The sequence below is a fragment of the Telopea speciosissima genome, chromosome 5 (genome assembly GCF_018873765.1).
Source record: "Telopea speciosissima isolate NSW1024214 ecotype Mountain lineage chromosome 5, Tspe_v1, whole genome shotgun sequence".
NCBI classification, from domain to species: domain Eukaryota; kingdom Viridiplantae; phylum Streptophyta; class Magnoliopsida; order Proteales; family Proteaceae; genus Telopea; species Telopea speciosissima.
Window position 1 is genome coordinate 18,043,481 of NC_057920.1, and position 144,179 is coordinate 18,187,659.

A 144,179-nucleotide genomic window follows, 5' to 3' on the forward strand; every position below is an offset into this window, starting at 1 on the left:
AGACTAGGGGTGTCAATGGGTCGGGTTGGGTCGGGCCCGCCCCTAAACCCTAGCCCAACCTTAAGGGCCTTAACCTAAACCCAAACACAACCCAACCCTGCCAGGGTCCAAGATATCCTCAACCCAATCCGACCCTGCCAGGGTTTTGCCTGTCCCTAACCCTGACCTTGACTTTAATTTTTATTTTTTTTGAAAATGGTTTTTCAAACATGTTCATACCATCACACTAACCCGAAGGCCGGGTTACTAAAAGCCACACAAAAAATATTCAATAATCCAAAATAAATTTAAGAAAAAAAATTATCTTAGAAAAGACATGGATTAGGGTATGTATTTGTTTCCATCTATTAATTCAAAAGTTCAAGAGATCTCTGTTTTACATTCTACACCCAGTTTTGTCGTCCAACAGTAACATACACAAATCCGACTCCAACAGTAACAACCGATTCTCCTTTCATTACCTCCCACTGTAAGCCTGTAACAACGAACAAACAAACAAAAACCCTCGACGTCCACAGCAAAACACTCCTCCCTTCGACTCTCATTCCCACTTAATTCCTTGACCCCAAACCAGATAACCTCTTCAATTTTCACTGAAAATCACCCCACCCATTTGACTTTAAAAAAAAAAACTCACTGTCGATTCCCAACGAAAATGCCCACCACCCTTTTTTTTCCTCTGAAACTTCGATCAACCCCTTCTAGGGTTCGACCCAGTGAAAAGAAAAAAAAGGAGAACGAGCAAAGAGAAGAGAGCAAGAGACCGAACCAAGAGAGAGATATGGAAGAAGAAGAATAATCGGACATACCTAATTGGTCCAAACTCACCTTGCAGTTCTCCTCGTCAGCCTTCTCCTCCAAAGTCCAAACGAGAACGATAGATGAGGCTAATCCAGACATTCAGGTGGGAGAGGAAACAAGACTTAGGAGATTAGGGTTTTTCATTTTCTAAACCAATTTAAATCCTACGGTTCTAACAAAAACAAAAACAAAAAAACTTAAATCCTACGGTACAAAATAGACCCCCAAAAGCCCAACCTGTATTATATATAATTATAATTAGCAAAGAGTCGGGCTAGGCCGGGCTGGGGTTAACCCGGGGTCTAAATCTGAACCCGACCCAACCCTGCCTGGGGCCAGGGTAATGCTAAACCCAATCCCGCCCTTTGGGTTGAAAAATCAGGGTCGGGTCCGGGCCGAGCTCAGGGCGGGTTCGGGGCGGTCGGACATTTTTGATAGGCCTACTTGTTTGCCTTGGGAATTTTTTCTTTGTTTGTTTAAAATTTCACAGGTGTTTCATGTTCGTAGGTTTTAAGCTTATTAACATTTGGGGGGGGGGGGGTGGAGCATTCTCTATTGGGGAGCGCAGCCGCGCAGGGGCCATGTGCGCTCAACAGCCAATGAGAGCGCACTAACATCTCGGGGGCGGGGCGGTTATTTCAGCCCCTGGACGTGGCATGTGCCCACAGAGAACATTTTTCATTTTTTTTTTTTAGGGAAAGAGAACGCCACCCAGTAGCGCAGCACATGCCACCCCTACGCCCTAACACAAGGGCACGCGGAATGACTGACGCACCCCATGGAACCCCGAAAATGACCATGCATACAGCGGTCATTCCACGTGCCCTTGTGTCAAGGCTCAGGGGCGACGTGTCTAGCACAACCGGGTTTTTATTTTTTATTTTTTTGGTTATCAAGACCCATAGGTCAACTAAAGCTACAAAGGGAATGCTAAGACAAGCCAACAAAACTACAACTACCAAGGAGAGAGATGGGAGGGGGAAAGGGTGCCTTTTTAATGGCACACACAAATTAATGTGACTAGGATTGACAAACAAATGACCTCCTGGGGGGCAAACGCTTCAACTGGCAAACCTCTAACCAACCGAGCAAGCGGTTGTTCATGCTTGTTAACATTCATGCCAAAGATTTCCAATATGTAGATGTGGTTAACAAGTTAGCTACTATGGCATGTAACTCCCCGAAATGGGAGGAATAAACTTGGATGTTTTCTTACATTTTTTTTTATGTATCAAATAAGTAGTTAAAAATTTAAAATCATAGTGTAGCATTAAAGGATTGTACGTGCATATGAAGTGTGTAGAAATGTGAAAGAGGAATGAAAGACCAACATGTAATGAGCGATGGGACATGGAAGGATCTATTCAATGGCGTAATTTAGATATTTCATTTTCTTTTGATAGAATCTCATGTCAATATTGTAAAATGGACATTTTTGCATTTCATAACTTGATAGTTTATGAAACAATAGTAAAATGTGACAATTCTCTTCCCAACATCTCTTTTTTGTCTCTAACCAAATGCTCCTTAATAACCCTACCTCTCTCTCATTTCCGGCGAAGCTAAAGCTTTCCTTGAAGTGGTCGTCGATGGCTGAATAATGGTTGTGTAGTGAAGTATTTCATTGTGTGCATTTCCCTAATCATTGAAAAAAAAAATGTATTTTGTTGTGCATTTGATATTCCCAAAAAGAAAGATGGGGGTTTCGGGTTTTAGAAATTTAGAATCGTCTTTGTCATCATGGCTAGCGAGTTTAGTGACATTGGAATGACCTACCTCCTGTTTCTTAAGTTAATATCTGTCTGCACTCTCTATATTCTTTAAATTTTACTGGGGAACATTGGGGAATTTATGAGTTGTCATTTGTGTTTAATGACTTGTTGCTATGTATTCGTTTGTATGTGCATCTGACTTTTTCTCTTACGAGTTGTCATTGGTTTGAAGCTTCATGGGATTTAGTACAATTTTTTTTTGTCAAAACCTTCTCTTTTCTTGTCTCATAAAAATTAGGGTTTCACAAGTAAAGAAGAAATCATCTCTTTTCCATCCCATGGAAAGAGAAAACTTCCCATATCAAATGCATAGCGGAAAGAGATCGATTTGGGTTTTCTTTCACATCCTATGGTTACCAAATAATTAAAACCTTGATGCCTGAAAATAAACATCAAGATCTGCTAACCTGTAGAGCCTCAAGTATTGCTCCTCCAGATAATGGTTCTTCCCCTAACGAGCACTTTAGGAAAGCCCTAATTTGAATTTCCTTGATGCAGTAGAAGATCCACAAGTCAAACCAAAACTTCTTCTCCAGGAACAATATCCAATCTAGTCAAAATTGGGGTTTACAAAACCCTAACCAGATTCACCACTCAAGAGAGCAAGAGACCAAGGGAGAAGAGAGAGGAGAGAGAGACGATTTCCAAGGGAGGAGGGAATTTTCGGCCAAGCTCTACTGGCCATCCCCCCTAGTGAGTTTAAATAGATGGGGCTCTAAAGATTCCCCTCCTGTATTTCCAATGAGAGTCAGACACTCTCTCTCCTATTGACTTAAACCCTATTGGGCTTCCTTGGTGAGCTTCTAATTAGTAAAGAAGCATAATCTAAAAGGAAAATAAAATAATTAAAAAATATAATCTTTAATGGGCCTTTAATTATTATTTGCATCAAGCCCATTTAAGATTAAATTAATTAATTATTAATTAGCAAATCCTATAATTACCCGTTCATACCAATTATGCATCAACCCTACACTAATCAACATCATCGTTGGGAATCTAGGGCATGTACACATGTACTGCCAAACCCCATTCCATAGTACATGTTCATATCAAAAAGCCTGTGTACGTGATCGGAATCTGCAAAACACGATTAAATTCTTTAATAAAAAACATAAATATAATATATCATTTTATGTGAAAATATGTTTTGCAAAAAAACGATACAGGATCCTGATTCTGGTTCGACCATCCACAGACTAACTCCCTCGATGTTCCTCAATCGAGCAATAGAGACCATGTTGAGAAACTCTTTCACTCACATAATATTTGCGCATTCCCAGAACACCGGCTTTAGTTCTCTTGAACCGCAATCATTGGTGAACCAAAAAAAAATTTGCCCATTATGCAGTAACAAGGCCCACTCAGGTACTGGGTCTCGGTGATGCATGTCTATCCCAAACCTACATCTGGCAGTAATACATGAGGAAATCGATAAAATAAGATTCTTTGTCAGTACACACCCATGTGTGTACTCTCATTCGTACCCTGACATCAACATATCTAGGCATACCCAATGCGATGACCATATGATAAGGGTGCCCAACCCAAACCCTAGTTGTGACTACTAATTTAAAGTATAATTTAAGGACACATACTGCTCAAAAAGTTTATATTGCATGTGATCATAGTAAACCAAAATGTATAGAAGGTTCAATAAATAATAAACCAGGTTGAACCGGAATGAACCGGGTTTATGTATGTCCTTCATTTTTATGTATAATACAAGAAATGTTAATGATGAAATGCAATGCAGAAAAAGGACGTACCGAGGGGTATGAGGAGGCCACCACAAGGCTTCAGAGGGAGAGAGAGGAGGTGAGGGCAGCGGTCGTGACAGCTAAGGCCACCCCTACTAGTAAGGCATCGATGCATGCTCCTCCGATCAATTCCCAAGTCACTACCTCTACATCGATTGGTCCTCGAGTGGTGAGGTCAGCCACAACGTTACCAATTGTTTTGGCCCCAACCAGCTGATCAAATGAAAATTTAACTCAAGTATTCAACGAGTTAATGCAACCTTGAAGCGCAATGAAGCAGTTGAAGGAGGGCAAACACTCTTTGTAAGAACATATGCCGCCGATAGGGGGCATATCTTCTCTCCACCTCACCTTTTTGGGTTAAGAGAGGGAATAGATTGGGATTGCCACCTAGAGAAGGGTCTCGGGCCCACAAAACAAAAGAATTACTCCAGACAATCCAATAGGGATTGGTTGAACTGTTTGTTTGGGTAAGAGTCAATGTTATGGTCCAGAGAAGGTGTTAGGCACCCCGATCCACCCGGTGAGACTGGTCTTCCTAATTTTGCTAAACAAATGTATAGCACATGAAAAATTAAAATAAATAAATAAAAAGCTAGGGTTTGAGCATGTACTCGAAGCGACTGACTACAAAACAAGAGTTAGTATACATAATGTAAATAAAAGAAAATTGATAGAATCACATACCCGAAGCAATTGGCTGCAAAATAAAAAGGAAAATGCAAAATATAACACAATAAAGATGAACATGCCATGATGACAAAATTAACCATAGTGCATGGATGCATGCAAAATTAGGAAAATACTTCAAAAAATGCAATCAAGACCAAATAACATGACAAAACCCTAATTAAATGACGAAAATATGCATGAAAATTCTTGCACAAAATAAATAAGCAAAAAAATACCAACCTCTAAGGCTAAAACATGTCTAGAAAACCCTAGAAAAAAAAAATAAAATAAAAAAAGAGAAACAACACCAAAACACGGAAAACATTAGATTTAGGTGATGAAATTAAAAATAACGTTAATTTTAATGGTAAAAATCCTGAAAGAAAAAAAGAGCATGCACGAATAAGTACGAGCTAAAGATCCCATGATGCATGAAAGTCCTAAACATGCTATCACACATAAAAATAAGGGAAAATGTTCTCTATGCCACAGCGCAGGCTGCAACCAAACACATGGGGGTGGCATTTCCACCATTCAGGGGGTGGGTGGTCATTTCGCCCACCCCCATGTGTCCGGGTGCAGCCTGTGCTGCGGTACAGAGAACATCGACCCCAAAAAAAAAAATACAAAACCTATATCTATATAAAAAGAGGGAAAAAGGATTGTTAGGTTGCCCTTGTACATATTCCTTTATACCATTATCACATAAAAGAAAAGTGGGGCCAACACCGACACTCTCTTCTATTCTGACCATGTGGACCCCATGTGGATTGTGGATGATACCATTTTCCAACCCTCATTGGTGCAACGTGCATATTCATTCCTACACTGCCATTGTAGAAACCTCCCCGGTAATAAGAATATGAATCAAAATCATGGATGCAAACAAAAAAGGCTTAAACTACGAGCATGCATGAGACATGGAGAAAATAAATATAGAAATGAATAACACATGATATTAAGGGGAATGACATAAGAGATTAATCATGAACATGATTTCCATCTACTTATTGAAGCATTAAGATCAACTAATATGAAATGGATGTATAAGGAGAAGACTAAAAGTATATACATACAAAGACATGTAATGGCATGCAACAAACCTATCCTATGAATGCATGCAAGGAGGAAGATGAACTACATGGTTGAGACTATTAAAAACAACATATAAACATGAATTAAAACAATAAGTTGGGTGTGTGTGACCACTACCTAGTGAGGTAGGATCACACATCCCCTTTTGTGCTTAAAATAAAAGAAGAACGAAGAGGATACATGCAAGAGAGAGAAGAGGATAACAGACAAAAGAAGGGATTAAGTCCCTACCTGATTAAAGAACCACATGAATAGAAGGTTGAAGACTATTTTTGACTCATGAGAGAAGTCCAAACTCGAATTTCAACTACCCCAACCTAGGGTTTTAACCTTCACTCTTTCAACTCACTCTCCAGACAAAAGACTCTAATTAGCCGAAGAGGGACCTCCAAAATGTGATAGAATCTTAAGTTTATAGAGTTAGGAATGAACATAAGCACCTTAACACGTAATGGGGAGCAAAAGCCCCATCCGATGTTAAAATGGGATTCCCACAAGTGGTTTCTTGTCAATGGTAAGAAATAGTCCAATGACCCTTGGCTAATCAAAATCAAACCATTGGCAATGTTTATCACACCAAGTATGTGACTTGGGGGCCTGTTGCATGTGAAAACCTCCGATGCTCGGTTCGCCCACGGATGAACCTGCAAAAACCAAGCGATGAGCACAAGAGAACCGGTGTGGCTCCGGCCTAGGACTCTCCGATGCTCAAGTCAGGTCTCCAATGCAACAGCGTAACTGCGTAGTAAAAAGCCAGATGATCGATGGTGTTCCATACCTGGGTATTTATAGAGTGAGGAGGAGATGAGGCGGTTGGAGAGTTCTAGTATGGTAGGAGTCCTTCTTTCGGAAGGTTCTCTCGCATATAGCGGAGTGGAGAGCTATTTTCGGGATCGGACTCTTATTAAGGTAAGAGTCCATGTAGAGTGCGATTCCGCGTTGCGTTGGGATCGTGACTCGATCCTTATCCCGTGATTCTCGGGATGTGCTTTCGTGGCCCGGAGGTCCCCGGTGGGGTGCTATGGCAGCTTCAGTGGAGGAGGGCTTCGGCCTCGGAGGTCGGCCCCGGGGGTCAGCAGAGGAGGTCGGCAAGGGAGGTCGGCCCGAGAGGTTGGTCTCGGCCTCAAGCTCGGTCAGGAGTCTACGGCTGACCTGTATGAGCTCAGCCTCAGCCACCGGCTGGCTCGTTCAAGTCTGGCTCTATCAGGTGACTTATCGGAGATGGGGTCGGCCTGGTCTCCTGCTCGGCCCAACTCAGTTCTCGGACTAAGGTCGGGTCGGCCATGTGGCAGCCTCTGATAGGAGGGGTGTTTTATGCCTCATCACAGGCCCCCCCACTCATCAGGAGTCGGCTCGGCACTGATGAGTGAAATTTCCTGGTCTGCTTGTCTGGAAAATTTTTATGGTCGAGCCGAGCTTATTTTTTGCCGCGGATTTGACGTTACACGTTCCGATGGTTGGGTGTCAGTGCCACGTCAGCAGAGTGATTATAGCAGGCTTGAGAATTTGAAACATCCTTTAATCTGGGCCATTGAACCATGCTGAGCTCTAATCGGCCGTTGGATCATTAAAACCCTTGGATTATAAATAGGCAACTCCTAACTATTCATTCTTCACTGTTCTAAGTTATTGACTTCTCGGCAAGCTTGGATTCTTCAGCTCGGTAGCGCTCGGTGTTTACTTGTTCATGATCAGCTCGGCCTTTGCTTCGTTCGCGCTCAGCTCATCCTTAGCTCATCTTCAACCAGTAAGTCTTCTCCGCCCAGTATGTCAGTTGGTAGTAGTCCTATGGGCGAGCTGTTCGCCTGGGCGGCAGAGAGCGCGAGTCCGAGCCGAGAGCTCCCCGCTCGCTCTCCCACCATAGACCTGTTGGGCTCGACCTCGGATGAGCCCGATATAGTGGAGCTTCGTCAGGTCGAGGTGGCCGAGCCTCCGTTACTCTTGGAGTTTGACCACGCGGCCCACCCAATCGCCGCAGACCAAGCCGAGAACTCTGGGTCATCCTCATCCGATGAGGAATCAAGTGAGGGAGATTCGTCCGAGGTGGGGGTTGGCTCAGTCAGCTCGTCCGCTGACGCCCCTGAGCCCGGGGAAGGTAGTGTCGGCACCGTTCCGAGCACAATCACGGAGGCCGACCTCGACTATCTAAGGACAACCTATGCCATCCCCGAGGACATTCAGCTCCGAGTTCCTAACCCCGGGGAGATGGCCTGCTTCATCAGGCCCGGCGAGGTGGCTTTGTACGAGACGCCCTTCAAGTATGCGTTCAGGCTCCCCGTTCTCGGCCTGGTGGATCAGATCTTGGACCACTTCCACCTGTCTCCTGGTCAGCTGGTACCGAACTCTTGGCTGGCCGTCTACGGCTTCTACGCCTTATTCTGCGAGATGGGCCGAGGTGCGAGCGTGGCGCTTTTCTCTCGGCTCTTCTTCTTGAAGAAGTCTCTTGAGAAGGGGTGGTACTATTTCTGCCGCTGATCGGGGAAGAGTGTGGCTCTGGGCGGCCACAAATTTATGGTCGGCACGCCGACCTTTAATAAGTATTGGAAGCCTCATTTTTTCTTCGCTTCCATTCCCAACAGCCCTCTCCGAACCGAGTGGAAGGAGAAGAACCTGAATTATGTCAATAGGGTATTACCCCTGACCGAGAACCAGATGACCTCGCTTGACCTGATCCTCCAGCGTCCGCCCTTCGATGTCCTCCAGCTTCAGGACGAGGGGTTTCTTCAGAGGTGGCATATGACCCCTGGTAGGAGCCCGACCCGAGCCCGTCTCTGTGGTCCGAGCTGACCCCTTGACTTAGTCTTCTTTTCTGTTTCTACTTATTTGTTATGTTCTCTATTTCTCTTGCAGTGGCTGGCCACATTCCCCCTATGGATACAGCTCGGCTAAGGGCCGAGACCTTGGCAGATCGAAGGAAGAAGAATATTGAGAAGAAATCCCGGGGCGAGTCTTCCAAGGTCCCCAAGGGCAAGGCCATGATGCCGGGGCCGTCGGACGCTGTGGTCGACCTTGAGGCTGAGAAGAATACTGGCCCAGCGGGGTCCCCGAGGAAGGGGAAAGGCCGAAAAGGCGAGAGGAGCCCGCCGAGAGACATCAAGCATCAGAAGTTCTCGGTCAATCTGACGACTGGTGGTCTTCCATCCGTGGCTTCACCCACCAACATCTCCCGATACGTCTTGGGGAGGGCCTCGGCCAGCAACATTCCTGTGAGGCCGACCTGGCCCCTCTTTCCAGGGGACTCGGCGTTGACGTCGGTCGCACACGCCAAAGAATGGCTGGATGCAGGTCGGCTTCCAACCGACAAGGAGAAGCTCGAGGCGCTGTCTGACCCCGAGCTCCTCTCCACTCTGTTCCAAGATTTCAACATGGTAAGTTTCCTGGTCGGCTCTTGCGATTAGATATGATCTGTGTAGCTGTTTGAGTTAAAATAATACCGCAAGCGTACGGGTCAATCGTAGCTACAGGTCGAACATGAGGAGATATACGCCACTCTATTTAATTAACTTAAAAGTAATGCAAAGTGGACCAAATTAAAGTGTTAAATTAAACTAATGAAAATTAATGCATCCTAACTCATAAGCATCTAACAAAATTAAGGGATTAAATTGGCGTCCTAACGCATGAGCATCTAACCTATCAAACTAAAGCAAATTGAAAGGAATAATAAAAATGCAGCCACACTTCATAATCACATAAAAAGAAATAAGGGAATAAAAATGCATCCACATACCACAACCATATAAAAAAATAAAAGAAATAGAGGGAGAAGAAGAAGAAGATAGAGAGAGATATAGGAAAGGGAGAATGAGATTAAGGGTTTAGAGAATGAGATACCTTGATGTGCTTGAATACTTGAATAAACTCACCATGGCTTCCTCTTCTAAATCTCCATGTCTTGTCATCAACATAGGAACTTAGACTAGGAAGCTTTAAACTAAAACTATTACAACCATTAAACTAGACTTATGAAATCAAAACTAAGAACTTGAAATCAAAACTAAGAACTTAAGCCAAAAATAGGAAAAGAAGAGAAAATTTCACTAAGTGAATGAAATAAAAATTACACTAAAAAACTGAATTAAAATTGAACTAGAAACTAACTAAAAACTGAACTAAAAAACTACTAACCTCTTACAACCCAAAGGGCAAGGGGTATTTATAGGGGGAAGAGAAGAGAAGGGAAAAGAGGGAAGTGTAGGAGAAATATTCCCTAAGAAAAAAGAATATTCTCTTCTCCTTCCTCTTTTACAATGCCTTGAATCCTAAGAAAAAAGAAAAAAATAGAAAGAAGAAGAAGAGAAGATTGTTTACATAGACCTTCTATTTCTAGAAAAGTAAACTTCCAATTCTAACAAGTGCTTCCTTTTCTTTGTAGATATCTTCTCCAATCAATAAAATCAAAGCATCTTTGATTTTTCAACTTTCCATAGGTGAGAGAATATCTTTCAAAATAAATCTATCCCAAGTAGAATTCCAGAAGTACCCTTGAGAAGTTGGAGGAGAGAGAGAGTAAGGGTGATGATTAGGATTCCTTCAAGAATAATTAAAATACCCATTCTATCCTTCAAAAAACGTGGAGCATGGGGTGCTTATATAGGCCTCACCATTGTGTTCCTTACGAAAAATCACCCAAAATAGACCCAAATTTCGTCCAATTTGGAGTTGGGGAGCCCAAGATATCTCAAGTTGAAGTTGGACTGTCCAGAGCCCTCCAAATGGAATCTTTCGGGTATAGGAAATATAACTTCTGGTTATTTCATTAAGACCCCTGGAATCCAAACTTTTGCTTCACTTTGTCCCCCGCCGATTGTCAATAATTACAAATAAACTCCTGTAGACCATTTTCACGCTTCGTTCCGGAAACGGCCGTAACTTCTTCGTTTCAACTCGGAATCAAGTGCCGTTTGAACCGTTGCGAAGCTGACTCGATGGGCTATGCATCTAAGCCATTAACACCTTTAAACAGCTTAAAAATATTTTCTTAGCATCATCTCCTCCATTTTCACAAGAATTCACCTAAAACCTGAAAAGCATAAGAAAGCACCGAGTAACTCTGTCCAATGTGGTAAAATGCATGCTTTATGCCCTAAGATTTCACACATAAATGTGCTCATCAGATTCCCCCACACTTGAATGTTACTTGTCCTCAAGTAAAGCAAAAGAAAAACTAACCTAGAATGCAGAAAATCCTAACTCACTTTCGTAGGAATCACGGTTGCACTTAGCATGTGCAACAAGCCTTTGAACCCCTAGGTTACCCCTAGTGGACGAGTTGTGTCTCGTGGGTGTTTGCAGTGAATATACACCCAAAATTCAATTGTAACTGAATGCTGTAAATTTTAATCATAGCATAAGTAGGACAGTGCACATAATCCCAAAAAGTGTTCAACTAAAGATCAAGGAGCCAAAGGTTCCCCCACACTTGAATTTTATCACCCCACATCAATTCAAGCAACAAGCATGCATCAAGTTCAAGGGATCTCCTCATATTTTCTAAATACTATTCACCTTCAAGTAAACCCCCCCATAGCAGTGATGGAACTAAAGACTTAGGCATTGAGTATTGTTGACCATACTTTCTTTTTCAGGCATTAAGGCAAAAGTTTTTTTTTTCTTTCTCAACAACAAACTCTTTTTCTACTCCACTACTGTTCCCTGAATGACATGGTGGAGCATACACCAGACACCCAAATACTTGGTAGCTTCGCTTTTTGCATATATCCATAAGACATTGAGACATTGATGCAAGAGTTTTTTTTTTTTTTTTTTTTTTTTGAGTTTCCTTCCAAGGAATTTCAATCAAGTCACCCTGCTTCATGAGGCACAGTGCCCTGTCTAGTCCCAAGGAATTCCACCTTCCTTTCTTTTTTTTTTCTTCTTTCATTCACTTTCATGCCTTGCCTTGTCACAAACAAATTGGTCTCAACTACTAGCCAAAAGATCAAAGGGTCCATAAAATACATAGAGAAATCTAACCATCAAATGAAATAATGCTCATATTTTCCAATTCAATCACTCTCACCGGATACAAACCAACCACCGTCCTTGAAAAGGGATTTTTTATTATTTCGCATGCTAGGACCCCTAATTCCCTCTCTCTCTCTCATTTTGCAATCAAAGAGACAAATGCACAAAACCAAACTATTGTCACAATCAAAATTCACCAATTAAGCCCAACATCCCCCCACACTTAATTCATGCAATGTCCTCAATGCATGCATAAAAGAAAAAAAATAAGGACATGGGAGGAGATGAAGGGGCTTACTAGATATAATCAACAAAGAGGATCATGAAGCGTCATGAGCTCTACAAAAAGTGCTAGGAGCAGCAATAGAAATCTCAATCCATGGCCAGTAAATGGAGAAATAGCTTCAGAACCAGAAAACACTCGACCATGAATTTTAGTAAAGCGAGAAATAATACGAAAGTTAAGCACAACTGAGAAATATCCAATAGAAAAATCTGTCCTCATGGGACAGTGAAAAATGAAGGCAATAAAACTCAGGCCATAAATCTTTCCCTTCTCTCCCATTTGCAATGTAGAACACCTATCATTCTTTGAAAAACCAATCAAAAACGGATCACAATAAGCATAAAAAGGATTATGAATAACTTCATCTAAATAATCATAAAAAATTGGAGGTTTACTCAAATCAATCCTAGCAATACAACTATCCGCTCTTTGCATAACTTGGTTTGCCAAATAAGGATCATGGAAATATGCTTGAAAGGCATTATGACTAACATTGTCCTCCTCAATAAAATCGTCAAACCTAGGAGGTGTGGACAAATTAACATGTGAGACAATGGAATCCTCAAAATGACAATTATCTAAGTTTTCCAAAGAGAGAGGAGGATTATGAATAACTTCATCTAAGTTTTCTTTCCTGGCCGCGCTTAATGCCTTAGCTTAGTTTTGAACTTTGTTAGGCTCGGCCAAAGGGGGATGTTTGCTCTTGAGAGGTCGGCCGGGTCTATGAGAATCGGTGTTACGACTTGGCTGCCAACCTATGAGGGTCGGTCTTTGAGGTCCACCAGGTCTATGAGGACTAATTTTACGACTTGGATGCCGACCTATGAGGGTCGGTCTTTGAGGTCGGCCAGGTTTATGAGGGTCGGTGTTACGACATGGTTGCCGACCTATGAGGGTCGGTCTTTTGAGGTCGGCCAGGTCTATGAGGACCGATCTTACAACATGGCTGCCGACCTATGAGGGTCGGTCTTTTGAGGTCGGCCAGGTCTATGAGGACCGATCTTACGACATGGCTGCCGACCTATAAGGGTCGGTCTTTTGAGGTCGGCCAGGTTTATGAGAACCGGTCTTACGACTTTGATTTAGGAGCTTGCAAATACGTTAAGTGGTGGAGAAAGACTTTATTGAACCAAATGTCGGAGCTGAAGCCGAATACAAGCATTCTCAGTTATTGAAAAAACTTCTTCAAATTTTCCGAGTTCCAAGGTCTCGGTACCTTCTTGCCCCCCGAAGTTCTGCAAGCGATACGTGCGGGCGAATTTGCTTGGAGACTATATGCGGGCCTTCCCAATTTGGTGCTAACTTTCCTTGCTTTGCCTCGGCGGGATGCGCTAAGCTTTACGAGAACAAGGTCTCCTTGACGGAAGTGCCGCTCTTTTACTCTTGAGTCATAGTATTTTGCCATCCTCTGTTGGTATGCCACGTTCCGGAGTAGGGCATTTTCTCGAACTTCACCGAGGAAGTCAAGGTTGGCTCTCAGTCCATCTTCGTAGGTCTTCTCATCGAAGTTGAGCACTCGGTACGATGAGGCCATAATTTCAACCGGGGCGAGGGCTTCGGTCCCATAAGCGAGGCGAAAAGGACTCTCCCCGGTTGGAGTTCTTACTGTCGTCCGATATGCCCATAGGACACTTGGGAGTTCTTTCACCCATCTCCCTTTGGCCTCATCTAACCTTCTCTTCATGCCGGCGAGTAATGTTCGGTTGGACACTTCTACTTGTCCATTTGCTTGCGGATGAGCTACTGAGACGGGTTGGAAGTCAATGTAGAAGTGTTCGCAGAACTCTCGAAAGGCCGGGTTGTTGAATTGGGTGCCATTATCAGTGATGAGCACTTTCGGTAGTCCAAACCGATAGATGACCTTGTCCCGAAAGAATTTCTCCATGTTCTTCTCGGTGATGGTGGCAAGGGGCTCAGCCTCGACCCACTTGGTGAAGTAATCGATCGCCCCTACCACATACTTTCTGTTCCCCGATGCCGGGGTGAAATCTCCGAGAATGTCCATTCCCCACATAGCAAATGGGATTGGGCTCAGCATTGAAGTCAACTTTGTTGTTGGTCGGCTTGGGATTGGTGCGAACAGTTGATACTTCTCGCACGTCTTCACATACCTCATGGCCTCTTCTTGCATTCTTGGCCAATAGAATCCTTGCCGAAGTATCTTGTATGCAAGAGCTCGCCCACCCATGTGACTCCCGCATATTCCCTCATGCACCTCGGCCAATGCATACTCGGCCCCCTTTGGTCCAAGGCATCGGAGAAGAGGGGCCGAGATTGCTCTTTTATAGAGCACTCCGTCGATCATGGCGTACTTGGTAGCTCGGATCTTAACCTTTCTTGCTTCGTCTCGGTTCTCCGGGAGCAGGTTATTCTCCAAGTAGTTGACAATGGGGTCCAACCAGGTCGGCCCGTCTTCTTCAATGTGCTTTACGCTTTCTTCTTGTAAGGAGGGCTTCTCCAGGATTTCTATGTATACTGACCGGCTCAGATATTGGAGGTCGGCCTCGGCCAACCTGGACAGGGAGTCGGCCGTGGTTTTTTTTTTCTTTCTCGGTATTCGAGTAATCTCAAAGTGCTCGAGTTCAGAAATCAGATCTCGGGCTCGGCTCAGGTAAGCTATCATCCTTTCGTCTTTCGCTTCATAGTCTCCGTTGACCTAGTTGACCACGAGTTGGGAGTCTCCTCGCACCTTCAACCGCTTTATGCCCATTGCTTTGCTGACTCGAAGTCCAGTGAGAAGGGCTTCATACTCAGCCTCGTTGTTCGAGGCAGGAAACTTGAACCTCAGGGCATATTGGATCAGAAACCCTTCGGGGCTTACCAGTATCAGGCCGGCCCCGCTTCCTCCGGAGTTACTTGAGCCATCGACATTCACGGTCCAAGTCGGGTCGGCCGTAGCCCCAATCTCTTCTACTGTCTTTTCCTCCCCGACCTCAAGGTCGGGCCCTGTGCATTCGGCTATGAAGTCGGCAAGGGCTTGTCCTTTTGTCGCCGTCCTCGGACGATAGCTTATATCGTATTCACTTAGCTCGACCGCCAAGGTAATCACCCGTCCCAAAATGTCGGGTTTGTGCAATACCTTCTTGAGTGGCTGGTCGGTCAGCACCGCGATCGAATGAGCTTGGAAGTACGGCCTTAGTTTCCTTGCGGCCGTAACAAGAGCAAATGCTACTTTCTCCAACCCGGAGTACCTTGTCTCGGCATCGACAAGAATGTGGCTGATGTAGTATATGGGTCTTTGAGTTCGACTCTCTTCCCTGATCAACACCGCGCTGACCGCTACAGGGGTAGCGGCTAAGTAGACTTGGAGCTCCTCTTTTGGTTCGGGTCGGCTGAGAAGAGGCGGGTTCTCCAAATATTCCTTCAGCTCTTCAAAAGCTTTCTGGCATTCGTCCGACCAAATGAAGTCCTTTGGGTTCCGGATATTCTTAAGGGCTTTAAAGAATGGTAGGCACTTGTCTCTCGATCTCGACATGAATCATGCCAACGCCGCCACTCGTCCGTTTAGCCTCTGTACTTCTCGGATCGTCCTTGGCGGGCTCATCTCTTGGATGGCCATGATTTTTGTTGGATTGGCTTTGATGCCTCTGACAGAGACCATGAAGCCGAGAAACTTTCCCGAAGTCACGCCGAATGCACATTTGGCGGGGTTCAGCTTCATTTGGTTCTTCCTCAATACTCCAAAGGCTTCTTCCAGGTCGGCCAAGTGGTGTTCGGCCTTTAAACTTTTTACCAACATGTCATCCACGTAGACTTTCATGTTCCTTCCGATCTGCCCGCAGAATATATAGTTCACGAGGCGCTGGTATGTCGCTCCGGCGTTCTTCAATCCGAACGGCATGACCTTGTAGCAAAAATTTTCTTGGTCAGTTCGGAATGCCGTGTATGACTCGTCCTCCTCATGCATCATGATTTGGTTGTAGCCGGAGTACGCGTCCATGAAACTCAGCATCTCGTGACCTGCCGTGGCGTCGATCAAGAGGTCAATCCGAGGTAGTGAGTACTCATCTTTTGGACAAGCCTTGTTGAGATCGGTGTAGTCGACACACATTCTCCACTTCCTGTTCGGTTTGGGGACCATGATGACGTTAGCCAACCAGGTCAGGAATTTTTCTTCTCGGATGAACCCTGATCGGCGAAGCTTCTCCACCTCTTCTTTGATCGCGGTTTGTCGATCAAGTGCGTAGTTCCTTCTCTTCTGCCGGATTGGTTTTTGACCCGAATCTACGTGGAGTCGATGCTCAGCTATATGTTTGGGTATGCCCGTCATGTCGGCAGCCGATCAGGCAAAGACATCGGTGTTCGCCTTCAAGAAAACTCTGAGCTGATTCCTTTGATTTTCATTTAGTAAAGATCTAAGCTGGACCACCTTTGCCGAGTCATCTTCGCTGAGATGAAATGGGGTCAGGTCTTCCACGGGTCGTCCTCTCCTCTCGACAAGCTCATCCCGCTGATCCTCGGGGAGATGCTCGACGCACATTGCCATTCCTCGGATATTACCCTTGTTTTGCTTGACAAAAGTAGCGTAGCACTCCTGGGCCTTCTTCTGGTTGCCTCGAACCTCGCCGACACCGTTCTCGATGGGGAACTTCATCTTCAAGTGTGTCGGGGAGATGATGGCTTGGAGAGCGATCAATGAAGGACGATCGAGTATGGCGTTTAAAGCCACTACCGACCGTACCACCATGAATTTGACTTGAATCGTCGCCTGGCATGGAGCTTGCCCCATCGTGACCAGCAGGTCGATTGAGCCTTTGATGGTTGCGGCAGCTCCCGAGAACCCATGAAGTGAGGTGCCTTCTGGCTTGAGCGCTTCGTCGCCGAAGCCAAATTGTCGGTACGCTTCTAGTGACATAAGGTCCACAGATGTGCCAGTATCAACCAATACACGGTGGACGGGTCTGTTCGCAATTTCTACCTGCACCACTAAAGCATCATCATGAGGTAAACTTATACCTTTGAGGTCGGCTTCGGTGAAGGAGATCGTCGCCGCTGATTTGAGTCTCTTGGTGGGCATCTCTGCCACTCCGATGAACCGCGCGTTTGCCTTAGCCTTTCGAGTAGTCTCTTGCCCGGGCCCCCCGAGGATAGTGTATATGGGAGCCCCCTTATCACTGCTCGGCCCGGATCCGTCCTCTTTCTTCTCGGCTCGGACTTTATCATCATCTCGTTCGACTCGCCTGTTTTCAGCCCTAGGCTCGGCTCTTCTTTGATCTCGTTCTTCAGGCCGCCGACCTCCACGCTCTTCTCGGCCTCCTTTGACATATCGCTTCAAATGGCCCGCTTTTATCAGCTCTTCGACTTCTCTTTTCAGCTGATAACAATCCTCGGTGTCGTGACCGGTGTCCTTGTGGAACTGACAATATTTGTTGGGATTCTGAGATGACCCCACTTGCATCAGTCGGGGTCGGCGGATGTACCCCCCGTCCTATATTTTCATCAAGATCTCCTTGCGCGAGGTGTTCAGTGGGGTGTAGTCGGGGCTCCGAGCTCTTTCTGACCTGTCAGCTCGACGATCCATCCTGGGCCATTTATCTTCCCTATGGTCTTCTGTTGTCGGCCTTTTCTTGTCGGGCCGGCCTTCGTTTCCCTTCCGGGCCTGGAGGACCTCGACCATATTTGCAAATTCATTGCATCTTTCTAAGAGCTCGGCCAGGTTTCTGGTCGGCTTCAGGGCCAAGTCCTTGATGAGGTCCATGTCGGCCAATCCATTGCTCATAGCCGTATGGGCCGTGGCCTCATCCAAATCCTTGATATCTAAGGATTCCTTGTTGAAGCGGGAGACGAATGCTCGGATCGATTCGTCGGGCCTTTGCTTCACGCTGAGGAGGTTGACCGTGGTCTTCTTGTGTTTCATACTGCTCTGGAAGCGCATGACGAATGCTCGATAGAGTTGAGCGAAGCTTTTTATTGAGTTCGACGGCAACCAGGAGAACCATGAGGTCGCCACACCCTTGAGGGATGCGGGGAAGGCTCGACAAGAAACGATCTCGGTTCCCCCGTACATGGTCATCATCGCATTAAAGTAGTTGATGTGATCGGTCGGGTCGGTCGTCCCGTCGTATCGGTCAAATGGGGGAGGTTTGAACCCGTTTGGTAGCGGCGCGGTCATGATCTCGGGAGGATATGGGTGTCGCCCGACCAACGAATAGGCGTCCAGGGTCGCTTATTTTTTCAACCCCTCCACTTGCTCCGCCAAGTCTCGTAGCCGCCTCTCCAGCTCGATTTTAGGTGCTCGGCCAACTGGCTCCTTGGCCCGTGGTCGGTACGGTCGGCCATCCCGTTGTGGTCGGCCATTCTGGTCAGCTCGGTCCTCACCATCCTTTCTTATTCTTCTTTCCTTCTGGAAGTTGGACCCACGGGGGCTCCCCTGCTGTTCTTCTCGGGCGGGTGAGACTTGACGCCGGGGGTTATGACGAGATCCTTCTCCTTGTCTCGCAGCGCGTCGTTCATTCGGTTCTTTCCCTTGTTCTGAGACTCTTCTCGGCTGTTTGTCCTCTCCGAGCCACCCAGAAAACACAGACCTCCTTGCTACCGAGCCGACTGATTCGATTTCCTGCCCTGTTCGCTGGCTTGGGCGATGCTCTTGCTCATCCCACCGAGTGCCTCTGCTAGGGCGTGGAGGTGGAGTCTTCTGACGAGACGGGTGTGAGGATGCGGCTCGGCTAGGCTCTGCCCTATGCCGACCACCATTTTGCAGCAAGTTCCTCTCTGCGTAGACAGGAGCTGGAGGGGGCTCGGCCAGCGGTTGGCCCATCAGCCCACCTTGGGCCACCTGGTTCATGAAGGTGCGCAGCATCTCGTTGGTGTGGAGCATCTGCAACTGCAAGTCCATAACCTGTCGATTATTTACCGGGGCTTCGGGGTCCAAACTCTTCTGCAAGGGTGGCGACGCTGGTAGGCCCATCCCATCCAAGCTTGGCTCGGCCTGTATCCGGCTATCCGCGGTCGTGGTTAGCACCGCTCCCCCATTCCCACCATCCGGTGGGGGAATGGTGCCCGTGATGGGCTGCGCACCCCTTGCTCGAGGGGGTCTTCTATTTATCCCCTGCCGAGAGGCTTCGGGGGGCGGGGATCGCCTCGTCTGCCCAACGGGCTGCGGCTCGTCCGTCCGGGAAGTCGAGCCATGCTGGCCTGACCTCGTGTGCACCATTATTATTGCTCTTGGAATTGGTAGAAACGACGATGATTACCGATGTCGTTCCCACAGACGGTGCCAAATCTGTTGCGTGTGAAAACCTTTGATGCTCGGTTCGCCCACGGATGAACCTGCAAAAACCAAGCGATGAGCACAAGAGAACCGGTGTGGCTCCGACCTAGGACTCTCTGATGCTCAAGTCAGGTCTCCAATGCAACAGCGTAACTGCGTAGTAAAAAGCCAGATGATCGATGGTGTTCCATACCTGGGTATTTATAGAGTGAGGAGGAGATGAGGCGGTTGGGAGAGTTCTAGTATGGTAGGAGTCCTTCTTTTGGAAGGTTCTCTCACGTATAGCGGAGTAGAGAGCTATTTTCGGGATCGAACTCTTATTAAGGTAAGAGTCCATGTAGAGTGCGATTCCGCGTTGCGCTGGGATCGTGGCTCGATCCTTATCCCGTGATTCTCGAGATGTGCTGTCGTGGCCCGGAGGTCCCCGGTGGGGTGCTATGGCAGCTTCAGTGGAGGAGGGCTTCGGCCTGGGACGTCGGCAGAGGAGGTCGGCCCGAGAGGTTGGTCTCGGCCTTAAGCTCGGCCAGGAGTCTACGGCTGACCTGTATGAACTCGGCCTCAGCCACCGGCTGGCTCGTTCGAGTCTGGCTCTATCAGGTGACTTATCGGAGATGGGGTCGGCCCGGTCTCCTGCTCGGCCCAACTCAGTTCTCGGACTGAGGTCGGGTCGGCCATGTGGCTGCCTCTGATAGGAGGGGTGTTTTATGCCTCATCAGGGCCAAAGAATGAACCAAGAAGTGTTCACATTTTTGGAAAAAATCAAAATTCGACGTCGAACGAGCTAGGTTCAATAATCACAGTTGAGCTTCGACATTGAAAGCTTGTCAAAGAAACTGCTTTCGATGTCGGGATATGCATTTAAATGTTGAACATAGCTTGGTGCCTGTTGATAGGTAGACCTTACAATGTCGCCATTTGATGGATTATGTTTGACAACAAGAGAGTCTTGAGCGACGTCCTCTCGATGAAGAATCATGCTCTTTTAAATGAGGAATTCACCATAGTGTGTCAAATCTCAAAGTTTGCTATTATGGTTGGTTTCGTTCTGATCCGAGCTAGTTCCGATTTGAACTAGGCCCATCTAGGGTTAGTATTGGAACCTTTAGTTGCCTATATCTCATGCTCTGTGTGCTCGAATCGAATGATTCAAAAGCCAATTTCCCACATATTTTGCATACTTGGTATGAAAATCGAGGACTATACTAGTCAACAAAGACTCTCTCCAGTATGGGTTCTACTCAATTGAAATGAAGTTCCTCTAAATTAAGGGGCAAATGAGTTTATTTCTTTCACCCCAAAAAAAAAAAAAGAGAGTTTATTTCCACATCAAACATGGTATGACAAAATAATACATCACTCATGCATACCAGTAATTTTCAGGATTAAATGACCACATCCTATCATAATTTACCATCCTTAGGTATTTTGGTCATTTTACGTGAATTTATAGATGTGTCAAAAAACATCAGGAGATACTCATAATCGTCAAAATATGTTTCAACTTTACACACGCTCTTGTTTCAACTTTCAATCCTACTTTATTTAAAGCGAGACTGTTTTTTGCGTGGGACGCAGGGGCCGCAACCACAGCCACACACAATAGGGGCTGGAATGAACTCCATTCCCCCACATATGGCAGAAATTCTGCTCCTTTTGTGCCATCGCATGTGCTCTCATTGGCTGACGCACGCAGTGTGGCCCTGCATCCCACCAGAAAACAGTGCCCCTTATTTAAAATGGGAACAAGTTTAGTGAGCCGCCAGGGGAGGGTATGCTAGCACCCTCTTTCTATCTATTTCGTCACATGAATGACTTTGCTGTCCTCCAAGGCTCCAACATACGAAATCGTTCCACTGCACTCTGCACCTCATTGGTGCGCTCTCTATGCCGCTTGCTGTGACCCTCAGTTTCATCGGGCGTTCCCTTTCCGGAAATGAAAAACCCTCTCTGTAAGACTTAAAGGGGTTGCTTGGAGCACCCCGGCTTAACAGATTGATATTTCGAAACCCTAGGAACAACCGCCTTAGCTTCGAAAGTTTCTGCAAGTACAAAACTACAATGGTTTTGCTCTAGGTCTGAATAATTCTCCACTTACTGTTTTATGGAGTGGGAGTTTAGCAAGGTTTTGTAGATTAGAAACAATCCCCAGAGCTTCGAAAGTTTCTGCAAGTACGGATGAACGAAGGTTTTGCTCTAGGCCTGAAGAGTTCTCCACTGACTGCATAATCGATTTGGATATTGCTTAGGTTTTGTAGATTGAGGAACGATGTGGAATAACGGGCAAATGGCGCCTCCCGGCGCTGGAGCAGTACCTCCTCCCCCGGCGGTGCAACCGACTTACACAGTTCCGCCATCGCCTGCGGAGGCGGAGGCACGCCTTGAAGAGAAGGCTCGGAAATGGATGCAGCTCAATTCGAAGCGTTATGGTGATAAGAGGAAGTTCGGGTTTGTAGAGACGCAAAAGGAGGACATGCCTCCCGAGCATGTCCGGAAGATTGTAAGGTGAGTTAATCTTTTCTACTATCGTTCAACTAGTAATTTGTTGTAGTTAGATGATTCTTCAACTTCCAAACAAGGAATGTCCGGTTCTGTAATCATCTGCAACAGTGTAATGTACATAATGACTTTCTTGTTCACCATATCCTTTCTGTGGGTGTCAATTATTAAATCAGTATGGCTTGCGCCACTGAAGAATCCCTTCCCTCCGATTTGACTTCTTTAATTTCTTTTTGTCGCTCTGAAGCTTTATACGTTCCTTTCATCTTCTTTTTCTACTTCCCCTGGTAAATTAGATTCAGAAACTTACAGGGAGGGTGGAAACATATAATCTGGAAGAATTATAAATGGGTTCCAAATGACACTCTGGGTTATATATATAAACTTTCAGTCGGAGATTGTGTCTTGAAAGCCCACCCTGGAGATAGGATATTTTATAGTCTCTACTGCCTATCTAACCCAAAGACTATTATTCGTGGTGGAGTGCTTCGAGTAGGATCGTGGGTTAAAAGTGCCTGGTTTGAATGATTACGAGATATGCAATGAGACAAAGCCTTCATGGGAGAGCACTTAGACAATTCACTTAGTTTCTTTACAGGGAAGTCTGCTGGGAGGAATTCCATTAAGGATTCAGATTTCATCAAAACTGCTCAATTATATGCTGGTAGAGTGACACGACCTGAGCATGCCTGCATGCTAACTATTCAGGGATTTTGGTTTTCTTCCATTAGTTTATAGCATGGCAATGGATGATAGTTGGCAAAGTTAGTGAAATTATTTTTCTTACTACAGGTGGTTGCTTTGGATGTAGTTGATTGACTATGTTGGTTTTCGTCACAGGGACCATGGAGACATGTCTTCGAAGAAATTTCGTCATGATAAACGTGTTTATCTTGGCGCCCTGAAATTCATCCCACATGCAGTGTACAAGCTTCTAGAGAATATGCCAATGCCGTGGGAGCAGGTATTTATCTGGAATATTGATTGTTCTATTGCTTTCTCTATGATAGACTGCTTTAGTTTTTGCCAGTTATCTGACATGTATGTGGTTATTATAGGTCCGCAATGTGAAGGTTTTATATCATATTACTGGAGCAATCACATTTATCAATGAAATACCTTGGGTTGTTGAACCTATTTATTTAGCTCAGGTATGCTCTCTTGTCACTTTCCACCTTCTGATGCCTTTGATCTTTATTGAGAAGATATCTGTGAAGGCATAGTTGTGCAACGTATTAGATAATATTTTTTTTGTGTGTTCATTAAAAAAATTGAAGGCTCGGATCTTGTATAGCGTGCCTCTTTGCACTTCATGCCTCTCCCCCCTTTTGTGGTGTATACGAAACTTGATCTACTTCCACTGTGGGACTTATCAAATACCATTATTTATGATTATTTATTTCTTCTAATAAATTTGTATAGTGGGGTACGATGTGGATCATGATGCGAAGGGAGAAAAGGGATCGGCGACACTTTAAGAGAATGCGGTTTCCACCGTTTGATGATGAGGAACCTCCATTGGATTATGCAGACAATTTATTGGATGTGGATCCTTTGGAACCGATACAACTAGAGATGGATGAAGAGGAAGATTCTGCTGTTTACACTTGGTTCTATGATCACAAGCCTCTCGTAAGAACAAAACTTATCAATGGTCCCAGTTACAGGAGATGGCATTTGTCTCTGCCGATCATGGCTACTCTTCACCGGCTTGCTGGGCAATTGCTATCTGATTTGATTGACCGTAACTATTTTTACTTGTTCGACATGGAGTCATTTTTCACAGCAAAAGCATTAAACATGTGCATACCTGGTAAAATTTTGACCTTTGCTGATCACTATAAAATAGATTGTAGTAAAAGAATTTTAATCCTAATTTCCAATATGGTCTTATGTTTCCAATCATGTAGACTCTAGTAGTAGTTTCTTATAATATTCAGAACAAGATTGCTTGATACATAATTTTAAGCTGAATTTAATGGCAATGGATGACCTATTTATGAAATGCTATTATGGTTTGCAATGTCTACTGATCTTTCCATGTTTGTTGTATATACATAGTTCATAATCTCTTTTCGATAAAGCCATTTCGGTCAGACTGAAATTAGCGAAATGCATTGAAATTGGTGAAATTTCACTAAAACAGTGCATTTTTTGCCAGACTGTTTTGGTTGGCCGTTTCGGTGGGAAAATGGCCATATTAGTCTCTGATACTTTAGGGAAACCTTATTTTAGCTTATATAAACATATTACATATGTAAACCTTCAAATTGCAGGAAAAGTCACATGATGTAGTGGTTTGGATTTGCACCCTTGGTTGGTAGTATATGCCGAACCCTATTGTATACCTTGTGTAAAATTGCTTATTCTACACATTGTTTGAGTACTAAAAGACAAAAAAGACTTGTAAAACAAGTAAATTATGCATCATGAATGAAGAAACATAATATTGATTAATTAGTTATGAAATAGTACGAACTACGAAGTAAAAGTAACATAGACACCCAAGCCCCAAGGGCAAGGGCCCATCAATTCATTATTGTCTACTACGAACTATGATATGTTGGTTCAAGCCCACTCATGGATTGATGGAGCCGACTTGCATTTTCCTCCGATTGTTTGACAAATGCATGCCACGTCATAGTGTGCGAGAAGAAATGCTCGTAGTGCTCCACAACTGCCCTATAAATGGCCTCATCTACATACGGAAGATAACCTAAGCTAGAGGCTCTGTGTGACTCTGTCAATCCTGCTCATGGAAAGTGGCTCTGCTCCTTGCCTGTGCCCGCTGAAAATCCCTAGCCTTTGCCTCTGTCTGCACATCATCACGCACATACATAGGGTCATCGTCAATTCATCATGATCGTCACTGTCATCGTCCCCTTGTCCTGGTTGGGTCGCTAGAACTACCTCCTCAAATTCCATCCTCACCTTCTCCTTTTCTGCCTTCCTTTGATGCCCTCCCCGTTTTCAACAATGGCCCTAGAAATCTGCACAGGAACCATAGGACAGGTGGCCACATCTTTGGTATTCCTAATCAAATGTTGTTTTAGTCTTGTGGCCCCACCTCCCATGATTTGCTTTTCACAATAATTACATCTTGTTTTTCTCTTCTCACCATCAATTGGCACTCCATGCTTCCATGCTATGTCTCCCCTATCTCCATCTCCTCCTCGTGCCATTATCTCACCGTCGTACTATTGCATGAAAAAAACAATCCATTATTAATTGAGGCACATCAACTAAGTAATGTAGTTCTAGATTGGCAGGAGACCAACTGGAAGCCAAATAACCAGGATCTGATCTGACAAGTAGTTCGGTTAGGCTAAAGTAGGTGAAAGTGTAAAATTAGGGTTAGGGTTGATGTGACTTAGGATTTGATGGTAGGGTTGGGGTAAGTTGATGTAGGGGAGTCTTCCAGTGAAGGTCCTGAGATGTTTTGATAGAGTTAGGTATGTAAACTTGAATGGACAGTAGATTGGGTTTGGGGTTTCTGGGTTTTGGAAAAGAGAATAATGGGGGAATCTAGGGTTTAGGATGGGAGTTTAGGGCAGGGGCTTGGATCGAGTTTCCCGAAGGGTGAGAGGGAGATTCATTCCAAGTTTGAGCTGTTTATGATGGTTGGTTTGGTCTGGGCAGAATTTAGGTTATGGGGATGATGTTCAAAGGTGGAGGGGATGCAGGGTTTGGTTTAGAGGATTAGAAGAAGGGTTTGGATTGGGGACATAGTACACAGTACTAAATCTCGCAAAATCTCGAATATTTCGAGTATCTCGACCTGACCAAAACGAAACAGCAGCTCGAATAAAAAAAATGCAAAAACTCGGTCGAAATTTCGACCATCTCGCGATATCTCGAGCCAAAATCAAAATCTCGCGAGCCCCACCAAAGCTGGGATATCGTTGGCTCTGAAATTGATATCGTTGACCTGGCCAGCCCCGCCCAAGCTGGAATGTGAAGACATGTGATATATACTATGAACCGTTAGCATCTAAACTGGGATTTAATGTTGTATTTGAACCCAACAACCAAACATTATCTGTTTTGAAGCTTAAGACTGGCTTAGCACAAGTCTTTCTGTGGTAGCATGATCATTCAAACAAATGAGTCATATTAGTTCTTTATTGCTAGTTTATGAGATAGTATGGTTGTGATTATAGGCATGTTGGGTACATTTCGGTGTTCTTGGAAGCATCTGAAGAACAATTTGTATATTTAGGAGGATCAAGGTGTTTGAAGCACCTCTGGTATTGGGAGTGAATCTTAAAAAACTCATGTTGATTGGTCTGGGAGAGGCTGGTGAGTACACGGAGATATCCTATGGAGGTGTGGAAGAGGAGAGCTTCAAACTGTTGCCTTCAGGGTTTTGGTTAGAGCCACACGAAAGTCAACAAGTTTTGGGAATTTGTAGGGTTGACTAGTAAAGTGCAAGCAAATCTCTCTCTCTCTCTCTCTCTATCTACCCTCTCGAGAAATGTTCCTTAGCCAACTACCAGTAGGAATCTTCAATCAAGATGCCAATTTATATGAGGAAGATTAAATTTATGAAGAGATTTTTTTAGGAGGAAATAGTGAACGATTCAGGTTTCAAATGAGATATACCAAAAAGGTGGACAGAGATGGGAGTTTCCTGTCCTCTTTCGTTGATGCTGCCTCTCTCTCTCTCTCTCTCTATATATATATATATATATATATATATATATATATATATATATATATACCTTCTCGAGAAATGTTCCTTAGCCAACTACCGGTAGGAATCTTCAATCAAGATGCCAATTTATATGAAGAGATTTTTTTAGGAGGAAATAGTGAACGATTCAGATTCCAAATGAGATATACCAAAAAGGTGGACAGAGATGGGAGTTTCCTGTCCTCCTGCAGTACATAGACTTTTGTTGATGCTGCCTCTCTCATACCATTCCATCATAGAGAAAGAGAGAGAGATAGGGGCAGAGAGAACCATTCCTCAATAACCGAAACCTGTATGATATTTTCCCTAATCCCTGAAACCAACCAGCACAATGCTTTTCCTGAAACCGAAATGGGAGAGTCGGGTGAGAGATAATCAGGAAGTAAGGGAGGAAGGAGGAAGGAGGAAGGGAGAGAATTGGATGTGAGATCAACATTTCAGGAGAAGAATATGTTCGAAAGCTTGCTAGTAAGAAAGAGAGAGAGAGAACCATATCTCAATAACTGAAGCCTGTATGATATTTTTCCTAATCCCTGAAACCAACCAGCACAATGCTTTCCCTGAAACCGAAATGGAACAGTCGGGTGAGACATAATCAGGGAGGAAGGGAGAGAATCGGGTGTGAGATCAGCATTTTAGGAGAAGAATATGTTAGAAAACTTGCTAGTAAAATGATATTAAATAATAAAAGTGAGACATCCATCAGAAGTTGCTAAAAAAACCATATTAAACAATAAAAGTGAATACCTCAAAAACTGAAGCTTTGGGAAATAGTGAACGATTCAGATTCCAAATGAGATATACCAAAAAGGTGGACAGAGATGGGAGTTTCCTGTCCTCCTGCAGTACATAGACTTTTGTTGATGCTGCCTCTCTCATACCATTCCATCATAGAGAAAGAGAGAGAGATAGGGGCAGAGAGAACCATACCTCAATAACCGAAACCTGTATGATATTTTCCCTAATTCCTGAAACCAACCAGCACAATGCTTTTCCTGAAACCGAAATGGAGCAGTCGGATGAGAGATAATCAGGAAGTAAGGGAGGAAGGAGGAAGGGAGAGAATTGGATGTGAGATCAACATTTCAGGAGAAGAATATGTTCGAAAGCTTGCTAGTAAGAAAGAGAGAGAGAACCATATCTCAATAACCGAAGCCTGTATGATATTTTTCCTAATCCCTGAAACCAACCAGCACAATGCTTTCCCTGAAACCGAAATGGAACAGTCGGGTGAGACATAATCAGGGAGGAAGGGAGAGAATCGGGTATGAGATCAGCATTTTAGGAGAAGAATATGTTAGAAAACTTGCTAGTAAAACGATATTAAATAATAAAAGTGAGACATCCATCAGAAGTTGCTAAAAAAACCATATTAAACAATAAAAGTGAATACCTCAAAAACTGAAGCTTTGGGAAATAGTGAACGATTCAGATTCCAAATGAGATATACCAAAAAGGTGGACAGAGATGGGAGTTTCCTGTCCTACTGCAGTACATAGACTTTTGTTGATGCTGCCTCTCTCATACCATTCCATCATAGAGAAAGAGAGAGAGATAGGGGCAGAGAGAACCATACCTCAATAACCGAAACCTGTATGATATTTTCCCTAATCCCTGAAACCAACCAGCACAATGCTTTTCCTGAAACCGAAATGAAACAGTCGGATGAGAGATAATCAGGAAGTAAGGGAGGAAGGAGGAAGGGAGAGAATTGGATGTGAGATCAACATTTCAGGAGAAGAATATGTTCGAAAGCTTGCTAGTAAGAAAGAGAGAACCATATCTCAATAACCGAAGCCTGTATGATATTTTTCCTAATCCCTGAAACCAACCAGCACAATGCTTTCCCTGAAACCGAAATGGAACAGTCGGGTGAGACATAATCAGCGAGGAAGGGAGAGAATCGGGTATGAGATCAGCATTTTAGGAGAAGAATATGTTAGAAAACTTGCTAGTAAAACGATATTAAATAACAAAAGTGAGACATCCATCAGAAGTTGCTAAAAAAACCATATTAAACAATAAAAGTGAATACCTCAAAAACTGAAGCCTAGATTATGTTTTCCCTAATCCCTGAAACCAACCAGCACAATGCTTACCCTGAAACCGAAATGGAAGAGTTGGGTGAGAGATAATCAGGGAGGAAGGGAGTGAGGGAGAGAGTTGGGTGAGAGATAATCAATGAGGAAGGGAGAGAGAGAGAGAGTACCTAGGGTTTCAGCCGAAGGTCTGGAAGTCTTGCTTTGGGAAAGAAACGCCAATGGATCTCTTGGGGAAGAAGTGGATTTCAATGAGGGAATGTTGAGGGATTTATAATAATATCTGAATTACTTCTTTATTCTTAGTTTTGAGCCTTTAAAACACATGCTCAAAAGGGTTTAGCGCATAAATAGCAATAAACTCTTTATGCTTTATCTATTTTGTTAGTGTGAAGTTGATCACTATTCACTACTAGACTAGTTCATAAGGTGCCAGTTGGTGGTATCTTTTCTTTCTTGCTGGTGGGACTAAGAAGGCAGAAGAAAAGAGATTTTTTCTGGTCAATAAATCATAAACACCTCCCCACCTCTTTATGAGTTTTAATTTATTTTAATGTAGAATAAATTGAAACAAGGACTATAAATCATACCAAACACCTACAGAAACAGAAATGTGTCAGATAAACATAAACATAAATCATACCAAAGAGAGCCTTAGCGTGTATTTTTGCATATTAAAAAAATGCTGCCGAATGGCATGACCATCTGTTGCATCAACGTGCTCAACATGTTGGCATGCATGAAGTCGATCAATATATCACTTTTTTTGTTTCTTGCAGGTGGCCCCAAGTTTGAGCCTTTGTATCGTGACATGGAGAAAGGAGATGAGGACTGGAATGAGTTCAATGATATAAACAAACTCATCATCCGTTCACCACTCAGGACAGAATACAGAATTGCATTTCCTCATCTATATAACAATAGGCCAAGAAAAGTAAAGCTTTGTGTATATCATACTCCCATGGTAATGTATATAAAGACGGAGGATCCTGACTTACCTGCATTTTATTATGATCCTTTGATACACCCGATAACCACTACCAACAAGGAGCGGCGAGAGAAGAAACTCTACGAGGATGAAGATGACGATGATTTTTCTCTGCCAGAAGGGGTTGAGCCTTTGCTTGAAAGTACTCAGCTCTATACTGATACTACAGCTGCTGGTATTTCACTGTTGTTTGCCTCACGTCCTTTTAACATGAGATCGGGTCGAATGCGTAGGGCAGAAGATATACCACTTGTGTCAGAGTGGTATAAGGAGCACTGGTATGCTGCATAGTTTTGCTGGATAAATTTATTATTTTTACCCCTTATTTATGTACCATATTTACTTAATCTCTGTTTGTTCTCTCTTCATCTTCTGCCTATTCCAGCCCTCCATCGTATCCGGTAAAAGTGCGTGTCAGCTACCAGAAACTATTGAAATGTTTTGTGCTGAATGAACTGCATCACAGACCGCCCAAGGCTCAGAAAAAGAAGCACTTGTTTCGGTCTCTCCAAGCTACTAAGTTTTTCCAAACCACAGAGCTAGATTGGGCCGAAGCTGGTCTGCAAGTTTGTAAGCAAGGGTACAACATGCTGAATCTGTTGATACACAGAAAGAATCTGAATTATCTTCATCTTGATTATAATTTTAATCTGAAACCTGTGAAGACTTTGACCACAAAGGAGCGTAAGAAGTCACGGTTTGGTAATGCTTTTCATCTGTGTCGTGAAATCTTGCGATTGACAAAGCTTGTAGTAGATGCCAACATCCAATTCCGCTTGGGGAATGTTGATGCCTTTCAGTTGGCTGATGGTTTGCAGTATACTTTTTCACATGTTGGCCAGTTGACTGGTATGTACCGTTACAAATATAGGCTTATGCGGCAGATTAGAATGTGTAAAGACTTGAAGCACTTGATTTATTACCGCTTCAACACTGGACCTGTGGGTAAGGGACCTGGATGTGGTTTCTGGGCTCCAATGTGGCGGGTGTGGTTGTTCTTTCTTCGTGGTATTGTGCCTCTGCTGGAGAGGTGGTTGGGAAACTTACTTGCACGTCAGTTTGAAGGGCGTCATTCAAAAGGAGTTGCGAAAACTGTCACCAAGCAACGTGTTGAAAGCCATTTTGACTTAGAACTTCGAGCTGCTGTGATGCATGATGTTCTTGATGCAATGCCAGGTGATCTCTTTAATTTAGATTCTTTCTTTGGGCGTTTTGCATTGACCTATTTTGTGATTATTATTGTTACACTTACATAATCATTGAAAGCCAGATCGTCTTTATTGCTAGAAATGAAGTTAAGAACATAGTAGGGAAAGCAAGGACCAAGAAATATAAGTATCTGTATAACAATGAGCTCAAAGGAAGGACAAAAAGATATCTATAAACTAGCTAAAATGAGGGAAAGCAAGAGTAGTCTATATTTCAATTATATTAGATGCTTAACGTGAGAAAGAAACCGACATATAATAAACAAAGCATAGTATATACTATATGTGAAAAAAGCGATAGACATAAATTAATGTAAATCCATGAACTGTCAACAAGATGTGCTGTCACCTTGTACCCAAGAAAGAGTCTGGATGCTTATGCGATGCCTTGACAATTATGATTAGATGCATTAAAAGTGATGATGATAATGTGTTAATTAGTGATGAGGATATTAAAGAGAGATCAAAAAACTATTTCTATAACTTAATAAATGAAAACAATACAAAATAATGTTTTAGAAAGTTGTACTTGATGCAGGAAGTTGTGGCTTGAAGAGGAGGAAGATCTATCCACAGTTGGCCAGGCCTGCTCCTATCGAGCCTGCCTCTTCTTGGCCTTCATATGGGCCAGCATGGCCTGCAATATAAGGCCTGATGGTTAGAGTTTTAAGCCCCTTTAATGGGCCTGATTTGGCCCATTAAGAGACCCTTTCATTGACTTGTGTGGGAGGCTTCTTCAAGGAGATTTTGTTCTAATATTTGTTTCTATTTGGTGTAACCAGAAATAAGGAAGCAATCTAGGTTGGTTTCTATTTTTATTTGGATTGTATTTTGCAAGGGATCTTCTCCTTCATGCTAGGGAGGTTTACTTTGAGTTTATCTATAAAAGGCTGCGCTACAGCTCCCATGATTTAGAGATTTGAAAAAAAGAAGCTTGTGCTTTGCTGCTGTGTGATTCAGCTACGGTGAGAGGCCAAGGTCAATGAGAGATTGACCAAGGCCATAGGTGAGACTTGAGAGGCCTTGTTCATATCCCCCCTTCTTCTCCTTTTCTTCAGTTTCTAAATTTTATATCCTGAAATCTGCGCTACTGGTGGAGTCTACCGAGACATCTTTTTGAAGGCTACTGATGTGTTTTTGATGCTCCAGAGGGTGATCCATCGACTTATCTAAACTGATTGAAGACTGCTTTATACCCTGCGGTTCTAAGTCAGTTGTCAAGCCAACTTTAGATCAGGTCAGCAATGATTTACTTGCTGTCAATCGATTTTAAGAGGTGGTAGTTGTTTGGGAAGGTATTCTTATGAACTTGAGAGTCTTGTGATTATTATATTCTGACCTGTATTCCCTGTGGAAGATGGCCAACGTTCTAGGAGTCCAAGAGAGTTAAAATTTCCTATTTTTGTGGGCTACTGATGTAGTGAATGCACTCCATGGCCAGGAATGGGAGGGGAGTTTAGTCCCACATCGGTCCGGTAGTGTGCGGCAGTTTGGCTTATGACCTTGGGAGGGCCTCTCCACCCTTAAGCTCGGGCTTTTGGGTTGGATGCCATTAAGTGGTATTAGAGCGGGTTGTCCGTGCACCGGCCATGTGGGGGCCCATGACCCAAAGCTGGGGGGAGTTGATGCAGTGAATGCGCTCCATGGTCAGGAATGGGAGGGGAGTTTATTCCCATATCGGTCGGGTAGTGTGCGGCAGTTTGGCTTATAACTTTGGAAGGGCCTCTCCACCTTGAAGCAGGCTTTTGGGTTGGACGCCATTAGCTACTCTTAACAGTTCCTGTTTAGCTCAATCTTTTCTACCAAGATAAGTGACCTCCCTTCCCTAATCTCTTTCTTTCCTGGACATAATCAAATACTGTGTTAGATGTTCAGACAAGACACTTAGCTGTCGGAAATTATTCACCCCTTAAATCAAGGTTAACCTCCATAAGGATACTTTGTTAATGGGTTATTTATCATATTTGGACACTGTCAGAATACAACATCTAGTCATTGGATCACTGTGATATTTTTGCACCCGATTTCTCTCCTTGTTACCTTCGACCAGAATTTCATATGGATCTAACCTACTAATCTGGAATTCAGTTAGATCTTCTAAAGAATAGGATCTCAGTTGCTAGTTCTGTTGTTGGGCTATAATCTTAAACAGCTGTTGGATGTCCTAGAAATTTTGGGGTTTTGTTCCTTCCTCTGAGTATTACATTCCACCAGAATCTTGTTTAAATCTGACCATTGGCTTATTGAGTTCCAAAACTGTTATCAAATCTGGTACACATGTGTCCTGCAGTCCTTACTGAGTGGGAACTTTTAACCTGTTGAAAGGTTAATCCTACTCCACCAATAATATCCACCAATAAACCACAAATATAGGGTATCTAAAGTAAACGAAGCTTTGAAGTTAGATGAAAATAGGTAAAACAATAAGTCCAGATGGTATTCCATTAGAGGTGTGGAAAAACTTAAGAATCTGTGGAATAACTTGGCTAAATGTTTTGTTTAATAAGATTATAAGCACAAGAAAATGCTAGATGAATGGAGGAGAAGCATTGTGGTTCCGATTTATAAAAGTAAAGGTGATATTCAAAGCTGTAATAACTATATAGGAGTAAAGTCATACTATGAAATTATGGGTGAGAGTAATTGAAATCCGCCTGAGACAAGAAACTAATAATATTAGAGAAGAAAAGGTTTTGAGTAAATATGTGGACATAGTTAAGGGGAGGGTAGTGGATTCCCCTTAACTATGACCCTCCCCAGACCCCGTAGTGGCGGGAACCTCGTGCACTGGATACGCCTTTTTTTAGTTAAGGGGAGGGTAGTGGATTCCTAATTATAACTGGATTACATCAAGGATCAACTTTAAGCACTTGGTGTATGATTTTTGCTGATGATATTGTTTTGGTGAATGAAACAAAAGCATACATAAATGCAAAGTTGGAATTATGGAGATTAACCTTGGAATAATTTTTTTTAAAGACAAGTAGAACAAAAACAGTGTAATTTTAGTAACAATAGAACTGAAATGGAGGTGGTGAAAATTGATGATATAGTGAAATACCGCAAAGTGAAAAATTTAGGTACCTATAGTCAAATTATAAATAATAAAGAGAAATAGAGGATGATGGTGCACAACTACTTAGAATAGGGTGGATGAAGTGGAGGGGTGCATCTGGAGTGTTGTGTGATCGATATATTCCTTTAAAACTCAAAGGAAGATTTATAGGATAGATATACTTCCAGCAATGATGTATGGAGCACAATGTTGAGCAGTGCTCCGATGTATGATAAGTTGCGAGAAAGTCGTATGAGGTGGCATGGATGTGTTACGGGGGCCTTTGAATGCTCCAATATAGAGGGTGATTTGATTAGATTAGATTGAAGGATAAAAGAGCTAGGGGTAAGCCTAAAATGACTCTAGGAGAAGTGCTGAGGAAAGACATGCATAACTTAGGACTAGTAACAAGTATGGCTTTGAATAGAGCTGATTGGAGAAAAAGGATCCATCTAGCCGATCCCATTTCGTTGGGATAAGACTGAGTTGAGTTGAGTCGAGTCATCATCATTATCACCTTCATCCTTATTATTATTGTTATTATCTTTCTCAACCCTTCTTTAACAACCTCTGAAAAATATCACCTTGCAGAGGGCATTAAACAAAACAAGGCAAGGACCATCTTGCAGCACCTCAGTGAGGCATGGCGCTGTTGGAAAGCAAACATACCTTGGAAGGTACAGTCTTAGGTTTTAGATGATTGTCTGTTCTTCCTATGACCCATCTTTTTCATATTGTTGTCTCACTAATAAAATTTCAGGTCCCTGGTCTGCCGGTTCCCATTGAGAACATGATTCTTCGCTATGTGAAGTCGAAAGCTGATTGGTGGACAAATGTTGCTCATTATAACCGTGAACGTATTAGAAGGGGAGCAACAGTTGATAAGACAGTTTGCCGAAAGAATCTTGGAAGATTGACCCGCTTGTGGCTGAAGGCAGAACAGGTTTATGTTTGTTTTTTTATTTCCGTCTTGCATTTATTCCATAACAGTGTAATGGTTTACCTGCTTGTGTAGCAGTAGATGATGTACCATCATAGAGCCAGGTAGCACTTTATTTAGTCCCATTTGCATCATAAATTTATTTATTTAGATGTTATTTTGTTAGGAACGGCAACACAATTATTTGAAGGATGGTCCATATGTCACACCAGAAGAAGCTGTGGCAATTTACACCACCACTGTCCATTGGTTGGAATCAAGAAAGTTTTCTCCCATTCCCTTTCCTCCATTGTCTTACAAGCATGATACAAAGCTTCTTATCCTTGCACTTGAGAGGCTTAAAGAATCTTATAGCGTGGCTGTGAGATTAAATCAGTTACAAAGGGAAGAGCTGGGCCTCATTGAACAAGCATATGATAATCCACATGAGGCATTGTCACGAATAAAGCGTCACCTTCTTACACAGCGAGCATTCAAAGAGGTAAATACTTTATTTCTAAGAATCAGTAACTTTTAATGACTTATTGCTGAATGTTATGAATTTAAACGGCAAATATTTATTTTGCAGGTTGGTATTGAGTTTATGGATCTTTATAGTTATTTGATACCTGTCTATGAAATTGAGCCTCTAGAGAAGATCACAGATGCATACCTTGACCAATATCTATGGTATGAAGGAGACAAGCGCCATCTCTTCCCCAATTGGATTAAACCTGCAGATTCAGAGCCACCTCCACTTTTAGTGTATAAATGGTGTCAAGGTATAAATAATTTGCAAGGTATATGGGACACAAGTGAGGGACAATGTGTTGTGATGCTTCAGACGAAGTTTGAGAAGTTCTTTGAGAAGATTGACCTCACAATGCTAAACAGGTTTGCAATTGTATTTGTTGTTTCACTGGTGCAGTCCATTGAAGCTTGATTTTTGTTAGGTGTTGACAGTTATATGTGGTGATTTTGCAGGCTTCTCCGATTGGTTCTTGACCACAACATTGCAGATTATGTGACTGCTAAGAACAATGTTGTGTTGTCTTACAAGGATATGAGTCACACAAATTCGTATGGTTTAATTCGGGGTCTGCAGTTTGCATCGTTTGTTGTTCAGTATTATGGATTGGTCCTTGATCTGTTGATTCTTGGTTTGACTCGAGCCAGTGAAATTGCTGGACCCCCACAAATGCCAAATGAGTTCATTACATATTGGGACACCAAAGTGGAAACAAGGCACCCAATTCGATTGTACTCTCGGTACATAGACAAAGTGCACATATTGTTCCGCTTCACCCATGAAGAGGCACGGGACCTTATCCAGAGATACCTCACAGAACATCCAGACCCGAATAACGAGAATATGGTTGGATATAACAATAAAAAATGTTGGCCCAGAGATGCAAGAATGAGGCTTATGAAACATGATGGTACTTGCTCTCTCCTCCTCCCTAATCTTTTTACTGTGGATGATTTTCATTAGAGTCGTGTAATGTTGATTTTTCAATCTTCTTTCAGTGAACCTTGGGAGAAGTGTTTTCTGGGACATGAAGAACCGACTTCCTCGGAGTATCACGACATTAGAGTGGGAGAACAGTTTCGTTTCTGTTTATAGCAAGGACAATCCAAACTTGCTTTTCAGCATGTATGTATTTTCTATGAACCCACTTTCTATTCGGGCTGTACTTCATTACATCATTTGTTCAGATGTCAGTGAACCAGTTGGTGTATTTTATCTTTTGTGTTAACCATATAAGTTTTTTCTAGGCACGTATGTAACCTCTGAAGGTTCTATTGATTTCATGATGCATAAATCATGTGGTTGGTAATATTCACTTGAACCATCCTCACCTTTACCAAGTTCCATTGGGCTCAAAGAGTTGAAGGCTTGTTGATTTTGACCTGATTCAACCTATTGGGGGGAGACATCAAAGAAACCACAAATCAAAACCAGTCAGTAGAATTTGAAAGGAGCAGTAATAAGTCAAGATACATGTGACAAAGAGGGCTTTGATTGTCTTAGCTTTTAAGTGGTGGGGCAAGACTTATTGGGTGGTTCTTGAAATTCAAGGTCTCTTGAATAAAGAAATGAACTGGCTTAGGATCTATGGTAATGAAGAAAAATCAAGAATCTGATTTAGAAATGAAAGATTATTGAGTAACAGAATCTGACATGAGAAATTATGAAGAAGTTAAGATACTAATTATCGATTTTATTAACTCTTTAACCAGCTGGCTAAGAGCCAATTATGTTTGTATACACTGAGAAAGAATGAATAGAATAATTTATGAATTCCATAGAAACCAACTGGAATTCATAAACTGACTTAAAGCTCTAAATATGATGAAGAAAAGTAACCAGTATTTTGAAAGGAAGAGTAAATAATAGCAACAGAATGTGAACCAAAATAGCTTGGCCATGGTGGAAAACATGTGTTTTGAGGTGTGTTAGAGGGATATTGAAGGGTTTGAGGGCTCTCGATAGGACTTGGTGTAATTTGTCTCTTTTTTTTTTATTTTTTTTATACAATTTTTTGGGTCTACTGGTTAATAAAACTATTGGATATAAAAATGTACATGTATAACCTGTATTATACCCTAAATAAGGGGTCATGTACAAAAAATAAAAAATATATATCGAGTCTCACTTTATACAATTTGATGAGGCCCCAAGGCCAAATACATGTGTTTTGAACTGTTCCCTTTTTACTTGGTACTGTGCCTGAAATGAATTTCTATTAAAAGCGTTCTATCTAATGTCATTTTAGGTATGAGTTCAAATTGCCTTATTTGTGTTGTTTTCTTGTTGAGAATGAGATGATTCAACATATCCTGTTTTACTGCTCTTGTTCTAGTGCTACATGGTTTCTTTCATGTTTATGTCTCAGACCTGAATTCTTTGTAGACTTTTTGATTGATAGATGGTGGAAATGGTGGCTGGAACCACCAGAGGTAATACCATCTTCAACTGAAATTAAGAGTTTATTCATCTCTATTTGTTGGGCAGTTTGGGAGGCAAGAAATTGGGTTTGTTTTTAAAGGGTTCAGCCTAACTTACAATCCATTTTGAAGCAAGCGACAGCCCTCTATGTGTCTCTTGAAAGGGGTAAATCAATTGAAGCTTGCCCCGTTAGAGAGCATATTGTTTATATCCATTGGGTTGCAAATCATTGCATTTTGATCGCTGATAGAGCTTTCAAAGGAGTGGGGTGGAGCATATGGTTTTGCTTTATTTCTCCTAATGGAAGGTTGGTTTTTGCATGAGGTGGAGGAAAAGACTGAGGCTGAGGCAAATACAATAATTGAAGGCATGAAGCATACGATGCCTCTTGGTTTCAATGATGTGCTGGTCTTATCAGTTGCTAACTATGTAGTGGATATGCTTCATGATTCTGAAAATAGTTTAGTGGATTGGGATATTAGGATTTTGATTTGTTGGGATCTTATACAACAGTTGGTTTTTGTTGATTAAATGGGCTTCAAGGGAGGTGATTATTGTTTCTCATGTTATCGCTACTTTCGCTTTCTCTTGAGAGGGGGCGGGGGAGTGAAGGAGCTGAAGGCTTTTTATTTTAATGTATCATTCTTAAGAGAGCAGAGCATCATAATTGTAAATTCATACTGTTTTCTTTAGGTTCTCCACCGTGCCAAAGAAAAGGTAGGATGCTTAATCCTGTTCTTGATCTTGTCATGGTTCAACCTAGGATTGCTTTTATAACTTGTTGAATGAGCTTGTTTTATGATGTTGGGTACATATTGCATTCTTGCTGAACAGTGGGTAGCAGAAATTTAAATTTAGATAATTTTAGACCCCCACCCTTGGGGGAGTGTTGAGGAGATAAAGAGTGATAGGGACTTACTTACTTCTAAACATCTTTTTCTAAACTCTGTTGTGCATGTTATTTTGTTGGTTTGAATCGATGGAACTACTTTTGAGTTTCTGTTTGAAACTTAGATTGCTTTGTTGTAGCTGTTGTATGAGTGAATTATCTTCTCTTATCTAGGTGTGGATTTGAAGTTCGAATTTTACCAAAGATAAGAATGAGTCAAGAGGCTTTCAGCAACACCAGAGACGGGGTTTGGAACTTGCAGAATGAACAGACCAAAGAGCGAACTGCAGTAGCCTTCCTAAGGGTTGACGATGAGCACATGAAGGTGTTTGAGAATCGTGTGAGGCAGATTCTTATGTCATCAGGATCAACAACATTTACAAAAATTGTCAACAAGTGGAATACAGCTCTCATAGGTACATTGTTGCTTTCTAATTTTTTATTTCTCCATACATTTTTAATTCTCCACTTGAGACCTTCCAAAAAGCGAAGAAAAGGAATTTGTGCTTACTTTCTTTCTTTATTATTTGTTAACGTATTGCTTACACCTAAGACCACATTTATCAAATATAGCCTTGTTTTCTCTTTACAGGCCTCATGACATATTTCCGTGAAGCAACTGTACATACACAGGAACTGCTTGATTTGCTGGTCAAATGTGAGAATAAAATTCAAACACGTATCAAGATTGGATTGAATTCAAAAATGCCTAGCAGGTATTTTTTTGGTTACACCTAAACCTGTGTATTTCAGTCAGTGTCTCTTGGTCATGAATTATGGTTCTGAATCATATTCTGTGCACCAGATTCCCTCCTGTCATATTCTACACACCTAAGGAAATTGGAGGACTTGGCATGCTATCAATGGGTCACATATTGATTCCACAAAGTGATCTTCGATACAGCCAGCAAACAGATGTGGGTGTCACTCATTTTCGGACTGGTATGAGTCATGAAGAGGACCAGCTCATTCCCAATCTTTATCGCTACATACAGGTACTGTTGTGATGTGCATGTGTGTGTGTGTGTGTGCGCGCGCGTGCCACGTGCACATGTTGCTGCTATTAATTTCTGTTTCTCAACAGCCTTGGGAGAGTGAATTCATAGACTCACAGCGTGTTTGGGCTGAATATGCACTGAAGAGACAGGAAGCGCAATCTCAAAACAGGCGCCTAACCCTTGAGGATCTGGAGGTAAGTTTTGTAATGTTGATTGAAACTAAGTAGCTGTTTTGTATGATTGTTGCTGTTGTGATGGCAATAAGTTTTCTGCATGGTTCTTGCAAAGTAATGCCCTTAGTCCACCCTGTTTTGCATTCCTGCCATCTCCTGTTTTGCTATGGTAAAATGAACGGAGTGAGCATAGACCTGGAGTTCTTCACAGACCAAACGTGCCCCCAACCTGAATACCTGATTAAAGGTCCTTACAATGCCATAACCCCTGAGATTCCCTCCCTCCATGGGGTTTTGCGTCATGCTGTTGCCATTCCCATTTTTGTTGGTTTTGGACAGTAGCTTCTCTCTTGCTTCTTCCAGTACTTTAGGACTGGGAAAATGGTAAATTTGGTTATTCTGCCCTAGATCTGAGATTCCAGGTGCCAAAGGCGAGCTTATGCAAGGATCCTGCAAGCCACAAGCTCTAGCCCTAAAAGGATTAGGAAAGCAGAAGTCCTGGAGACAGTTGCTCAGTCTGTTTTTGTCTAATGAGCTAGGAATGCCCTTTTAAAGTGGATGAATGAAAAATCCGTTCAATTGCTTATCATGTCCTTTTGTACAGATCCACTACTGTACTTCAAATATTCTTCTCTCCGCACCCATTTCTCTTTTCTCCACCCCTCCCCCCCCCCCCCCCAACCCCCAAAAAAAATAAAAATTGAAGGGCTTTTTTTGGGGGGTGGGGGGAAGCCCTACGTCAAACTGAATGAACTAGGGGTGCAAGTTTGGCCCTGTCGTCCTAAACCTGCCCTGAGCCCGAAGAGGGCCTGGGCTGAGATATTTGGCCCTGAGGGCGGGTCAGGGCTGGAAATTTCTGGCCCTGAGTCTGGGTCGGGTCGGGTTACGGTTGAGGCCTCGGGCTAAGCTTGGCCCGGCCCGGCCCGACCCTGATTTAAGTTATACTATAAAATATATATTGATATAATATATACATTATAAACTTTAAACGTCACCCACATTTTTCTATATAATATATTATATATGAAGACAATAAGTGTTATAATACATTTTATAATAGTGTTATTTTATGTAAAATTGATAATGTTCTCCCTGGCCCATTCCAGCCCATGCATTTCTTTCCCCCTCCTCATGATCAGGGCCAATCAGGGTCAGCCCGGCCCGACCCTGAGGGCGGGTCAGGGTTAGATTTTTCTGGCCCTTAGTCAGGGTTGGGCCTGGGCCCATCTAAGAGGACTTAGGGTTGGGCTAGGGTTCTATAAAGCCCGGCCCAACCCGACCCTGTTGCAGCCCTAGAATGAACCATTAGTCTCTGAGAAGATTAACTAAACCTCTCGGTTATCTCAATCTGTCTGTCCATCTTGTTACCCTCAGCACATTATATATTGTTTGTGATAACAGTTACGAGTGTGTAGCGAAAACTAAATAGGAACTTAATGTTGCAATTATATTATTGACATGTTAACAGTTCATGATCAATTCTAAGGCTTGCCTTAATTATTTTTTACAGGATTCTTGGGATAGGGGAATACCTCGAATCAATACTTTGTTTCAGAAGGATCGGCACACCTTGGCATATGATAAAGGATGGAGAGTGCGAACTGATTTTAAGCAGTATCAAGTTCTAAAACAGAATCCATTTTGGTGGACACACCAGAGGCATGATGGGAAACTCTGGAACTTGAACAACTACAGAACCGACGTCATCCAAGCACTTGGAGGAGTCGAGGGAATTCTTGAGCATACATTATTTAAAGGAACATAGTAAGTTCTTTTTCTTTTATTTGTTGATCTTTCAGTTCCAGTCATCTTTTCTCTGAGGGAAGACAATTCTCCCAAAAAACAAGAAAAATAGACTCATTCAGGACGACTCTGGAGGACCTGTAGTCGTTGTATATGTTAGTCATGCTGTTCCATACATACATGCAAGGTGCGATGTCTTTCCATCCGAACATAAGTATAGCAAAGTCCGTGATATTTTTGTACTGGAATAAGATATACAGACCAAGAAGAACTCTCCTTAACTAGTTAGTGTTCTATAAAAGTAGGTTTAACCTTTTGACTGCGAGCCACCTTTTAAATTATTTTGTATAATTGACTCATGGTCATTGGTCAATTCAGCTTTCCAACTTGGGAAGGTCTTTTCTGGGAGAAGGCATCTGGTTTTGAGGAGTCCATGAAGTATAAGAAGCTGACAAATGCGCAAAGATCTGGGCTCAACCAAATTCCCAACCGTAGGTTTACTCTTTGGTGGTCACCTACAATAAATCGTGCCAATGTTTACGTGGGCTTCCAAGTTCAGTTAGATCTGACGGGAATATTCATGCACGGGAAGATTCCAACATTGAAGATATCATTGATCCAAATATTCCGTGCTCATTTATGGCAGAAGGTACATGAGAGTGTGGTCATGGACCTGTGTCAGGTTCTGGATCAAGAGTTGGATGCTCTAGAAATTGAAACTGTGCAGAAAGAGACAATCCATCCAAGGAAGAGTTACAAAATGAACAGCTCTTGTGCCGACATTCTTCTTTTTGCTGCCCATAGGTGGCCTATGTCGAAACCTAGTCTGGTGGCTGAGTCGAAGGATGTGTTTGATCAGAAAGCAAGCAACAAATACTGGATAGATGTGCAGCTTCGCTGGGGTGACTATGATTCTCATGATATTGAGCGTTATACTCGGGCCAAGTTTATGGATTATACAACTGATAATATGTCCATCTATCCATCTCCAACTGGTAGGTCTTTTTGGTTTCTGTTTGTGCTTGTCTATACCTTGTCATATTTCTTGTTTGGATGACTTTTATTTCCTTGTATTTCTTTGTAGGGGTGATGATTGGGCTTGATCTGGCTTACAACTTGCATTCCACTTTTGGGAACTGGTTCCCAGGGTCAAAACCATTGCTTGCGCAGGCAATGAATAAGATCATGAAGGTACCTTGGTTGTAGCATTGAATGCTCCTATTGTTTTCAGTGTCTATTAACTTTAGCTGTTGGAATATAAAATTAAATTCAATTAGTTAATGAACTTCTAAATAATTGAAATATTTGCATTAACATGAGTCCTGCTGGATTGTGGTGTGATGTACATGGATGTCTTTTTCCCTTTTTGTACGATATTTTATCAATTTTTGTGATAGGTTTGTATACCTCTTGCACTAGAAATTTCTGTTGTCATTGTCTGCTGTCTAGTATAGTTAATGGTCCCATCTACATGTGCAGTCAAATCCAGCTTTATATGTTCTGCGGGAACGCATAAGGAAAGGTCTGCAGTTGTATTCTTCTGAGCCCACAGAACCGTATCTGTCTTCTCAAAACTATGGAGAGATCTTTAGCAATCAAATAATATGGTTTGTTGATGACACAAATGTGTATCGTGTTACGATCCACAAGACCTTTGAAGGGAATCTGACAACCAAACCTATCAATGGTGCAATCTTTATTTTCAATCCAAGGACGGGCCAGCTGTTTTTAAAGGTATGTTCTATATATAATAATTATTTAATTTGAAGGCAGTCCTCAGCGCAACGGTAAGGTTGCTCCATTGAGTCGGGAAACAGCCTCTCCGTGAAGCGGAGGTGAGGCTGCGTACATTATGACCCTCCCCAGATCCCGCAATGGCAGGAGCCTCGTGCACTGGGTACGCCCTTTTAAGTTTTTGGCCTATTTGGCTTCTTGGTGCTAAGTGGCATCATGAATTCCTGCAGGTTATCCACACGAGTGTGTGGGCAGGACAAAAGCGTCTTGGTCAGCTGGCTAAGTGGAAAACAGCAGAAGAAGTAGCTGCTCTGGTGCGGTCTTTGCCTGTTGAGGAACAGCCAAAACAAATTATTGTGACCCGTAAAGGAATGCTGGATCCTTTGGAAGTCCACTTGCTTGATTTTCCGAACATTGTGATCAAAGGAAGTGAATTGCAGCTGCCATTCCAGGCATGCTTAAAGATTGAGAAATTTGGTGATTTGATTTTGAAGGCTACGGAGCCTCAGATGGTCTTATTCAACATTTATGATGATTGGTTGAAGAGCATATCGTCCTACACCGCATTCTCCCGTCTCATTCTAATTTTGCGTGCACTTCATGTAAACAATGAGAAGGCAAAAATGTTGCTGAAGCCTGACAAGACAATTGTCACTGAACCACATCACATCTGGCCTTCACTCTCAGATGATCAATGGATGAAGGTAGCATATAAATTTGCATTTGGGTGCATGTTGTATTGGCATATGCCTATTAATGTGGCACTGGTGTTGGTAATATTTTTGTTTTCTTACCCAGGTTGAAGTTGCTTTGAGAGATCTTATACTGTCGGACTATGCCAAGAAGAATAATGTGAATACATCAGCATTGACTCAGTCTGAGATTCGGGATATCATACTTGGGGCTGAGATAACTCCACCTTCACAACAGAGACAGCAGATAGCAGAAATTGAGAAGCAGGTAATGCATTTGTTTCTTTTAGTTTATATGACAGCTTTTGAGCCGTTTCCTGTGGATTCATATCTACTGGATGTGTCTGTTGCTTGGTACTTCCCTTTCCTAATTTTTCTCTCTGAGATTTTATCTGCAGGCGAAAGAAGCAAGCCAGTTGACAGCAGTCACAACAAGGACAACAAATGTTCACGGTGATGAACTCATTGTGACAACCACAAGTCCCTATGAACAAGCAGCATTTGGATCCAAAACTGATTGGCGTGTGAGAGCTATATCGGCTACAAACCTGTATCTCCGAGTTAATCACATATATGTGAACTCAGAGGACATCAAGGTACTGATTGGACCTTGTTCCTCTCTCTCTTTTTGGCATCAGGTATAGGGCAATGATTGAACTTGGGGTTCTGACCTGTGATAACAGGAGAGTGGCTACACATACATCATACCCAAAAACATCTTGAAGAAGTTCATCTGCATAGCAGATCTGCGGACTCAAATTGCAGGATACCTCTATGGAATAAGTCCCCCAGACAATCCTCAAGTTAAGGAGATACGCTGTATTGCCATGCCACCGCAGTGGGGGACTCACCAGCAGGTTCATCTCCCATCTGCTCTCCCTGAGCATGACTTCTTAAATGATCTGGAGCCATTGGGATGGATGCATACTCAGCCAAATGAGCTCCCTCAGCTGTCACCACAGGTACTTCTTATAGCCTTTGTGCATCTAATCTCCAATATAAGTATTGTTGGGTCAATCATAGTTATTGGCAGGTGATTTGAGAAGATGGTCGCTGGTCAACATCATTATCTGCATCAATGCCGCAGCATTTATATGTTTTGACTTTGAGAATTCTTTTTGCAGGATCTCACTACCCATGCCCGGATTCTGGAAAACAATAAGCAATGGGACGGGGAGAAGTCCATCATTTTAACTTGCAGTTTTACCCCAGGTTCTTGCTCGCTGACAGCATATAAGCTTACTCCCACTGGTTATGAATGGGGCCGACTCAACAAAGACACCGGAAGCAATCCTCATGGTTACCTTCCCACTCATTATGAGAAGGTTCAGATGCTTCTCAGTGACCGCTTCTTAGGTTTCTACATGGTATACTCAAACCAATCCTATCCTAAATTTCAAGCTTCTATGGCCTATCATATTTTTCTTGTCTTGGTTTTTAGTGACCTTTCCATTATTACCTTCTATTGGTTTTACCATCGTAGTGCTGAGTGATTAACTCTGTTGTTCTGGTGGTTCTCAGATTCCTGATACTGGTCCATGGAATTACAACTTCATGGGGGTGAAGCACACGGTGAGCATGAAGTATGGAGTTAAGCTTGGAGCGCCTAGAGAGTATTATCACGAGGATCATAGACCCACACATTTTCTAGAATTCAGCAACTTGGAGGAGGGAGAGACTGCTGAGGGAGACAGGGAAGATACATTCACTTAGGCACAAGATATTACTGGTATTGGTTTAATTGCAGATTGTCTAACTGAGAAATAGCATAAAAATATTGTTGAATCCATGGGCTAGTTGCAGCACTATATTTCTGTTGTACTGGTGTAGGATAGCTGATACTTGCAACGAGCAAGATCAACATTTTAATTGTACATATACATGATCTATAGCCAATGTTGTATAACTACCAAGTTGATGGACTTCATCTGTTTCTATCTGCTTGGCGCCTTGAAATCAGAATGTGTAAATCCAGGTCTTCCCCTATGGCAAACTCTCATAGAGAGCTTTTAGGAAATTTTCACGAACCTTCCCTGAGGTATCACGTAATTACAAAAACACTTTTCACGTGCCCCTCTATTTTTTTAAAAAGTTAACACATGTCCCCATTCTATTAGTGTAGGATTAACAGGGTTAAAGTCAATGGATAAAGTGACAAAATGCCCTTGCAAGAAAAAAGAAAAAAACCTACTACTCATCTTTCCCAAATCGTGTAGGGTTTGAAAAAGGGGAAGATGAGTTGCAAGTATCTTTCCTGGTCTAAAGTTTTGTAGTTTCATTGTTGTTGCCATCTTCGTTGCATACCTACAACTCTGCAAGTCTTCCAAAAAATTAGATTTGGGGAAAAACAATTACCTTCAAGCTCCAATCAACAAATTTAAAGTAAAGAAAGGCTGAATGCGTATGAGAATGCAAAAGAGTGGTGATCAATGAAGTGATTTGAGCAAAAAATCAAAATTTTTAGCAAAACCCCCCTTCTCCTGTCTTGAAACTTGTGATACCTTGAATTCTCTGTCGAAAAATACAGGTTTCGCTTGACTTGAGTGATTTTATACCCATGGTTTGACCATGTTTTTGTTGTCACCAAGGTTTCGACAGAAACATGGTCGAAATCTATCAAAACCCATCAAAACCTGAATCGATCCCAATTCGACCCATGGTTTCATCTTGGGTGGGCTCAAAACCGAGATTAAGAACCATGATGATGACAAAGTCTGAGATTCAATGCTTCACGTGCAAGGGGTACATGCATGTCTTTACTCAATGTCCAAACCGTTTGAAAGCCTATATTGACGAGTATTCTTTCATACCTATTGTTTTGGAAGAGCAATAGAATCCCAAGATAGTTTATTTGGAGGCAGAGTGTGAGCCTAGTGAAGATATTGGTGGATCCAATATTAGAAAGCTTTTCTTCAGCATGACAAGAGATTCTATAAGGAGTCCTCTTCCCTGTGTGGTTTCATTTGTTGGTACTTGTGGATAGCCCAAAATGACATGTTTTTTGGTTAACGTCAATGGGCTCCTTTGGAGGTTAGTGAGGCAGCTCAGAAATCCTAGAGAGATTTTTTGGAAGTGTTTTCTTTGTCTACCTCTCCTCTAAGATTACAAAAATCAACAATTTTGTCATAATGGGAGCCCCCTCCCCATTTTTCCTTCAAGTTGAACTGTGATGCTTCGGTTCAACTTGAGAAAAAGCAAGGAGGCTTGGGTTTTATTATCAGGAATTCCCAAGGTCGATGCATCGCTTCAGTCTCTGAGTCATACACTACGTGATGTTCTACTTAATGAAGCATTGGCGTTTAGGCAAGGAATGCTAAAATCTATCTCAAAGGAGATTGAAAATTTGATCGTCAAGAGTGATAACCAAGAAGTGATCTTAACCTTGCAATCGGCTTCCACTTCTTCCCCTTTACTAATTCAGCCAATTGTAGAAGATATCATGTATCTTCAGAGCTGTTTTGGGTCTTGAACTTTTCAGTTTATTCCAAGAGCTAGTAATGCTATCGCAGATGCTCTTGCTAGGAGGGCTTTGTCCTTAGAAAGGACAATTTGGCCTCTATCCGATCTCTACCTCTTTGAGGATGGAAGTGTATCTTGTTCTTTCAAATAGATTGGCATTTTACCAAAAAAAAAGGGAACAATAACCTTTTTATGTTCTGATATGTACAAAAATACACCTTTACACATGTTGACATATCCTCACAGCTCCACCGACGATACACTGCTATGTGGGCTTCCCCTCATTAATCCCATTTGCAACGCCGTACCATCCAATCCCTTTTATTGACAGCTCATCACGATCGACTCTATCCAGAGTCGGTCATGACAGCTGCATTATCTATCCAGTCAAAACCTAAACCTACTCGAACTATATAAGGATCACGATACAGAGGTAGATGGACACATGAATACTCTTATCGTCTCTCTCTCATATTTACAGTTGGCCGTTTCTAACTTAATCATCGGAGTTACCACAAGTTAACCTTGGGGTTATCCGATCATTCTCCATCTCTCTTACAGGTCGTCCACCTCAGCCCGGACAGAAAATAGCGGCAACAGATTGGCACCGTCTGTGGGAACGACAAGAGTATTGACCGTCATACCCGCGAATACCGAAGATGGTAAATACCAGAGCCTTTCGGCCTTCAACATCAAAACAAACTCAAGTCTCGCGAAGAGTTTCTCCCAAACGAGATCTGAATCTTGCAGCCAATAGCACTCATGTTTCTCCTATCATTCGCACCCCAAATCCCGTGGCACTTTCGCGCATCAGCTGTACAGGGATCCGAAGAGAAAGCTCCTCCTACCAGTCCAAACCACACTGCAAGCAACCACAGTCAATCTTCTTCTATAGATCCCAGTCGAAAACCGAGAAACCACACTCAAAGTAGGCGACAAACCAAAACTGCATTATTTCAATCCAACAAAACCCTGGCAATGCTAGCCGATCAGTCACCGAAAACAGCACCTCAACAAATAGATCAAGCAATTACAAGATCAAATGCGAAAAATGATCCGAGTCCAAGATGAAGCCGAGAAACCTGTTTTCTCTGGCACAACGGTACTATCAGACGAGATCTCGGCTTTTCAGTTTCCCAAGGGTATCAAGATGCCAGTCCTCGAATATTATGATGGGACCACCGACCTTGTTCAACATTTGGAAGGATTCAATGCCTTTATGGCTTATTGCAGCACATCCAACCCCACCTTGTGCCGCGCGTTTCCAACAACCCTCCAGGGTGCGGCAAGGATATGGTTCAACAAACTCCAACCCAAGTCAATCCATGTCTTTTGCGAACTCAGTACAACATTCGCCACTACCTTTATCGGTAGTCGCCATCATAAGAGGACTTCTGGTAGTCTCACCACATTAACACAAAAATCAAATGAATCTTTACATGACTTTGTTTCCCGCTACAACATCATGAAGTTGGAAATTGAGGAACTTGTCCGGCAGTTGTCAAAGCTGCCCTTGTGGTTGGAATCTCCAGCGTAAATCTTAGCTCCTCCCTATGCAAAAACTTCTCCCTATGAAAAAAGCCACCGGACGATTTAAATGAGCTCTTGGTCCGATACGAAAAGTTCATGAATGACACAGAGATCAAGGATGCTAAAAGAGAAAATGCACGAAGACAATCCGATAGGAAAAGATCGGATCAGGAAGATTGTGAAGATCGCAAAGATGATCGGAAGAAGCAAAGAATTCTTGCAGATCAAAGGAGGAATAATCGACCTAATCATCGAGATGATCGTGAATCAGCTAGGAATTATATAGAGGATGATAGCAGGTAAGCTCGGTCCCCAAGTAAATCTGCATAAATATTATCAATTAGTTTTATTTACTCTTTTGTTACTTGGAAATATAATTCTTTTTCTCTTATTTAATTTATAATTTATTTCAAACTGATAAATCCACTCTACAAAGCTGCTTAGTTCGGCCCAAATTTTCTATTAAATACACCATTACGCTCTCCATGCTACGACATCGTAGCCGAGCATTATTCATCGGGCATACAAACGCTTGGCGTAATTTTCTATCACATGCTACAGCATCGTAGCCGAGCATTATTCGTCGGGCATACAAATGCTCGGCGCCATTTTCTATTACAGGCTACGGCATCGCAGCCGAGCATTATTCATCGGGCATACAAATGCTTGGCATGATTTTCTATCACATGCTACGGCATCGCAGTCGAGCATTATTCTTCGGGCATACAAATGCTCGGCGCCATTTTCTATTACATGCTACGGCATCGCAGCCGAGCATTATTCATCGGGCATACAAACGCTCAGCGCAATTTTCTATCACATGCTATTGCATCGCAACCGAGCATTATTCGTCGGGCATACAAATGCTCGGCGCCATTTTTTATCACATGCTACGGCATTCCAGCCGAGCATTATTCGTCGGGCATAACATATATGTCCACACACTTTCTTTTCTTATTTCTTACAAACATAGATATCTTCAAGCAACTCGTATTTTTCTCCCTTTACTGCGCATTTCCAACCGGGCATACAAACGCTCGGCTTAACAAAATGCTCGGTCATTTTGTAAACCTCCCTTATCGAGTAACCAAATGCTCGATCCATCTTTTTGTTCGTAACACTTCGGCATCAACATCGAGCATTCTCTATTGAAAACTACAATGTTCGGATCACATTATTTTTGCTCAACAAGCCCCGTCGCGATGTATATATCAACCATTATACACCAAACAGAACAAATGCATGGACTACACAAGCATTGTATACCGGGCATGATATGCGCATTTATTTAAGTACTCGGATATACCGAGCATTATGTGCCGAGAAGCCAAATGCTCGGATAACCTGGCGCTTGGTAAAGTTTGAATTTCACACTTTTGGATTATACTCTAACTTTCCCCTCTACCTACCTAAATAATCTGTCTCGATTCCCGAGTAAGTGTGCCTTCAGGTTTCAATTACCCTCTTTTTTCTTTCCTATAAAAACTGTATATATATATATATATATATATATATATATATATATATATATATATACAGAAAGAAAGAGGAGCTAAAACGGAAATACAAACAAAGCTTATTCCACGTGGCAGTGAAATTTAAGGTTTTTAAGATTCTATATCATAACTTTCTCTTTTTTGAATTGAATATATTAAAAAAAAAGAGTAAGTGATTCGGGTGTCTAGAGATTTATAACCGAGCAATATCAGCCGAGCTCGTAAAATGCTCGGCATATTTCTCTCGGCAAATCCCCAAGTTATCGTCGAGCAATATCAGCCGAGCTCGCAAAATGCTCGATATATTTCTCTCGACAAATCCCCAACTTATCGCCGAGCGTTATCAGCCGAGCTCACAAATGCCTGGTATATTTCTCTCGGTTACTCCCCCAGCTATATCACCCAGCATTACCCCACCGGGCACACGGGTGCTTAATACATTTCTTCTCAGTAAATGCTGCGTTATTGTTGTCGTCCATTACCCACCGAGCACGCCACTGTTCGGCACATTTTCTTTGTAATACCTCGGCCCATAATTGAGCATTATCTGTCGGGTATGAATGCTGCATCCCATAACCGAGCATTACCCGTCGGGCACACAGGTGCTTGCCTGCAATCTGTGGCCAAGCATTATCTGCCGGACACGTCAATGTTCAGCATGTTTCCTTGGTAAGGCTACGTCCCAGGACCGTGCATTACCTGTCGGGCATGAAAATGCTCGACGTACTCCATAATTACAACCGTGCACGGCCTGCTAGGCATCAAAATGCTCGGCATACTCCACCATGAAAACCAAACGATTATCTGCTAAGAGAGCATTTACCTATGTTATTTTCAACAAATCCTTTTTATTTTACTTCATTTCTATATGTCATGAATAAACTCATCGTCCGCCCCATATGATATTCTTTTTTCATACTCCCTTACCCTTACTCTCATAAGTCTAGGGAGTAGGGGCATCTGATATGTACAAAAATACGCCTTTACACGTGTTGACATATCCTCACAGCTCCATCGACGATACACTGCTATGTGGGCCACCCCTCATTAATCCCATTTGCAACGTCGTACCATCCAATCCCTTTTATTGACAGCTCATCACGATCGACTTTATCCAGAGTCGGTCATGACAACTGGATTATCTATCCAATCAAAACCTAAACCGACTCGAACTATATAAGGATCACGATACAGAGGTAGATGGACACATGAATACTCTTATCGTCTCTCTCTCATATTTACAGTTGCCCATTTCTAACTTAATCATCGGAGTTACCACGAGTTAACCTCGGGGTTATCCAATCATTCTCCATCTCTCTTACAGGTCGTCCACCTCAGCCCGGACAGAAAATAGAGGCAACGTATTCTTTGCCCACTTTTGGTCACTTACAAATTTTTGAGGAAGAAGATTGATGTCAAAACAATATTTTCCAAACCCGAGTTAAGTGCAACGATTAACTGTGTAGCATGGTGATTGATAGAGGCAATTGTACTAATGTTGTCCCTAAAGATGTTGTTTGTATGCTTGGGTTGAGACAGTGCCATATTTTAATCCCTAGAAGGTTGCATGGTATGGTGAACAACACCAATCACAAAATTATTGATAGGTGTTTGCTCACATTTTCTATTGGTGGGTTCACGGATACAGTGCAATATGACGTCCTACCTCTAAAGGCGTGTCACATTTTTTTAGACAACAACGTCTATTCAATAAGAAGACGCAACACTGTGGGTATGCAATATCTACTCTTTTAAGCACGGTGGCAAAGAAATGAAGCTTCTTCTAGTTATGGACCTCCCCGAGATAAAGCTTAAGAAGGTAGTAGATTCATTGCTCCTCCATTGAGTTGAGTTAGATGGAATTCTTATATCTCACCCGAACTAGATGGGGTTGACTTGTTTTCAAAGGAGGCGAATTGATGCAATTACGTTATCATGGTTGGACAGGCAAGACCTAATTTGAAAACCCAGATCATGACAAAACCGGTCCCCACTGGGTTTTGGTTCAACAAGGGTTAGTAGGGATTTATTTAGTTATTTGGGGATACTTTTATATGCATTTTATTTTATACTTTTTGAGATAGCTACGCAGGAGATTTGCTCAAGTTAGTACTTTTCTAGTTGAGTAGGTTTATATTTTGAGTTGGATTTCTCTTGTTTATACTATGTAACCCAAAGATGGATATTGGATTGAATTGAATTTACAAAGGAGAAGCTCCTTCTTCCTTTAATGATTTTGCATGCACTGTTTGGTTATCAAGTGCTTGTTATGTTATATTGATTTTTGCTTGTTAGGTTATGTGTCTATAAATGGGTAATGATCAAGAGTTAAGATACTTTTTCAAAAACTATTTTGGTTTTAGGTAGAAAGTGTTGAGGATGTGGCCAAGTTGGCCTCATCCAACGTCATTGTTTGTTCCGTATAGTATGGGATGCGGAGAGAATAAAGGGAGGGCGATTCCTAATAGAATGGAAGTCCATTACTCTCCAACGGATGGAAAAGAGTCTATAAATAATAGACTCCTAAAGGAAACTACATTCTATTATAGTGGAGCCCAAAACCGTCATACTCTTCTAGTCTTTGAATTGATCTTCTCTTCTCCCTCTTTCTCTCTGTGTTATTTTTGGTTTGCAGGTGCTTCCCTTATCAGCACGTCGACTGGCTCATAAAAATCACTGCGCTACTAGACTGGTATCAGAGCCGTTGGGAGATTCCACCGTCTTCGAGCTCCTTAAGCTCCAATCACGATTTGCATAAAGGCTTTCTCCATTGTTGATCTGAAACTCTTGTTGGCGTTTTTCTTCTTGTCGAACGAACTACAAGCAAGAATCCTCTTTTATTTCTTCACTAATTGCTTTCTACCCATCGTCAGAGGTAAGTAGAATTTCAACTTCTCTATTAAATAATCTTGTCTCATTATTATCCTGCAGAAAGCAATTGAAAAGTCATTGAATGCATTGATTGTAGAGAAAGCAATTGAAATATTATATATATTTTTTATTGATTGCTTAAATTCTAACGTACTGAGTAAGTTTTTCAAATTGCATAGTCTTCTACCGGCTTTAAATAATTTATTTTTGACAACTCATGCTTAGATAGAGTTCCTTAGCCTATTATGTGAGTCTAATTCTGCCATCTATGCTATGATATTTTTTCTCTTCTTGGTAAACGCAATCTGCAATCTATGCTAGCCTATTTTGTAAGCCTAAGCCTATATTGCATTTTATAACTTTACATTGAAAGTAACTTATTAATACTTTATTCGTAACGCACATCTATATTTAAAAAAATAAATAAATAAAATCAATCAATTAAATGAAAAAGGCTGACTGTGGATATTTTTGAGTTATACAATAACAAGAACAGATCTGATAGTCTTATTATATGCTATATTTTTTTTTGGTAACATATTATATGTTATATTCTCAGTGATATCTTAACTGTTGTTCTTGGTGATTTACACATTTGCTTATTAATCAAATCTGTTATATGTGGCAACTGAAAAAATACGGTAATTGCATTAATTTCTAGTTTATTATTATTTTTACTGCTTCTTTTAAATATTGAGATAAAATATTTTAATTTAAGATTGCATCTCTTTAATTATTTTATCCATATGAGAGACAAGTCACTTACATAGTAGAACTGAACCACATCATACCCTTTATACAGAATTTTTTTCCTTGTGACTATTTGAGTTAGATTGAATTGGAATTTGACGTGGAAAGAAGCGTCAAATTTTTTTTAAACCTTTGTGGAAACTTAATTAGAATAGAAAATTAAATTTTATTTATTCTTGTCAAAACTTCATCATCATGGCTGGAAAACCTGTAGCACATGAAATCAACCATCTTGAGAAACTGAATGGATCGAATTATGATACATGAAAATCAATCATATACTGATATATGAGAAGTTGGATCATGTCCTGGAACCAAAACCTGTGGTTGGTGATAATTCCACCATTGCAGAGATTAGAGCTACGAAAAAATGGGGTGAAGATGACAAGAGAGCCCGTAGCATGATCCTCTTGAAGATGGAAGATCATGTAATGAAGGTGTTTAACAAGCACAAGTCAACCAAAGTAGTGTTGGAAGCTGTGAAGACCAAATATGATGTAAAAATTGAAACTCACATTCAGTTATTGACTCAAAGATACAATAGTTGTAGAATGGCTGAAGGTGAGGATGTTGTGAATCACATCAACAAGATGCTCGTAATGGCTCAAGAGTTGGATGATGCGGGATCGAATGTGTCAAATAACTACGAAGTGTTCACGATCATCAACAGTTTGCCCCCTTCTTGGGTGATGGCTCAAACTGCACTGAGATTCCTGGGAAAAAATCTCACTCTTGAGAAGCTTCCCCAACAACTGCAGTACTTCCAAGAGTGCATGGTGACTAAATCCATGACTGAACTGCACATAGCCCAGCCTAGTCCAACTGAGCCTGAGCGTGGACAGGTAGAAGCTCTGGCACATCAACACCAGTTCCGTTCTAGTACCAACCAGCTCCGCCCCAACACCAATCCTAATAGGTTTAAGGGGAAGGGTAATTGGAAGCCCAAGAACTTTCAAAAGGTACGACCTGGAGAATGCCACAACTGTGGAAATTTTGGTCACTTTAGGGCTAATTGCCCTAAACCTAAGAAGAAAAATAAAGAAAATCTTGCACCTGGATCCTCATCCAATACTCAAAGGAAAGAGTTCATTGGCACTGTTGAGTGCAATTTGTCTGGAAAACAGTATAAGGGGTGGTGGATCGACTCAGGCGCAACTCGTCACATAGCAAGGACTGCACGAGGACAACAAGAGATGAAGCCTCTTGCACCTAGAGACCACAAGATCTTCATGGGAAACAACTCGTATAGCAAAGTGCGAGGTATTGCAGGCTATGTGCTGGACCTAGGGAAGGCTAATTTTCATCTCAGAAATGTAATTTACGCTCCCGACATGCCCCGAAACTTAATATCTGTACCTGCCCTTGTTAGGAAGGGTCTTGATGTGCGCTTCACAGGAGCTGAGGTCACTATTGGACGACACAGTCTCATTTTTGCTTCAGGACGATTTGTCCCTGAGCATGATTTATTTTTGTTTTCCACTGTAGACAATGCTCATAATGTAACCACCAACATTAATGAAAATGCATATAGTTCTTTGATTTATATTGACGTTGCAAATGTGGTTGATTCATACATTTGGCACATGAGATTAGGACACCCTAGAATTAAGAAAATGGAACAAATAATTAAATTGGGGTTAGTTCCTAGGTTAACCAAAATAGAATATGATGCATGTGAACATTGTTTATCAGGTAAGATGACTAGGAAACCCTTTCCAGTGGGAGTGAAAGCAAAGGAACTCCTCGGAGTGGTACACTCTGATATTTGTGGACCGCTCAATGTGGGTATCCATACTGAAAAGACTTACTTCATCACGTTTACTGATGATTTCTCCAAATATGGGTACATTTATTTACTAAGTTGAAAATCTGAAGCATTTGAATGCTTCAGACGCTATAGAACGGAAGTACAAAATCAGTTGGGAAGAAACATTAAGGTTCTAAGAACCGATCGTGGTGGAGAGTACAACTCCATTGAGTTTAAAAAATTTCTGTGAGGAACATGAAATTATTAAGCAAAAGACTATGTCTTTCACACCACAACAGAACGGTGTGGCTGAAAGACGGAATAGAACGCTGCTTAATGTAGTACGTTGCATGTTATAACATTCCTCTCACTCCAAGAAGTTTTGGGGAGAAGCCATTCTCACAGCAAATTATATTTTGAATAGAATTCCCACCAAGTATGTTGAAACTACACCTATGAACTATGGATAGGTAGGAAACCAAACTTAGAAAATCTAAGGAAGTGGCGATTAGTAGCCCATGTTCTAATACCTGAGCCATATAGAAACAAGTTGGATTCTAGAACGATCAAATGCAAGTTCATAGGATATCCAGAATGATCAAAAGGGTATAGGTTTTATCATCCTGAAAAAGGGGTCATTGAGAGTCGTGATGCAGAATTTTTAGAAAAACTAGAAGAGGAACCGCAGCAGGAGGACACAGAACCCCTGCATTTTATTGATGATGACTATGGTATTGACTCTCAAGAGGAACCAAGAATTTTTGATTAAGGAATCTATGCTCCTGAAAATCAAGTTGATCTTCAAGGGCAAGACCCGGAACCTAGGGTAAGTGTGAGTAAAAGAACAAGGACACCACCAACTTACTTAGATGACTTTTACCTTTATTTATGTGAATCATCTTGCTATACAGTTGACACGGATGTGGAAGAAGTAGTTGATCCCGTAACCTATAGTGAAGCAATTAAATCACGAGAATTAGATGAATGACTAAATGTCATGCGGGAGGAAATTGATTCTATCACAAAGAATCAAGTATGGGAACTTTGTGACCTACCAAAGTGTAGAAATGCCATATGTTGCAAATGGGTGCTTAAGAAAAAGTACAAAGTAGATGAGTCTGTTGATAAATTCAAGGCCTATTTAGTCGCAAAAGGTTACACCCAAAAGGGAGGAATAGACTACCAAGAAACTTACTCACCGGTAACCAAATTTGTCTCTATTAGATTGATATTGGCTCTAGTTGCACATCTGAACTTAGAATTGTTTCAGATGAACGTGAAAATCGTCTTTCTAAATGGTGAATTGGAAGAAGCCATATACATGCGACAACCCAAGGGTTTTCAGGTAGTGGGACAGGAAGATAAAGTATGTAGACTTAAAAAGTCTTTGTACAGTTTAAAACAGTCCTTACGACAGTGGTACCTGATATTCCACAAAGCGATCCTTAAATTAGGATTCGTGACTAACGAGTTGGACAATTATGTATATATATTAAAGAGTGGGAGTAGATTTACCATTCTCTCCTTATATGTTGATGATATACTGTTAGTTGGAAATGATTAGAAATGTTGAATAAGACTAAGTATGAACTTAGTAGCAGATTTGAAATGAAGGATATTGGGGAAACATCATATATCCTAGGAATTCAAATATCTAGAGACAGGACACAACGTAAGTTGTGTTTGAGTCAGGAAAAATACTTGAGTTCTGTGTTGAAAAGATTCGGAATACAGAATAGTAATCCCTCATCAACTCCAATTGTTATGGGAAATGCTTTGTCGAAAAACCAATGCCCTCAAGGAGGACAAGAAAAGTTAAATGTACCTTATGCTTAGGCAATAGGTAGTTTGATGTACGCCATGTTCTGTACACGACCGGATTTGGCCTATCCAGTTGGATTGGTAAGCAGATACCAAAGTAATTTTTGTTCTGTCCATTGGGAAGTAGTGAAGAGGATTATGAAGTACATCAAAGGAACTAGACATTTGAAATTATGTTTTCAGTTCATTGGATTCTCTGACACTGACTTTGGAGGGGACAGAGATGAATGTAAATCCACCTCTGGTCATGTGTTTATATTTGGAGGTGCAGCTGTTTCTTGGGGTAGCAAGAAACAATGGTGTGTTCCAAGGCACACACAAGAAGCTGAGTACATTACTTTAGTATGGCAACTACTAATGCAGTCTGGATAAGATGGTTTTTAATGGAATTTGGGCTGGATCTTGTAAATGGATCAGTGAAAGTATTCTGTGATAATCAAGCGGCAATAAACTTGATACACAGTGGTGCAAATAGCTCGAAGGAAAAACATGTAGAAATATAATACCACTATATACGAGATATAGTAGAAAAAGGTGAAATTAAAGTAACCTATATACTTACGAGTGACATGGTAGCTGATCCCCTCACAAAGGGAATTCATGCGGAAGCCTACATCAAACATGTGAATTTGGTGGGACTTAGAGCAATCTAAGTCTGGAATTTGAACTCAAATGTTCGGAATATATATATGGGACCTAGAGCACTCTAAGTCTGGAATAGGAACTGATTGTTCCTCGTCATGGCAATAGAAATATTTTTTAATGATTGTTCCTGGAATTGGGAACGGAAATGAAAATATCATGACGGATGCTTCTGGAAAATGTGAACTAAGAATGTGCATTCGGCCAACATGGCCAAGTGGGAGATGTTGAGGATGTGGCCAAGTTGGCCTCATCCAACGTCATTGTTTGTTCCGTATAGTATGGGATGCGGAGAGAATAAAGGGAGGGCGATTCCTAATAGAATGGAAGTCCGTTACTCTCCAACGGATGGAAAAGAGTCTATAAATAATAGACTCCTAAAGGAAACTACATTCTATTATAATGGAGCCCAAAAACGCCATACTCTTCTAGTCTTTGAACTTTTCTTCTTCTCCCTCTTTCTCTCTGTGTTATTTTTGGTCTGCAGGTGCTTGCCTTATCAGCACATCAACTGGCTCATAAAAATCACTGCGCTACTAGAGAAAGAACGCCACCTCGTCGCGCCAGACATGCAGTACACGTCGCTCCTATGCCCTAACACAGGGGCACATGAAATGACTGCTGCAGTCTTGGTCATTTCCGGGGTTTCAGGGGGTGTGGCATCATTTTCACACGCCCCTGTGTCTCTGGGTGCAGCGGGGGCGTATGTTGCGCAACCAGGTGTATTCTCTTTTGCTTTGGTTTATTATGTTTTTTATTATTTTTTAGTTTTTTTTAATATTATTTAGACCGATACTGACTGATAGTGATCCAAACTGATCCGACTAATATCGGCCAATCCGATCCAAGATTGCACAACATGTTGATCCAGGGAAATCTGATTTTTGGATATTTTTGACCGATATTGAATCGGTATGGGATCGGTATCGGCCTTGACCGATCCCGAGATTAGGAACCATGCTTATACTTGGAACTTGGAAGACGAAGAGAAAGAATGACAGTAAAAATAAAAAAACACGAGATGCCGCTTACGCTGCTGCTGTTCGCCGCGAACAGGTAAGTTCTTCTTCTCTTTTTTTTCACTTCTTCCGTCCTCCTCCACCTGTTTCTGGCTTCTTTTTGGTTTTTTTTTTTTTTTTGGGTTCTAAAAAAATCCCTCTTTCTTCCCTATTTTTTCCCCCTTTTATTCTTGTTCTTCTTCTTCTTATTTGTTCCGTGTTTTTTTATTTTCCATTTTTCTTCTTTTTCCTCTACCTTCTTCTTTTGTGGGTGGTTTTGCTAGTGGTGGCCGGTGGCTACTGGTGCTGTAATTCTGCGATTCCTGCTGCTGTAATTCTGTAATTCAAATTAAATTGTGCATCTGTTAGTATATGTTATGCAATTGGTGATTATATGACTGTAATTATGAGATTATGTCGAGTATGTGATTATATGACTGTAATTCTGTGATTATGTACGTAATTCTGTGATTTTGTGAGTATGCAATTCTGTGATTATTTAATTATGTGATTCATTGATTTTGTAATTATATGATTATGCTATTTTGTAATTCCTTCATTATGTAATTCAATTGTGCAATGTAACCCTGAACATCAGCATCTAGGTTTAACCCACTTATACATGCCTTGATCGCCTTGACAACTATGCTGTTCATGGTGAATGGTAACTTGGTTTATCTGTTATCTTAAAATTTTCTACAACTGTTGCTTATAGATAAATATTCTTCTTATAGGTATTTCACTTATTCAATGCAGATTTCTTCATTTTGGTTTGCGTCTTCAGCTCTGAAGTTAGATAGATACTCTTTCTACTTAAGATTTTTTCCCCCAAGACCTTGTGTACAGTCTCTAGCGATTTCAAGCCTAGCCTCAATCATAGGATATGTTGGGATTTTAGTCAGGTTCATCGGCCACATGCTTCTATTTTGCCCTGAACAACTGTAAGGGGGAACAGGCCAATAATATCTCACCTGTAGTCTGCACTTTGTATATGAATAACAGTTTTTAGCAAAACCTCTCACATACAGCTTTGGCAGTAATTACTATTTTGTTTAATGTAGAAGGGGTTTAACTAAGAACCACTCTACAGTAGGATCGTTATATAACCATATCAGTTGGCTTCAACAAAGATAACAACAGAAATGGACAAAATAAGACTGAAATTAACCAGAAAATAACCAGCATAAGATTTAGTAACTCAGAAACTCAGATGGAGCTGGGGAACCAATCGAAGGTAGGTCTTATTGGGTTGAATTAACCTTCAAAATCTCAGCCACAAGTGATGACTAGATGCTGAGATATCAACAGATCTCAGAATTAGAAGGTTAAGTTCAGATTTAGAAACTCACAGATATAACCAAACTTGACCATTGGATTTGACTCAATTTATCATTGAAGGAAAGGTTCATTGAGGGCACTTCAGCCTCCAAATATCATCAACAACTGATGGATGGATCTGGATATCAGAGAGCTTGAAGTTGCTGTAATAAACTCGGATCTGCAGGTGTTCTATAGCCTCCTCAAGTTGTATAACAGCAGCAACTAATAAGAACTTGACAGAGGCTTGATTCAGGTCTTTAAAGTATACTCTCACAGTGATTAGTTGCAGTCACAAAAAAATAGCTCAACAGTGTTGATCGAGTAGGGAAGGGAGGAGAAGAAGATAGAAGAAGAAGGGGGTAGGGGAATGATTCTCTCAGCCTGGCTCTCTCACCTACAGCTATCCCAGCTGTTGAAACAAGGATATTCATTCTCCTATAAACGATGGTAACATGGCCTGAAAATTCTTTCATCCAAAATCTGTTTCTATTACAAGAGGGGCTGCCTACTTAATGGAATAGGTCAGCTTACAAAATTAGAAACTTAAGAATTAGTAACTTATAAAAGAAATAACAACTTCTTAAAAAAAATAGAAACTAGACTTTATAGTTAGTCAACATGCAAGGAATAAAATTAGAAACTAGTAATATAGTAACTACTAAAGGCTAGAATCGTAAAAGTATAAACTAAGCTTTGGGAGCATTAGGATAGGATCTTTCTCCACTTGATAGGCCTAGAAGATCTTCTAAAAGTCAATCCCAAATAAAGCAAATTTAGGCTTTGACACTGTAATGTAGTCCTAGATAGGTAGAAGACCTACTAGGAGCTAGGTAGATCAAACCCTCACAAAGGTGCTGTCCGATTGGGACAGATTAGGGTATTTAGTGTCAAATCTAGGGTTAGGTTTATGTGAATGGGGTTAAATCTTATATGGTTTTAATGGGCAGGTCTAGGAGAAGCTAATAGTGTAGGTTTGAACAAGGTTTAAACAAAATTAAAAAATTTCAGAAATTAGGGTTAGGGTTTCGGGTTTTAGAATTTAGGTTAAAACTAGGGTTTAAACTTGGAATTAGGGTAAGGGGCTAAGGTCGAGTGCTAGGGGCAATGGGAAGGGTGCTCGGCTGTAATATGGTGTAATTCTGATGGCTGAATTGGGCTATACAGAATTTAGGGTTTTTTTAGGTTTTACAGAGACAAGGTAAATTAGGGTTTGAGTGGTTGGATGGGGCTGCAAGTTAGGTCGAGTGGAGGAGTAGATGAGAGGGGGCTATAGTTGAAATTTGGTTGAGATTGGATGGAGGATCAAGACTGGATAGAATTTAGAACAATTATTAGGATTTATGGGGATCAATGGGTTTTTAATGGAGGAGACAATGTGGATCGATTAGGGCAGGTGGGGCTTGGGTTGGAGGATTAAGAAGAAGAGGGGAATGTTGAAACAGTAAATAACTTACTGATTTAAGGAGATCTTCAATGGCAACAACCTTGAAGACAACTTTGAAGAAGAACCTCCCGATCTACAAGATGCAAGGAGTCACTGGAGGTCCACTAGCCCTTCAACCTTGATATGACTCACAAGGGGGGTCTTGATATGACTCACAAGAAAATCTCAGAAGAGAGAAACAGCAGCAGCAGTGGCCAGCAGCAAGGAGACAATTTTTTTAAAAACTTTAATTAGTGGGGGAGCCTCTCCCACGATTTCTATTAATAAGGGCCTAAGGGCCAAAATCCTAATACAATTTAAAATCCTCTCTTCCAAAATCGTGGAAGGAGTGTGACTTAATGAAATAATTCAAAGTTAAAAGTCTTAACTACCCCTATTAACTTAAAACACTTAAAACTCTTAAACTAAGAAGAATCCTCATCAACCAATAAGATTTAAGATCCTAATAGCTAATAGGAGCTGAGCTCTGAAGTGCCTAGGTAAATATTTCTCCTTCAAGTCATACCTCATGTCTTCCCAGGTAGTAGGTACATGGCCATCAAGTTCCATGTCCCTCTTTGCAGTGTGCCACCATTCTCGGGCAGGGCCAACCAGCTTGGTACGTGCCAATCTCATCTTCCTGTCTTCAGGTAAGTCATACCAATCAAAATAATCATCAAGGGCAGCAAGCCAGTCATAGAATACCTGAGGATCATGATTCCCATCGAACTCCTTCAGCTCAAGCTTCACCTTCTGTGTGTCATACCTTTGGTTGGAAGCTTCATCTGAAGTGAAGTAGGATCTCAAATACTCCTCAAAATTAGGCCTTTGAGGGTCTTGCCTGCGCCTATCTTTATGATCCCTGTGATTTCTAGAATGATCTCTGTAGTCCCTGCGATTCCTGGAATGATCTCTGTGATGTCTATTTCTTCCCAGGGTTCCATGTACTTCAGAGTTGACTTGGATTCTGTCCTCTTCTAAGGGAAGGTTGCTGTCCCTAAGAGGTGTAGTCTGTATCTCTTCCAAATGTGTCATCTTCTCAGTAAGAAGTCTCTGGTCAGCTTGCATAGCTTGCTGATCTGCCGAGAGCTTTTGGAGCATTGCCATGATTGCAGTCATGGGATCAGGTGGGGGGGGGCAGATCTGGATTCAGCACTGGATTGCCATGGTGATCCATGGCTCTGATACCACTTAATGTAGTCCTAGATAGGTAGGAGACCTACTAGGAGCCAGGTAGATCAGACCCTCACAAAGGTGCTGGCCGATTGGGACAGATTAGGGTATTTAAGGTTAGGTTTATGTGAATGGGGTTAAATCTTATATGGTTTTAATGGACAGGTCTAGGAGAAACTAATAGTACAGGTTTGAACAAGGTTTAGACAAAATTAAAAAATTTCAGAAATTAGGGTTAGGGTTTCGGGTTTTAGAATTTAAGTTAAAACTAGGGTGTAAACTTGGAATTAGGGTAAGGGGCTAGGGTCGAGTGCTAGAGGCAATGGGAAGGGTGCTCGGCTGTAATATGTTGTAATGGGCTATAAAAAATTTAGGGTTTTTTTTTTGGGTTTTACAGTGACAAGGTAAATTAGGGTTTGAGTGGTTGGGTGGGGTTGCAAGTTAGGTCGAGTAGAGGAGGAGATGAGAGGGGGGTGTAGTTGAAATTTGGTTGAGATTGGATGAAGGAACAAGGCTGGACAGAATTTAGAATAATTAGGATTTATGGGGATCAATGGGTTTTTAATGGAGGAGACAATGTGGATCGCTTAGGGCAGGTGGGGCTTGGGCTGGAGGATTAAGCAGAAGAGGGGAATGCTGAAACAGTAAATAACTTACTGGTTTAAGGAGATCTTCAATGGCAGCAACCTTGAACATAGCTTTGAAGAAGAACCTCCCGATCTACAAGATGTAAGGAGTCACTGGAGGTCCACCAACCCTTCAACCTTGATATGACTCACAAGGGGGGTCTTGATATGACTCACAAGACAATCTCAGAAGAGAGAAACAGCAGCAGCAGCAGTAGCCAGCAGCAAGTAGACGAATTTTTTTAAAACTTTAATTAGTGGGGGAGCTTATCCCACGATTTCTATTAATAAGGGCCTAAGGGCCAAAATCCTAATACAATTTAAAATCTTCTCTCTTCCAAAATCGTGGAATGAGTGTTACTTAATGAAATAACTCAAAGTTAAAAGTCCTAACTACCCCTATTAACTTAAAACACTTAAAACTCTTAAACTAAGAAGATTCCTCATCAACCAATAGGATATAAGATCCTAATAGCCAGTAAGAACACTTCACTTAAATTAGACTAACTTAAATTGAACCAATTGGATGCAACTAATTTGAACTGGTTCAATTAATAACTTAAAAATAAAACTAAGTATAGAACTGAAATAAACTAAGTATAAGACTATACTACGGCTCCTACTATGACCCTATGCTTAGGGTGGCTCCTTCAACTTGAGGAGGCTTGGATCTACATTAACTCTCCCCGACTTAGAAACATTCATCTCCAATGAATGGGTGAAATCCATGCAACAGTTCTGCAACTTGGGGCTAAGCTTCTTGACATCATTAGTAAGAGTCCAAGTGCTATGCTGTTGTGAAGAAACCCGTCCACGAATTGTGTGATGATGCGGGGGAAGCAACATGTGGGCAGCAGCTCTAACACTCCCCGGGCAGAATTCTGTTGAGGCTGGAACATTAGGAACATAGTCTTCAAGTTGTGGAGCCTTCTCTTCAAAGAACCAAGGGGGCATCACAAACTCTATGTGTTCAACCTCCATAGGGTCTTCAATGTTGATAACCTTCTCATCGAGCTCCACTTCTTCAAGTGCAGCAACTTGAATGTCTTCCTGTGGATTGTTCACAACCACTTCGCCATCTTCTACCACATTATCCATGAAGACTTGAGTCATAAGATGAACACCTTGAGCATCACCACCCAACTCTTCAAAGTAATCAGCTAAGTCATCATCATTTGAAGGATATGTATGGAGATCAGGTTCATTATCATCATCAGGGGTTTCATCTTCCTTCTTAGCCACATGGACAGATTTGTGCTTTTGTGGGCACTCCCTGGAATAGTGTCCAATCTCATTGCAATGGAAACACTTGTGAGGATCACTATTGTCCATGGGGGTTTTACCCTTATGATTAGCACGTGGAGGAGTTGTAGGGCGGAAAGAACTACCAACCGAGTAGCCTGATCGAGTAGGACCAGCAGCAGGATTTCCAGCTCGAGTGTGTCCATTGGTAGTAGACTTGAATGCTGGAAAAGTTTTGTTGGTGTCTTCAATAGAGGAATCAAATCTTCAATTTCCAGCCAATAATTCTTCAGCCTTCAATGCCTTCTCAAAACTGTCCTTGATATCGCTAACATCAGCCACTCCAATAGCCCTAACAATATCTGCTCTCAATCCCAGTCGAAACCAAGAGAACATCTGAGTGGCTCCTTCTCTAGTGCTAGTACGAGAAGCAAGAGCATCAAACTGCTGCATGTACTCAGCTACAGTCATAGTTCCTTGACGTAGTGAGTTGAATTGATCCTGGAGCTGAGCTCTGAAGTGCCTGGGTAAATATTTCTCCTTCAAGTCATACCTCATGTCTTCCCAGGTAGTAGGTGCATGGCCATTAAGTTCCATGTCCCTCTCTGCAGTGGGCCACCATTCTCGGGCAGGGCCAACCAGCTTGGTACGTGCCAATCTCATCTTCCTGTCTGCAGGCAAGTCATACTAGTCAAAATAATCATCAAGGGCAACAAGCCAGTCATAGAATACCTGACGATCATGATTCCCGTTGAACTCCTTCAGCTCAAGCTTCACCTTTTGTATGTCATACCTTCGATTGGAAGCTTCATCTGAAGTGAAGTAGGATCTTAAATACTCCTTAAAATTAGGCCTTTGAGGGTCTTCTCTAATTCTGTCCCTATCTTCTCTATATCCATCTCTATCATGTCTGCGCCTATCTCTATGATCCCTATGATTTCTGGAATGATCTTTGTAGCCCCTGCGATTCCTGGAATGATCTCTGTGATGTCTATTTCTTCCCAAGGTTCTATGTACTTCAGAGTTGATTTGGATTCTGTCCTCTTCTAAGGGAAGGTTGCTCTCCCTAAGAGGTGTAGCCTGTATCTCTTCCAAACGTGTCATCTTCTCAGTAAGAAGTCTCTAGTCAGCTTGCATAGCTTGCTGATCTGCCGAGAGCTTTTGGAGCATTGCCATGATTGCAGTCATGGGATCAGGTGGCGGTGGGTAGATCTGGATTCAGCACTGGATTGCCATGGTGATCCATGGTTCTGATACCACTTAATGTAGTCCTAGATAGGTAGAAGACCTACTAGAAGCCAGGTAGATCAGACCCTCACAAAGGTTCTGGCCGATTGGGACAGATTAGGGTGTTTAAGGTCAAATCTAGGGTTAGGTTTATGTGAATGGGGTTAAATCTTATATGGTTTTAATGGGCAGGTCTAGGAGAAGCTAATAGTGTAGGTTTGAACAAGGTTTAAACAAAATTAAAAAATTTCAGAAATTAGGTTTAGGGTTTCGGGTTTTAGAATTTAGGTTAAAACTAGGGTTTAAACTTGGAATTAGGGCAAGGGGCTAAGGTCGAGTGCTAGGGGCAATGGGAAGGATGCTCGGCTGTAATATGGTGTAATTCTGATGGCTGAATTGGGCTATACAGAATTTAGGGTATTTTTGGGTTTTACAGAGACAAGGTAAATTAGGGTTTGAGTGGTTGGGTGGGGCTGCAAGTTAGGTCGAGTGGAGGAGGAGATGAGAGGGGGCTGTTGTTGAAATTTGGTTGAGATTGGATGGAGGAACAAGGCTGGACAAAATTTAGAACAATTAGGATTTATGGGGAATCAATGGGTTTTTAATGGAGGAGACAATATGGATCGATTAGGGCAGGTGGGGCTTGGGTTGGAGGATTAAGAAGAAGAGGGGAATGCTGAAACAGTAAATAACTTACTGGTTTAAGGAGATCTTCAATGGCAACAACCTTGAAGACAGTTTTGAAGAAGTACCTCCCGATCTACAAGATGCAAGCAGTCACTGGAGGTGTACCAGCCCTTCAACCTTGATATGACTCACAAGACAATCTCAGAAGAGAGAAATAGCAGCAACAGTAGCTAGCAGCAAGGAGACGTTTTTTTTTTTAAAACTTTAATTAGTGGGGGTCCTCTCCCACGATTTCTATTAATAAGGGCCTAAGGACCAAAATTCTAATACAATTTAAAATCCTCTCTCTTCCAAAATCGTGGAAGGAGTGTGACTTAATGAAATATCTCAAAGTTAAAAGTCCTAACTACCCATATTAACTTAAAACACTTAAAACTCTTAAACTAAGAAGATTCCTCATCAACCAATAGGATATAAGATCCTAATAGCCAATAGGAACACTTCACTTAAATTGAACCAATTGGATGCAACCAATTTGAACCGGTTCAATTAATAACTTAAAAATAAAACTAAGTATAGAACTGAAAAAAACTAAGTTTAAGACTCTACTATGACTCCTACTATGACCCTATGCTTAGGGTCTCGAGGAGGCTTGGATCTACATGACACTGTTTTAGTCTTAAACTTGGGTCTTCTAGAAGGATTTCCATCAAGGCAATATGGACTGTGGCACTGTTCATGTGAGCAGTAATTCCTGACTCTTCTCTTCTTCATGCTTCGATCTACATCATTGTGTTCATGGGGTTATAAGATTATAAAAATTTATATCTCTGGTAGCTACTGCAATGAGGTTTTGACATTTGCGCGGCTAGCTTGGAGAGTCTGGTAAGGTTAGAGTCAGTTAAGGTAGAGGCTCTTATTGAGGTCATGTTAATATGTCTCATCTCTCATCTGGTCTGCTTGTTTTATTTTTGCTTGATCAGGTTGAAGTCACCATTATGTAATTCTCTAATCTTTCCCTTTTGCTCTAATTTGTAATCTATATGTAATTCTATGTGCAAGGGTGTAATTACTTGTCTTCTTGATCGTAGTGTACCCTTTTGTGTGTTGTGGTGTAATCTTTGCAAAGCATGTGGTGGTGGTTTTGGTGTGAAAATGAAATGTTGATAAGAATAAGAAGGTGGAATGAGAATGGGCCAGTGGGAAATGGATGATGGTATTAGTTGGACTGAATGTTATGATTTTGAATTTTTATTATACTTTGTGATTAATGGAACAAATGGTTTTCCAATTTTTATATCACTTGTATATTATGGACATACGATATTTGATTGTTAATGTGAAACATGTACCACAAATATTAAAAAATAATTTCCAAAATTTTTGCCTGAAAATTTTTGTTCCGATAAATGAATAATTCCTGAATCTGATCCTGAATTTTATTTTTCCCTTTTTTTTCTACCAAAATTTTAAATTAACAAAACAAATGTTCTGAATAACTCTCCGTCGGAATAATTCCCGAGTCCAAATTTGCTAACTATGGTCATGACTCATGAGTGGCATAAATGTGAATTTTAGTTTGTTAGTTTGATCCATTGGTTACTTTTTCTTTACTGGTTTGCATAATCCCTGCTATGGACTTATGGGATGATTTTCTTTCTTCTTTATTACAAGTTAGCAAAGTTCTATTACTGTTCAGAATTTGATGATCCTGTTCATTCTTTGGAACATATGGTGTTGAGTGTGTTTTTTTTTTGTAAAACATGGGCAGTATTTTGTATTTGAAAAGATCCATTCAACAATAAATGGGAGAAGCTAATGGCAGTGAAAAGGAGACAAGGATAGTTTTTGTGACTGTGGGCACAACTTGTTTCGATGCTCTTGTTAGAGCAGTTGACTCCGAGGAAGTTAAAGAACAGTTGTTAAAGAATGGATATACCCAGCTTCTCATTCAAATGGGTCGTGGATCGTATGTACCAACAAAGGTACTTTTTTGGATTTTTCTTCTCTTCTTCTTGTTTTTTTTTTATGCCTTGCATTCTCCCTCTCCCAACCCTTGTTAGGGACTAGTAGTTTCCAAACTAAAATACACATATGAAAGAGAGAGAGATCCCTCGCCCAACCCTTGTTAGAGACTAATAGTTTCCAAACTAGAATACACATATGAGGGTTGTTCCAAGGGTTTTAACAGTACCCATGAACAGCGATTCTAGCAGAAAGAGAGAGAGAGAGAGAGAAAGGAGAGGCACCAACCTCCACTTCAAAATTAAACTAAATATTTACTTATTCCATTATCAATTCATTGCATTCCATAGCGTATCAGACCACTAATTTATAGATTAATTAACCCCTCAACTTTCTATTCTTATCACAACTCAGAAATTAGAAACAGTCTTAAATTCCTAAACTTGAGAACCCATTAATCTGAAAATAGAAACTATTCCAAAATAGAAACAAATAAGAAAAAAGGATGCTAACTAAAATAGCCTGACCTAACATTAAGACACAAAATACTTAATTAATAAGGACTCAGTCTTGACTAAATCAACTTACTTAACAGTACATGAGACTCGCACAATCTTTTCTATATACTTAATCCCGTATACCCCCTTAAATCCTAACTTTTAGGCTTATAAAAGAGGTCCATTACATTGATAAACAAAGAAAGATCCTAACTTTCAGCCAGTGTCCCATACAATTATTGTTGTGATTTATGTCTTGCCAATGCACATATTACCTCATTTTTGTCTTACTACGACACTAATCACCACCTCTTGCTGCTTCCAAAGATTATAGTGAAGCAATTTTAGGGAGAAGAATGTTAACTGGGCGCGTGCGTGCGCTGCCCCTACGCCCAGACACAAGGGCACGCGAAATGACCGCCGCACCCCCATGGAAAGACGGAATTTCCTGGGGGCACAGTGGTCATTTTGCGTGCCCCTGTGTCTGGGTCCAGGGCCAGCGCACCTCACACGCCTAGGTAGTGTTCTCTTTCCCTTAATTTTATTATCTCTAATTGTTGTAAAAACACAAAGCTTCTCAATTGAGGTTATATCTCGCACTGGATTAGTTTATTGCTGGATTTATCCTTGTTGATTGATGGGATTGTTGGCTTGTCAATATGACAAAGGCCAGCCTTTATTTATAATGAGTAAAACCCTAATAGGGAGGATACACGAGAGTATAAGTACAGAAATATCCTTGGGAATATCCCTATAGACAGAACTACCCTTATACCCAAATCACAACACTCCCCCTCAAGTTGGTGCAGATATATCATGCATGCCCAACTTGCACACAATAGGATGAAATAATTTATTATTTAAACCCTTAGTAAAAACATCAGCTAATTGGTTCCTAGATGTAACAAAAGGAATATAGATAACTCCATTGTCTAATTTTTCTTTAATAAAGTGACGGTCAATCTCCACATGCTTTGTACGATCATGCTGAACTAGATTGTGAGCAATGTTGATGGCTGCTTTTAGTAACAACAATAGCTAATTGTGTTTCATTGGCAATGAAACACAAACTCCTAAGTCTTGTAGAAGACTCTTGAGCCATAACAACTCACAAATGCCATGAGCCATAGCACGAAATTCCGCTTCAATGCTATATCAAGCAACAACAACCTGCTTCTTGCTGCGCCACGTAACAAGGTTACCACCTACAAAGGTTTCATAACTAGTAGTTGACCAACGATCATCAAGGGATCCTGCTCAATCTGCATCAGTAAATTGCAACACGAAGATGTTCATGAGGAGAATACTTAAGACCCCTTTTCCTGGAGGAGACTTCAAATAGCACAGGATACGAAACACAACTTCCAAGTGTGTGGAGTAAGGGTCATGTATATACTGGTTGACTAGACAATGTCAGCCTGAGTATGGCAAAGGTAAATGAGTTTGCCAACTAACCTCTGATATCGACCCCGATCAACGGGTTCACCATCCTTACATGAGAGATGACCATTAAGCTTCAATAGGAGTCTCAGATGGGCGACAACCTAACATCCCTGTTTCAGCGAGAAGGTCAAGAGTTGAGAAAGGAAGATACCCTGATGCAGATTCATCACCAAACTAGGCTTTTTTGCTTAGGAATAAGTGTAGGGTTGGGTTATATACATGTTGGGCTTTTGATCCCATGGATTTTCTATGTAATGAGTCACTTTTATGGACCTAATGTGTGGGTAATAGGATTGCATATGGGATTAGTTGTTTTAGTTCCATACTTAGTTTTATTTTGGTGTTTTTGTTCATAAATTGAACCGGTTCAACCACTGGTTCAGTTTAAGTGATTTTAATAGTTTTCTTTTAAATGTTTAGTGGGGTTGGATTAGAACTCTGTTTTGAGTCTATTTCAGTTTCCTAGTCAGTTTAAGTTACCTAATGGGTTAAGGATTGGGTTAGGCCTTTCCTTTTTAGTGTAGGAGTTTATATAAGGTTGTAAGGGAGGTAAGTATTGAACACGTATTTTGATAATGAAAAGGTTTTATTTTTCTCTCTTCCATTGAAGATTTGTCTTGTGTTTGATCAAGTCTAGTGGGATTGGTGTTTGATCCGATTGACACCTTGCGGTGGGAAGCCCGGGTGGTTCGTTGAAGGAATTAGTGTTTGATCCGATTGACACCTTCCGGTGGGAAACCCAGGTGGCTTATTTTGGTTCTCTTTTGAAGCTCTCTTCAAGTTCTAGTTCAAGTTCGAGTTTTTATTCAAGGATCTTCAACCATTCAAGATGCTGCCCAAGAAATTTTGCAACTACAGTGAGTTGAATCATCCCCAACCTCAACCTTTCTTCTTCTTAATCCTCTAAACCACCAAACCCTAGTATTCCCTCCATCTCTAAACCTTTCTTCCATAACCTAAATTATGGCCAAACCAATTCAACCATAAAAACCCTTCCAATTTTGGATCGAATTCTCCCCTCACCCTAAGGGGAACTCGATCCAAGCCCCAACCCTAGTTGACCACTTTAAACCGTAGATTCCCTGATTTGCTTCTTTTAAAAAACCCATAACCCTAATCAAACCTAGCTGCTGATTCATTCTAGCATACTTCCCACCATTAAAACTTAACATAACCTTTATTAGAAGTCTCCCCTACATCAACTTAGCATAACCCTACCATCAAACCCTAGCCCTAATTTAACCAAAAAGGTCTATTTTAGCCTAGCCGATTTATTGCTCATAGAAGATTTACTACCACTGTGCCACTCACTCCAAGTCTAAAAGGTAGCAAGATGAAGCCACCACCACTACCACTGTGCCACTCCAATCGTCACCTCCTGATCCAAGTTGTCCTACACAGTTTCCATTTGGTGAGTCTTCTCCTATTTCTAATCCTACACTTGATTTACTTATTGCCATCCGTAAACCTGTTATAACTTGCACTCTACACCCTATTTCTAATGTTGTCTCTTATGAGTCTCTTTCACCTTCTTTTCATGCTTTCGTTTCCTCCTTGTCAGCTATTTCTATTCCCAAGCACTAGCAGGAAGCTTTGGCTGATAAATTGGAATGCTGCTATGGTGGAAGAGATGAAGGTACTTGGGAAAAATGAGACATGGAACTTAGTCACTCTTCCTCCGGGGAAGAAACCTGTGGGATGCAAATGGGTGTTCATTGTGAAGCAGAAGATGGATGGTACTATTGACAGATACAAGGCTCGATTGGTTGCCAAGGGCTTCACCTAAACATTTGGCATTGATTACCAGGAGACCTTTGCTCCTGTAGCCAAGTTAAATATTGTTCGAGTGATTCTCTCATGTGCAGTTAACTTGGGATGGGAGTTGAAGCAACTGGATGTGAAAAATGCATTTCTGCATGGGGAACTTGAAGAGGAAGTATACATAAATGTCCCTTTTGGATTCTCTAGTCCGAAAACTCATGGCAAGGTATGCAAAGTAAAACGAGCATTGTATGAGTTGAAGCAATCACCTCGAGCATGGTTTGGGCGCTTTCATAAAGCCCTGATGTCTGTGGGTTACAAACAAAGTAATTTTGATCATACTTTGTTCATCAAGAAGAATGGTGAGCTGATTACTGTTCTTATTGTATATGTCGATGACATCGTGGTTACAGGAAGTGATATTAGTGAAATAGCTCAGTTGAAGACTTTCCTTGGCATAAAATTTGAGATTAAAGATCTGGGAAAGCTACGGTACTTCAGGCTGCACAATCAGATTGAGGTATCTTCCTTTCTCAACGGAAGTATACACTCGACCTTTTGTCTAACACTAGGATGTTAAGGTGCAAACCTGCATATATCCCCCTTGAAGCAAATTTTCATCTCAAGCAAAAGGATGGTGAACTTGTGGATAAAGGGGGTTATTAGAGATTAGTTGGGAGATTGATTTATCTCTCTCATACTAGGGCAAACACTGCATTTTCTGTTAGTATGGTCAGTCAATACATGCCTGATCCTTACTTTGGACACTTGGAAGCTGTTTATAGGATCTTGAGGTACCTGAAGTTTGCTCCTAGTCGAGGGGTTCTTTTTTCTTCTCATGATCATCTGCGCATCGAAGCTTACACTAATGCTGATTGGGTTGGTTCTCCTAATGACAGATGTTCCACCTCCGGATACTGTACTGTGGTTGGTGGAAACCTCGTTACTTGGCACAGCAAGAAGCAGACAATGGTGCTCATTCTAGTGCAGAGGTTGAGTTTAGGGCTATGGCCCACGGTATTTGTGAACTTTTCTGGCTTCAGGGTCGGTCATTAGTATTGCACACAACCCTTTTCAATATGATTGGACAAAGTATATTGAGATTGATCGTCACTTCTTCAAGGAGAAGTTAGAACAAGGCATCATTTGTGTCCCTCTTATCACATTCTCAGAGTAGCTGGCAGATGTTGATGTAGAGCATCCTTCAGATCCAACAACCAGCCCATCAAAAAAGGCCCAGTCCAAGCCCACAGCCCAGCAGCAGCCGAAGGCCCAGACTAGTTCCAGCAGGTTCAAGTTTCAGTCCAAGATCAAGACCAGTCCAAGCCTGGACTGAATTCAAGACTGGCCTTTACAGCCCAAACCGTGGACTTCTTGGGGTAGTTAAGTTTGGCCCCAAAAGTAGGGGTGTCAATAATGCCCGGCTGGTCCGAACTCGCCCGAACCCGCCCTGAGCCTGCCCGGACCCGACCCTGATCTGCCAGCCCAAAGGGCGGGTCAGGGTTGAGATTTTGGCTGACCCTGGCAGGGTCGGGTTGGGTTGGGAATAAGACCCCGGGCCTAGCCCGGCCCGGCCCTAGCCCGGCCCGGCCCGGCCCTAGCCCGGCCCGGCCCGGCCCCGACCCTGAATTAGTTATAAGCATTTATATTGCTGAAAATACCAAAATGCCCATAAGAGTGATAACCCTAATCCCATATTCCCTTTTCGTTTTCACAATTTCACCCTTCATTCTTCTTCTTCATCCACGAGAAACTGAGAAAGCCGCCGCTCGACTACGACGACTAGCAGCCTTCTTCTTCCTCGGTTCCTCCTTCCCAGATTCGCATCAAGGTATGTTCTAATGTTCATCACTTCATTTTTATTTGGGCCTTTCCCCATCCTCGCAATACTGCTGCTAGTACTTCATATGGGGTGGTCTTCGTGTGTTTGTGTGGACTCAGATCTGAAAATGCATCTCTTTTGATCAGCTTCTGTGTTTAGTGTTTTTTAAATCTTTGAATGCATGTTCTCTGTGATCTATTTGTCTTGATCAATTCCTTGATTAGCTTTAGACTTGGGATAACAATTGTTTGTTTGTTTGTTTACCTGAACATCTAGCTAATAGATTCCAATGACCTTCACCATGATGAGAAATGTAATGGATGAGAAGAGTGTCTTCTTCACTATCTTCTACACCATAACTGGATCCACTCTTGGATGGAGAAGACATAGCAGCAACTCTCATTTGAGAGAAACCCACAAACTTAAAAGAAAGATTACAAACACAAAAGGGCTCAATATAGTTGAATTGAAGCTATACAGCCAAATCAAGATTTATATAGTCCAACAATGAGTTCTAGCACTAGTAAAGAAGGTAACTTTCTTTTCAACACAAGTAGCCTAAGAAAAGTAAAACCCACTGTAGATTTGATTTATTTTCCACATATATAATTTTTTTTGCGTAAAAAACCAAATCAAATTGGAATTTCCCAAAAATGGTTTGGTCTGTTAACACAGTTTTCTATAGTTTTATTTCAATGCCACCAAGGTCCCCTGTCTAGATAATTTCTTAATAACCCAGAAGAGTCAAAAGCTCTGGTGGCTGTTGAATGAATGATCCTCATTAAAACTTTTGACCAAAAGCTAAAGAATGAGGTTTGATCAAGTCCCTCTCTCCCTCTCTCTCCTTCCTTCGTATTCTTCTTTAAAGAGTTTTTCAGGTTTTTTTTAGATATATTCTTTGATATATATATCAATCAGGGTCAAGACAGGGTCAAAATAGGGTCAAGACAGGGTCAATCAGGGCCAACCCGACCCTGCCGACCCTATCAGGGTCGGGTCAGGGAAAACCCTGGCAGGGTCGGGTCAAGGTTGAGGGTTTCTTGGCCCTGCCAGGGTTGGGTCAGGGTCAGGGTTTAGGCAGGCCCGGCCCAACCCGACCCATTGACACCCCTACCCAAAAGACTAGAATTTGTTCTTGTGTCTTTTAAAATTCCTAGACACCATTTAGTGTTTATATTTAGTTGTTTTTTAGTTAGGTGTCTTTTTATATTACTAGGTAGATTTAATATTTTCCTTATTTGTAGTTCCAAAGTCTTGGAACAAGTTTATATTATTTCTTGGGGTTATTTTCTATGTATTGGGGTTAATTTCTAGGTGTTGGAATCCCACTAAGTTTTGGAATTCCAACAGTTCATTTAATGTTTAGTGCATGTATCCAAGAGGTAGTTTCACCTCTTCCTCCCCTATAAATACTAAAATCGTGGAGGCTGTTTCAGCAGCCAGAATTAAAGAAAAAATATTTGTCCTCTTCTCTTTGAAGAGTGCTTGTGAGTTTATCAAGCTTTGCTTGGGTGGGAGTCCTAAAGCGTGGCCTAGGTGGGACTCCTATGGCTGAGACACTAGTGGGACTCTAGTTGTCTAAAACTATCTTATTTGTTTTTAACATTATCAAGTTCCATTCATCATTAACCATTCACCAAGTAAGTTAATCATCTTCATCAAAACCTGTCTTTCATTCCCCTCTCATCTGCTACCTTTTCTCTCCATCAAACCCCCTAACCGTGGCCCTTTTCTTTACCTTCCATTGAACCAGAATCGACCCTGGCAGTAGACTTTTCTTGTCTACATCAGATGTGTTCACTAAAGGCTTATCTAGTAAAGTTTTTCATCCAATTATTTCCAAGTTGGGCATGATTGGCATCTATGCACCGCATGATTGACATCTATGCACCAACTTGAGGGGGAGTGTTGTAATTTGGGCACAGGGGTAATTTTGTCTTACTTTATCCCTTAGGGGTATTCTTGTACTTGTACCTATTCTAGAACATTATCTAGTCTATTAAATAAAGTAGGCTGTGGACATATGTCACAAGCCATTATTCCCCCCAATCAACAAGAACCTATCTCAAGTTGTAGGCTTCTCACCCCAGCTGTTTCTCATAGACCTCATGCGCAAGGCAACTCAATCTTATTCCAAAATCCCAAATCATATCTGGCCAAAGAGCCTTACATTGTATTTATAATAACTGAAACAAAATCCTAGTATGAATAGGAAACTATATTAGCTAAGTATACTAATTACAAAAAAGAGCAGCCCAATGCACGAGGCTCCCGCTACTGCAGGGTCTGGGAGGGGCAAATGTACGTAGCCTTACCCTCTGTTATGCAGGAGAGGCTGTTTCCAAGTTCTGAACCCACAACCAACAGGTTGCAATAGCACAACTTAACAAATAGCTATTACTAATTACAATTGATATAAAAATTAGAAATAAACAAGCTATCCTAGTGGAACTAGGACTCAATGAAAGCAACTAAAACTGTAAAGATTAAACCCCACAAGTTAGCTAGTCCATCCATGGCTGGCTAGCTCGATACTCCCCATGAACCTGGTCCACTTTGTGACTAGGTTCTTGCTGGTTCGAGTGGTCCAATCTACATCACTCTGAAATTAACCACACTAAACAGCCTCACTGTTTCCCATCAGAGCTGAGCTTCTGTCATTGAAGATGGGATTACAGGTTGCCTTGAGGGAAGGCTTTCACAACATGAATGAGGAGGGTGATTCAACTACCAAATTGCTTAGACTGCATCTGGTGTAGAGGGTCCCTGGAGGTTCATTCATGTCTTGAAATGCATTAAGAATCTGGTTACTCAAAAGAAATGCTTGTTCAGATGGAAACCTAGATCCAGAAATGACAGCTGAATTTTCATCTAGGCAAGGAGTAGCAATGGTTGGTTGGGTTTCAGGGAATTCTATCCCTTTGCCACAATAGAGTGGGACTTCTCTTTTGTATTTTGTTATTGTTTGGGATTGGGCACTAGTGCACTACCCTTTTGTACTATGGGGCATTGTACTTCTCTGACTTTTTATTTATAAATTAATATATTCCTTTTGTTGCTTAAAAAAAAAAGGGAAAAAACAGTCTCACATTGTGGTTGAGCAAGCAAAAGAACCAATACTTGGCTCTTTTTGGGCTTTAAAATACTTCAGGTCGATAGCAAAAATAACCCTAAAGCATGCCTTGGGGCACTCGGATCCTTCTGATTTATCCAGGTTTTAAAACACTGTAATGTCAAAAGAGTTGACTAAGCAAAAAATCTGGAATCTATGGTTTGGAAAGGAGAATAGAGAAGAAGCAAAGAAAAAAGAGAAACTAGGAAAGAATTAGAGAGCACGCGTTTCAACCTCCCAAATTCATTAATTCCATATTGTGTATCTAGTGGACAATGATGCCATTAATAAGTAAAAAGATAGACATACTGATGGGTTTCTAGAAGCCTAAGGGAATAGGTTCAGATTTCCAATGAAACTAGAATCGCAGTGACAGGTTTAGAAACCAGAGTTGAAGAAATTTGATAACTAAGAATAAAAAACACAGATGGGCTTAAACTTCTGGTCGAAGGTCCAAAGTATTGCCAAAAATAAGTCCTTAAAAGTTGAGTCGAATCCAATGGTCTGATCCGGAGTTATAACAGTATCATGTTAGGAATAAGATTCTTTAAAACAGAAATTCAGAAGTGACTATCAGTGGCAGATCTGATGGGGTTCAAACCAGCAATTAAAGAATATTAAAACGCCAATAGATTTCAGCAAAATATTATAAGAATACTAAGTTGAAACAGAAAATCAAATTTGATCATAAAATAGAGCAGAACTAGAAATCAAACTTGAAATAGGACTTAAGAAAACAGCAACAGGATCGAATGAAACCATGGGGGTGTTTAGAATACTATACGATTTCTAAATCTGAAGTTCAATTTAAAAACTGAGATGTAAACAGTGAGAAACAGAAACTTCCAACAACTAGAACATGAAGAATAACTGAACAGAAAACCAGAAATTACTAATCTGAATCGGTGATGGATAGAGTAGAAGAATGGAGGAATTGAAGAACGAAGCATCCCATTCTTCTTCTTCATCGCTCTGATACCATGTAACAAACTCAACTAGAAAGCAAACCAGCATCTATGAAGAGAAGAGAAGGGAAGAGATGGGAGAGAAAGGGGAAGAACTTAGAAACAGAACTCAATACCTGAGTTGTTCCCCCCCCAAAGCTTTATTTATAGTAGAAAGAAATTACAAAGATAGATTCCTAATGCTACTAGGAATCAGAACTAGAAATTAGAAATAAACCTAGGACTAATCCTAATTATAATAGGAACCCCAAACATATATCTCGATTAGAGGGAATATCCCTTCTATCAAGTTACATAACAGACCCCTCGGTTAACAACATCAAAGCCCCTGTATTTGCAAAGTCCATTTATTTCACTCGCCCTCTTGAATTCCAGAAAAGGCCTCCCCCTTCTAGATTTATTTACCATTGAGTTCCTTATTCTTTTGTCATGCCCAAAAGGGCTCCAAAACTTCCATTTCTTCACCTTAGTGGGCCCATAGCGACCCAATTTAAGGGTTTGGAACCCGGATCACATCAGTGTGTGTTATGATGGCCGTGCAGGCATCCACCAAATAAACTAGTGAACTCCAAAAAGGGAGATCCTTTAATGAGGATTAAGATATTAGCTTGTTGAGACTGGGTTGAAAGGAGTGTGACAGGATGCAAGTTTTGGTGCTGAGGGAGAGCCTCCATTTCATCAAGTAGATTTATGGATTAACTCTACTTTCCTTACCGTAATAACCATTTCATGGTTAGATGTTAAGTAATGACCAAAAAGAAAATGTCAAAAGTATCTTCTTATCTCATTTTTTTAGTATAATTTTGTCTCTGTGGTGTTTTCTCAGAACTGCCCAATTGGCTCAAAATGATCTAGATTATCCATGTAACGAAAACCAGGTGGTTACTATTGGTTTTCATCTGTTTTTAAACATTTTCTGTGGTGATGTAGTAAAGCAGGCTAAGTGACAAATAATTGTTTTGACTGTTTCAACAGTCCATTTGGGTCTGGGTATGATGATACTGTGTTCCAGAATTGTCATTAGATGAACCACATATTTCTTTAGAAGAGAATTTCTGAACTGTGAAGTTTGATTTCTTACCTGCACCATGCTCTTCTTCCCGAAGAACCTTATTTTGCTGCTTTTTATATTGGTCCTTTCCAGTAAAGGCTTTCATGTAGTCCATTTCTTCCACTTTAAAACTTCTTTTTGTATGGTTGCACATCTCTCTCTCTCTCTCACACACACACACACACACACACAGTTGAATCAACTTTCCTGATTGTTTATCTTATGGTGCAGTCTTGTGGAGAAGATGGGTCCTTGGCTGTAGAGTACTTTACATTTTCTCCAAGCATTGTAGACCATCTAAGATCAGCATCTCTTGTGATCAGCCATGCAGGTAAGATATTAATACTTCGTAACTGCTTAAGAGATTGATATGATCGTATTTGTGTCCTGTTATATCTGATATACTACTGGACTGGTGTTGTATTGGTGTGAATATTTTAATTCAGTCCTAGTAACAGACAAATCAAGACTGGATACTCAAGTAAACTTGCTGTTTCACCTTTTGAATATTTGTTCTGTGCCTTTTTCTTTTTTAAATAACAAGGAAATTAAAGCATGAAACCAGAAGAAGTGGCGGTATTGAATGGGAACACCTGCAGTTACCCTTTCAATTTTTACATTGAGAGGGAGAGAGGAGAGCTGGTCGATTTGATCAGTGTCTTAAAGTTTCAGAATTAACAAGTAGTGCCCTCGTTTATTAGTTCCTTGTTGACTGAACTGGGGGGGGTGGGGTGAGGTGGGGTGGGGTGGGGTGGGAGGCAGAGGTAATGAATGGGAACACTTGAAGGTTAGCCTAGTAGTAATTTTTGGAACAGTGAAATTAATTTAATCAAATGATTCCACCATCTCAAATCTTAGAAAGCAGCTTTTATATATTTATTTATGTTAGTGCCTGCTTTAAAGAGTACCCATTTACAATTAACTTTCAAAATATAAAGGAGGCATCAAGCTGTATTCAGTATTATAAGTCTTTGTAGCCGGAATTTCAAAGGCTTTTGTACTATTTAATAATTTAATAGACAAAGTTTTCATTAAGCTACAAGTGTATATTCAAGGCTTCATTACATACCAGAAACCAGAGCTGCAAAAATTAGGAACTTGAGTCAGTCGACTACTTCAATACAAACCAATATCTTAGAAAAAATGGCTACACCAACTTTGTCTCTCACAATCAAACCTCAGGACCAGTTTGATCCTGAATAACTTTTCATGCCATTTGGAGCCTGAGTCAAATCTCAAGTTATTAGACCTCACTAGGCAAATTTTGATGGACTGATGGAAGGTATTCTGATTTTTTTGGGTCTATGCATCTGGTGGTTATACAGCATTTACATGCTTCATGGTTTCCCTCATTAACAGTGGTTTACAATCAAACCATTGCTATGCCTCATATTTGCAGTAGAAATTCAAGTGATATGGGTATCCTAATCCTCTTCAGACTGTAGAATACAAAGCAACCAGAGCTGCAAAAATTATGAACCTGAAGGATATGATATTTGCTGGTTCTAACTTCTAAATAGATCTAAGATGGTGATAAGTGCTCTTCATGTCATTGTTAAACCTCATCTGCTTAGATTAGACATGAGCATCTACCTTGAAAATTTAAGGATTGAGTTTCCAACTTTGTTATATACTAAGAAATAGTTGTCATATTCACCCAAAAAAAAAAAGAATTAGTTGTCATAATTGCACGAAGGCTTGACATTGATGCTGTATCAGTGTCAACAAATTAATGTTCCTCATTAGCACCTCATCAAGTAATTAGTTTTGGTGATGCTGCAGGGTCAGGAAGCATATTTGAGACACTAAGGCTGAGAAAACCATTAATCGTGGTAGTTAATGAGGATTTGATGGACAACCATCAGAGTGAGTTGGCTGAAGAACTTGCAAAGAGGAAACATCTACTTTGTGCTCGCCCTCAAATGCTCTACCAGACTATTGCAGGCATGATACTGGACTCTCTTGTTCCTTACCCACCAGGAGATGCTACCCCAGTTTCCAAGATCATAAACAGCTTTTTAGGATTCCATGATGATTAATCTATCTGCCAAGTAAATGTTGAGCAGAAATATCAAGTTGTGGCCTTGATTTGGTATATCAGCTGTCTTGTTTGAGCAGCAAATTGCATTATTTTTACCATCCATGATGCTGTAGTTTACTTTGACTTGAGCTTAAGAGGAGCTTAGAAGATCAGAACATTTAGTAAAGAACTGAATGCCCATTGATTTTTGATTTTTTTTTGATTGGGGGGGGGGGGGGGTTGTTCCTGGTGGATGAACCTATGCATATTCCTTAAGTAGAGATTTCTACACGAATCTCCCTTATCAAGGCTTCTACACAACGTTGTGTTTTTTTGCACTAAAATTATTAAGTGAAAATAATAACTATTTATAAATTTTATTTTAAAATTTTCATTTTTTTTCCATCAATTGAATTATTATTATTTTTCAGTTGGACATTGACTGAGTGAGAAAAAGAATCTAGCATCTGATGATTGTGGAGTCCTCCATGGGTGCCAAGAGTCAACAACAACTTTGCCTTATCCCAATTAAATGGGGTTGGCTACATGAATCTTTTCAAAAACAAAGTAGGGAAAACTGAGGTCCTCACAAAGGGAAATGAAAGTAAGAGCAAGAAGAATAAAAAATGAAAAAATGAGATGAGAAAAGTGAAATGAAAAATGAAACATAAAAGTAAGAGCAAAGAGGATAGCCTAGGAAATTAAGAAATCTCAGTTACATGGTGTCGACAATGTGGATCTTTGTCCTCCAATAGGTTCTATCTGAGGTCATACTTGGCATAAGACCCAAACTATGCATGTTATTCTTCACAACCTCACCTATGGTTATTTTAGCCCTTCCCCTAGCTAGCTCTTTTAGTTCCTTCAATTGGAATTGTTAAGAAAACAATGCCCAGAATGGCGATTTGTAGAAGAAAAACGAAAATAGAAAGAACACACACAACGCACAACACAGAGATTTACGTGATTTACCTCCAAGATGGAAGCTATGTCCACGGCCGAGTAGTAGAACAGGTTTCACTATTTTCTCTAAAAATGTTGCAAACCTTCATAACTCTATCTCAAAGAGATAAGAACAATATATAAGAAAACCCTATCCCCAAAAAGTACACAAATGCCCCTAGCCCAAAAAATGCCAAAAAACCTGAGCCGGATCAAAACATAACACAGCTCAAAAGTACTCATTTCGAAGATCTTGATGAGCCCAATGCAACTCCACGTCATTTTTTGGCATTCCGAGGTCGTTTCGAGGCCGAAACGGCCCTCCGAAGGTCTCAACCGCATTTTCTGGACCAAATCAGGCTTCACCAACAACAGGAATCAGATCACTTCTCCTTACTGGGGCATCTTTGGACCTCCGTTGCACATGGCCAAACCACCACATATGACATTCTCAAAGCTTGTCGCTGATTGGGGCAACTTCCACATCAACTTTAATACGTTCGTTCCTCACTTTATCCTTCAGTTTTTAACATCCTCATCTATGCAACACATAGCTTCGCTACATGGCACTTATTAACTGTCCAACATTCCGCCCCATACATCATAGCAGGTTGGACAACAACCCTGTAGAACTTTCCTTTTAAGTTTTAAAAAAATGGGTCGATCACACAGTATTCCGGTCACACCTCTCCACTTCATCCATGGATGCCAAGAGTACTAAAGATTATGTTGCCATCATTAGTTTAGTAAAACATCCTAGATTTTGAAATGGATGTTGTTTTCCAACTTTTGAATTACATATGAGTAAAATATTTTTCCCCTTTCAAATGCTTATACAGTTTTTTTTTTTTTATTATTTTTCAACAGATTTCATAAAATATTTTATGGTGACACATACAGTCTTATTGATAATGACATGGAACTATGGTTTCTTGAATTAGGTTTCGTGACAAAGAATGCCACCCCTAGTGCTGAGGCATCGGTGCCTACTGCTCAGGTCAGTTCCTAGGCCACTGCCTCTACATTTTTGCTTTAATAAGGGAGGGGGGGGGGGATAGCGGATGGGGATAGGCCCCAAGGTGATTTGAACTCAGGACCTCTTATTTGAGGAGTTGGTCTTTTGTCAACTGAGTTGCCCCCTTGGGGTATGCCTCTACATTGATTGTTCTTTGAGTAGTGAGGTTGGCCACAATGGTGCCAATTGTTTTGCCCTAGCCAGCTGATTGAATGAAATTCAACTCGGGTATTCAACGAGTTAATGCACCCTAGCAGCGCAATGAAGCGGTTAAAGGAGGGCGGACACACTCTGTAAGAATAGATGTTGCTGATTGGGGGCATATTTTCTCTCTACCTCACCTCTTTGGGTAGAGAGGGAATAAATTGGGAGTCACCACCTAGAGAAGGGTCTTGGACACACAAAACAAAAGAATGACTTCAGACAGTCCAATAGGGACTGATCGAACTATTGATCTGTGTACGGATCAATGTTATAGTCCAGCGAAGGTGTTAGGCACTCCGAACCACCTGGCTAAACTAATCTTCCTAACTTGGCTAAACTAAAAATATAACACCTTAAAAACTAAAGAAAGTAAAATACATATATAAAAAAGAGGAGTTGGTCTTTTGTCAACTGAGTTGCCCCCTTGGGGTATGCCTCTACATTGATTGTTCCTTGAGTAGTGAGGTTGGCCACAATGGTGCCAATTGTTTTGCCCTAGCTAGCTGATTGAATGAAATTCAACTCGGGTATTCAACGAGTTAATGCACCCTAGCAGCACAATGAAGCGGTTAAAGGAGGGCGGACACACTCTGTAAGAATAGATGTTGCTGATTGGGGGCATATTTTCTCTCTACCTCACCTCTTTGGGTAGAGAGGGAATAAATTGGGAGTCACCACCTAGAGAAGGGTCTTGGACACACAAAACAAAAGAATGACTTCAGACAGTCCAATAGGGACTGATCGAACTATTGATCTGTGTACGGATCAATGTTACAGTCCAGCGAAGGTGTTAGGCACTCCGAACCACCTGGCTAAACTAATCTTCCTAACTTGGCTAAACTAAAAATATAACACCTTAAAAACTAAAGAAAGTAAAATACATATATAAAAAAGAGGAGTTGGTCTTTTGTCAACTGAGTTGCCCCCTTGGGGTATGCCTCTACATTGATTGTTCCTTGAGTAGTGAGGTTGGCCACAATGGTGCCAATTGTTTTGCCCTAGCTAGCTGATTGAATGAAATTCAACTCGGGTATTCAACGAGTTAATGCACCCTAGCAGCACAATGAAGCGGTTAAAGGAGGGCGGACACACTCTGTAAGAATAGATGTTGCTGATTGGGGGCATATTTTCTCTCTACCTCACCTCTTTGGGTAGAGAGGGAATAAATTGGGAGTCACCACCTAGAGAAGGGTCTTGGACACACAAAACAAAAGAATGACTTGAGCAGTCCAATAGGGACTGATCGAACTATTGATCGTATGCGGATCAATGTTACGATCAAGGTGTTAGGCACTCCGAACCACCTGGCTAAACTAATCTTCCTAACTTGGCTAAACTAAAAATATAACACCTTAAAAACTAAAGAAAGTAAAATACATATATAAAAAAGAGGAGTTGGTCTTTTGTCAACTAAGTTGCCCCCTTGGGGTATGCCTCTACATTGATTGTTCCTTGAGTAGTGAGGTTGGCCACAATGGTGCCAATTGTTTTGCCCTAGCTAGCTGATTGAATGAAATTCAACTCGGGTATTCAACGAGTTAATGCACCCTAGCAGCACAATGAAGCGGTTAAAGGAGGGCGGACACACTCTGTAAGAATAGATGTTGCTGATTGGGGGCATATTTTCTCTCTACCTCACCTCTTTGGGTAGAGAGGGAATAAATTGGGAGTCACCACCTAGAGAAGGGTCTTGGACACACAAAACAAAAGAATGACTTCAGACAGTCCAATAGGGACTGATCGAACTATTGATCTGTGTACGGATCAATGTTACAGTCCAGCGAAGGTGTTAGGCACTCCGAACCACCTGGCTAAACTAATCTTCCTAACTTGGCTAAACTAAAAATATAACACCTTAAAAACTAAAGAAAGTAAAATACATAAATAAAAACTTAGGACCATATACGCAAAGCAACTGCTTGTAAGGTAATGGTTAATATACAAAATTTAAAACAAAGGAAAAATATAAAATATAACACAAGAAAAACGAACATGCAACATGACGACGAATCATAAACATAGTGCATGGATGCATGCAAAATTAAAAGAGGACTTCAAAAAATACAATAAGACCAAATAACATGATTAAACACTAATTAGCATGTTGAAAATATGAGAAAATATGAAAAAAATAGAAAAAATTACCAAAATACCTCTAAGGTTAAAACATGCCTAGAGAAACCTTAGAAAAATCTAAAAATAATAAAATAAAATAAAATAGAAAAAACCATAAAAATGCAAATAAGTGATGAAAATGTAAAGTTGATAGTGAATAATTGGATGATTCTATTATCTATGACTGATTACATATATAGAGTATGAGATCCCATTGATTGAGGGATAAGAATGATATCTACACAGCTAGGAGACTTGATTTGAGCCGGTAATTAAGTCCAATACTCCCCCTCAAGTTGGGCGGTGAATGTTAAGAACCCCCAACTTGGATCTATGTGATATAAACAATTCTTTGCCTAGGGATTTGGTGAAGATGTCGGCTAGCTGTGCCGCACTGGGAATATATTGAGTTTGAAGCAGCCCATTTTGGATATTGTCATGAACAATATGGCAGTCAATCTCGATGTGCTTTGTACGTTCATGAAACACTGGGTTTGCCGCAATGTGCATGGCTGCTTGATTATCACAAAATAAAGTAATGGGTCGAGGTGGTTGGACACCAAGATCTCGCAGTAGAGAAGTCAACCATATCAATTCGCAGGTTGCAACAGCCATGGCCTTGTACTCGGCCTCTGCAGAGGATCGAGAGATAGTGTGTTGCTTTTTTGATTTCCAAGAGATTAGACTTGATCCTAGGAAAACACAATATCCCGTAGTGGAACGGCGTGTATTAGGACAACTTGCCCAATCGGAATCACAGTAGGCTTGAAGAGACAAGGAGCTATCTACAGACAATAAGATACCTTGACCTGGGGAACCGTTAAGATAACGGAGTAAACGAGTTGCAGCGTCCATGTGGGCTGCCGTGGTTGGCTCATAAATTGACTTAAGAGATTCACAGTATGGACAATATCGGGTCTTGTGATGGTAAGGTAAATCAGTCGCCCAATCAAGCGGAGATATCGTGTTGCATCAGGCAGTAAATCACCATCAGTGGTTGTCAATTTTAGATTCTGCTCCATGGGAAACTCAGCAGGACGGGCACCAGTAAGTCCAATATCAGAGATGATGTCAAGTGCATATTTCCTTTGGTTTAAAAATATCCCTTTCTTTGAGCGGGCCACTTCTAAACCAAGAAAATATTTCAAAGGGCCGAGATCCTTTGTGCGAAATTGTTTTTGGATAGTTGCTTTTAAGGCCGATATGGCATTGGAGTTGGCCTTGCAACCAGAATATCGTCCACATAGACGCACAAACAGAGCATTCAATCCTGTTCCTTTAAAGAAGAGAGAATAGTCAGACTTGGACTGAGTGAAACCAAGGTCCACGAGAGCAGTAGAAAATTTGGCAAACCAGTTTCGAGATGCTTGCTTGAGACTGTAAAGAGACTTATTCAAGCGACAAACCATATTCTCCCCCTTCTGATGATAGCCAGGTGGCAATTTCATGTAAACTAATTCGTCAAGATCGCCATGTAAGAAGGCGTTATTAACATCCAGTTGGTGAAGTGTCCAGTCTTTCACAGCGGCAATGGCAAGTAAAGCACGGACAATAGTGAGCTTGGCAACGGGAGCATACGTTTCATGAAAATCAATACCTTCAGTTTGTGTGTAACCCTTCACCACCAAGCGGGCTTTGTACCGTTCAATGGAACCGTCAGCATGACGTTTTATTTTGTATACCCATTTGCATCCAATGGGTTTGACATTTGGTGGTAAAGGCACAAGGGACCATGTGTGGTTCTGTTCCAGCGCCTCTATTTCCGTTTGCATGGCTCTCTTCCAATTGGGTGATGACACTGCTTTGGCAAAGCTGGTAGGTTCTATGTGAGAAGATAAAGACTTGATGTACTTAAGGTGAGAAGGAGAGAGATTATCATAATATAAAGAGGAATCAATAGGGCTTAGAGTACCTGCAGTGGATGGCGATGATTGGAGTTGAGAAGCGTGGCAGTGGTAATCCTTCAAGTGCGCCGGTGGCTGTCGAGACCATATTGGTCGAGTTGGAGGGGGTGGTAAAGCATCAATAGGGTTGAATCAATAACAATAGGAAGGGAAGGTTGTGGACTCGGTGAAGGTGTGGGCAGTGGGTGAACTAGTAACAATAGGAAGGGAAGGGTTTGGACTCAGTGAAGGTGTGGGCAGCGGTTGGTTGGAGAATGTATCATCAGATATAGGAAGAGGTAAGACTGGTGCTGTGGTGGGAGTGGTTCGAGTGGTTTGAAAAGGGAAGGATGTTTCAAAAAATTTGATTTCTCGACTGGTGTAGACTTTTTTTGTTTCAGATCATATATTTTGTATCCTTTTTGAGCATATGGGTAGCTAATGAACACGCCTGGTGAAGCACGAGGGTCGAACTTGTGTTTGATGGTGGAGTGATTGTGTCTATAGCAAAGGCACCCAAAAGTGTGCAAATGAGAATAGGAAGGGGGTCGGTTTGTGAGGATTTCAATTGGGGTTTTGCCATGTAAGACTTTAGTAGGTAACCTATTAATGATGTGTGCAGCAGCAAGAATACAATCACCCCAAAATTCTGTGGGTAGGTTACTTTGAAAAGAAAGGGCTCTGGCTACATTTAGCAAATGTCGATGCTTGCGTTCGACAACACCGTTTTGTTGAGGTGTGTCAACGCAGCTATGCTGATGTACAACACCATTAGTACTGAAAAAATGAGAGGAGTCGTGATTAAAAACCCACGCCCATTGTCAGTACGGAGTTGTTGTATTTGACATTTGAATTGAGTCTTTATCATGGCAAAAAAATTGCATAATTGAGTTCATGCATCCGACTTATGATTCAACAAAAGAATCCATGTGCAACGAGAATAGTCATCAACGATGGTTAAAAAATATTTAGCACCACATAACGCCGGTTTAAAATATGGTCCCCATACATCACAATGGATTAATTCAAAACAATGTTTTGTTGAAATAGAACTACTTTGAAATGGTAGACGACTTTGTTTTGCTAATGGACAAATAGAACAAAAACATTTATTGGAAAGAGAGAGAGAAGGATCCAAACGAGATATATGACGTGAAACGGTCGGAGAGGGGTGACCCAAGCAATAGTACCAAAGATCAATTTTATTAGTTATGGATGACGCAGCAACAGCCATATGAGGAACGTCCAAGAAGTACAAACCACCGCACGCTTTACCCAATCCAATCGTCGCCTTCGTTTGTAGGTCCTGTAGAACACAATGGGTTGAGAAAAAATTGATGGAACAATTCAATGTCTTAGAAAGTTGTGCTACAGATAGTAGATTAAAATTAAAAGATGGAACGAGAAGTACATCATGTAAAGTTAAATTGGGAAGAGGATGGCATGTGCCAATGTGGGTAACCAAACTGGTTTGTCCAGTGGGCATTGTAATAGGAGAAGTGTGGGGACGAAGGCTGTGAGGAGTAAACACAGAGGGGTCCGATGCCATATGAAAATTGGCACCAGAGTCAATTATCCAGAGGGGGGGGGTGGTTGTGTAATACCTGCTACGTTTGCCAACGGAGTGGTGTTACCCAATTGGATTAAGGAGAGAAGCTGGTTGTACTGATTTGATGTAAATATTGGCATCGGACAAACATCAACCATGGCGGCTGCAAGAGAGTGTGCGACCGGTACGACAGAAGGAGCCTTTGAACCACGCTTCAGTGGGTAACTGTGTTTTTTGAAACAACAGGATTCAGAGTGGCCATCGAGCCCGCAGAAATCGCAATGATAATGAGGTTTTGGTTTGGCTGATTTGAAGCCAGAAGAATGATGGACAACAGCCAGAGCCAAGTGTTGAAGGGCAGGGTCTGGTGCTGTATTGATCGAATGTTGGCGTTCTTCTTGGAGCAGCAATGAGTAGGCACGATTAATAGTAGGCAACGGTTCCAACAGAAGGAGTTGGCTTCGAATGGATGCGTAAGACTCATTTAGTCCCATAAAAAATTCCAGCAAACGATCACGTTGCATGAGATCTGTATGATTTTGAAGATAACCATATGAGCAGGGAGGGAATGAATTGTAAGAGGATAATTCATCCCAAAATCCTTGAGAGCAGTGTAATAAGTGGCCAAAGAAGAAGGTCCTTGGTGATGAGTGGCAATGTTACAGCGAATCTCGAAAATGTGTGGAGCATTCTTCTGAGAGTAACGGTCGAAGAGGTCGACCCTGACATCACGGGCAGTAGATGCATAGAGCACGCTGTGAACAATATCAGAAGCAAGGTTGTTGAACAACCATGAAAGCACCATGCTATTACAACGAACCCATTGCGACAAGGATGGAGAAGTAGCTTCCGGTTTGGCGATGGAACCATCAATGAAACCCAACTTGTGTTTTGCTTCCAAAGCCATGTGCATGGCACGGCTCCAGGTGGGATAATTATCTCCCTTCAACGGTTGGGTAACCAAAAGTGCACCTAGATTATCAGAGTGGTGCAAAAAAAATGGAGAAGAAGAATCCAGACCAGCAGGAACCGTGGTGGTGGTGGTCATGGGGCTGTTGGAATCGTTGGTGTTGTTGGTGTTATTGGTGTGAGCCATTAGAGAAGAAAAGAGAATGAAAAGAAGACAGAATCGTGATAAGGCTGATACCATGTAAAGTTGATAGTGAATAATTGGATGATTCTATTATCTATGACTGATTACATATATAGAGTATGAGATCCCATTGATTGAGGGATAAGAATGTAAGAAAAAGGAAAGAATATCTGTACAGTTGGTGAGGTTTATCTACACAGCTAGGAGACTTGATTTGAGCCAGTAATTAAGTCCAATAAAAAATTCAGGAAGAAACGAAGAACACAAAAACATTGAAAACTTTAAATTAAGGTGATGAAATTATAAATCAAAAGAAAACTCTAATTCTAAGGGTAAAAACTAAAGAGCATGCAAGAAAAAGGAGAGCACACAAGAATATATATATACAAGCTATTGAACCCATGGTCCATGAATGTCCTAAACATTCCATCAAACATAAAATTAATATACAAAACTTAGATCTATATAAAGAGGAAAAAATTGTTTCGTTGCCCTTGTACAGATTCCTTCATACAATTATCACATAAAAGAAAAGTGGGGTTCACATCGACTCTCTCTCTCTCTCTCTTTCTCCTATTCTGATCATGTAGGCCCCATGTGGATTATAGATAATACCATTTTCTAACCCTCATTGGTGCAGCGTGCAAATTCCTTTTGGCATTGCCATTGTAGAACCTCCCCTGTAAAAAGAATATGATTCAAAACCATGGATGCAAACAAAAAGGCTTAAACTATGACCATGCATGAGACATGAAGAAAATAAATATAGAGATGAACAACACATGATATTAAGGGGAATGACATAAGAAATTAATCACCGACATGATTTCCATCGACATATTAAAGCATTAAGATTTTTTTTTGGTAGAGTTAAAGCATTAAGATCAACTAATATGAAATGGATGTATAAGGAGAAGACTAAGGCCAGATTTGGTATGATTTCTATTTCAATTTCGAATTGATTCCATGAAATTGTCAAGAAGTTGAAATTGTTTTGGTTGCATCGATCTGAAATATTTCAAGAATAAGAAATCCTTAGGTAGTTCAATTTCTGATAATAGATTCTCTATATTTCTTTGGGAGAGGGTGGTGGTGGCGACGGGGTGGTGGTGGAGGCATGATGATGGTGAGATCATCAAGAGAATATGAAGGATGGTGTTTTATTAACATGAAATCACTGCTTTGCCCATCAAATTAATCATGTGCTCATTAAAGAGAAAAAGTTTTCAAATTCAAAATTGAAACAACTCCTCAGCTATTTCAGAATTTCTATTCCATTTGATTTTTATTTCACTGAGATGAAGTGCAAAAATCAAACCAAACAATTTCCGAAAATAGGCACAATCTCATGAAATTGAAATAGAAATTATACCAAATCAGGCCTAAAGCATATACATGCAAAGACATGTCATATCATGCAACAAAACTAGCCTAAGAATGCATGCAAGGAGGAAAATGAACTGCATAGTTGAGATTAAAAACAACATATAAACATGAATTAAAACAAACAAATTGGGTGTGTGACCACTACCTAGAGAGGTAGGATCACACATCCCTTTTATGCTTAAAATAAAATGAGAAAGAAGACGATGCAAGAGAGAAGAGATGAAATCAAACAAAAGAGGGGATTAAGACCCTACCTGATGAAAGAACCACAAGAATAGAAGGTTGGAGGCTACTCCTTAACTCAGGTGAGAAGTCCAAACTTGAATTCCAACTTCCCCAAACTAGGGTTTTAACTTTCACTCTTTCAACACACTCTCTAGTCAAAAGACTCTAGTTAGCTAGAGAGGGATCCCCAAAACACGAAAGAATCCTGTATTTATAGATTTAGAAAGGAGCATAAGCACCTTAACACATCATGGGGAGAAAATGTTAGATAGATTGTAATAAGGGGTTTCAAACCCATTAAGAAGAGAGATTGAACGGTCAATAGCCATGACTATTGGAATAATAATGACTATTAGAATAGTCATGACTATTCCAGTGAATGGTTTCCAATGAATGGGTGTCCATTGCATGGGTTCCAATGAATGGGTTTCCAGTGAATGGAATCCAGTGAATGGGTGCCAGTGAATCTATATAAACCAAAGCAATTCAGCCATTCAACACAACATTTTTTTTTTTTAGTTCTCTCTCTCTCTCTCTCTCTCTCTCATGCAACCAGAATCTCTTTAGAATTCCAAGTTATTTCTTCAGTGCTTTGTTGAATTCTGAAGGTAAATTTACTTCAACCATGTGGGGGCAAATATCTCCTTTAAGACAGCAAGTATGCATTCAAAACAGTTTATAGTTTCCTTCTCCAAACAGAATTTTATCTATCAGAAAAAGCCCCATCCATTCCCCCAAGTTGTTTCTTTTCAATGGTAAGAAATATGCCAATAACCCTTGGGAAATCAAAATCAGACCATTGAAAATGTTTATCACACCAAGTGACTTTGGGGGCCAAAGAATGAGTCAGGACATGTTCCAGGCCTCTAAAAGTGACCCCTAAACTTGTAGTGACACGATAAGTCCAAAGAATAAAGAGTCCATATTTCTAAAAATTTCCATTATTCGACATCAAACAAGCTAGGTTTGATAATCACAGATGAACTTCGATGTCGAAAGCATGTCAAAGAAACTGTTTTTGATGTTGAGGCATGCATTTAAATGTCAAACAGAGCTCGATGCCTGTTGATAGGTAGACCTTACAGGGTTGCCATTTTGATGGATTTTGTTCGACAATTTGACCATTCGACAATGAGAGTACCGAGCGACATCCTCTTGATGAAGAATCATGCTCTTTTAAATGATGAATTCACCATAGTGTGTCGAATCTCAAAGTTTGTTGCTATAGTCGGTTCCATTTTGAACCGGGTTAGTTCCAATTTAAACTGGGTTAGGCCAAGCCATCCAAGGTTGATATTGGAACCTTTGGTATTCTATATCTCAGGCTCTGTCTGCCCGAATCGAATGATTCAAAATCTGTTTTTTTCACATGTTTAGCATACTTTACTTGGTATGAAAATCAAGGATTGTATTGGTCAGTAAAGACTGTCTCTTGTGTGGGTCTTCCGCTCAATTGAAGTGAATTTTCTCTAAATTAAGGGGCAAATGAGTTTATTTCCACATCAAATTAAACATGGGTATGAAAAAACTAATACATCGATTGGACATACCAGAAAATTTAGGGATTAAATAACTACATCATATCTTTATTTACCCCTCCATGGGTATTTTGATCATTTTATTTGAATATTTGTAGATCTTGTCAAAGAACACAAGAAAATCTCCACAGCCATAGATACAATACTCCTCAAGCCTCGAGAGATACTCATCATCGTCAAAGCAACATCCGAGGTACAAAATATGGTGTCTACACTCTCGTGTTTCTACTTTCAATCCCTTTTTTTACCAAAAACAAAAAACTTTCAATCCCACTATATTTAACATGGGAACAACATGTTATCTGAGTTGCCAGGGGAGGGTATGCTAGCCTCTTTCTATCTCTTTCTTCCTACCATGAATGACTTTGGTGCTGCTCTATGCCACTTGCTATGAGAACCCTCTCCCATTTAAAGTAGTTGTCAGGCACTGTGTACTTATAGGCTCTCTGATAAGCAAATGAATGGACCAGTTCGTGTGAGCAAAACGGTTCATCAATCAAGAAAAAATTGGTTTGTATTTAAACAGTCAGTTTTAGTTCGATTTTTCATAATTGACAACATTACGGCTATAGCCCACTTGTAATCCAAACCAACAAGCCCAAATCCCTCATTAAACATTGGCCTACAATGAGCGCCAATGACATACCATCAGGTCCTGACGAATAGACATATATGTGAACCACTCTCATTCTTAGTTAGCAAATTTGGGTTAGGCAAAAAAGGGGTGTGGATATTGAAAGGAGTTTTCAGAAACAACATTCCATCAATCTGATCTTTGCTCTGTGCAATGAATCGCTACAAATAAAGGTGTTCAACGACATACCGTTCACCGACAAAAATGAACCGATAGCTTGAGCATCTGCCATGTCTTGCACTCCTTTCTTGGAAACACAACGCCCACGTTCTTGAAGAAGGTTTGATTTTTTTCCTATGTTCCTTTCACAATGACTCTCCCTCAATGGTAATGAAAATACTCGATGGATTAGGGAATGACCAAATCTCCAATTTTATAACCTTAATCACTACCTCCCAATCTCCCATTAAGGTAATGCCCAATTAGATTAGATGGGTTTCCTTATTTACAGCCAGACACATATGGAGGGAATCTCTAATTGAATCCAAGATTGACGATAATCCAAAATCAAATATTGAGTTTCCATAATGGAACCAAGTCAACGGTCATTTGGGACATAAACATAGAAATAAATCCTACAATCTCCCACTTGGACCAAAATGACCAGTTCACAACAACCCAACCTTTATTTGTGAAAAACATAAAAAAAAATAAAAATTTATTTGTTTAAACGACTATACTTGGATTCCAACAAATTTAAAAAACAACACAATGTAGCCACTTTAACAAAACATCCCATCCGTTGGCTGCATTCAGTAATACCTTGAATGAATGAAACCATTGATATGAACTATGGCGGTTATGTGCCATTTATGAGTCAACACACTTCCTTCCATAATCACAATATCAACAATTCCATCCAAACCGGTTCTTAAGTAGGAAATAAATAATAAATGGTCACTCATATCGCAATAAGTGTATACACAAAGATAGAAATGAGAAATGCCCAGGAACATCCATAAATATGATCATATAAAATAATAGAGGGTGTCTATAACGAAATGTAACCAATGCATCAAACTCTAGTAAGACCCATATCAAATACAAGATCTTCAAAGAGCTTAGGCGCCAATGCCTTGATCAATGGATCTGCAATCATCAGACTTGTCTTTATATGAGATACAGACACCTTCTGTTCCTGAACAACTTCCTTCACAAAGTTGTACTTTACTCCAATATGCTTAACTCTGCTAGAATGCTTGTCATTCTTGGAGTAGTACACAGTGGCGATGTTGTTACAGTAAAGTCTCAGCGATTTCATGATGGAGTCGACAACCCAAAGCCCTGAGATGTAATTCCGTAATCAAATTGCCATTGATGTGGCCTTAAAGCATGCCACGAACTCCGCTTCCATGGTGGAAGTGGAGACACAAGTCTGTTTCTTAGACTTCCAAGAGATTGTCCCACCAGCTAATAAAAAAGACATAACCAGATATAGACTTCCTACTGTTGAGGCAACTAGCAAAATCAGACTCTGAATAACTGATCACTTCCAATTGATCAGTTGCTCTATAAGTAAGCATGTAGTCTTTTGTTCCCTGTAAATAACGCATTACCTTCTTAGCAGCTACCCAGTGATCCATACCAGGATTGCTGACGTATCTGCCCAACATCCCAACTGCATAGCTGATATCTGGGCGAGTACAAGTCATGGTATACATAAGACTTCCCACAGCTGAAGAATAGGGAATGTCTTTCATCTGTTTTCTCGCTCCAGATCATTCTGCGGACACTGGCTCAAACTAAACTTATCACCCTTAATCACAGAAGCAACACTAGGTCTGTAGGTCTTCATACCATATCTCTCAAGAACTTTGTCAATGTAGGCTCTTTGTGATAGTACAAACAGTCGTCGAGACCTATCTCAAAATATCTCTATGCCGATAACAAAAGATGCTAAACCCATATCCTTCATTTCAAAATTCTTAAAGAGAAATGTTTTCGTATCTTTTAACAAACCAAGATCATTGTTGGAAAGCAAGATATCATCTACATACAGGACCAGAAATATAAACTTGCTCCCACTGACTTTCAGATATATACACTTGTCAAAAGTATTCTCTACAAATCCAAAAGACACGATGATGTGGTTGAACTTTAAATACCACTGTCTAGAAGCTTGTTTAAGTCCATAGATTGATTTCTTCAATCTGCACACCAAACTTTCATTTCCTTGTACACTAAACCCTTCTGGTTGGTTTATGTAAACTTCTTCCTCTAAATCCCCGTTCAAGAATGCCGTCTTTACGTCCATCTGGTGAAGCTCCAGGTCATAATGAACCACCAATGCTAAAATGATCCTAAGTGAGTCCTTCTTAGAAACAGGAGAGAAGGTCTCATGGTAATCAATGCCTTCCTTCTGAGTGAAATCTTTCGCAACTAATCTGGCTTTATGTCTCTCAACTTTACCCTTTGAGTCGCGCTTGATCTTAAATACCCATTTACAACTAATTACTTTAGACTCCAAAAGTAGTTCAGTAAGCTCCCAAACATCATTGTCGCTAATGAATTTCATCTTGTCTTTCATGGCATCTATCCATTTGTTAGAATCATCATCATTCATAGCCTGTGAAAAACTTAAAGGGTCATCCTTGATTCCTATATCAAACTCAGATTCCTGGAGATACGCTATGTAATCATCTGGAATGCCAGACCTTCTTACTCTCTGAGGTCTACCCTGTACTTCTGGCTGAGGAGGTGGTGGAGGTAAATCTACAGTGTTCTCAGTGACAACGTCCTCATGGAGTGACACATCCTCTGTAATCTGTTGTTCCACAGGATCATCATAAATGATGACTTGTGGAAGAACAAAGCTATCATGTTGTGCAAGTGCTGGGAGTATAACCCGGAGCTCCTCAAATACCACATTACGTGGTTTATCACTCATACTAATGTTGCCATCCTCTAGGAATCTAGCAGTTGAAGTTTTCACAATCCTAGTACTATGATTAGGTACATAAAATCTGAATCCCTTTGACCATTGGCAGTAACCAATAAAGTAATAACTAATGGTCCTAGGGTCGAGTTTTCTTTCATGTGGGTTATACAATCTGGCTTCAGCTGGACAGCCCTATACATGTAAGTGTCTTGAACTAGGTTTAAATTGTCCAAAGATGAGTGAATACCACCCATAATCTCAAGCCAAACTATAAGTTGGTGTGGTGTGTTGAAGCCCTAAGCAAAATCAGAACCCATAGCAGAGAAGACATTGTTCAAAATTAATTTGTACTCTTCAAGAAACCAAATCTGTAAGATGTTGAAGCCCTAAGCAAAATCAGTGATGGAGAGAGCTTAAGACAGAAGGAGGAAGGAAGAGAGGGCGAGATAGCCATGTGTAATACCAAAAATATAACCCCTCAATGGGATCGTGCCACCACACTAAGGAGCAGGGACCCGAGATCCAATGGATCACAGCATGAGCTTCTATGGTTGCAAGGTCTTCTTCGTGATTTATGTGTTCCCGTTGAGTTACCTATGCTCCTATATTGTGATAGCAAATCAGCAATAAGCATTGCACACAACCTAATTCAACACGATCATACTAAGTACATTAAGATCAATCGTCATTTCATTAAGAAGAAATTGGAGCAAGGAATAATATGTGTCCCATTCGTTCAATCTGGTGATCAGTTAGCTGATATCTTTACTAAGGGAATTAATATTAAGAGTTTTGTATCTATTGTTAGCAAGTTGGGCATGTTTGATATTTATGCACCAACTTGAGGGGATTGTTGTAAAAAGGGTTCAAGGGGTATTTCTATCCTTGTACCTATTCTAAAATGTTCCCTAAACTATTATAAATAAAGAGAGGCTGTGATCATAAAATCACAAGCCATTATTCTCAAATTTCCATAATATGTGATACAATGTCCATCGATATATGGATTGACGGAGGCTGAATTATTTTTTTTGTTTTTAAACTATTTATTTTTTCTGTAAAATTAAATGATTTTCTTGTAAAAAGGGTAGGATTTGTTACACACTTAATCTTGTATTTGTTTAATCTACGTCTCTTTCCAAGTTTCTAACAATCATTAACATACCCTCAAACCATCACCATGTGTGATAATGAATATGATGTTTAATGCTTAAATGGTTTATGGTTTGATGTTTTTTAATTCCTAATGTTTAATTAAGTTGTTTTACACCTTTACTTTAATTATATGTGTTCTAAATATTGTGTGGAATAGCCTAGGGTAGAGCTCACCTACGTCGTAGACTGCCAACCTAGGGTCCAAAGTCAAAGTACTATTTTGGGTTTGAATTTGTAAAACTAATGTTTCTATTATTTTCTGGAACAGGTGGGCCATTTCCTCACCAGGAGAAATGTTCGGTAATGTTTAGCATAAAGGTTTGTTTTTTTTTTTTTCGTTTGCTGTATTCTAATGTTTCTATTAGACTAATATTTTGTTCTCTTGTAAACTGGATTCTATGATGAACATATATACATCCCTAAAAATGCATCTTTTCCTCCCCATTAACTGGAGGGATATGGACATACAACCTCACAAAAGACATCAGCTATCACTCATTTAATGAGTGGAATAAAGTAGCTTCAATGAAGATCGTGGGTAAGTGTACAATTGGCCCATAGTCAAGTGTGACTTTTTTCATTGATAAGCTGAAAAGTGCCAAGGCTAACTCCATTTTAATACCATGGGCCTATGTGAGTCCCAACGGTGACAAACCAGACATAATGGCCTATGAGAAGCATTACAACCTCAGTGATTATATCCAACAAAATGCTGATAAATTTTATTGGGGAATCCGACGCCCGCCCAGATCCTGGCTCGGGCGCGGAGCGATGTACGCTGGCTGGTGTGCAATAAGGAAATAAAGTTGTATCTTCCTTCACAATACGTCTTTTGGGGGGATTAACAAACGCTTGATCCGACAATTGATATCAGAGCAGGTGGTCGCGAGTTTGAGTTTCCCCACGCGCGACATACTACGGAACAGACTGTACTTGTGAGTGGTCCATAAGCGTGCATTGGGGGGATTGTTGAAGAATCCAATGCCCGCCCAGATCTCAGCTTGGGGGATTGGATTAAGAAAATAAAGTTGTACTTCCCTCACAAGGCATCTTCTGGGGGATTGGCAAACGCTTGATCCGACAATTGGTATCAAAACGTGCGTTGGAGGAGATTGTTGGAGAATCAACTCCTACCCAGATCCTGGCTCTAGCGTGAAGCGATTGCGTATTGGCTGGTGTGCAATAAAGAAATAAAGTTATACCTTTCCTCACAAGGCGTCTTTTAGGGGATTGACAAACGCTTGATCCGACAATTGGTATCAGAGCAGGTGGTCGCGATTTCGAGTCTCCCTGTGCGCGACATATTGTGGAGCAGATTGTACTTGCAAGTGGTCCTTGAGTATGCATTAGGGGGGATTGTTGGGGAATCCAATGCCCGCCCAGATCCTAGCTCGAACGCGGAGCGATGCGCGCTGACTGGTGTGCAATAAGAAAATAAAGTTACACCTTCGCTTACAAGGCATCTTTTGGGGGATTGACAAGCGCTTGATCTGACAATTGGTATCAAAGAGTGCGTTGGGGGGAATTGTTGGGGAATCCAACGCCTGCCCAGATTCTGGCTTGGGCGTGGAGCCATGAGCGCTGGCTGGTGTGCAATAAGGAAGTAAAATTGCACCCTTCCCTCACGAGGCATTTTTTGGGGGATTGACAAGCGCTTGATCCGATAAATTTGTTACCTTTGATAAGAAATGGTTACCGTGCTTACCTACACCTTTCTTACAAAACTTGTTCAAACAAATCATTGAGAGCATATAAGAAATGTGTGATTCTGATTTTTTAGTAAATGACGAATTGGAGAAAAGCCTAGCGGTTTCAGAAGACGGAAAGCCATATTGGATATGTCTTAGAGAGCGTCAACGCAAAGGTATCCCTTTGATGTAGGAGAATCTTGAATCGACTGACCCAATTGGTGCACTACCTTGGACCGACCTAAACTCAATAGAACCGGGTCCAGTTTGAGTGTTTGGATCTAGTAGGATTTTAGGAAACTCTTCGCGTTCATAACTCATAAGGAGTTTTAGGACTTGATTTACTAGGAACCCGATTCGAGATATACACGGTTGTCTTCAAAGCTTCACTCCACATAAACTCAGATAGCGATGAGTTGCTTATCATACTACGAATCATATCCTTAAAGGTACGATTACGTCTTTCCGCAACTCCATTCTATTCAGGTGTACCAGGAAGTATATATTGGAGAGTGATACCCTTCGATTTGAGGAAACGGACAAATGGTCCCTCAACTTGCCCTAGATCTGTATGTCTACTGTAATACTCACCTCCTCTATCAGACCTCACGGTCTTGATCTTTCTGTCCAACTTGTTTTTGACTTCAGCACAAAATGTCTCAAAGACATTTATTCTTTCAGACTTTTCCTTCAACAAGTACACGTAACAATACCGTGAGTAATCATCGATAAAGGTGATGAAATACGTCTCACCAGTAATGCAGGGGTCAAAAGGTCCATAAATATCAGTGTGAATTAATCCCAGAAGTACATCACTCTTTGTGGCGGCCACTTTATTCTTTCTAGATTGTTTGCCTTTAATGCAATCTATACAAGTTCCAAAGTTAGTGAAGTCTAGTGTAGGTAGCACACCTTCCTTCACTAACTTTTCTATTCTAGGTTTAGAGATATGACCTTAGCGCCTATGCCACAAGGTCGAGGAATCATCACTATTGGATTTACGCTTAGATCCAACATTCACATGCAGGTTAAGCAAAGAACTTTCATAATCGGAGTCCAAATTAAATCTCTAAAGACCATCACACAAATATCCAGTAAATACTACATTATTGGCTTTATAAACTTTAAAAACATTATTCACAAACATAAAGTCATAATCCTCAGAATCAAGTTTTGATAGAGAAACGAGATTTCTAGAAATAGAGGGGACATAGAGAGTGTCTAATAAATCTAGCTGGTATCCGGTATCCATTATGAGTCTGCAAGTGCCGATTGCTCGAACTTCAGACTCCATCCGGTTTCCCATGTAGACGGTTCTCTCACTGGGACTTGGGCTCCGAGTTGAAGGAATCATTGCATGGAATTCGATATATATACAGTTGCACCAGAATCAATCCACCATGTGTTACATGGAACATCAACGAGATTGGTTTGGAAACATACTAGGATAGAATTATCCGGATAGTTAGCCATTGAGGATAGGGACAGTATTAGGCACTGTCATAGGTGATGGTCCCTCTGAAATGAAACAAAATACATGCTTATTATCTATAATGCTTTGAGCTTCAATAGTACTAGAAAGAGCAACCTATTGCATCATTACAATCTATCATTCGGGATCAAGAAAGTAACACGCTAGTGGTTCACTCAAAAGGTATTGGAAGTCACCCATAGGACCAAAAATCTATCTACACAACCAGACAGTGATGTGTGTCTTTGGACACTCTCATCCCAACCTAACTACTAGACTAATGATTTATCGTAATGTCCTATAATTTATCTTTAATTTGATGTTATCATAGTTATGTTTGGGGTTAGCGGTTATGATCATCACAATCATGATGAAACGTGTACCTTTGGATACTCCCGTTTAATCCTAATTGCATGACCTAATACCCTAAACTAGTTGTTATATATTTGGGATAAATTTTCATTTATATTTAAGGCTAACGGTTAGATTCAACATAGTTGAGAAAAATGTGTACCTTTAGATACTCCCACTCATCTTAACCATGTGATTGTCTTTAATGCCTTAAAATTCTAAGTTTTATGATGTCATTTCATTAATAATGTTAGGATTAATAATTTTAGGTTCAATCTCTTTGAATTTCATGACTGATCCGCTTTGACGGCAATCAAATCATTAGTTTTTTTGTTTTATTCCTAAAATTTCAACATCTTTTCATATATGACATCAATAAATTACTAATTTTATTATCCCAAAATTTAGTGCAACTAATATCATCAATATTGTCTTGAAGTTCTCCTAAAATAACAAACATAGGAGAAGACGGAATCAAAATCGGATTTAAAATGAAGACAAAATCACAGCTGAAAGGATTATGTAATAATTCTGTCACACAAATTTTCGTTGCTAAAGGTTCTGTTTCTGTCCCTAATAATAAGTTTCTGTTGCTAATAATCATAAATAAACAAAAACTAATTTAAAGAGAAATCATAAACAGAAACAAACCTAATTCCATTTATAACATAAATAGAATAGAAATAGAAACACAAATTCTAAATAAATAGATTCAAATAAACCAGTTTTTGTTTATGAACAGAAACAGAAACATGAACAGAAATTAATTCATAAATTTAAGCAACCAGATTCTGTTTATAACATAAATAGTTTCTCATATAAACAAACTAATTTCTATTTTAGTTTCTTTTGTTCATAAACAGAAATCAATTTAATAAACTTAAACATGTTTCTATAAAATTTTTTTGTTTTAAAATAAGAGTGGCCGGAAGATTCCAATCCCTACCAGAGTTCCAACCGCCGGCAACCGAAATCCGATCGGGTCAAAATCCGGGTCGGGTCAGGTTTGAACCGATTGGTTCGATCTGAAACTGGTTTGGTGTGGTCTGAATAAGACCGAACCAAACTGGTTCACATGATGGTCTAGTCTTAATGGGTCCTTAACTATTATTTATTATTGTTATTTTATAAAAGCACTAAGCCCATTAATGAGCTACAACCCATAACATTAAAACATAACGTAATAAGTCAATTAATGGACCTAAAAGTCCAGAAATAAATCAAATAGTGACACCATTATCCCTTTCTTCAATCTTAAGTCAAGAACGCATAAACCAGAACTCGTACAAGTTCTGTCCATGAACAACCATTCGGCCGATGAGGCCTCTACAGGTGACCATTGCCTCTCATATTTTGGGCAAACGATGGCAGTACTCCGATGAACACAAATCCGGTGTCCAATCGTCCAAAAACAAACCACACAAAGTGATTCAGATAACAATCTAACCAAAACCTCACTTTAATGGCTGGTTTCTTTAAAGAAATAGAGTGATCCAGAGCATGAGGGCTACAACCCAGGCTCAGATACCATCTGAAAGGAGTTTTTTGAAACAACCCTCTATCAATCTGATCTTTGCTCTATGCAATGGATTGCTACAAATAAAGGTGTTCAACGACATATCGTTCACCGACGAAAATGAACCGATAGCTTGAGCATCTGCCATGTCTTGCAATCCTTTCCTGGAGACACAACGCCCACGTTCTTGAAGAAGATTTGATTTCTTCCCTATGTTCCTTTCCCAATGACTCTCACTCAATGATAATGAGATACTCAATGGATTAGGGAAGGACCAAATCTCCAACTTTATAACCTTAATCACTACCTCCCATTAAGGTAATGTCCAATTAGATTAGATGGGTTTCCTTATTTACAGCCAGACACATATGGAGGGACTCTCTAATTGAATCCAAGATTGACGATAATCCAAAATCAAATATTGGGTTTCCATAATGGAACCAAGTCAACGGTCATTTGGGACATAAACATACAAATAAATCCTACAGATATACGTACGCGCACGTATTAAATGGACTAGATGACAATAATACTTTTCAAAAATTCGACGTAATAAAACGTGTATGGCAATGATACGATACATGCTAATACATGTTGAATATGACTGCTCCGGAAACAAACATATGAGCATATATTCACTATGCTATAGACATTTACACCACCTAATAATTAATTAAGCACAATAATAGGTTCACAATGCAGCAAAATTTTAGGGCGTACCCAGTGCACGAGGCTCCCACCATTGCGAGGTTTGGGGGAGGTTCATAATGTACGCTATATTACCCCTGCTTTGCAGAGAGGCTCTGGAAACAATCTCTATACATAATAGAATATGTGATCCAAAACAATCGACACTCCATGCATCTTTATATTTTGGGTTACCATGCATGCCTCCCATGTATCCTTATATTTTTCATCTGTCTTTATATTGTATCCACCATCCTGCATTTTTCAGAGATCTCTTTTACCACTTAGCCAACTCCATTTAGGTTGAAACTTGATACACGAGCCAGGGGGACCTTGGAGATAAGTCTCAGACGCATCAGACATCATTTCTTTGTGCACATTTAGGTAGGTCTGATGCGTCTGAGATTTATCTCCAAGCCCCCCCCCCCCCCCCAATACACACACACACACACACATCAGACATATGATTTCTTGGATGCATGCATGGTAACTCAAAATATAAAGATGAATGGACATAATATGGATAAATTAATACATATATAGAACATGTGTTTTAAAATTGTAAATCCACATCACATACATTAAATACTACACATTGTTAAATTGAGGGTGGCCATGTGAAGTTAAAACGAAATATAGGTATTAAAAAGGTAATATATATGGTACTAAAAACTGTGTAATACATAGTTAGATCATCTTAATACATATTTAGGAGGTAACTTAAAAGTAAAGTGAAAATAGTGAAAACGTGCCATTGAGAGATACTCTAGGTTGTTAAAAAAATCTCTAGAGAAGGAGAAGGAGACGAAGAGATAAAAGTTTGCTATATTAATTAGTGAATTTAAAGAAGTATTCCATATGGAAGTGTAGATGAATATAAGGACTACTGAATATAAGTTATGTTTAAGGATTGGTAGAAATTTCGCTTAGAAGTTTAATTTTATCTTTGAGAGAGAGAGAGCGCAATTCAGATTGTCTACGACGCAGCTGCCAGTAGCGGCTTGTGCGGGGTGCAGACTGGGCCGTGCACACGATGACCGCCTTACCCCTGGTCGGGCAAGGTGTTTGAGCAGGAGTAAGGTGGTCTTTGCACGCGCGACTCAGTCTATGCCGCTCAGACTGCTACGAGCAATGCGCTGTAGAGGATCTGGATCAAAGAGAGAGAGAGATTTAACTTGTTATTAGTAGTAGTTTGGTGACATTTGACTTTTATAATTTTATATTATTTGTGACATGTGATGACAACTCAAGTTGGGCTGAAATATTGTGGGCCAGAAGATATATATCATGGTCCCTTATTCAATTTTTTTATATTTCAGAAAAATCAAAGTTGTCGGCATTGTAGAACAAAATCATTCAAAAATTCAAACCTTAAATACGGTGGTGCATGGGACAATAAGATGTGCATGAACCCCTACATTTGGATTTGAAACTAAAATTTGACATCTCCTGATTCATACCATTTCTAAGATATTGTCATCACTCATGTGTCATGATGACAACAACATTTTCCTAAAAATTAAAAAAATTTTACTATCCAAAAATGATTCAATTAGGATTGACTTTTGAATATGACATAGAGTTGAGGTCATGGTTTTAGTGCACGATATCGAAATGGGTATTGATAATCTATAAAATGGATACGATATCGATACGGAATCAAACAAAATTATCCCTGGTTCTCCTTTAAAAAATAAGTTTTCTGATCATATTACTTCTTGTTCGTGCTGTGCTATCAATAAGGTATCGACACGATATCGATATTGATGACTAACAAAACCGATATCAGATGATACGATACCGATACTTAAAACCATGGTTGAAGTTAGAAGGAGGGTATCTGATAGATTCTCTCAACCCTCTTTTTAGGGTTGACTTTTGAATTTGACTTAGAGTTGGGGTTGGAGGACAGGAAGAAATAGATTCTCTCTATCCTCTTTTTAGGGTTGACTTTTGATTTTAACTTAGACTTGGGGTTGGAGGAAAGGACGAGATAGATTTGCTCTATAAAAAGAGTTGACTTTTTAGTTAGACATAGAGCTCGGTTGGAGGAAAGGTAGAGATAGATTCTCTACCTGTTTTTGTTTTTATTTTATTATTGTTGAACTCTTTAAAAGAAGCTTAATTAATGACGTCGTACTAGGGAACAGCAATCGCAAAAATTGGCTATTAAATGAGAGAGTGAGAGGGTTGTATCTTATTGGTTTTTTGAAAAAAAAAAAAAACCTAAAAGATTGTGGTTCAGCACTTCGGCCATTAGAGCACTGTTGTTAGCCAATTTGGATCCTCTACTGTCGAGCTGTCCGGTAGGATCGTACTACCTAGATATAGTGTTGTGCACAATGTTCACCTTACCCTTGTCCAAACGCCTTGCCCAAGTGGGGGTAAAGCGGTCATTGCGCACAGTACCATGTCTGGGCAGTACGATCCTGCCGGGCAGCTCGGCAATAGAGGATCTAGATCCATTGTTAGCAGACCAAAGGAAAGTCAATAGGCTACACTGATCCCACTTATACAAAGACAATGATAAGGTCACCCGGACCTGGGTGAGCTCGCATAAATCCTAAAAAAAGCTAAAATCATGATGAAACAATGATTGATTTATGTGTCTTTCTCTACAAATTCATTTTTTAAAATTTTTTTTTTTTTTTCCATAGTGTGTATGAATTATTGTTGAAGGAACAATACTAACTCTTTATTTGCACCAGCATGGGAGTCAATGAGAGTGTACTATAAGAGGATTGGTTTTGAATGGAATTTTTGAATTCACTGGGAGTTGAAATGATAAAAACACAGGGTCCTGTGTTTGGCACAGAAACCACTCGATCAATTAACATTCTTTTTCCCTAAGGATATGGTCAAGAGATAATATCAAATTAATTGTCAATACATTGGATTTAAAAAAAAAAAAAATTTGTTAATTTGTTATGGAGCTAGCTAGATAACCTTATAGATATATCTTATCTTCTTGGTAAGAATCTTGGTTGAAAAGATATTTGTTTTCCATTAATGACATGGTATGGACTATGGAGTATGGAAGGAACTTGATCAACAAATAAATCTCAAATTTTTTATAAATATTTTGTACTAATTTTTGGTTTAATTACTTGCGATCATCTAATTAGCGGTGGACGACAAAATAGTTTTCAACCAAAGTTTTTGATTTTTGGTAGAATTTTCAACCAAAATTAAGGACATCTATGTATGGTCAAACAAAAAAGAAGGATTAATTTTTGTTTCTTCTTTTGAATTTCATATATTTTCCAACCAAAGTGATGGCATAATCATCTATTAAAATGAGGTTAATATCAAGTGGAGATACTATCACGTTTTTGTTTATGAATTATATAAATAAATATTAAGAAATAGTAGGACCACACATAGACATATTGACGTTGCTGTTGTCGATCTTATTCCAAAGAAGACTTAAGTTTGAGTCTCTAGGATTAATTGCATGCCATAGTTTGATACCATGCAATGATCCATAATGGCACAGTCGTCCAAACCCTAGAATATTCCAGTATCAGTGATGCCCGGCGGCCAGTGGCTGGTGACCGGCGCTTAGAATGCTCCATATCCGGCTGCCACTTGTTTCAGAGGCACAGAAAAAATTTTATTGCTACACTTATAGTAGGAATGTTCCTACTACCGTGCTGGCAGCCAAGGAATACAAAGAATAGAGACTTATAACGGAATACAAAGAGTCATGCTTGAGTTTCAAAAACTGAAGAGTCTCAAAGAAGTTGGGTTGTACTATTTTGAGTCTTTTGACTGGCATGGGTGGTTTTCTCATGACTCAGTCAAAACCAACGATTCCATGGTTACTCGTTATGATTCATTCCAAGTCTTTTTTATTTTTTAAATAGGATGAGTCTTCACGACTCATGACCAGGATTTTTTTTTTTTACCTGACTCAGGTGACTCACAAAGGGCATTTTTGTGATTTTGGTGGGAAAACTTCTGGGAGCGATTCATCTGAATTTGACAATCCAGGTATCACCAGAAAGATTTTCGTGCATAATATCCGATGGCACAAATATCGAAGGTAAATTATATTGGAAATCAGGTTGAAAATGTTTCGAAAGTAGGAGACCTATAATTGGTTGTTCTTCAATCATACCTGTTTTGGTAGGTATGACCAACCTTTGTTTGCAAGGGTTGGTTGAAAGTAGCAAAATTCAATGTCTACACTCCTTCTCCCTTTTGGTGTGTGGTTGTTGTTGGGTTTTGTGAAACCCTAAGAGAGAGAGAGAGAGTGCTCCCTAAGAAAATGTGGTGATCATGTTCCTTGCATTTCTCGAGTGAGGAAGAGCAAAGATCACGTGAAAGAACTACACTTGCGGTTATCAGGTAACCTGTTTCCTCTCCCCAATTAATTTTTGTCCTGTAAACCTCGCATGCAAGGAGATATCAATCCATTCCTCCGCTACACCAGCATCATTCGTCAACATGTTTGAGTTCAGATCCTCTAGATAGCATGATACAAGGAAAGCCCAGTTTCTTATGTGATAGGAAAAGGTAAAGCATCTTGAGGGTATTTATGTCAATTCAGTTGTTCAAATCTCATTGACTAAAATCCACTTTTGATGCTTTTCATCTCCTTGTTAATGTGAGATGCAAAGCTAGCCCAGCATCATCTGGGATTCAGCGCCTCTCCTTGGAGGGCATTCCCAATGTATGCGGCACAGCCCAGTTGTTGGATGCCTCAATTGGACACTCATTGGACGATGCCCTCCAAGGAGAGGAGTCCAATCCCATGATTTGCTTGTGGTTCAAATCTATCTTCGTACATTAACTGCTACCCCATCTAAACACGTGGCAATTGCATAAGAATGACCATTTTCTCGGAAGATGCATGGGATCCACAGAGATGGGTACCACTTAGAGCTCTTCATTTAATGGATGGTGAATTGACATCTATATGATTAATTTAAAATTAGCAAAGTCAACTTAATGAGAACTTTAATTAGTATTCAATATTTAAGTTGATAAGTTGGTCAAAATCATCTGACCAAGTCTCATTTTGATAACATGTTCTTAAATGTTAAAGGTCAGAAATTATATAACATCCATGAACCCATTTTTAGATCTCAAGGTATTATAATCACAAAATTAGAGGAATATATAATGTCTACTACTGCACTTCCCTGTTCTCACAAAAGTCAAAAAAGAGTTCATAAGAAACCCTTTTAATTTCTTCAAGCTATGGAGGAAATTAACTAGGTTCTTCAATTCATCTGCTAAAATAAAAGAAAAGGAACTCTTGATCGATCTCCATGAACAAAAGTTATGTATACAAATTACCACTCAATTTAAATTTTATTAGAAAGACAAGCAAAACCAGAGAAAGCTCTCCACTCTCATGGATACAAATTGCCCAAACATTCAATAACAGTAAAAAAGATGAAACACAAACCCATCAACTCAAACAAACAAAAAAGAAGTTGCAGAATACTTGTAATATAGAGACACTGGAGTGGATTTCAAATAAAAAGATTTAATTCTTCTTTTCTTGCCCAACATCAGAATGGTTTAGCTCAAACTCCTTCATTGCTGGGATATTGTCTTCTTGATGCTTATGATAGATGATAAGATTGCTCTGGAGATATAAATCTGAGTTATACTTTTCTTGCTTCTGCTTCTCCAAGGGTGAAAGAGATCCAGGATTCAAGGGAAGAAGGTCTTGAATTACTTCTGGCATTGGTTGATCCTTCATCACTTCCTTCCAATATTCTTTTGGGCCTTCTCTTGCATCAACTGAAGCAGTAAACTGCAAATAGGCCAGATTAAACAGAACTAAATAAAAAGCCCAAAAGAACCAACAAAAAAAAAAGACAAAAAATTAATAATAAAAATAAAGCTTTTATAACACTTCTTACCAAGAGAAGTGAAGAGAGGGTTAGGAAAACCAAGACAGACTTCATAGTTCTTCCCTCAACTGTAAGAGCACTACTTTTGTTCCTTTGGTTTGCATGAGGGTTTCTTGTATCTCTAGCTCTTATTTATATCTAGCTGGATTGAAATAAAGAGATTCATAATGACCTATTTGATTAATGCCGTCTACATATAAGTATATACTTGTGTACTAATATGTGTATAGTTAAGACCTTGTTTGAGTGTTAAGGACTTGGATTAGTAGATTGAAGAAGGTAGAGTAGTAGTAGTAGATATAATTACATAAGATGAAAATGGCATATGCTAGGCACCCTGGCAACGTGCTCAACCTTTCTATATCATTATTGTTATTGGTAAAGTCTGATCTCAGTTTAACTCACGAATTCTTGGGAATTGTTTATATGGTGGGGGGTAATTTGGTACTTTTGAAGATTAGGGTTTTTCTATATAATGGGTGTTATGTTATATGCCTAATGGACTAGTGTACGTGTATGAGCGTTAAATTGAGCCAGCCTAATATGTGATAGGTTAAATGGCTTGATTTAATGCGTTCAATCAGATCTAAAACTTTTGGCATATTAGTCAAATACCTAACATGTTATCTCGTAAGGAGGTTGTGAGGGTTTTTTAATTTCTTTATTAGAAAAGTGGAAGTTCTGATTAATATTGCTTGATCGTGGACGTGGCCCATCTTGGGTAAACCATGTAAATCTGTGTTCTGTGTGACTTTTTTCAGTTTTTCTTTTACAAATTGTTGTTCAGCTGCGTTATTTATTCTTAATACTTACTTAATTGTAATTTATCATGAAGTAATATGGATTAGAATTGGAATTGGAATCGTAATGCTCCTCCGCAAAGTTTTATCGTGATGCCAATAAAATAATTTTGAATGGTGTGGTAAGGTGACAGCAAACCAACCGCGAAAGTAGAACACACGTTCATTAGTCATGATCAACGGTTAGGCTTTTGTTTTGTACTCATGATTCTTCATTAATTGTCTATTTAATAAGTGTTTGACTTTGTGGGAAGATATTATTTTCCTTCTCTTATTTAAATGTTTGGTTTCATTAAAGTCTCATTTGGTATGATTTCTATTTCAATTTTAGGAGTGATTTCTATTTCAGGAATTGTTTGGTTTGATTTTTGTACCTTATTTCATTGAAATAGAAATTAAGTGGAATAGAGATTCGAAAATAGTTGAGGAGCTGTTTTAGAATTTCTATTTCATTTGATTTCACTCTTGCTCTTCAATGAGCAAATGATTAATTTGATGGGCAATGGGCAAGGTAATTACTTCGCATTAATTATAAAACATCACCCTTCTTCTCCTAATGGTCTCAACACTTTCACCACGTCCACGCCACCACCATCACCTTCACCACCTTTCCCAAAGAAATGTAGAGATTCATATCTCAGAAATTGAACTACCAAATGAAATATTGATACAGCCAAAACAATTTCAAAATTTTAATCAAAATCTTTTTTTGTTGACTATTTCAGGAAATCAATCCAAAAGTGAAATTAGAAATCATACCAATTATAATGTTCTTATGGAAACAATATGGTATTTTATTCCGAGTCTCAAAAAATAACTCCCAAATATGGTAAAATTTGTTGTGGTCTATCCATCCATGTAAATTTTCATACAATGACCACCAAATGTCACATAGAAGGGTGATTCGATAGATCTAACTATTGAAAGAATTAGATGGTTTAGATTGGCCACCTGTTAATTTTCACACAAAACTCAATCATTTACCCCTCCGTGTATTGGCATCTTCCTCTCATATTTTAGCCATCTATTTATCTTAAGGGAAAAAGGCTTGGCACGTACGCCGTCAGGTACCCAACATGTGTCATTTTCTCTCCTCCTTTCAAAACACGTCATTGCCCTCATGTGTCCAGCCCTGTGATTGGTGTATGCCGCTAGCTTACCAAAAGCTAGGGGCATGCCTAACCCTCTCCCTTATTTTAAAATATAATTAATGAACCTTTACAACTGTATATCGCTACATGACAAATTTTGATTGAGTTTAAATCTCTTTTTGGCATAGTTTACATTTATATTTATGACATATTTATGAATAATCAATTATGATATTATGTTATGAGCTATAAACAATAATCGTTTGGTTACTATTAGACATAATAGATTATATAATGAAAAATAGGTTTAATATGATTAAGCGAAGAATATATTATATATTGTATTATTCAATATTGTACTAAATATACATATAGAACAAAAGCCTTCTTTTTATATTATATTATCTAATATTACAAGATACTATACTATATAGTAAATATTATATAATATATAATATTGCTTGGGGTTGCACTCCATCTTGCTTGGTGGACGAATTCTTCTCTCCTTGTAGTTTTCTTTGTCCCACACACCTTGGGCCTCATTCACCAAAGAGGAAAGAAGAATCTTCCAAACGGACAGACCTAAATTTCCATTAGATTCATTTCTAAGCTTGCTTTGTTGCAACAATATGATCAATCCGAGAGTGCTGCGAAGAAGAGAAAGCGGTATAAAATTAAACCTCTCTGATCTGGTCACCGAGCAATCGGACGTCTCTTAAGTAATCTAGGATGACCCCTTCAACGCTTGATTTATATATTATATAATATGATACATGTTAAGAGAGAGAGAGAGAGAGAGAGAGAGAGAGAGAGGCTTTGTTCTAATTATTATTAATTTTACCATTGTACCCTCACTTAAGTAACAATCTTGCATATGTTCATTAATGGTAAACAAACATTAACAGTTTATGGTGATAAATCATAAGCAACTCTCGAGTGGTTTATGAAATTATGCTTATATTGATTTATTTTAATGAAAAATAGGGATCATATATCATACCAAACACATCTATTTATGTTTATATGTCAGATAAGCATAAATTTAATTAAACTATACCTAGGGCTGCAAGTTTGGCCCTATCGGCCGGATTGAGACCTAGGGCTCAGCCCGACCCTGATTTTGGCCTTGATTTTTTACCCTGATTTTGACCCTGGTTATATATAATGATAGTATGATATTATATTATATGGGAAATTATTAATGTAACAATTAACAACTAACAATGATCTGTTATTTATCAAAACATAACATGACACCAAGTCACCACCTACTATTCTGATTTTTTTTCTATTATTTTGATTATTTTTTTTAAATAAAATATGGTTCATAAATTTGAGCTCTAATTACATTGGTAAAGGTCAGGGCCAGGGTCGGGGTCACGGTCAAGGCCACGGCCAGGGCTAGGCTCAGGGTTAGGGTCAAGCCCAGCCCAAATAGGGCCAATTAGGGCGGGCTTGGACTGGGCTTGGCCCGTCAAGGTCAAGGTCAAGGTTTTTAGACCTTAAGTCAAGGTTTGAGTGGGCTTGGGCCCAGTTAAAGGGACTTAGGGTTGGGCTAGGGTTTTAATAAGCCCAGCTCAACCCGACCATGTAGTTGCCCTAACTATACCAAAGAGAGGACCAACTTGTAAACATGGGTCCTAAATTTTAGTACGAAAAAACAAGGGCTTTAATATGGATTTTTGCTGCTGCTAAAAGTATAATACCCGTCACTAAAGGCTTTAGAGGCTTTTTTTTTTTTTTTTTTGCCGTGTGAATCCGCTTCTAAATGTGGCACCACTATTGCTTCGTAGAGGTTTTTCGTTTTAGCCCATGTAGAGCCCATGTAGAGGCCCTTTAGAGGCCCACTGTTTAAGTTGCCATCTTTCAAATTTCACCTTTGGCGACGGTTTTTTATCTTCTTGCTAATAAAGGTTTTTTTTTTATGTATTTAAAAAGTGATAAATAGACATCTTTTTGAAGCGGTTTATTTTCCGTTTTAAAAGTTTTTCTTGTTTTTTAAAAAGGTGTAATGCACTGCCGGCAGAACAGTTCGCGATGGGGGTAAGGCGGTCTTTGCGCGCACGTATGCAGGGGCACTCGACAAAGAAGATCTGGATCCGTGGCTACCATCACCTGTTATGAGTCCGGATTCTCTACTTCCGCCTACTCCTACTTTTATGTGCGTCCTACACACAATGAGGGGCGCAAGACGCTCAGGTAGGCCTGTAAACGGATCGGATTCGATTTGGATACGGATCGGATGTAATCGGATTCGGATATTTCTTGGTCGAATTCGGATACCTCTAAACGGATTCGGATGCAGATCGAATTCGGATTTTCGACCATCCGTTTACACCTCTGCCTTGTGTAACCCGAACCTTCCTCCCCCTAGTGGAGACAATTCACTCTTAATCCATAGTTTTAGACCATGATTCTCTTTTCCTCATATTCTAGAACCTGTTGAATCTTCAAAAACCCTCAAGATCATTATTTACTTAATTTTTTCTAATTAAGTATTCGGATTCTGATTTTTATCGGAGTATTCGGATTTTTTTCCGGATATCTCTAAACGAATTCGGATGCTCCAAAACAGATACGGATGCGGATCGAATTCGAATTTTCGATTATCCATTTACAACCCTACGCTTAGGCAAAGCACAACGACCGCCTTACCCCGAGGATGTGCAATATACCTGCAGTAAAAGCTGCTTGGGTTTGCCGTGTAATGCATCTGCTGGTATGTATGTGAACTGCTGCCGGCAGTGTCGATTCATTCTAAAAAGGGTTAATCTGTTTGTAACCACCTCGATTGTAACCATATTTTGTTTTCATTTTTACCCTTGATATTATACGGCTATCTCTTTTTAAGTAGGTGTTGTTTGTGTAATTTCCTTTTCCCTCTCATCTTCTTTGTCTTTAGCTCCCCGCCCCTTCCTCTTCCCTCCCTCTGTCCCTGCATGCCGTCGGAGTCTCTTTCCCCTTTCTACACATGCATTGCTGCAAGACCACTCCACCTCCATGGCATGAACCTCATCACTCTGCTTCAATTGAAACGATAGACTCGGTAGTGTTCTGCCTTGAGATCGATAAATCCAGATTCTCTACTGCCGAGCTGCCTGGCAGGACCGTGCTGCCCAGACACGGTGCTGCACGCAATGATCGCCTTACCCCTACTCGGGCAAGGCGTTTGGGCAGGGATAAGGCGAACATTGCACGCAACATCGTATCTGGGCAACTCAGCAGTAGGGGATCCAAATTCGAGATCGATGGACCCTGGTCTGGCTGAAGCCCTGAAAGATTATTGGCATGTATCAGGCCATGAAACAACGACAATTAAAAGCCCAAGCTTCAAAGCCTTCTCCTCGTGCAAGAAAAGCTCATTCATTACAAGTGAAGATTCCAATGAACATTACCCTAATATTACTCATTAATCCTTTTTTAATATATTGCCATATCATTATATGAAGGGCAAAACAGTCTGATTACAAATTCTGTTTGTAACTGATGCAGCTACCCAGGTCCAATGTGCATATCTACAAATTCTTTTAAAAAAAAAAAAAAAAAAGTTAAAAAATTTAGCCGGAAGTGTTCTTTGTCTCCCAAATTTGCCTGCACAGAGAGAGTCAGATTCCAACCTTCCTCCTTTGCTCAGACTCGGTCGGAAGAATCTCTCAGTTTCTGATTATCTTTTTAACAAACTCAAAACATCCGAAACCACATCCATGTCGTTCACGCGATGACGACATGGGCTGCAAGTAACCCCAAGCTGCCTTCCTTACAAGAGTGTTCTTGATGGGAATATTGTTCGACGATGAAATTAGTAGTTTCGAAGTAGTAGTAGTAGTAGTAGTAGTAGGCAACAGATCCTTGAGGCTCGTATACGACACTAAGGATACCATCTCCTCCTCCTGGCGGCATAATCCCGTAGATAATGGTAGATTCAAGGCGTTAGCTGCTGTTAGGAAGCTCTTGGACTCTGAATCTTGGGAGTGAAGAGCGATGCTAGTAGACTTCACCATTGCGAATCACCTTTCTTTTCCTTTCCTTTCCTTTCCTTTGTTTACAAATTTGATGTGGGTAGTTAGATAGTTAATAGGAAGTTCGGAGAGGAGAGGAGGACTCGATCAACAGGATTTAAAAAGGGGGAAATTAAGAAAGACAGTGTTGGATTAGAATGAGGAGACAAAGGGAGGAAGTAGAAGCTGAGTGTGAGAGTTACAATGGGGGGAGGGGGGGAATGGTTCTGGACCGTCCGATCAGATTAACTATTAAAGAACTAAACTATATATATGATCATAAGAACTTATCGTACGTATGATGAGACCAACTCTCCTTATTCCAATGAGATTCGGTTTCATATAGTTGGCCAAAGAACTAGCAAGGTAGCAAACCTGTTGAGGTTGCAAGAGAGAAGAATCTTTAAGTCTGGAATGCATATAAGGGTAGATTTCTTTAAGGTTCTCTCTAACTAGGTTCTTCTTTTGTACGTTCTTGTAAGTTGTTAAGGAATGATCAGCCCTTTAACAAAAAAATATTTGCATGACTCTCTAAGTGAGAGATAACATGAAACCAATACAACTGGTGGAAAGCTAGGTTGTTAAGGATGATCAGCCCTTAATATATATATATATGTGCATGTTCTATTAATTGTTGAAACCTGATTTCTTTATGGATAGATTGAAACCTAAGAATATCCTAAATATTCTTCGAAAGCCTAGGGGGCATGCCTAGAGGTTCTGAACCTAACTCGACATGGTTAGAACCCTATGATACAGTGCAAAAGCTGAATTCTATTGTACAACCTACAAATGTTGTAATTAAATTACAATAACTCAGCCCTATGGTACTTGCATGTTATGATTTACAGATTCGTGGATCCAGATCTTCAACGGCGCGGGTTGCCCGTCCTGCCGTACTATGCAGACACAAGACGATGCGTATTGATAGCCTTACCCCTGCCCGAGCCGGGTTGCTCGGGTAGGGGTAAGGCGGTTATTGCACGCAGCCCTGTGTCTACGCAGCACAGGCAGGACAGGGAAGTGTGCCTTAGAAGATCTGTATTGCAGATTAATGGGAACTGTAACGGCCGCATTTGTACACCATGCCTAGCTAGTAAGACTGTAAAAATTTCAAAAGGATTCTGAGCACCCTGCCCACGCTGCATGCGCCGGATTTGGTGAGGCTTGAAAAGACCGCCTCATCCCTGCTGGCATGAAAAGACTGCCTCACCCTTGCCCTAGCAGGGGTAAGACGGTCTTTTCACACCTCATTCATGCAGTCCCGGCAGGGTGCTAGACAGAAGCCGAGTCTGTAAAAATTCCATTATCCTATGCTAAAATCTTTGGGAAGTAAGACTTACACAGACAGACAGTCGTCTATGACTGAATATTCCAACAGTATTAATGCACTCCAAATCAACCTGTACATGCACAGTGACGAAAAGAAGAAAATTGAATGATTTGTATGGTTTGAGTGAGGTTTTCTTCACTTCTTATTAAGAGAAGGAAATAAAATAGGAAAGATCAAACTAATGAAAATTAAAAATATTTATAAAAATAGAAAACAAAAACAACGGTGACGCTGATGCAAAGGTCCAATGTGCATATCTACAAAAATCTGAAAAAAAAAAAAAAAAAAAAATAGAATAAATCTAACGTCGTCGAAACGACGGGAATTCTAATAATCGCCGGCGGAAGTGTTCTTCTCTCCCCTATTTGCCTGAACAGAGAGTCGGATTCCTGGCTTGGTTTGCTCAGAAGAATCAGAGTCAAATGCATTTATGAATATGTGTTTAAGAAACTCCAAACAACAACCAAACCCCAACCACTTAAAGAACCTGCAGGGAGGATCCTTTCGTTTAGGCAACACATCCTTGAGGCTCGTATACGTCCATACCACCTTTTTGGATTCTGAATCTTGGGAGTGAAGAGCGATACTAGTAGTACTTGTATTCACCATTGCAAATTCAGCTTTCCTTCCTTCTTTTCTTTGTTAATAATAGAAAGTTATTCGGAGAGGAGAGGAGGACTCTACAGGATTTTAAAAGGGGAAATTAAGAAAGCCCAGTATTGGATTAGAACGAGGAGAGGAGAGAAGGAAAGTAGAAGCAGATCGAGTTTGAGTGTGAGTGTACAATGGGGTGAATGGTTCTGGACCGTCCGATCAGATTAATATCATAATAACTCATCGCATCATGTGATCGACCAGCTCCTGCTTGTTCCAGTGAGATTCGGATTCATTGTGTTAGTGGGGCCCAATATTTACACGTACTTATTCCTATCAGGTTTCAATGACTACCACTCTCTTCTACTTCTCCCAGGTGGGGATTCCAGTCTCATGGAATCAGTAGTATTGTGAAGGAAAGCCGGCGGAGTCCATCACAGCCAAAGATTTTGTATACCGATCCGGATCGGTGGTACAGCTAATAGGATAATTACACATGGCTTAGGATATTAAAAAAATAATAAAAATAGTGAAAAATTGATATCGAACCGATATGGGCATCACTATTAGAAGTGCCAGGGATAAAACGAAAGATAATAGAAAGAAACACGTGTGGTAAATGGTAATCCCCTCAATATAAACAATCTAGTCCTGAAGCCTGATCCCTTGGACGGTTAGACCCCTGGTGCAGGTCTGGAAACTTGATAGTACATTGACACTCTGTTTCTATCTTCCTTTTCTCCACGTTCTAGTTATACAAATAGGGTCTCCTTGCTTATCAAACACTATTTCTTGGGCTATACCAGAGATATACATTAAATCCTTAATACAATACCAGGGCCAAGAAGATTTAGTTGGAGATGGAAGAATATCAGTGATGTGTGGATTGGAGCACCATACTTTTTTAACCGTCAACCCCATGCTAGCAGCATAGTCTAGGCCTGATCGAAACCAAAAATTTCAGGTTTCATATCATTAGTAGTACTTATATAACCTGCAGAAAGAAATGTGAATTTGCCATCTTTAAACAAGATATAGGACCATCCTGCCTGATTAAGTCCAGGTATGTTGTATCCTGCACAAATTAAAACAACAATATTGAGCACAGGTAAGGAAAAAGAAGAAGGTACTAAGAAATCCTCCACATTACTAACAATTACATCCTAGGATGAAACTAAGGGGGGGATAATTTTAAATCCACCAACCATTTGCAGATATGTTTCATAATCCAAATTGGATCAGGCTTTCCTGATCCATTGACAACTTTGTTTCTAGTTGCCCAAATAAAGAAGCAAGTAATAATAAAGACACTGAAAAATCAGGTTAACGTTTGTTTATCTAGATGATGATTAAAGTAAAGTGCTAGGCAGAAATCTATCAGACTTTCATAAGCCAATAATTCTGTTCTCAGACCCCAAAGGTCGGGCCACCCATATGTGTTTAACCCAATCACAAAATAAGAACAAATGCCAGGAGGATTAAATACAATTTCCACATAAAGCACAGGAAGAATCGATCTGAAGCCATTTTGAGAGAGTAGCCCTAATTGAAAGTTTTGCATTTAGCAAACGCCAGAAGAAGAGTTTAAATTTTGGATGAATTTTGAGTTTCCAAAAGAAATTCCACCAAGATTTAATAAACAAATTATTAAGGCCACAATTAGGAGTGATTTCTCTAGCAGCCAGTTTAGTACTGAGGGTACCATTTTTGGCCCTAGTACACCACCATCTATCCTCTGAATTTGTCAGATTTTTTAATTGAATTCGGGAATAGATAGGTGCAGGTGACATAGAATTAAGTAAATCAGAATTCCAGTTAGAACCCACTCTGAACCTATCAATTTTTTCCATGCTTGTAGCGGAAGTAACAGGAGAGATGGAAAAGGAAGAGAGATTACCTGATAGAAAAGGAATCCATTTTTCAATCCAGAAAAAAGTGGAGTTACCATTTCCAACTTTTTTTATCACCATTTTTTCCAAGGATGGAATAATATGGGAGATACTATTCCAAGTCCAGGAACCTTTTCTCACTCGAGTTCTTTGATCAAAGAAAGATAATTTAGGAAAATATTTAGCTTTGAGGACTCGAGCCCAAAGCGAAGAAGGCTCAGTGATCAATCTCCACCCTAGCTTAATCAGTAAGGCCTTGGTATGGCGTTCAGCCTTATGAAACCCCAATCCCCCTTTAGATTTGGGGATGCACATTTTGTCCCAGGAAATGAGAGAAAGCTTTTTCTTATCTCCCCCGACGTTGCCCAACCAGAAATTACGGCAAATGGAATCAATATTGCGACAAATTTTAAGGGGAAACAGAAAACAATTCATCAAATAAACAGGGGTAGAGGCCGAGACCGATTGAATTAAAACACTACGCCCAGCATAGGAAAGAAAATTAGATTTCCAAATCGAGAGTTTTCTTTGCTTCCGTGACACTACTCCTTCAAGTTCCTTAACTTTGGACCTGCAGTGAAAAAGATTAGTACCCAAATAAATAGAGTCTTTGGATATCTCCTTAATGCCAAGAAGAGAGCTAAGGGAGCTTCTAGCCGTATTAGGAATATTTCTGCTGAAATGGATCCCACTTTTGGATAGATTAATTTCTTGGCCAGAAAGATCAGAAAAAAAATCACGGATGGCCTTTATTGTCAGAAGATCATCCTGGGTTGCACGGCAGAAGATGAAAACATCATCAGCCAAAAGAAGATGCTAGATTTCAGGGGCTGATCTAGAAATTTTAACTCATCGAAAAAGGTTTAAATCACGATAAGCAGAGAAGAGTCTATATAAAACTTCCATGGCCATAATGAATAAGTCGGGATAAGAGGGCAACCTTGGCGAATACCCCTCGAAGCATGGAACAAGTCAAAGGGGCTGCCATCCAACTTGATGGAAAAAGAGGTGGATGCAATAAGAGAATTAATTAGAGAACCCCATTTTCCCCCAAAGCCCAGGAATTTAAAGACAGAACTGATTAAATTCCATTCAATCTTAGCGTAGGCTTTCGACATATCAATTTTGATAGCCACAAATCCCGTCTTTCCTTTAGATTCAAAAAATGAAATATTTCCTACGCAACAATAATATTATCAGTAATCTGCCGACCAGAGATAAAAGCTGCTTGGAAAGGAGAAATAAAATAATGTAAAACACTTTTAAGTCTATTTGCAACAAGCTTGGAAAGAACTTTATAAGTAATGTTGCAAAGACTAATAGGTCTAAAGTCTCCAACATTCAACGCCGCCTCAGTCTTAGGAATAAGGCAAATCAAGGTATGGTTAAGCCCATAAGGAATGAAGCCATTATCAAAGAAGTTCATTGCTAAATTCAATAAGTCAAGGTATACTAGGTCCCAGTATTTTTGAAAGAAGCAAGCTTGGAACCCATCAAAACCAGGGGCTTTGTGAGGCCCAAAAGAGAACACTACCTTTTTAACTTCTTCAAGAGTCGAGGGGGGGAAATAAGGGAGGGGACATCTTGATTAGAGAGAGTCAGAGGAAATAAACACTCAACAAAGCTAGCATCCAAAGGGTTTGAGGAGGTAAACACTTTCCTAAGATGTGTAGCAAAGATATGAGCCATAAGTTTGGGGTCCTCAACCTTCTGTCCCTCCTCATTCCAAATGAAATTGATTTTTCTTTTCCTCAGATTGGTTTTGGCAACAGAATGATAATACTTGGTATTTCTATCGCCATCTTTGATATAAAGATGTCTTGACTTTTGTAGCCAAAAGGCCGGCTTCCTCAGCACCAAAAATCCAATTTACCTTTCTGTCAATCGAATGAAGAAGATCCTGATCAGGTACATGGGCATCAAAACAAGAAAGGAAATTAGAGAAAATTTGATTTTTAAGATTATTGACATGGCCAAAAACATTCTTGTTCCAACTTTTTAAGGAATTGGAGAAAGAAACAAGCTTGGAAACAATGGAATCCTGGGGAAGTGATGTTCAGGAAGAGGTACAAAAGGAGGAAAACTCAGGGTGATAAGTCCAGGCTTCCTGAAAATGGAATAATTTTTTTAACTAGATCGATTCCCAAAAGTGGTTAGAAGAAGGGGATTATGGTCTGAACCCAGGGGAGAGAGTTTAGAGATTGTAGCATGGTGGTAGTGTGAAAACCAAGATGGGAAAACAAAAGCACAATCAAGACATTCCTTGATAAGTTTAGGGGGGTTTTGTTTGTTTGACCATGTGAATTTGGAACCATTGGGCTGCACCTCCTCTGGAGAAAGAGAATTTATGATCTCTTTAAGTAAGAGGGTAGATCCAATGGGGTGAAAAGTGGTACCCCCAAGCTTCTCAGAGAAATCAAGAACTTCATTAAAATCCCCTATTATGCAAAAAGGCTCCTTTAGATCATTTAAAAATACTAGCAGTTGTTTCCAAAAAAGTGAACGGGTCGCCTGATGAGGGGGTGCATATATACAAACTAGCCAAAAAATGTAAGAACCGCCATCAATAATTTTCATGCAGATAAAATTTTCATAAGTTTGATGGTACAATATATGTTTGCACAAAATAATAACCACAAGCGTACGGATCAATCGTAGCTACGAGTCGAACTCAAGGAGATGTACACCACTCTATTTTACTCACTTAAAAGCAATGCAAAGTGAACCAAATTAAAGTGTTAAATTAAACTAATTAAACTAATGAAAATTAACGCATCCTAACTCACAAGCATCTAACGAATTGAATTAGCGTCCTAACACACAAGCATCTAACCTATCAATACTAACGCGAATTCAAAAGAATAAATTGCAGCCACACATCACAACCACATATAAAAAAAAAACAGTAAAAGAAAGAGATTAGGGAGGGAGAATGAGACTAAGAGATTAGATACGTAAAATTCGAAGGGGCTTGAATCGGATTGAAATTGCTTGCTTCTCACACTTGAAATGGCGCTACCAAATCTAAAATTAAAATAAAAATAATTAAATTAAAATCCTACCATAATGCATAATGATAATAGTAACTAAAAAAAATAAAATCCTAAAAGCATGCTTGAATTAGAGAGATAGAGAATGAGAATGAAAATAAAAATAATGGATGATGAAAATTCCTACTAGAATGGAGGGATTAATGGAGATGAGAATACTAATAAAATAAAACTAATAGAAGAAGAAATAGATAGAGAATAAGAAGAAGAAATTAGAAGCTACAAGAATTAAGAGGTTAAGAAGAAGAAGAACATAAAATAAAAATAAGAACTTGATACTCCCTTCTACCAAAGTTGAATTTGCATGAATTAACTAGGCCTTGCATGAATGTAATTTGATGAAGCTTGAATACTTGATTAATTCTTGCATGGCTTCCTCTTCCAAGTCTCTAACTCTTTTCACTAGAATTAGAAACTTAAACTAGAAAGCTTTAAAACTAAACTAGAATTAAATTATTACAATCATATTGAAGACATAAAATTAAAGCATGAATCAAAAGCATTACAACCATGGAATTGAAAGCATGAAATCAAATTAGAACTTAGAAAGCCAAAAACTAGAAGAAGAAAAGAAGAAATTTCACTAATAAATTGAACCAAATTTACATTAAAATTGAACTAAAAATTGAACTAGAACTAACTAAAAATTAACTAGTTACAACCCAAAGGGCAAGGGGTATGTATAGGGGGAAGGAGAGGAGAAGGGAGAAGAGAAAAGAGGTAGGAGAAATACTCCCTTCTCCTTCCTTCACAATAAAACTTGAACCCCAAGAAAAAGAGAAAAATAGAAAGTGGGAGAGATAAAAATCTTAGCTACAAAAACCTTCTATTTTCCAAAAAGTGACTTTCTAATTCTATTTTTGTGCTTCCTTTTCTTTGTAGGTGTCTTCTCCAAGCAATGAGATCAAGGCATCTTTGACTTTTCAACCTTCTATGGATGAGAGAATATTTTTTCAAAAGAAATCTATCCATAGTATAATTCCAAAAGTACCCTTGCAAAGTTGGAGGAGAGAGAGAGTGATGACTAGGATTCCACTCACAATAAATAAAATACCCATTCTGTCCTTAAAAAAACGTGGAGTATGGGGTGCTTATATAGGTCTCACTATCGCATTCCTTGGGAAAAATCACCCAAATTTCGTCCAATTTGGAGTTCGGGAGCCCAAGATATCTCAAGTTGAAGTTGGACTGCTCCAGAGCCTTCCAAATGGAATCTTTCGGCTAACAGAAAAGATAACTTCTAATAATTGTCTTAAAGTCCATCGAATCCGAACTTTCACCTTATTTTGTCTCCAACCTATTTTTGATAATTACAAACAAACCCCTACATGCCATTTTCATGCGTCGTTACGAAAACGACCGTAACTTCTTCGTTTCAACTCGGAATCAAGTATCGTTTGAACCGTTGCGAAGCTGACTTGATGGGCTACGCAACCCTACTATTAACACCTCAAAATTATGCTAAGGGCCCCACTATAATCACATTCAAATTTGACAAATTAGCGTGATTCTTTCAGTGCTCAATCCAAATTTGATTTTCTCGACTCTTGGACGCTTCCGACTACTGTCAAACACCACTAAACAGCTTAAAAACGTTTTCTTAGCATCATTTGCTCCATTTTCACAAGAATTCACCTAAAACCTGAAAACACAAATAAAAATCTCGAGTAGCTCCGTTCCAAATATAAAAATACATGCTCTATGGCCCTAAGATTTCACACATAAATGTGCTCATCAGTATATTAATAATGGGGTTAGTTAAGATCCAAAGTCCTCCTTTCTTTCCATGAGAGTCAGAGCTATTTATATAATAGACAGATCTATATGATGAGATAGGATGTTTTTGCAGTCATGATCCAAACATTTAGTTTCACATAAGAAAATAACATCAGATTTATGCTTAGTTAGGTGAAAAGAGATACATTTTTGGGTAAATTTGATATTAAAACCACGGGTATTCCAAGATAAAACTATCATGGTGACAAAGAAAAAGAAGAGAATCCACGTACAGAAATGAAAACCACAGGATGGAAAAAAAGGTCTAAGAAGAGCACATCGAGTGAGATTCCAGACACAGATACAGCAAGATCGGCTAAGCAGTATGATAAACAGGACAAAATAGAAGTTAAAAAACTGTTGGAAGGGAGCAAAGAATTATACCGGATTAAGTGAGCGTGGCTCCACCGATGCGCTAGGATCCAAACCAAAGGATTGTAAACACCCAGTGGTTCCCAGATTTTAGCGAAGCGATTGTAAAATATGTCATTAGACGGTTTAGGGAAACCCACAGAAAAAACCAAAAAAACTGGGTGTTCCTTGTTGTAGAAGCTACTGAGGTTTCTTCCATATAAGCACGAATTGATCATCTCCAGGTTCAGAGAAAGAGTACCATCATTCCCAGCATCCGAGAGGAGTCGAGGTCGAGACAGAGCTTCAGTCCAGCCATAACCAAGATCAAACCAGCGTCTACTCCGGTAGGGGCGACGGAATTTAGACCCTGCAGGCTCTTCGAGGGGGACCACCTGAAGCCATACACGAAATGGTATAGATGAAACCCCAACTGGGCAACACCCACACCAAGGAAAAAAACAGAGCACAACAAAAACATAGTAGCAAGAGTGGCAAGACCCCATTGTGGAGATCAAACCAAACCAAAAACGGGGGACAGAAAGTTAAGAAAAACAAAAAAGGAATGCAAAGTAGTGGCAAGCAGAGGCAAGACCCCTCATCAGGGATCAAACCAGAGAGCAAGCAACAACCAATAGCCAGAAGAGTGATCAAAAAGTAAAGAGTCACTCATCAAGCCAAGAAAAATAAAGAGAGGGGACACAGAATAGCTTAAAGGATTCAGCAAACAGAAAAGAGGTAAAAGAGAAGGAAAATAAGATGAGTTCCATCGCATATCCCTTGGCTGGACCTGTCACACCGGCAGAGCGCTCACTTAATCCAAATAAGGAAGGGTATTAAGGAGGGGAAGTTGGTACAGTGGGTGAGACTTAAATACGAGGTGAAGAAACTAGCAAGTAAGGATCATGAGGTGGCTTTGAAATACACTATACTCATCGCACAGCTTTTTTTCTCTGTTAAAGTGGAACGATTAACCATGGTTGGGTCTAATTGGTTGTGTATCTCTCTAGAGGTGTGGTTTTGTTGCGAATTACCCATGATTATAAATGGGGTCCAACGACTAACCACGAGGTTGAGTGTTTTCATGTCGAACGTGTGCATGAAAGTAGTATAGGAAACAACTATCATCCGATCTCAGAATACTTATTATTATGGAGGTTCCAAGAAGAAGAAGAAGAAGAATAAGAAGAAGAATAAGAGGAAGGAAGGGGCAAGGGCTTGCTTTTCTAAAAATCAAAGGAAATGACTATTTTACCCTTTGATTTAGGAACTAATTAGCACATGGTCATTAAAGTGCAGTAAAAATGATCAAAAATCACTTTTCTGCAAAAACCATAAACGGTTTCGACCCTATTATGGTTTTTGTGTTTTTTTTAATCTTTTTTAAATAGAAATAAGCTCTATGAATGATACCAAATACAATCAAAAACGTTTTTTGTAAGTAAAAATCAAAAATAAAAATGATACAAAGAGACCCTAGAGGACCAGGCGCCATCAGTAAATATGTGAACAAAGGAAGGGGAAAGACATGGAGGAATAGAGGTTAAGTCCACAAGAGCTTTGACTGGTAGCTTAGAGACTCTTGTAAGATGTAGTACATCCATCCACCACTAGCTGAGCAAGAGATTGCTATGTTGGAAGACAAAGTTGTTACAAGACTTCCAAATCTGCCAGAGAAAAAAAAGAGGTCCATTGGATGGTAACATCCTTTTGATTAAGCACATCTTTACAATCCTTAAGGAGGAACTTTCCAATTCACCCACATCAAGTCGAAATGGAGATGCCCGTCCGCAAGTGTAGACGTCTTATTTTGTTACCCCGGAGGATATTTTGTTACCCCGGAGGATGTCCCGATAATGATGAACACTTGTTCAGGACCGGGGCCATGTTCAATCTTTAGGCTTAGGGGATTCCCTGCATTTTGATGATGTTGAAAATTTTAGGTAAAATGACCAAAATACCCTGAAGGGTAAATAGGGTAGAATGTGACTAACTTCAGAGTCCACTCAAATGTCCAAATATATTTTATTTTATCATACTAAAGTTTGTTATAAGAATGAGCTTATTTGCCCATAATCGAGAGAAGATTTCATTTTAACTGTGAGGGATCCACACTAAAGATAATTTTAATTTTCATACTAAGCAAGAGTATGAGAAATAATTTATGATAAAATGTCTTTAGAATAATCCAATTTAGACTTCTGGAACCCAAGATATGGGCATTTACAGTTTTGGGTGAAACGTAGGATATGTCATGCACAGTCCAAAAAAAAATAAAGTTTAAGAGCCTCACGGCAGATTTGGATTCGACCTTAGATGACTCCAATTTGGAATGACCCCTGGATTTCAAATTTATCGAGTTATTATGTTCCATCTTCTATCCTTCCCAATCTTTATTTCTAAAGAGTTGATGAGCGTATTTGTAAGAGAAGCTGAAATTATAACCTTATTTATTCAATATTTCTCGTATGATTGTAAATTCGATTCTGAAAATTCTTCTTGCATCAACTCCACATCAGGATTTCTGGGTTTGCAGTTATTCTAGAGCTGGTATCTAAAGGATTTCTCTGCGGATGTCTTCGATGGGAGAGAAGATATTGATGGAGTTCTTCTTCAAGGGTTTTTTGTAGGGCTGTAAACAGATCGGATTCGGCTCGGATAGTGCTATATCTACATCCGCATCCGATTAGCTATAAGACGGATTCAGATAGTACTAAATAGATACGGATACAAATACGGATCGGATATTTTATCCGTTTACATGTAAATATAGCTTTTCGTATAGCTATAGCCTATCTATATCCGCATCCGTTTAGCTTTCGGACGGATTCAGATAGTGCTAAACAGATACGGACACGGATACGGAAATGGAATTTGGCAATTCATTTACACCCCTAGTTTTTCAGCCTGCAGATGTCTTCGAGGGTTATTTACACATAAATAATCACAAATTACAAATAGCTCATCATATGTTTATAGATTTTGATTTATTTTGATTTGTATTTATCAGAAATAAACCTCAAAAATCATACCAAACATCTTAAAAAATATAAATTAATCAAATACATACAAGTATAAATTATACCAAAGAGACCCTAGAATAGGAGCTAACTTTATTTCTAAATTACAATGTCTCTAATGCACATAAATTGTTTTGGAATTTTATATAAAAATTAAAAGTTCATCCTAAATTTCTGTTATTTTTGTGGAAAGTTCGATCTGGTGGGGTTAACACTGAAAGTAAGCTATCAAGATTTATGACTTCGTATATTTCTTGTGTTTTCTGTTCTTGTGAACATGAATTTGATTGGCACCTATTTTTCCCATGTCCTTTTATCTAAAAGAATTTAGGCTGGTGGACATTTGGGACTAGGGACTGTATTTCTTCAAGCTCCTACCATCCTTGATATGATTAGCTTATTCTTCAATGATCCTTCCCTTTTTAAGCAAGATAAGAGGTTCATGTTATCAGTTTGTTTCTATTACCCTTTACTTCATCTGGAATGCTCATAACTACTGTGTGTTTAACCTTAAACATGTTTCTCCCAACCCCTCTAATATTATGTCTAAATATTAATAGATGGTTACCTAGTATGCAGATCTATAATTGCAATCCTGAAGAAATGGATTCCTATCTCTACAATCAAACAACCCTGAGTACAGAAAACCCAGGGCTCGCAAAGGATTAAAACAGTAGTACGGTACCAAAGATCAAAACGATTCAAATCAGCCAACTCCAGAATCCAATTTCTTCAACAAACACATTGTGTATGCATCTTCTCTCCATAAATATTTCTTAAAGAAAGCATTGTATATGCAACTCCAGTTGACAAATAAAACACTAAAAAGTAGGTTGCATCATTAAGAACTAAGATTGCTTTCATATTCAATCGTTCGTGGAAGAAACACAGGCACTTTCACAAACAGATTCAGAAGAGATGAGCACACCTCAAGTCCAACTCTTACCAACTCAGATCCTATTTTAGCAAAGGTTGTGGTAAGCGTGGACACACCATCCAAAGCTATTTTATCGCCCAGATGTATGGGATTAGACCAGCCCAGCAAAAAAAAAATTGAGAAAAATATCCAACTCAAGATCAATGTTTGATACTCTGACCAAGAGAAAGTTACAGGTAAACCTTAATGTTCATCCAGAAGCTCCCCAGCAATGTCATGATACATCTCCAAGCTAGGGTCTTGAATCAATTTGACTGTCTTCAACATAGGGCTTGTACATAAATTCAACTAATCAAGAAAACACAAACACGGCCTGCATTATGCATCAGGGAATATGAAGATTGGATTGATACTATGATGAAGTTGCAGGATAAAAGGAACTATGTAGAAGCACTACATCAAGTAGACAATATACAAGCAAACAGGTGAGTATCGCTCTGATGGTAATGCCACCAAGTACCTTTGTAGTGGAAATACTCTATTATGAGCAGTTTTCCATCATAAAATGTTATCAATTTCCATCATAAGATATCTTAGTGTCATCTCCGACATTAAAACTAGCAGACTTCATCCTGCATTTTTCACATTGAATTTTGTCAGACCACTTTAATTGTCAACTTTTCAAAGTCATCAGACAATTTATCATGAGAAACTGGAAAGGCATTATGTTAATGAAGACATATTGCACAGAGAGCAATTCAAAGTTTTCAAATGGAGATGAAACTGCTGAACTTTAGAATTGCACAGCATAAACATTGAAACTTCTCTATAACATACAAACTTAATCATGCTCTTCTTTTCCCTTTTTCATTTTTTTCTAGTCAAAATAACCATACCCACCTTATTGGACAGGAAGTTGGATTTTAGGTTAGAGATGTAAGTGAGAGAAGGAGGAGAAGTTGAAGAAGAGGGAGACGAGAAGGAGAGCAAGAAGAGAGTAGAGAGAGATGTTTCGGTTATGAATCTTGTGTGTTGGAGAGACTTCTCCGCACTCTATATTACTTGAAAAGAACTAAAAAAGTTATTACAACCACCTCCCTAGGGAGGTACAAGGTAAAAAGGACTAACAAGATAAATTACAAAACAAGGCAACTAGTTCAAAGCCTAGTTCCCAAACTACCCCTGTTACATAACTACTAACAACTCTAACACTCCCCCTCAAGCTGGAGAATATATATCATGCATTCCCAGCTTGCTTAGAAGAGAATTAAACTGAGGAGAGGCAAGGGCCTTGGTGAGGATGTCTGCCAACTGATCACCAGTCTTCACAAAAGGAGTACAAATGCAGCCAGAGTCTATCTTCTCTTTGATGAAGTGTCTATCAACCTCAATATGCTTAGTCCTGTCATGTTGAACAGGGTTGTGAGCAATACTGATGGCAGCTTTGTTGTCACAATAGAGTCTCATAGGGCCTTCAATGTCAAATCCCAGTTCCTAAACAAGTCTTTTCAATCATATGAGTTCACACACTCCATGCGCCATAGCTCTAAATTCTGCCTCTGCACTGGATCTGGCTACAACGTGCTGTTTTTTGCTCCTCCATGTAACCAAATTACCTCCCACAAAGGTACAATAGCCAGAGGTAGATCTCCTGTCTGTAATAGAGCCAGCCCAATCTGCATCAGTGAATCCTTCCACTCTCAAATGATTGTGTCTGGCATACAACAGTCCTTTCCCTAGAGAAGACTTCAAATACCTAAGAATGCGATATACGGCATCCAAGTGGCCAGTTTTGGAAGCATGCATAAATTGGCTCACCACTCCTACTGCATTTGAGGTATCTGGGCGTGTCATAGCAAGATAGATAAGCTTCCCAACAAATCTTTGGTACTTTCCCGCATCAACCAGAGAAGGACCACAATCTTCCCCTAGTTTGTGATTTTGCTCAATAGGAGAACTTGTTGGTTTGCAACCCAACATCCCTGTCTCTGTCAACAAATCAAGAACAAACTTCCGTTAACATACGTTGATTCCTTTCTTAGTCCTTGATACTTCAATTCCTAGGAAGTACTTCAAGGGACCCAGGTCTTTGATCTCAAACTGTTGTGCCAAGTAGTTTTTCAGTGTACCAATCTCAGCTATATCATCTCCTGTGACCACAATATCATCCACATAGACAATGAGAGCAGTGATGATACCATTGCCCCGTTTGGTAAAGAGTGTGTGATCAGCTTGGCTTTGGGAATATCCATTCTTTAGAATGGCCTGTCGGAAGCGTTCAAACCATGCCTTTGGTGACTGTTTGAGACCATATAGTGCCTTCTTGAGAAGACACACTTTCCCTTCAGTTAAAGGCATTTTGAAGCCTGGTGGGGGCTGCATGTACACTTCCTCTTCCAAGTCACCATGGAGAAAGGCATTCTTCACATCTAACTAATATAATGGCCAATCTTTATTGACAGCCAGTGATAAAAGAACTCTTATAGAGTTATGCTTAGCCACAGGGGCAAACGTCTCCTGATAGTCAATCCCATAGACTTGACTGTACCCCTTGGCAACCAACCTTGCCTTGTATCTCTCCACAGTACCATCAGACTTGTACTTGATTGTATAGACCCATCTGCATCCAACTGGGACACGTCCCTTAGGAAGATCTACCAACTGCCAAGTATCATTCTTCTCAAGAGCCATCATCTCCTCAGACATAGCTTGTCTCCACTTTGGGTCAAGCATAGCATCATTGACATTCCTTGGAATAGAGGCTGTAGAGAGAGCAGTAGTAAAGGCAATACTTATAGGAGAAAGAGCATCATAGGAAACAAACTGGGTTATAGGATTAGTACAAGCTCTTTTCCCTTTTCAAACAGCAATAGGAAGGTCTAAATCACATAGAGAAGAAGGGATGTCACCTGACTGAGAAGGATGGGTCTCAGGATGTGGATCTGGATCCAAAGAGGACTCTTGGTAGGTCTTCTTTCTCTCATTATGCACGCCTTCACCTCTCTTGTAGGTAATATGGTAATCCTTCTCCTTATCTGTACCACTATCAACCACTAAATCTGTATTCACATTAACATCCGCAGCCCTGTGCTTTCTAATGTCAAGTGTAAAGGGAGAGATGGGTAGAGGATGAAGGAAATCAGCAGCCTGTTCACTTCCACAATTCTCCCCCTGAAGAGGATGCTGAGAAGGGGCAAAGAAGGGACAGATTCAGGAAGGTGACATCCTTGGAAATAAGACACCGACGAGAAGAAGGATGATAACATTTGTAACCCTTGGTAGTAGAAGAGTACCCAAGGAAGAGACACTTTAGAGCCTTGGGATCAAGTTTAGTACGGGCAGATTTGTTTACATGCACATAACAAACACACCCAAAGACTTTAGGAGGAAGAGAGAAAGCAGAAGCCTTGGGGGATAAGATGTCCAAGGGAGATTTGAAATCAAGAAGTCTGGTAGGCATGCGGTTGATGAGGAAAGAGGCAGTGAGCAGAGCAGCAGGCCAAAAAGTCTTGGGGACATGTATGCCAAACAAAAGACTACGAGTGAACTCCAATAAATGGCGATTCTTCCTCTCAGCAATCCCATTTTGTTGGGGGGGTGTCAACACACGCTAGCTGATGGAGAATGCCATTATCAGTAAAGAAGGTTTGGAGACCACCAAACATGTATTCCCCCCCTTTGTCGGATCGAATAATTTTGATCCGAGTGTCAAACTGAGTCAGAATCATCTGATAAAAAGTTTTAAATGCATCACAAACATCACTTTTATGCTTCATAAGAATAGTCCAAGTGGCACGAGAGAAATCATCAACAAAGGACACAAAGTAACGATAGCCAAATAAAGAGATAGTAGGGGAAGGTCCCCAAACATCAGTGTGCACAATATGAAAAGGAGCAGTAGTTCTATTACCATGATATGAATAAGAGGAACGACAATGTTTAGCAAACATACATGGTTCACATTGAAAAATATGAGAAGAAGCAACAGAAGAAAATAAGTGAGGCAATTGTTTCCTCATTACAACAAAAGATGGATGGCCAAGACGGCGATGCCATAACATAATAGACTCCACAGAACTACTATCATTACGTCCACACACATAGGACTGAGCTGTGGGCAAAAAAGGCTCAAAAAGATAAAGGCCGTGCTCCTCACGTCCACTACCAATAATCCTCTTCGTCACCAAATCCTGAAAAAGACAATGAGAAGGAAAAAAATTGACACAGCAGTTTAAAGATTTTGTCAAATGACTCACAGAGAGAAGATTAAGGGTAAGATTGGGTACATGAAGAACAGATGTAAGAGAAATAGATGAGGTAACAGGGATACTGCCCTTACCAGAAATGGAGGAAAGGGAGCCATCGGCTACCCGAACCTTATCCTTACCGGAGCAAATGGTATAGGAATCATAATAATGGGACGTACCAGCCATGTGGTCGGTGGCACCAGAGTCAATGACCCAAGACTGGGCTGCAGTTGAGGCTGAGGTAGAGACCTGCAAAGCGGAGGATGAAGAAGAGCTAGCTGCTGTGGGTATAGAAGGTGTGCTCAACTGTGACATGACCCTACGGAACACTACATCGGCCAAAGTAGAGTCATCCTATGTAGCATCTATCTCTGTCATAACAGAGTGGGCACCTCGAGCTCCCCCTCGACGACCACTACGAGCCCCACCGCGTGTACCAGGAGGACGGCCATGAAGAGTCCAACATCTATCCTTGGTGTGCCCAGATCTCCCACAATGGTCACATTTAAATCTATCTCTGCCACCACCACTAGTACCACCTGTCTCCACTGCTCTGTCCTCCCCATAAGTAAGCCCCTGGCCTCTTCCACCACTACGGGTGTCCCAGAAAGAGGAAGAATTGAGAGCTGATCTCTCAAGGGATGATGCTGGAGCAAGTGCCATAGCTACACGCCGAGTCTCCTCACTCTGCAAATAGCTGCAAACCTCATCAAGAGATGGAAGAGGAGACCTGATCAAAATCTGGAGCCTAATGGGTTCATACTTAGGATTCAGCCCACCAAGAAGAGTGAAGACACGCTCCTTTTCAAGAGCACGATACACCTTGGCCTCATCCACTGGGTTGGTCAATTGGAGATCCCTGTAATGATCATACTCCTCCAACAAGCTAATATAGGCATTGTAGTACTTAGAAATAGTCTTGTCGCCCTGCTTCATTGCATTAATTTTTTGGTGAAGGTGATAAACTTTGGCGGAGTCACCCACCCTGTCAAATGTCTGGGCGACACTGTCCCAAATAGCCTTGGCAGTTTCCTTTCTCATAAATCTCCGCCCAATCTCGGGCTTCATGGAGAAGATAAGCCATGTCATGACTGTGGAATTTTCGGTCTCCCATTTCTCATAAGTAGGGGAACCAAGAGCTGGAGCAGTAATAGTGCCAGTAATATACCCAAGTTTCCCTTTGCTCCGAAGGGAAAGCTTCACTGAGTGGGACCAATCCAAATAATTGGTGTTGTCTAATTTCACAATGGAGATCTGTGGGTGTGAGTTCTCAAAGACAAACTGTGAAGCAACTGGAGTAGGTTGTGATTCAGCCGTGCCAAGCCCAGAGACATCAGAATCAGGCATGTTGTGGGGATAAAAGAGGCACTTAACCATGCACAAGTAACTCCAAACAAAGTGGGGAGTACACACTCAACCCAAATGAAGATTCCAATCTCAAGAGATAAATTCCAGCAGCAAAAAACAGAGGAAAAAACTGAACAGAACTTCACCCAACACTTTTTAAATAGAAACACCCACTCATACAAGTTGTAAGACCTTTAACAAGGTATGCATACACACTTCTCAACCAAGGGAGGAGTCCATGATACTCCAAATGCAAGAAAAGAAGAAAGTAGCAGTCACAGTCGATACCTGGGCAGGAAAAAGAAACCCACGAAAATGAGCAAAGCTCCAACAAGAGAACCCTTCAGCTAGGAGATACACATGGGGCTTGAAGAACACCCTTGTACGATCCTAATGAGCCATTCCAAGCTCCAAACCCATGCCGAGAGAAGAAAATACAAGATCTGCAACCTTGAGATGGCGGAAAACCTAGAAAAAGCTTGGTGGACTGCAAACACTTCAATGGACTTCAATCCAGCTCAAGGATCATCTTTAAACACTCAAACAGGTTGAAAAGAACCTATTTCATCTATCTACAGTAGGTTGTTCACATAGATGCCTCTTCCTTGAAGTTCCTTGTGTCTTAGGATTTCAAGGAGAGGAAAAGAATAGGGCAAGAGGACTGATACGACTCTCAAACCTGTAGCTTTGATACCAAGTTGGATTTTAGGTTAGAGATGTAAGTGAGAGAAGGAGGAGAAGTTGAAGAAGAGGGAGATGAGAAGGAGAGCAAGAAGTGAGTAGAGAGAGATGTTTCGGTAATGAATCTTGTGTGTTGGAGAGACTTCTCCACACTCTATATTACTTGACAAGAACTAAAAGAGTTATTACAACCACCTCCCTAGGGAGGTACAAGGTAAAAAGGACAAACAAGATAAAATACAAAACAAGGCAACTAGTTCAAAGCCTAGTTCCCAAACTACCCCTGTTACATAACTACTAACAACTCTAACACAGGAAACTCACCCTTCATTAGTATGTATAACTGCCAAAGCCATGTACCTACCCAAAAAAAAAAAAAACAAAAACAGCCAAAGCCTTGGAATAGAGTAACCTTTCTCTTACCAGTCACAGACCCTTCCAGCCTTGGATCTTACCAATTGATAAAACTAAACTCATCAAGCCTCTCTTAACAGTCAAAAATCCTTCCAGCCTTCAGATCTTACCAATTGATAATACTCGACTCATCAAGCCATGTATATGAATAAAACTGCATAGTATTTGTAGTCAGCAGCAATAGTAACACCACCATCAATATTAGTAAGAGAGAACAATCTCTCAGAAGAACATGCATATGGATTCTGTCCAATATCACAGGACATGCATATGGATTCTATCCAATATCTCCACATTAGGTTTTTAAGTACCGAATGCAATTAGAAATTAAGAAAGTCACATTCAAAATAGAAAATATGAATTATTTAAGTATTTAACTAAACTAGTCAATGCCTCCTGAAGTTTGTCCTACTTGACAAAAATAGCAACCAACTTAAGTAAACAAATGCCTACCCTTCCATAGATTCCCAAGACACTCTTTGTATTAAAGTATGGAAAAATAATATCTTCCAACAATAAAATGAGAGATGGTCTCTTCATCCTACAAGCACTATCAGCCAGCCTGTTGATTTCTAATTTTCATATTCCAAATTTACCCTCTGATAGAGGGGAAATTCCTTAACCATCTCAGCTAACACAGGAAGTTAGACTTTCCTCACAAACTGTAAACAAAACCCTAACTACACTCGTTAGGCCTAATGCTAGAAATTTCATTATAAATTAGCAATTCCAACTCCATTTAATAAACTGAATTTAGTCCCAATGGCTCTCCATCCTTGAATAAAATTGTGAAGAGTCACTCTTGTGCTCATGTGGAGAGATACAAGGCACAGAATTCCTTGGCAACTGTTAAAAAGCAGAAGACCAATCCAGTCTCCAAATAACAGGAGAAACCCAATCAGCTATGTAAATTCTTTTTGCTACAATCAAGGTACTAGATGAGAACAGAGATCATTAGGAAGAATGGGAATGCCTCTTCTGATCTAGAAAACACGAGGACTTCTCCAGATCCAAAACATCTTCCATTAATAGTACCATAATATTTCGCAAAGGTGTAAGGTTAATATTAATTTTTAATAGTTCTACTCGTTTCACATCCCAATTGAATGAGCTGGAGCTTCTGATTGACCGACCCACTATCTTCAATCAAAATAACTTGTATATACTTCACCAACATTATAATTATTGCAGGGGAATGATTAGTAGCAATGATTAAGATATATCAGCATGTAAGCAATAATGTATGATCAAAATAAATTTTTGCAATTTTTGTTTTTGGTACTCGTACTTATGAATGTTGACCAGCACAGAAACAAAATGAGTCATGCCATTCGACAACATTTACACAAATGGGGGGGAGGGGACTCTGTCATGGTACATAACAATTTACAAAATTGAAGAATTAAGCATTACACTTGGAACAATTAGACCTCCAATAAAAAAAAAAAAAGCAATAAAACCCCCACAAATAGTCCAATTATACCTTCTTTCAAATTTGAATAAGGCAGAGATCAGGAACCATGTCCACCATTCAGAATCCTCTTTTTAAAGCTTTTGCAGATCACTTTCGCTTTTGTGCAGCCTGTAGATAAACAAACAAGCAAATCAAAACCGGAAATAAGACAATGAATATTATTTGTTGTAGAAAAACATCTACTCTCAACCTATGGCAAGGGTGCAAATGAGTAGGTGTTTGGGACCCTTCACTAGATATATCCTACCAATGAGACTCTTGGCCCAAATCCCGACCATTAGATCTACCATCTCTCCCATGGATTGCATACAGTCAAGAAGAAAAGGGCAATAGATGAAATGCATGATTTTATTTATTTAATAGGGACGATCTCTCACCAGAAATTCACAAGGGGTGCACTCCTCAGAAGTGCAGTTGCAAGCCCCTTCACCAAGGACTTACTATGGTGTTGAAGTTGCTAAGAAATCCAAGACATTTTTTATGCAGGCAAGGGTGAGGAAATCCCTTATTGTGCCTGTGGGTAATAGGCCCAACAAAATTCAAGAAAACCCAAAACAGAACTTATAGAAGATGTAATTAATAAAGAAATAAGAAAAACAGCAGTAATGATAATGAACAAAAATCCAAAGGCTAAAAATTCAAACTAGCAATACACTAGTGATGCAGATTCATCACCAAATAGGGCTTGTTTCATTGGGAATAAGTCTAGGGTTGGGTTACATACATGTTGGGCCTTTGATCCCATGGGTTTCTAATATAATAGGCCACTTTTATGGGCCTAAAATATGAGTATATAGGTTGCATACGGGATTAGCCCAATACTTAGTTTATTTTTATGTTTTTTAATTGAACCGGTTCAAATTGGTTGCATCCAATTGGTTCAATTTAAGTGATCATGTGACTTGGTTAATTGGTCATGTGACAACTTAAGTGGTCATGTGATGTAAGTTGGACTGGATTAGGACTCTATAAGTCCAGCGATCTTTTGAGTCTATTTCATTTAGTATTTTAGTTTCCTAATCAGTTTAAGTTACCTAATAGGTTAGGGATAGGGTAGGGTTAGGCCATTCCTTTTTAGTGTCTAAGTCTATTTTTGAGTCTTCTATATAAGTTTGTAAGGGAGGCCAGCATTAGATACGAATTTGATTAATAAAAAAACTTTTGTTTGCTGCCATAGCTGCTACTCTGCTCTGTTGAGTGAACCTTGTGAGTAATATCAAGGCTACCTTGTGAGTAATATCAAGGTGAAGGGATTGGTGGACTCCGATCGACTCCTTGCATCTTGTAGATCGGGAGGTCCTTGTTCTTCTTCAATCAAGCTTCCTCAACTTGCTGCTACTATAGATCTGCAGATCCGGTGAGTTGTTTGCAACTCCTACCTCAACTAGGACTCCCTCATAATTCCAGATTTAGCCATCAATTTCGAACCCTACTTCCAGCTTATATCCCCCACACCTCTCCCTACACTTGACCTTAAACCTAGCCCTTAGTCTCCACTACAACCCCTCCATTCCCCCACTCCATTAAACCTAAAACCTGCAACTCAATTCTGTCCAAATTGCAGAATTCTAAAACCTTCCCAAATCTTATTATTTATATGCCATAAAATCACCCTAGACCTGCCCATTATTACCCTATAAACCCCATTCCTAAATTCCCATCCTAAACCCTAGAATTAACCTAAAACCTAGTGTTGTCCATTCGAACCAGCAACCCCTTTTGCTATTGATTCTGTTATCTGGCTCCTAGTAGGTCTCCTACCTATCTAGGACTACATTAATTGGTATCAGAGCCATGGATGTACATGGCAATCTAGTTCTGCCCCCTCCACCTGATCCTATGGCTGCTATAATGGAGATGCTACAGAAGTTGAATGAAAAAGTGACACGATTGCAAGAGAAGAGGACTACCCCTCATGGGGACAGCAACATTCCCCTAGAAAAGGATAGATATCAAGTCAATTCGGTAGTACAAAGAGCCCCAAGGAGAGATCAATACAGAGAAGATAAAGAAAGGTACAGAGATCATAGTGAAGATAGGAACAAAGGATACAGAGACTACAGGAGACGCCATAGACCTCCAGAGCCGTATGAGTTGAGAGACTATGATGGCAGACCAAATCCACAGGTATTTTGTGATTGGTTAGCTGCTTTAGATGATTATTTTAATTGGTATGATTTGCCTGAGCATAGGAAAATGAGACTAGTACATACCAAGCTAGTGGAACCAGCACATAATTGGTGGAGAACCCAGATGGATTATCCTAACTACCATGGTAGAGAACCTGTTACATGGGCAGAGATGAAAGAAGATCTGAGTAAGAAATATTTCCCACGAACATTCAGAGCTCTACAACAACATAACTTAAATTCCCATCGACAACATCACCACCGAAAGGCCTTCAAATCTGAAGACAACTTGAAGCCTCCATCAATGAGATTCCGTTTGCTAGTTGAAGAGTGTGGGAAATCTAACTTCACCAGTATTAAAACAGCGGCTGAATACAAATTTCCATTACCAAAGGAAGTTGAGAGAGCACAAGTTGAAGATAAAGCTGAAGTGGCAGTGAATTGTGATGAACAGAAAGAGACAGCCCTTATAGCTTCAAAGATGGAAAGTCGATATGTAGAAGACCCTACTGAAGTGGTCAATGTCGAAGAAACCAAAGTAGAAAAAGATGAAACAGCAGAAGAAGAAGAGGTGGTTGAGAGCGCTCCACAAGAAATTATTGGCATTCAAGATGCTGTTTTTGAAGAGGTGGAGCTTGTGTCTCAAGTATTAGATGCGAAGGTTGCTAACACTGAAGACTCTATGGACAGGACATTACAGTTGCTGCTGATTCAGAAAACAAACACATAGAGTTTGTTATGCCACCATGGTTCTTCAAAGAGAAAGCTCCACACCTTGGAGATTTTATCCCCAATGTTCCTGCTTCACCGGAATTCTGTTTGGGGATGGTCAAAGTTGTTGATCACGTGTTGATTCCCCCTCATCACTACAAAATTCGAGGACGAATTTTTTCAAGTTGGGGAGAGTTGATGCAGATTCATCACCAAATAGGGCTTGTCTCATTGGGAATAAGTCTAGGGTTGGGTTACATACATGTTGGGCCTTTGATCCCATGGGTTTCTAATATAATAGACCACTTTTATGGGCCTAAAATATGGGTATATAGGTTGCACACGGGATTAGCCCAATACTTAGTTTATTTTTATGTTTTTTAATTGAACCGGTTCAAATTGGTTGCATCCAATTGGTTCAATTTAAATGATCATGTGACTTGGTTAAATGGTCATGTGACAACTTAAGTGGTCATGTGATGTAAGTTGGGCTGGATTAGGACTCCATAAGTACAGCCATCTTTTGGGTCTATTTCCTTTAGTATTTTAGTTTCCTAGTCAGTTTAAGTTACCTAATAGGTAGGGGATAGGGTTAAGCCATTCCTTTTTAGTGTCTAAGTCTATTTTTGAGTCTTTTATATAAGTTTGTAAGGGAGGCCAGCATTAGATACGAATTTGATTAATAAAAAAACTTTTTTTTGCTGCCATAGCTGCTGCTCTGCTCTGTTGAGTGAACCTTGTGAGTAATATCAAGACTACCTTGTGGGTAATATCAGGGTGAAGGGATTGGTGGACTCCGATTGACTCCTTGCATCTTGTAGATCGGGAGGTCCTTGTTCTTCTTCAATCAAGCTTCCTCAACTTATTGCTACTGTAGATCTGCAGATCTAGTGAGTTGTTTGTTAATTTAGTTATTCCCTTCTTCCTCTAACCTAATCCACATCCCCCTCCCTCCATCAAACCCTAATTCTCCATTAAACCTGCAACTCCTACCTCAACTAGGACTCCCTCATAACTCCAGATTTAGCCATCAATTTCAAACCCTGCTTCCAGCCTATATCCCCCACACCTCTCCCTACACTCGACCTTAAACCTAGCCCTTAGTCTCCACTACAACCCCTCCATTCCCCCACTCCATTAAACCTAAAACCTGCAACTCAATTCTGTCCAAATTGCAGAATTCTAAAACCTTCCCAAATCCTATTATTTATATGCCATAAAAGCACCCTAGACCTGCCCATTATTACCCTATAAACCCCATTCCCAAATTCCCATCCTAAACCCTAGAATTAACCTAAAACCTAGTGCTGTCCATTCGAACCAGCAACCCTTTTGCTATTGATTCTGTTATCTGGCTCCTAGTAGGTCTCCTACCTATCTAGGACTACATTAACTGGCTGCTACCCCAGGAAACAGCAATAAGGAAGGAGAAATCGCCCATGATTCTTACTCCAAACCAATGCCAATACCCTAAGACTTCATCTCATTAACTCAACAGTCAACACCACAAACACCATAAATAAAGTTGTTTATATATAGACTACTCTTCCCAAAAACGAGAATAGACTTAGACTATAAGACAAAATCCTAAAACAACTTGGAAATATAATTTCTTTAATAAAAAGATACCTGATATGAATCCAATTACAATAGAAACTCCCATGAGTGCTAATCAACAAAAGACACTTTGACTAGACATCAAATAAAAATACTAATCTAATTAGACTTCCTAAATAAGAAATTTCATTACAGATCAAAACCTCGTTACTAAATTGGCAATAACTAAGAGAAGTTTTGACCATCTAAAAAATACCCTCGAAGAACAGCAACAGAAACAATCTAATTTCCTGTGATGTGATGTTCCCAATCCCAAAAAACTGATTCAATTCTCTGTAGAGGATATCTACACCATTCAATAAGATGCACCTGCATTACTTTCTCATGGTCCCCCCCCCCCCAATGAGGTCTTTCTTGGAGAAGATAAAGAACAGGTGTAGACATATATGGAGCACCACTAAGCTTTTCGATAGAGACCTTAAGCCTTAACACTAGCAAGCATTCAAGTGTAGGACAGTAGATAACCTAAAAACCTTCTTCTCTTAACCCCTACCCCCAGGCAAGAAAAAAGAAGCACTAGCTCACCTAAGCCCAAATAAGGCATTAAAAAAGTTAGACCTTGACCCAGTTTATGCAAAAACCACAACCAGCTTCAATTACGTTAGACCTTTCAGATTCAGACTCATACTTGTGGATCCACGCCCATACCTTGATCTGATAAATGCATAACCGAATCAAGCTCCATATTGGATCAGGCAGTTTACATTCAGATCGATGCTCAACCCAATGTTTCAATGCATTAGGATAAAAGAAACAGCTCAATTTGGATCACGCTTAGCCCAGTTTTTAAAGCATTAGGACAGATCCAAAGAGGCGGGAGCCTCATGCAATGGGTACGCCCTTTAGGACAGATCCAAAGAGGATCCAATTTACCTGACTCGGATTCCAAGAAAATTTTATTTTTTAAAACAGACTTTGTCATGGGAGAGGGGGGTTAAGGCTTATTATGGTAGGACTCAATATCCCATGATACAGATCTAAATGGAATCTGCTTTATCAGACTCAAATTCAAAACAGACTTCAAAACGGAATTTCTTTTAAGACCCAAACCCATTAAAACAGGTACTGATCTCACTTGCTCTATTCATGTTTCTCTAACCAAATCTGAAAGATAAATAAGTAAATCAAAACAAAGTTCAAACCTTTTGAAGCTTCTCTAATATGGAATTCTCATATGCCTGATAACCAGCACCAACAAGATTGTTCAACTTTGGACCATCTGGCTCCGTATGAGTCTTAGCAGGAGAGGCAGTGGAAAATTCAGTAGTTGCACTTGGATGAAGAGGAAGAACCAAAAGAGGATTTGAAAGATCTCCAAACACATTTCCAAGAGCAGCAAACTGGCAAAAAAAAAAGCTCCACATGAGTACAGATATTAAAATCTAATTGTAAAATTTAAGCTAAACCCACGGTAAACTCACTGCAGCATCTTTAGACGCCATAACAACCAGTGCAGACTTTCTTTTCTTTGTTCCCTTTGATCGAATTACAACATCTTCAACGTCTCCAAATTTTCCAAACAATTCCTTCAACCTTTGAGCACTATAATCATCACTTCCACTCTCCCAAGAAACTTTCAAGACCTTCTCTTTGTTCAAACTTTCCATGGCCCCAATATTCTCTCCGCCCATTCCAGCTGTTCCAACCTTCGAGGTCGTTGCTGAAGCTGCGTTCTTAGCATGCATAGCACGAAGTCGGGCAATTTCTTCTTTAAGTTTCTTTGCTATTCTCTCTTCCTCTTCCCGGGCTTTTGCAGCAGGGTCTGGAGCAAAAGCAGCTCGCTCTCGCTCCTCAAGATCGGACATTAGCTTGCGACGTTTCGCATCATATTGTGACTGGCGTAGACGTTGGTCACGTCTTATCTGGAGAAGATCATCAAACAACTTCCGAGCTTTTTCATCTTTAAGAATCTCATAGGACGTCTTGAGCTTTTGAAACTCGGTGTGAGCATTAGGGTCATTTGGACGTTTGTCTGGGTGCAATTCAAGGGCTTTAAATTTGTAAGCTTTTGATATTTCTTTTTCAGTGAGTTTTGCACCCTCTTCCCCTGATGGTAACCCCAGAATCTCATAATGGTCGATTTCAACTTCCATATCTGTCCAACAATTTAACAACTAAAAGTTATACATCTTCTTTCAAGAATTTAATCAAACAACCAAAGGGCAATCAGATTACAGTTTCTAGGCTTTATTCTTTTTGTTGTTTTCAATTGATAAAGTCAAAGAAAGGATTTCAAAGGTATATAGTTGGTCGTCTACTATAAAATTGATTCAAAAGCTAACAGAATTCAACTTTATACCCACAGCAGCCATGCTTTGATGTTTCCCTATTTAAATTTTAGTCTATTTAACGCTTGTGATGAGGAACTAACAAATTAATAGAATCATAGCATACAAAGAAAAATAGGGATACAAAGAAGAAGAAGAATAAGTAGAGGATACATACCTTTTACAAGGCAGTCGTTCTCGACTGCCGCAGCTACGCCGGTGCCGGTAGAATGGAAGAAAGCCGGAGAGCTGAAGGCGCAAGAGACGACAGGAGCAGTTGGGCAACGGGAAGCGGGATCTGCCGATTTAGAACAACTGAACACACCGCAGGTGTGAAGCCCTTAGCCAGTTATAGCCCCCACTCCTTTTTCTTTTTCTCGAATTTTTTTATTTTTTAACAAAAACCGTCTGGCGAGTTTTTAAAACTGAACCGATATATGTCTCGCTACGAATTTTGGACGGGTTGATCCTTGTTTTAAAAAACAATAAGTAGCGGGATCTTTGTACACTAGATATGCCTTTTTTATCCTTGTTTTAAAAAATTAAAATAATTATTTTTCAATTTTTTTTTCAAAGGAAATTCCC

At 40.2% G+C, this 144,179-nt stretch overlaps 3 protein-coding genes across 6 annotated transcripts; 2 read left to right on the forward strand and 1 right to left on the reverse strand.

Annotated features, from left to right (window-relative positions):
* The first annotated feature begins 21,528 nt into the window (after positions 1-21,528).
* LOC122662725 (pre-mRNA-processing-splicing factor 8A) lies at positions 21,529-46,060 on the forward strand. The gene is made up of 26 exons (XM_043858444.1): positions 21,529-22,065; positions 22,900-23,023; positions 23,118-23,210; positions 23,482-23,872; positions 29,571-30,057; positions 30,165-30,955; positions 34,634-34,719; positions 34,803-34,985; positions 35,149-35,463; positions 35,551-35,855; positions 35,946-36,400; positions 36,489-36,615; positions 38,975-39,216; positions 39,393-39,516; positions 39,606-39,795; positions 39,885-39,992; positions 41,482-41,735; positions 42,093-42,709; positions 42,799-42,905; positions 43,194-43,448; positions 43,679-44,152; positions 44,247-44,408; positions 44,539-44,736; positions 44,824-45,102; positions 45,265-45,507; positions 45,662-46,060. Exons 1-26 carry the CDS (start codon positions 21,830-21,832, stop codon positions 45,851-45,853), a joined length of 7,038 nt encoding a protein of 2,345 aa, XP_043714379.1. The 5' UTR covers positions 21,529-21,829; the 3' UTR covers positions 45,854-46,060.
* A 22,775-nt stretch (positions 46,061-68,835) lies between these two features.
* LOC122661045 (UDP-N-acetylglucosamine transferase subunit ALG13 homolog) lies at positions 68,836-81,912 on the forward strand. The gene is made up of 3 exons (XM_043856348.1): positions 68,836-69,077; positions 79,940-80,039; positions 81,491-81,912. The coding sequence occupies exons 1-3, from the start codon at positions 68,898-68,900 to the stop codon at positions 81,745-81,747; spliced, it is 537 nt and encodes a 178-aa protein (XP_043712283.1). The 5' UTR covers positions 68,836-68,897; the 3' UTR covers positions 81,748-81,912.
* A 46,933-nt stretch (positions 81,913-128,845) lies between these two features.
* Positions 128,846-143,837, reverse strand: LOC122662728 (dnaJ homolog subfamily C member 17). Of its 4 annotated transcripts, none has more exons than XR_006333084.1 (6): positions 143,773-143,837; positions 142,749-143,422; positions 142,470-142,667; positions 141,801-141,803; positions 136,880-136,978; positions 128,846-129,007 (listed from the first exon to the last, which is right to left on the reverse strand). XR_006333084.1 is itself a non-coding variant. In XM_043858447.1 (5 exons), exons 2-5 carry the CDS (start codon positions 143,418-143,420, stop codon positions 136,958-136,960), a joined length of 894 nt encoding a protein of 297 aa, XP_043714382.1. In that variant the 5' UTR covers positions 143,421-143,422; positions 143,773-143,837; the 3' UTR covers positions 136,640-136,957. The 4 variants fall into 4 exon arrangements, 2 of the variants coding, with proteins under 2 accessions (XP_043714382.1, XP_043714384.1); XR_006333083.1 differs by having other exon boundaries at positions 128,846-129,080; XM_043858447.1 differs by lacking the exon at positions 128,846-129,007 and having other exon boundaries at positions 136,640-136,978.
* Positions 143,838-144,179: the final 342 nt, after the last annotated feature.

What these genes read in the sequence shown, in the direction of transcription:
- LOC122661045 (XM_043856348.1), top strand. Translation starts at nt 68,898, where the DNA reads ATGGGAGAAGCTAATGGCAGTGAAAAGGAGACAAGGATAGTTTTTGTG. An exon ending in GATCGTATGTACCAACAAAG is followed by an intron (nt 69,078 to 79,939) that starts GTACTTTTTTGG and finishes CTTATGGTGCAG; the next exon opens with TCTTGTGGAGAAGATGGGTC. An exon ending in TCTTGTGATCAGCCATGCAG is followed by an intron (nt 80,040 to 81,490) that starts GTAAGATATTAA and finishes GTGATGCTGCAG; the next exon opens with GGTCAGGAAGCATATTTGAG.
- LOC122662728 (XM_043858447.1), bottom strand. Translation starts at nt 143,420, where the DNA reads ATGGAAGTTGAAATCGACCATTATGAGATTCTGGGGTTACCATCAGGG. An exon ending in TGGCGTCTAAAGATGCTGCA is followed by an intron (nt 142,668 to 142,748) that starts GTGAGTTTACCG and finishes TTTTTTTGCCAG; the next exon opens with TTTGCTGCTCTTGGAAATGT.
- LOC122662725 (XM_043858444.1), top strand. Translation starts at nt 21,830, where the DNA reads ATGTGGAATAACGGGCAAATGGCGCCTCCCGGCGCTGGAGCAGTACCT. An exon ending in TGCCAATGCCGTGGGAGCAG is followed by an intron (nt 23,024 to 23,117) that starts GTATTTATCTGG and finishes TGGTTATTATAG; the next exon opens with GTCCGCAATGTGAAGGTTTT. An exon ending in CCAAACTTGCTTTTCAGCAT is followed by an intron (nt 36,616 to 38,974) that starts GTATGTATTTTC and finishes TCTCTTATCTAG; the next exon opens with GTGTGGATTTGAAGTTCGAA.